This window comes from Sapajus apella, unplaced genomic scaffold (assembly GCF_009761245.1).
Source record: "Sapajus apella isolate SASKATOON/1434 unplaced genomic scaffold, GSC_monkey_1.0 scaffold29, whole genome shotgun sequence".
Lineage (NCBI taxonomy): Eukaryota > Metazoa > Chordata > Mammalia > Primates > Cebidae > Sapajus > Sapajus apella.
In genome coordinates, this window is record NW_022436969.1 from 22,947,231 (window position 1) to 23,080,166 (window position 132,936).

The following is a 132,936-nucleotide window of genomic DNA, read 5'->3' on the forward strand; positions in this document are numbered from 1 at the left end:
TCAGTGCTGAGCACAGCAAAGGGGGAACGCCCTCCTCTCAGGGGTACTGGCCTCACCTGAGGTGGGCCAGGGTATGTGACTTTGGTTTTTTGGTTTTTGGGCTTTGTTTGTTTCTTTGTTTTGGGATGGAATTTTGCTTTATTGCCCAGGCTAGACTCCCAAATTCTTGGCTTACCACAAACTCTGCCTTCCAGATTCAAGCGATTCTCTTGCCTCAGCCTCCTGAGTAGCTGGGATTACAGGCATGCACCACCATGCCTGGCTAATTTTGTCTTTTTAGTAGAGACGGGGTTTCTCCATGTTGGTCAGGCTGGTCTCGAACTCCCCATCTCAGGTGATCTGCCGTCCTCAGCCTCCCAAACTGCTGGGATTACAGGAGTGAGCCACTGCGCCTGGCCTACACTTTTTTTTTTTTTTTTTTTTTGAGATAGAGTCTCACTCTCTTGCCCAGGCTGGAGTGCAGTGGTACGATTTTGGCACACTGCAACCTCTGCCTCCCAAGTTCAAGCAATTCTCATGACTTAGCCTCCCGAGTAGCTGGGACTAAAGGCACACACCACCACACCTGGCTAACTTTTGTATTTTTAGTAGACACGGGGTTTCACCATGTTGGCCAAGCTGGTCTCAAACTCCTGGCCTCAGGTGATCCACCCACCTTGGCCTTCCAAAGTGCTTGGGATTACATGCAGGAGCCACCACACCTGGCCTTTTTTTTTTTTTTTTTTTTTTTAAGGACAAGATCTCATTCTGCTGCCCAGGCTGAAGTGCAGTGGTGCAATCACAGCTCACTGCAGCTTCCAACTCCTGGGCTCAAGAGATCCTTCTACCCCAGCCTCCAAAAGTGCTGGGATTATGGGCATGAGCCACCATACCTGGCCACAAAATCTTTCTTGAAAGACAAGTTCAGCCTTATTGTTACTAATGTGTATCCTCTGATGGATCCGATGACACCACAAACAGCCACGGAACTCACGACAGCCCCCACACTGGAGGCACCACCTGCTGGAGACTTTGTTGTTGGTGCTGGGAGCAGTAGGCCTCCTGACGAGACAGCTGCCCAGGCTTGGCTAGCGCATCCCCATGGGCTCAGCCACCGCTGACTGTCCTGCTCCTCCCTTAGGAAGGGAAGATATATATATTTTTTTTTTCTGAGACAGAGTCTCGCTCTGTCACCAGGCTAGAATGCAGTGGCTCGACCTCAGCTCACTGCAACCTTGCCTCCCGAATTGAAGTGATTCTCCTGCCTCAGCCTCCCAAGTAGCCGGAACGACAGGCACACACCACCACCCTGGCTAATTTTTGTATTTTTTTCTAGAGAAGGGGTTTCACCATGTTGGCCAGGATCGTCTTGATCCCTTAACCTCATGATCTGGCTGCCTTGGCCTCCCAAAGTGCTGGGATTACAGGCGTGAGCCACTGCACCCGGCCAGGAAGCAATTTTAAAACTGGAATGAAATCCTTTAGCTTTGGACTAGGTAGAGAATGAGAACGAGAACTTGAGGCAGTGTTATAAGTCCAGTGTAACACTAATGCAGACTCAGCCTGAGGACTGAGAGGCCAGGATGGGGCAAGCTTTTCCCTGCCAAAACATCAGGAACAAGTTGGAATATCTGGCCACCCTCAACCACCTGGGTCACAGGATTATGATGCCAGTTTTTGCTAGAACTTTCCTTCAGCCCAGCCTGTCCTTTCACCGAACCTGACTGATTTCAGTAGCAGGGCCCCTAGAACAGCCTAGCAGCCCGAAGCCTAGGACACAGCACAGCTGTGCTCCACACAGAGCTTGCCAGCCACTCTACAAGCAGGCCACCTTCAGGTGGCTCTTGGGAGCTGTGCTTCTTGGGGTTATGTTGGGCCAGCAGCCAGGGGTCCCCAGGGAGCTCACAGAAACCTGCTCCCCGCCAGACCCACTGCTGCAGCAGCTGCATCTGTGCCAACCCGAGGACACGGGTACCGTGAGAGCACTCAGACAGCCATGCTCTAAATGTGAGCCTGGCCTTCTCGGAATGCCTTTTGGTGGGGGAAGTGAAGTATCCGCATCCTGTCTGTTTCTCGCTGGCCCAAAATCCCAAGCTAACGCGTCCCATCTCCCTCTGTTGCAGGAGCCTGCTGCGGTTCCTGTCCTACTCTGCCCAGGTAACAGGACAGTTTCTCATCTATGTAGGCACGTCCCTGCTCCGGGTGCTGGATGACACAGAAGAGCGGCCATCCCTCAGGTCACACGCCAGGGGCCAGCTCACATGTGGATAGGGATGCAGGCTGCCGCGGGCTCTTGAGCCAAACACTGCGCTTCTTTTGGCTCAGTGACGAATGTTGAAGATGCTTTTATGTTCTGAGCCATGTGCACTTGTAGGTCACTAGTCACCCTGCTGAGGAGTGGTGCCCAGGAAAGGAAAAGGCTTGGTGGTACATGAAGTGTGGACAGTAAGCCAGGGTGCCCTGGGAGGGAGGCGTGGAGGGCCCCAGGGGACATGCAAAGCGACCAAGCAGCAGGTGTGCCCAGGAGCAGAGTGCATGTGTCAGAGCCCTTTGGTCTGTCAACTCCTGCAATAAATCCATCGCAAGACTGGCCTTCAAGATGTGATACTTCCTGTGCCTCCTTTGTCTCTCAGAACAGAAAAAAAAAGAAAGAACTTTATATAAAAGCAAAACTTAGCCAGGAATATTCTGCTAACAGACATAACCACTCGTAAGTCTTTATTAGTGCCACAAAAATAACAAGCTGCAAAATGTTATTGTGTTTTTTTCAAAACCCCCAAAGGGGCCCTCACACTGAAGTACTCAATTTTGGAGGTCTTTAAGGATTTTTCACTTGTGAAAGTGAAAAGACTTCACTTTTTTAGCTTTTTTTTTTTTTTTTTTTTTTGAGACAGGGTCTAGCTGTGTCACCCAGGCTGGAGTGCAGTGGCATGATCTCGGCTCACTGTCGCGTCGACCCCCTGGACTCAAGCCATTCTCCCACCTAAGCCTCCCGAGTAATGAGATTACAGGTGCACACCACTGTGCCTAGTTTTTTATTTTTGTAGAGATGGGGTCTTGCTATGTTGCTCAGGCTGGTCTCAAACTCCTGGACTCAAGCAACCCTCCTGCCTGGGCCTCTCAAAGTTCTGAGATTATAGACTGGAGCCACCACACGAGGCCCAGTCTTTTTCTTTAAGAAAAAAAAAAAACAAAACTGCACCCTCAGCTGCAGATGCTGCCTGCAGCCAGGCAGAGCACCGGGTTGCCAAAGTGGAGCTGCGCCTCATGCTGGCTCAGCTACGAGGACTGTCCTGCTGTCCTTCTGTCTCTCCTGTCTGTGGCTGGTGTCTCTAGCTGTAGGCACAGCTGGCTGAAGGCAATCAGATGACATTGTAAGAATCTGGGATGGGCACAGGGGCTCACACCTGTAATCTTAGCACTTTGGGAGGCCAAGGCGGGTGGATCACCAGAGGTCAGGAGTTCGAGACCATCCTGGCCAACATGGTGAAAGCCCCATCTATACTAAAACACAAAAATTAACTGGGCATGGTGGTGCGCACCTGCAATCCCAGCTACTCAGGAGGCTGAGGCAAGAGAATCATGGCTGAAGCAGGAGAATGACTTGAGCGAGACTCTGTCTCAAAAAAAAAAAAAAAAGAATCTGTCTCCCACTCCCTTGGATGTGCTTTCCTCCAGCAAGGTCCTCAGGCTCCGAAGCAGGAAGCTCTGGGCTGCACCTTATCCCCTCATCGGATGCCCTGGGTTATGCCTCATGCTGCAGACACAGCAGCCAGGTGGCTCTGCCAGTCTGGGCCACACACCCAGTCCTGGAGCCACCCAAAAGGGAAATGGGTACCGTTCCCATAATCAGGGGGAACAGATGCTAGAAGAAAAATCTTTCTTAATTAAGAAATGATGCCTTGGAGGCCTTTTCCTTCCCTAACCACACTCTGAACACAGAAAGACACCACAGGGTGCCCTGGAACCCTAGAGGAAGAAAACCTCTCCCCACCCCCACCCCCACCCCCTTCCCGCGCTCCCAGCTGCTGCTTAGCCGTTCTGGACCTGGTGGGTCTTCCCTTCACAGACAGTTTGCAGTCCCCTTTGGGAGCCCCTGTGACAAGCATCTGCCTGAGTCTGGGGCTCTCGCTGTGTCTGAGCCACTTTTAGAGAAGTTGGGCCAGGCCCCACGGCAGGACAGAAAACCGGAAAGGAGTGGAGGTGGCACTCCTAAAACACAGGCTCTTCATTCACACCGCGAAAAAACAGGCATTTCTGTATTAGCGCTTCTTGCCTTCCAGAATGAGCTGCTGCTGCTGGTACAGCGAGGGTTACAAAGATTGTTCCCTATTGTTCCCATAGGCTGTCTGCTGCTCGATTTCAAAACATTTCCTACATAAGGAGCTCCTGAGGGCCCTGCCCACCTCGGGCCAGCACAAGAGGAGGCGAGGAGGAGGGCATGCGGCTGGCCGGGCTGAGGGGCTCTCTCCTGCCTCTAGCTGACTCTGGGCTTGCGTCACTTCCCAAGGATTCCACCAGCCTGGGCAGTGACTGCCTGGCTTCCAAAAAAGGAATTTTCACTCCGTCGCCTGATCCCGTTGACTCAGCCACTGCCCTCACTCGCTGGGAGGCCGGAGGACTGTATCCAGATGGTGGGGAACTGAGGGGCCCAACCTGTGTGACAGAGGAATTGAGGAAGGGGCAGGCCTGGCCTTCTCCCCATGGGAAAGGGGGAGGAAATTCAGAAGGACCTCTTGGCATTTGGGAACTTCTGAATGAGCTGCGGCCTGCCTCCTCCCTGTCTCCTGTGCCATGATTCACGGGGTGGCCTGGGACAGAGCAGCCTCTTCGCAGAACCCCCAGGGAGGCTCCGGGCCATGGGGAGGAGGCAGCAAAGGCTGGTTTTATTGAGGCTTCGGGGGCCCCTGGCCAGGAAACTGGCAGAATTGAACCCCGCTGCCTTATGGGAAGAGTCCCAGCAGGCGTGGCTCTCTCTTGTCTCTGGTTCGGATTAGGCAGCAGGCACTCCAAACGTGACTCTCTCTAAGATGAGAACAAGAAGGTGTTCTAAATCTGGGTTTAGCCCGCTAGCTCAGACCAGGATGTGCCCCCACGTAGGCAGGGGTGAGTAGGGGGAGCCACAGCACTCCAGCGGGTTCTGGGGTCCGGACTCTGTGGGTCCTGGACACCGCCACTACCTAACCCTTCAGCTGAATGCCCTGGGGTGTCGTGTGTCCTGTTCAGGGGCTGAATGTTCATCTGTGTTCATCACTGAAGAGCTTGAATTTGAAATTATTCACTTTGAGAATCACAATTCAGAAAAAAGGAAATGGCTCCCATGAGCCTAGGTTCCACACTCCTGCAGTCACTGCATGGACCTGGACGTCACTCTCCTATGTCCCCTTTTTCAGGCACACAAACACAGGTAGCTCTGCACCTGCCCTGAGCATCCCACACACAAGTGTCCTGGCGCATCTCCGCCACATGATTCCTAGGCTAGATTCAAGGAGCACTGTCTGTCAGGAGCAGGGAACAGGGTGCAGGTCTGGGATGAACTGAGGACCTCAGAATGAAATGCTCTAAGAGCCGACCTCATAACCAGAGACAGACTCTGGCTAAAATCACCCACAGTGACCAGACTTCTCAGCCCAAGCCGCTGTCCTCCCCATAAAAATCACAGTCCAATCGACTTGGTCTAGGAACTCCATTCCCAGACAGATTTTCTGGGCCCGGATTTTAAAAATGTAAACACAGCCCCTCTTCTCCAGCCAGCACTTTCAGCACATGCTCTTCTCCTGCACCCTGAGGGAGGTGTCACTGCCCTCCAGGCCACGGCTCAGCTCAGTGCCATGGCGAAGGCCTCTCAGGACCAGGATTCAAAAACCGGGTCCATTTCCCCAAAGGGAAGTTCTCCTTTCTCCTCAAGTGATGAGGTGGGGGCTGCTCATCAAGCCATAGGTGGTGGTTGACCTCCACCCAGGAAGGCACTGTCCCCAGGCAGAGTCTCCTGGCTCCCACTCCCTCCTGTGTCATAAATAAATTGTAGGAAAAGAAACCTGTGGGCAGTACCTTTCCCTACCGCCACCTCCACGGGGACAGCTGTTCCTTGCTACACTTACCTTTGTTTTTTCAAAGGTGGTTCTGCCGTTGGAACCGCTCCCGGTGAACGATTGCCCACATCTGGCTCACCTTAGTGGGTTCTTACTTCTCTCACACCCCCGAGGTGGCACAGCCCCGGGATTCCTCTTTGCAGTTCCTCACGGCCCAGCCAGGTGGACGCAGGCCCAGGCCCTCTCCAGCCACTGTGGCCGTGGGGCTACCTGCCTGCCCTCCAGCCCTGACAGTTAGCTCCCAAGACCCAGGGGGCTGGGAGGACAGCTCTTTCTTCCCCAAGATTTTATTGTATTGTGCCAAATCAACATAACATTTTTTTAATGAGCTTTCACCTCAGTCTCCCAAGTAATTGACACTACAGGTACACACCATCACACCCAGCTCATCTTTTTTTGTTTTTTGGATTTTTTTTTTTTTTTTTTTGTAGGAATAGGGTCTTACCATGTTGCCCAGGCTGTTATCCAACTCCTGGGCTCAAGTGATCCTCCCACCTCAGCCTCCCAAAGGACTGGGATTATGGGTATGAGCTATCACTTTTAAAATCTGATGGTCAGTGCAGAGCCTTTTACTCTGAGCCTCTTTGCCTGGTCCTGCCAGCCTGACTCCTTTTTCCTAATTAGGACTCTGCAGTGTTCATGGTTTTCTTTTTTGTTTTTTTAAAAAGAGCTAGAGTCTCACTCTCTCACACAGGCTGGAGTACAGTGGTGCGGTCATAACTCACTGCAGCTTCAACCTCCTGGGCTCAAGTGATCCTCCTGCCTCAGCCTCCCACAGTACTGGGATTACAGGTGTGAGTCACTGTGCCTTTGGACGTTTGAGGTCTAGCCACATACCAGTGAAGCAGTGTTGGGGTGTGGCTTGAAAGTGACCACTCCACTGAGTGGTCTCCCCAACTTCAGGGGCTCATGTGCCAAGGCACTGGGGGACATACTCTGACTACAGGGAGTTGTGTCCCACCTAGGCCCTCCTTAGATGCCCTCTGGCTATGACTGTTGGAGGCCAGTCTGTGAAGGTCACCGCAGCGACTTCCCCAGCCCACCTGCAAGATGTCTTCAGGCCACGACTGCTGGGAGCCGGGTCCTCCCAGCCACTCCAAGGCCAGGCCAGGGCACCAGGACTTTTGTGATTTTGTGATATAATAAAAATATATATATTTGGCCTCTGCCCCTGTTTCTAACATAGATCTCCTAAAATCTTTGTAATCTCCTGAGTGATAGGAATGGCTGACACACAGCTCCTAAATCCTTTGGAATTTCCTGGGTTATAGGAGCATTTTTTTTAAAGACAGCATCTCGCTCTGTCACCCAGGCTGGAGTGCAGTGGTGTGATTATAGCTCACACTGCAGGTTCCTGGGCTCAAGTGATCCTCCCACCTCAGCCTCCTGAGTAGTTGGGACTGCAGGTGCACATCGCCACGCTCAGCTAATCATTATTATTTTTTTGTAGAGATGAGGTCTCCTTATGTTGTCCAGGCTGATCTCAAATTCCTGGACTCAAGCAATCCACCTGGCCTCCCAAAGGACTGGGATGACAGGCATGAGCTGCTGCACCTGGCTGGGAGCATCTTTTGAGGAGACTCTTGGTGGGCTCCTGCATGGCCTCAGGATGGTTCCCCTGACAACCAGCCCTGTGATTAGAGGGTCAGGACTTTCAGACGCGTCCTCCAATCTCTGGGGAGAGGAGAGGGGCTGAAGGTTGATCAATTGCGCCTGCGTAATTAAGCCTCAAGAAAAATCGCCAAGCTACAGGGCTGAGGGAGCTTCCAGAGAGTGAACACATGGAGGCTCGGAGATCATGGTGCCCAGGGAGGCCATGGAAGCTCCACGCCCAGCCCCACACGCCTTCCCTGTGAGTGTCTTCATCTGTATCCATAATAAAAAGGTAAACATACATAAAGTGTTTCCCTGAGTTCTGTGAGTTACCCTAGCAAATTCATCACACCCAAGCTGGGGGTCATGGGAACTGAGATTTGTCACAACTTGGGGCTTGCAATGGGCATGAAAAGTGAGGGCAGCCTTGAGGACTGAGCCCCTCAGCCCATGGTGTTCAATGCTATCTCCAAGTGGCCAGAGTCAGAGTTGAATTGAATGAGAGGACACCCAGCTGGTGTCTGCTAGAGAACAGCTTCTCTGTGGAGAGAAATCTCCACACAGTTCGGTGACTGGAGTGAAATATTCTGTATTGAGAGTGAGAGTGGAGAGAAAATGCAGTGTTTTTTCCACACCGCCCCCACCCCCCGTGCCCCGCTCACCCAGCCATTGTGATGTTACTGCTCATGATGGTTAACTTTATGTGTCCACTTGGCCAGGCCGTGGTACGCAGTTTCTGGTGAAACACCAATCCTAATGTTGCTTCGAAAGGTATTTGTTTAGATGAGACTAACATTTAAATCCATGGACTTTAAGTAAAGCACACTCCCTCCAGGTTGCTCATTTGGGAGTGGCTGCATCCAGTCGATTGAAGGCCTTAAGAGAAGACTGACATTCCCCTAGAGAAATAATTCTGCCAGCACATGGCCTTGCGGGTGGCTCTGCGACATCAGCTCTTCCAGGGCTCCAGCCTGCTGGCCGCCCTGCAGATTTCAGACTTCTCAGCGCCCCCCAGTCGTACATCTGTAGACACGGCTCATGGGAATGAGATGTGGGAAGCCAAGGCAGGATCACTTTCAAGCCACACCCCAACATCTGCTTCACTGGTATGTGGCTAGACCTCAAACGTCCAAAGGCACAGTGACTCACACCTGTAATCCCAGTACTGTGGGAGGCTGAGGCAGGAGGATCACTTGAGCCCAGGAGGTTGAAGCTGCAGTGAGTTATGACCGCACCACTGTACTCCAGCCTGTGTGAGAGAGTGAGACTCTAGCTCTTTTTTAAAAAACAAAAAAGAAAACCATGGACACTGCAGAGTCCTAATTAGGAAAAAGGAGTCAGGCTGGCAGGACCAGGCAAAATTAAAGCGATAAAGCAGATAAGCTATGGGTCTGCTTTCCTCCATGGTCCGGGACAGATAAACAAAGAGAGGAAGCAGACACGCTGTGGGTCTGGTCTTCAAAATGGCCCAGGACTTGTGGCCCCCCTGAGCAGATAATGTACAGAACTCACAAACTTCCTGCTTATCAACAAACACTTCAATTTATCAAACACCTAGGCCGATAGGAAAATGGAAGTTAGTTATCAACCAGCCCAAGTCCCATTCTACAAACTCCCCAGCCAGCCTTGGTCTCCGGCAGGCAGCTACTCTTCTGCTGATTCTGCCCTCTGCAACCTTGCAATGCATTTTCCTACTTTCTCTAATACATCTGCCTTTCTTTACCTACAACTGTCTTGGTAAATTCTTTTACCCCCTCACCATCAGCCCAGTGAGTCACCGCTTACCCACCACACAAACAAAATAAAAACCTAAAAAGTTCAACTTACTCCTTTACTTAACAGAAGAATTAGAAATAAAGCTTTGACTTATTCCTTTACCTAAATCATCAAGACTTACTCCAAATGATATTTTACTTTAGAAAAAAATCACCTCTCTCCTCAAAGGATAAAATGTGCCATGATTGGAAGCTGAGTCTCAGCTGTTATGAATGTGCGCAGAAACCCTCCCCCCACCCCATCCTGTTCACTGTCCTTGGCTTGAACACTTAGACATGAAGTCCCTGCAACAGGAGCTCATTCAACTTGTGCAGTTTTGTTTGTCTTAGGGTGTATTTTATTTTTTTTAAGGCAAAGTCTTGCTTTGTTGCCCAGGTTGGAGTGCAGTCGCATGATCACAGCTCACTGCAGTCTTGACCTCCCAGGCTCAAGGGATCCTCCCACCTCAGCCTCCCAAAGAGCTGGGACTATAGGTCCACCAGGCCCAGCTAATTTGGGGGAGGGGGGTGTTAGCCAAATATCTGGATCCCTAAAACTTCTACCCATAGGTTATAGTTCTGTCTTGAGTTATTTAAAAAAAAAAAAATTCCTCGTGTCCAGCTTTCCTACCACAGGGCGGTGCATTTTGAGCTTGATTCGACATCTCCCTGGAAGGGCCCCACCCCATTTCCTCCATGGGTCAACAGGTAGAGACCTGTCAAGTCCACAAACTGGGCTCTCCAATGCTCTGCCCTGAACCCACCCTAAACCTGCAGGGTATATTTCTTTCATTAGCTTCTTTTATTTCCCTGAAGTCTCTGCCAGTGTGAAGCAGAAATGTTAAATAACAATAAGAGCTATCAACAAGACCATGACAAAGGAAAGGAACCCTCTTCAGAGTGGCCACTCCAGGGGGGCTCAGGGAGGCAGCCTGGGTGCAGCTGTTGAACAGGGAATGTTGGCATGGGCACCACCTGGGGAGGCTCCCAGGGAGGCAGGGCTGCCCTTGGAGCAACTCTGATGGTCCCCTTGTGACCAGCCTTGGGATGTCTTTGAAAGCCACTTCTAAAACTCTGAGGGGCAGAGAAAAAGACAAACCCACCCAGTCATCCTCCCCCCAGGACTGGGAGAGACCATACCCACAGGTGCCTTCTCAGGCGTGCTGGGGACTTCAGCCAGGCCTCTGGAGTGCCACTATCTACTTCATCTTGTTCAATTACCACTGGAAAGCCTGAAGTCCCAGCTACTCAGGAGGCTGAGACGGGAGGATCACTTGAGGCCAGGAGTTCAAGACCAGCCTGGGCAACATAGAGACACCGTTGTCTCTAAAATAAATAAATAAAAAGTGTTGTATAATGTAACAAAATATGTAAACCTGGAACCATGTTAGATTTTTTACTCTATAAACTTTTTATTTGCTCCCAGATATCTCCTAAGTGGCATGAAGAATTAACTGATGTGCTTGGCAAGCTGGGAGCTGGAGTAAGACTAGCTGGGCCTTGACGGGCAGGCTGCGGAGCCAGAGCTGAAAAGGCAAATTGGCTATTTTCTTTCTTTTCCTTTCTTTTCTTTTCTTTTCGAGATAGAGTCTCTGTCACCCAGGCTGGAGTGCAGTGGTGCAATCTTGGCTCACTGTAACCTCTGCCTCCCAGGTTCAAGTAGCTGGGACTACAGGCATGTGCCACCACACCTGCTTATTATTTTTTTTTTTTTGTATTTTTAGTAGAGATAGGGTTTCACTATGTTGGCCAGTCTGTTCTTGAACTCCTGACCTCAGGTGATCCATCCGCCTCAGCCTCCCAAAGTGCTGGGATTAGAGATGTGAGCCACCAAATTCTCTATTTTCAAGCTTTGTATATTCACTCTAATTTTTAAAAATGGGCCTGGATATGGTGGCATGCACTTGTAGTCCCAGCTACTAGAGGAGCTGAAGTGGGAGGATCACTGGAGCCCAGGAGGTGGAGGCCAGCCTGGGCAGCATAGCAAAAACCCCATCTCTAAATAAAAATAAAAATAAAGAGCTTGGAGCCTGGATGGGGCTGGGCATATATAGCAAGCAGAGATGCCTGGGAGGTATACCCTTTAATTTTTCACACTAAGGAGAAAGAAAAGGGTAAGAGTAGTTCAATATATTATCTGCAAAATGTTTGACCCATTTATTTGCCCATTTCTTTCTGAAAAGGGTGAATGAAAACATTTGCCATAAATCAGACACTACACGCCCTTTTTTTCTTTAAGAAACAGGCACAGTTATTGATGAAGTTAGGTGATGGATACATGGGCTTTCATTATTCTCGTCTCTGATTTGGGTATGTTTTTAATGTTTTGGAATGAAAAGCGTTATTTATTTATTTTATTATTTATTTATTTATTTATTTATTTTTGTGGCAGAGTCTCGCACTATCCCCCAGGCTGGAGTGCAGTGGCATGATCTTGGCTCGCTGCAACTTCCACCTCCCGGGTTCAAGCGATTCTCATTTGTCAGCTCTGCCTCAGCCTTCTGAGTAGCTGGGATTACAGGTTCCTGCTTCCACGCCTGGCTAATTTTTGTATTTTTAGTAGAGATGGGGTTTCACCATGATGGCAAGGCTGGTCTCAAACTCCTTACTTCAGGCGATCCGCCCACCTTGGCCTCCCAAAGTGCTGTGATTGCAGACATTAGCTATCACACCCTGCCTATTGATTAATTTTTTAAAACGCTTCCTCCCTCCCTTGGAACTGTGAACAAAGCCCTTCTTTTTATATATATATATATATATATATATATATATATATATATATATATGTATATGTATTAAAAGAAGGGCTTATTATATATAATATATATATATATATATATATACACACACGCACACATATTAGAGATGGGGGTCTCACTTCACTATGATGTCCAAGGTTGGTCTCAAACTCCTGGCCTCAAACGATCCTCCTACCTCGGCCTCCCAAAACGCTGGATGATAGGCATGAGCCAGGCCAAAGCCGTTCCTTTAACCACAGCTCTGGAGACTGCATTGCCACTTGGGCAGCCAGGGCTGCCAGGGTTTCCGGAGGGAACGGCCTCCTGACTACGCCCGGCTTCCCCAAGGTGAGCTCAGGACCCGCAGGGCTTCCCTGTTGCAAGCTGTGGAGGCTCTCTTCGGATGCAGGTGGCTGCAGAGCGCTCTTGCAGAGTCGGTATTGGTAGCGGGTTGAGCTGCACCGACTCAGCCCGAGAGAGCAGTGTCGGGCTCCCGCCTGCCCTGCGCCCAGACCTTGGCCTGCCCTGGAGTTGGAGAGGGACGCGAGCTCCCCACGCTGCCCCAAGCGATGGTGCTGAGGCGTCCTCCCTTTGCGTGTCCCCACGCCGCATTCCGGCGTCCTCGGAACAGCCGGCACGGGCAGGGCGGGCGTCAGCTGTCCGGGCCGCACCCCCCGCAGGGGAATTCCTCGGCCTGCCGCTGCCTGCCAGGCTGACCCAGGCCCAGGAGCTCAGGTGAAGGCAGTGGCTAGCCGGAGCGCGCCGCCCCAGCGGCTCCTCCCAGGCAGGGAGGCGGCGGAGGATGCGGGGGCGCCCGGGGAGAAATACCTCATCTGACTAGGAAAGCGTGGTGACCCCCTGCCTCCCTGGGCAGAACTCCCCTCCCAGGAATGAGCATGGGACAATGTGGTTCCTCCTGTTGAATCGGGTTCTGACCGAGTCTGCTGCAGCTGCAGGCTGGCGCGCCCCGCCGGGCAGATCCCCCGCGGAGCTCTGGGGCCCGGTTTCTAGTGTACGCAGCTGGGGACCAAATGTGCGTCCGGGCAGGTCTCTTGGCCTCTCCCAGACTCGGCTCCCTCATCTGTAGGAACGTGAACCATGTCCGCCCCGGACAGGACGGCAGTCGTGAGAGATGTGCGGGCCAGGCGGGGGACACAGTGCGGATCTGCTGGTTTCTCCCTTGATTCATGCGTGGGCGTGAAGCGTATTCTTGGGAGTTGGCACAAGTGTGACTTAGTAAGGAAGGGTGAACGTTGCTGGGATGGGTGGGGAAAAATGTTTTCTGCCTCACGAGGCCAGCTGGAGCGGGGAGTGGCCGCCGCAGGATTCCTGCGCGCAGCTGAGACAGCTGGGGCCGGGCGGCTCCGCTCACACTGGTTCAACTCTCCAAACAGCCGTCGCGCCGCTGTCCAGAACAGAGGATAAGAATTTCACGGGACTTTTGTCTGGAAGTTTGCGGTTCACAAGGCGTTTTTACCTACATGATCACAGTAGCTTTCCCAGCAAGGCTGTTGGCCAGAGAGGCTGCTCTCCCCGCCCTGGAGCCTGAGAGAGGCCGAGTTCCAAGTTTGTCCAAGGGAAAGGTCGGGCGGACCCTGCCACCCACCTCCCTGCCACCCACCACCCTTCCTTCCAAGGAGCACTTAGGACCGAGCCTAGGACTCACTACAAAGCTCAGTTCCAAACTAGACCGGCGGGGACTGACTAGGAATGAAATTCAGGCAAACACCTGGCCGATCACAATCAGGTGCCAACCATTCTGACTCTATTTTTTAATGCAATCCTAACTTACAATATATTAAACTCTGAGAAAGGCCTAGAGAGAGAGCCACTTTGCTAAGGTAGGCATTATTCAATTTTTCCTTATTCCTATCACAATATTCTGGCTCCTCCTCTCAGAAACGGGAAGTCCTGCACAGCAAGTTTCCTGCTGTCCTAGTCTCTCCATTCACAATGGTGGGCTAAGGGCATTGGCATGGGAAGTAACATGCTGAGTCTTATGCACAGCATGCAGGAAGTGTCCTCTTTAACCTTCAGGAATGTACATTCTATGCCAGAGGTGGGACTTCTGAATGTGGAAGGCAAGATCCTCTGCTGGGGCAGGGCTGGGTGAGTGCAGAGGCTGTGGTGGGTACAGACACGGGGAGGCCGTGGCTCAGCTCTCAAAGAGCTGTGTGGTGATGTCTTACCCATTTGGAATCTGGGACCTGAAAAAGAGCACATTGACTCATCCTAGCCTGGAGGTGCCGGCGGTGCAGATTAAGTTGATTTAATCCAATGCACAGGGGTAAAATTAGCTTAAAAAAAAAAAAGGAACATTCCATTTGTGCTTTTAACAGAGAAAGTGCCGCACAGCTTTAGATATCTTTGCAGACAGCTGTTCAGTATGCAACAGTTCAGCTGGTAGCAGGAAAGGTGTGAAGATAGATGAGCAGATCCAAAAGATCCAGAGATGGAGAAGGGCCGGGAGGAGGGGAGGGGAGTGGGCGAGGGTCTTTTCAGAGGTGAAGGCAGAAGTCCCAGTGGTGGATAGACACAAGAGCAGGGTCCAAGCAGGGGACAAAGGTGGAAGTCTGGGACCAAGGGTGGAGGTAGCAGCTGTGAAGAGAGCAGGAAACAAGAGGTGGGGGCTGCAGGGAGAGATTCCAGTTCCCGGGAGGGCTCGTCTTGAGAACGCAGGCAGGGTCTGAAGCCCAGGAGAACAAAGCTCTGTGACTGGAGCCAAAGGTCAAGGTTCTGGGCAGGGTCCACTGCAATTATGGCTTTTCCGTGAATGCTATCACAAAGCAAAGAGGAAGATAACTAATCAGCAGATGCAAGTTCTGACTTATAAAATCTGGGTCACACAAAGCTGCATCTGGCCTTTGTGCACACGTCTGCTGGACTCATAAGTATGACCCTGGAAACCACTGGCCTGCGAAGCAAGAGAAGACAGAGGTCACCAGGGTGCCCCTGGGAAATCCCGTTTTCCAGAATCTGTGCCAGTTCAGCTGTGTTGCACAAAGTCTGCCCCCTGTCCCCTGCAGGGTCGCACCAGGGCCCCTCTGCCCTGCAGACTGGAACTGTGAGGATGCCCTCACTGTTGACTGTTGAGCCTCCCAGCCCGAGGCAGAAGGCAGGCTACCATTCCTTCCTGGGTACCTTCCACACTCTGCCCTCTTGCACGCACCAGCTGCTCCCCACGTTCATTTCCAGCACTTCCTTCCTCGACATGGACAGGAAGAAAATGTGCCAAGCCACGTAATAGTAAGACTGATGGCAGTCACTCTTTGTTCCTGGAATAATTTTATAAATTATTATAATAATATTGCTGGGCTCAGTGACTCCCAGCTGTAATCCCAGCAATTTGGCCGAGGTAGGAGGATCACTTGAACCCAGGAGTCTGAGACCAATCTGGGCAACAGTGAGACCCTGCCTTTTATTATATTAAAAAATTAAATATAAAAAAGAAAAACAGGCCAGGCGCTGTGCCTCACACCTCTAACCCTAGCACTTTACCAGGCCAAGGCAGGTGGATCATCTGAAGTCAAGAATTCAAGATCAGCCTGGCCACCGTGACAAAGCCTGGTCTCTACTAAAAATACAAAAATTAGCCAGGTGTGGTGGCCAGTGCCTATAATCCCAGCTATTCAGGAGGCTGAGGCAAGAGAATCACTTGAACCTGCGAGACGGAGGTTGCAGTGAGCCAAGGTTGTGCCCCTGCACTCCAGCCTGGGCGACAAACTCCATCTCCAAAAAAACTAAAATATACATATATATATTTATATTTATAAGATCACATTATAGATTATATGTTACAATAATTATAATTATTTTTGTCTGTCTCAGATGTTACTAAAAATTCATAAGGACTACAATCAGCATCTAACGCAGGGCCTGGGACATAGCAAGTGTTCAATATTTGTGGAAGAAAAGAGTGAATAAATCAAGAAATCATCATTAAACACTTAAAATTGTGTCAAACGAACCAAACAGTGCCATGCCCATGTGACCCTGACCTGAAGCCTCTGGCCAAGAAGGCCCTTGAACTCCCAGGCCCTCCCTGGGAGCAGGTCAGGCAGGGCAGAGGGCACAGAGTGGAGTCACAGGGAAAGATGAGCAAGGTGCTACCCACAGGAAGATGCCGGCCCCATCCCCCCTTGGTATCTGCCCCCTGTGAACACGGTGGCCTGTCTTCTCCAGGCCTCTTCCCTTTTCTCTGCCTCTGCGTTCTCTTTTCTCCTCCCTACTACAGAATGGAACATTTATTTTCTTTGTTATATAAACTTGGTAAATACTTGTTTGATTGTAAACAAACGGTGATTGAGTATACCTTTATCACAAAAACACCCATACAAAACAACCTTCCAAATCAAATAATCACTTAGATCAATATTTCACTTAATGTGACCTTAATTTTTAATAGCCCAGTGGGCCTCAACAAAACAGTTTCAGAACTGTCTCCTACAGCTTCAGGACTCTCGGTGCAGGTATGTGGTGTGCACGCTGTCAAACGTGACGTGCCTGCTGCATGCAGGACAGCAACAGACGAGAATAACACAAAGCACGCAGCAGTCCAACAGCCCCATGCGGCTGCAGTTACATCCCCCAGGTTCCCGTGTGGCAGAGCCGAAGTTACGCCACAGCGCTGCAGGATGCACTCATCCAGCCACCCTCTGTTAGCAGGAGGGTTCCGTGCTCTGACACCGGCAAGGGCTAGACACTACAGAATCACAGTGAAGGGGACAGAGAACACTGCAAATGAAACCATCAGGACAGTCCCCAGAGGAAGCTTGTGAGCAACACAGCCTGCAGGGCATAGAGCTGTATCTGTGTTATCTTTGGTTACTCTTCAGTGTTCTCCAATGTTTGTGAAGCTTGTCTATTACTCTCCTTCCCCCTTAAAAAAATTGTGGGTAAAAAAAAAAGCATAACATAAAATTTACCATCTTAATCATTTTTACATGCACAGGTCAGTAGCATTAATTATATTCACGTTATTCACATTATTGTGCAACGGATCTCCAGAATTTTTTCATCTTACAAGACTCTATTATTATCTATTACTTTTTTTTTTTGTCTGAGATAGAGTCTTGCTCTGTCGCCCAGGCTGGAGTGCAGTGGCACCATCTCAGCTCACTAAAACCTCCTCCCAGGTTCTCGTGCCTCAGCCTCCCAAGAACCTGGGATTACAGGCTCCTGCTGCCACACCTGTCTAATTTTTGTATTTTTAGAAGAGACAGGGTTTCACCATGTTGGCCAGGCTGGTCTCAAACTCCTGACCTCAGGTGATCTACCTACCTCAGCCTCCCAAAGTGCTGGGACTACAGGTATGAGCTACCGCGCCTGACCTCATCTATTACTTTATAATGTGAAGATAATAAAAGAGTATTTTCAAACATGCAACCCCCAAGAGTATTTTCAAACATGTGAGCCTCAAAGGTAACAAAAGAGTGTTTTCAAACATGTGAGCCCAAGTAAGAGAGTTGTCCTGCTTCTGCTGCTTTCAAAATCCCAGGGTAAGAGTGCCTTTCCTTACTTCCCCTGCCCCCACCCTAAATCCCCGGTTGGGAGATTCCAGAGCTGGCTCTCACCTGGCTCCCCTTGCCCATCCTGGAGCTTCTCTCCCCTCCTCCCGGCTCCTGCTTCAGCCCCCAGCCCCTGCCAGCATGTGTTCAAAACCAGGGGCCAGTCTCGGGGAGTGGAGGTGGAAGGTCCATGAGTGTGTTGGTGTGTGTGGCAAGGGGGCTCTGGAGAAGCCCAGGGGTTTGGGTTTCTCACATGTGGTTTGATTCAACCCCCTAGTGTTGCAGAGGAAGATGATGCTCAGAGGTCACACAGACAGTTAGGGGTTCATCAGGGACTAACCCGAGGGTTCCATCACCTCACTCAGAGCTCTTCCCACTAAAATGCGCTGAAGACAGAAGGGTCACGCTCCGCAGGGAAGAGCACTCGATGACAGCTATGTGTGGGATACGCCCCCTGTATTCTGAGTTGCTGTACAACAAGACGACCGTCCATCCCGGTAGCATGAGACAGCTGTCAAATCACATGTGTTACAAACTGGACTTGCTACACTCAACTTTCTATGCAAATATTTATTCTTCATTGTGTACTTCATGGATACATGCTCATTACCATCTTAGAAGAGATGAAATGGGGCTGTGAGATGTGGTCAAAGGAGACACAATTTCAGTCATAGGAGGAACAAGGCAGAGAGACCTATTACAACATGGTGACTGTGCTTAGTAACAACTTATTGTGTTCCTGAAAACTGCTCAGAGAATAGAGTCTAAGTGTTCTCACCACACACAAAAAATAACTACTTGAGGTAATGCACGTGTTAACAACTCAATGCTGCCCTCCCACAATGCATACCTCTTTCCAAACATGTACACAATAAACGTACACAATATTTGTCCATTAAAAACAAATAAACGTTTTGTAAAGGAGGAAATCAAATGCATTCCTTTATATCAAGATCTTGTAAAATAGAATTAGTGAGTAAAATATAAATTAATAGAGAAGTAGATAAAATAGACAAAATGCGGCAAGCAGGCTGTAACCTTGTAGAGGAGAGTTGTATCAACTGGTTTTGTTTTTTGTTTTTGAGACGGAGTCTAGCTCCATCACACCCAACTAAATCTATTTTTAGTAGAGATGGGGTTTCACCGTGTTGGCCAGGCTGGTCTCAAACTCCTGCCTGGGTCTCCCCGAGTGCTGGGATTAAGGCAACTGGTTTTGTTTAAGTTAGCACGGGTGTGGTTAGTCACAGGATGTGAGAGCTGGAGGGAATTTAAAGATCATCCCGTCTTACTCACTGGCCAATGAGGAAACTGGTTTTGTCTGAACCGAGAACTTCCAGGATGCGGAGAAAGAGGCGCTGCGAGCTTTACGATTCATCTTCTACATGGAACAAACCCTTCAAATGGGACTTCCTCTATCGCCTAGGGATTTAGCAGCTCCATAAAAACATCCATATTTTCTAATCAGACATCCCAAACCTGTCTAGACTTGCTCTCTTGTCTAGGAAAAGTATATAAATAGGTTCTTTATTTTGTGTCCAACCCTACATAAAGCCAGCCTGAGGGAGAGGCGCAGAGGAATGCCCATCCCCAGACCACCACCACCATCCAAATGCACCCAAACACGGAACCCCAGGTGCATTTCAGCGCTCGTCCTCCCCAGAGACTTCCATAGACTGGTCACCCCCACAGTAGTCAGCCGTCCACTGCCTCCCTACCTAGCACAAGAGACGCTTGGTCATGCTGGTGAGGTGGAATTAGACCCGTAGGGGCTAACTGTCTGATCAACAGACAGTTATGGGGGCACCTCAGAGGCCTAGAAATACAGAGATTTGGGTCTCCCCTTCCCTTCACGTTTCGGTGGTGACAGAGCAAAGAGACTGCTGGTGATTGAAGACGCCCCACTCATGGAAGCCCTTCCTGGACACCATCGTCCCTTCCAGCCACTATGTCCCTCCACTGCCTGGTACCATGTGTTTTTCTGTCCCTTCTCTGTCCACAGTGAAGGGAGAAAGCCCAGCACTGCCGTCTTGGTGGCAGCTGTTATCTGGAGAACTTGGAGACTTGGTACCAGGATGTCTCTGTCCACCACTGATTGGGCTGAATCATTCACTCTTCATCCCTTTGCCTCCAATATTTTATTTTAAAAGTTCTCAAACATATAGGAAAATTGAAAAAAGAATACAATAATAAAACAAACACCTGTACCGTTCTCCTGAATTCACGTAGAATTAATTTTTCTCCACATGCGCTTTCTCTCTGTCAGTGTGAACACATGTACACACACACCCTGTTGTGAAGCATTTAAAAGTGAGTTGTATGATCATGGCACTTCAGTGTGGCAGTCCTACATAATCTCGATGTCATCATCACACTTAAAAAATAACAGCAAACGGCCATGCACGGTGGCTCACACCTCTGATCCCAGCACTTTGGGAGGCCGAGGCAGGCAGAGCACCTGAGATCAGGAGTTCACGACCAGTCTGACCAACATGGAGAAATCTCGTCTCTACTGAAAATACAGAATTAGCCGGGCGTGGTGGCACATGCCTGTGATCCCAGTTACTCAGGAGGCTGAGGCAGGAGAATTGCTTGAACCTGGGAGGCGGAGAGGTTTCAGTGAGCCGAGATTTCAATATTGCACTCCAGCTTGGGCAACAAGTGCGAAACTCCATCTCAAAAAAAATATTAATAACATCAATTATTACTAACATAATTATTAATTATATTATTATGTAATTATATAATTATTACTGTTATTGTTAGTAACATCGATTATCCACAATTGTCCTCAAAATGCCTGTTGGAGATTTAGAAAAACAAAAACAACAAAAAGGATCAATCAGCGTTTTCTAGCGCAAAAAGTGGCCCAGAAGCCACAATGTCCATGCTGGGGTCAGACCACTGACCTTGAGGGTTTGGTTGAGAGCTGCCTGTGTGTGACCACTGATAAGGCAGGACTCATGCCCCAAACCCGTCTACAGGCCCCAACCACCTCCTACTCATCATCATAGGAAAGAGGCCCTTAGAGACAACTCTGAAGCCATCCTGCAGTTCACCCCAGGCAGGGCCTCCCGGAGAGGCCACCTCAGGTCTTTGTGATACTGAGGCTCCTGCTTCTTAAAGCAAATGCTGAACCTGGAAGGACTTAACTCACTTTTAAAATAGGAATAACTGAAAATCTAATGAGCCTGCAGGCCTATAATGACATGGTCCTGGGTGGTCCCTGCCATACGAGTCACTGTTGCCCCAGACCATACCCCAGAAGGCAGCAGCCAAGCTTCCCAGACAGATGCTTCCTGCCCTGGCTGGGAGTGCCCAGGGAAGCTGGGAGGGAGTGGTTCCTGGGGACCTGGAAGGCAGGGAAGTGACCAGGGCTAGCACAGGCCAGGCCCTCCAGCTGAAACATACCTTCCTTTCCTCTCCCTCAAAATCCACACTCATTGACCAATCACCATTTTCTGAATTATTCAAACTGTTGGTCATCTGTCAGTTGGTCTTAAATCAATGTAAGAGGCAAACTGTCTTCAAAAAGTTCATGGAAAATGTGTATTATGAAAAAACCATGCATGGATTTCAAAATGTTTTTGCAACAAAATGAACTCATGTGAACTTGTTGTAACATGTCTGAATAAGATTGAGTTTGAGGCACTAACAAAGATAAGACATCAGTTTGACAGACACTTCTATCAGAGCAACATGAATTTTGCTAAAATTGAAACAAGAACAAATACCAAATTTACAGCGAAGCTTGAGTGGAAGAATGGTGAAATCACATATGCATTATGAAAAGTTTATGGGGGCCGGACGCAGTGGTCATGCCTGTAATCCCAGCACTTTGGGAGGCTGAAGTGAGCAAATCACTTGAGGCCAGGAGTTTGAGATCAACCTGGCCAACATGGTGAAACCCCATCTCTACTAAAAATACAAAAACTAGCTGGATGTGGTGGCACAAACCTGTAATACACCTGTAATCAAAGCTACTTGGGAGGCTGAGGCATGAGAATCACTTATTTGAACCCAGGAGGCGGAGGTTGGAGTGAGTCGAGATTGTACCATCGCACTCCAGCCTGGGTGACGGAGCAGGTCTCTGCAAAAAAAAAAAAAAAGTTACGGGGACAATGCCCCAAAGAAATCAGCAGTTTATAAATGGATAACTTAGCTGGATGCAGTGGCTTACACCTGTAATCCCAGCATTTTGGGAGGCCAAGGTGGGAGGATCACATGAGAACAGGAATTTGAGACGAGCCTGGACAACATAGTGAGACCCTATCTCTACCAAAAAATTAAGAATAAAAAAATTATCCAGGCATGATGGTGTGCACCTATAGTCTCAGTTGCTCAGAAGATGACAGGGAAATCTCTGAGCCCAGGAGTTTGAGGTTGAAGTGAGCTGTGATCATGCCACTGTATTCCAGCCTGAGTGACAGAGCAAGACCCTATCTGGAAGAAAAAAAAAAAACAAAAAAAAACAGAAAACCAAATAAATAATTTGTTTTAAGAATGAATAAGATGATGCTGAAAATGAAGCTTTCAGGAGCAGATCACCCACATCTTTTTTTTTTTTTTTTTTTTTTTTTTTTTTGCTCTGTTACCCAGGCTGGAGTGCAGTGGCATAATCTCAGCTCACTGCAACCTCTGCCTCCCAGGTTCAAGCAATTCTCCTGTCTCAGCCTCCTGAGTAGCTGGAATTACATGTGCATGCCACCATGCCCAGCTAATTTTTGTATTTTTAGTAGAGACGGGGTTTCACCATCTTGGCCAAGCTGGTCTCAAACTCCTGACCTCGTGATTTGCCTGCCTCGGCCTCCAAAAGCACTGGGACTACAGACATGAGCCATTGCATCCAGCCATCCACATCCATTTTTGAGGAAAAAAATTCATCCCAGCATGTTGGGAGGCCGAAGCAGGGGATCACCCGAGGTCAGGAGCTCTAGACCAGCCTGACCAACACGGTAAAACCCCATCTCTACTAAATATAGAAAAATTAGCCAGGTGTGGTGATGCATGCCTGTAGTTCCAGCTACTTGGGAGGCTGAGGCAGAAGAACCACTTTAACCCAGGAACTGGAGGTTGCCATGAGCCGAGATTGCACCATTGTACTCCAGCCTGGGCAACAAAAGCAAAACTCCATCTCAAAAAAGAAAGAAAAGAAAAGAAAAGATAAGAAAAGAAAAGAAAAGAAAAGAAGAAAAGGAAAGGAAAGGAAAGGAAGGAAGGAAAGAAAGAAAGAAAGAAAAAGAAAAAGAAAGAAAGGAAGAAAGAAAGAGAAAGAAAGAAAAGAGAGAGAGAGAGGGAGAGAGAAAGAAAAATTAGCCAAACTGTTAGCAGAAAAATGCCCAGGAAGCTTCACTAGAGAGTCCTGCATTACTACAATGTCCCTGCTCATTCTTCTTATCAAAAAAGGGCAATTTTGTGAGGGTTTCAATACAAAATCGTGAGGCATCCACCACATATCAGTTCTGGTTGGGCTCCTTCTAACTCCTTTCTGTTTCCTAATCTTAGAAAAAATCTGCAAAGGGCACCCATATATTTTAGTTAACAATGTAAAAAATACTGCATTGGCACGGTTACATTTTCAGGATCCTGAGCACTATCAGATGGACTACATGGCATATCATCATTGACAAAAATGTCTTGAACTTGATGTCATTTATAGTGAGAAATGAAGCTTATATTTTCTTTTTATGTTTTAATTCCATTTTTCCATGAACTTTTAAAATTCCTCTCATATACTGGAAATGGATGAGGTTTTTGGTATGTAGATGACCCCTGAGTAAAGTTGTTGGAAGTCAGTTTGGGAAATTGTAACAGCATTTAAAAACTGGGAGAGGCTAGAAAAGAAACTATCAGAGTACATAGCACATACTAACAGTAAATTTATTTTGTGAGGCTTGTATTCCAGCGTGTGTGATGTGTACATGTGTACGGAGTCACAAATATATTTGAAATTACAGGTCAAGTAAAAAAAAGTAAAAGGCACTCATTTAGGCTGGTTTTCTTAGTAGAGCCCGTCTTTTGCTTTAGATTCTGTTCTCCTCTTTTCCCCAAATCTTCCAAGTCCTCCCATACAGGCTAGCTTTCCTGGGTCTTCCAACCCCTGCCCTTTTATTTATTTATTTATTTATTTATTTATTTATACATACATTTATTTTGAGCCGGAGTCTTGCTCTGTCGCCAGGCTGGAGTGCAGTGGCGCAATCTCGGCTCACTGCAACCTCCGCCTCCTGGGTTCAAGCGATCCTTCCGCCTCAGCCTCCCGAGTAGCTGGGACTACAGGCGCGTGCCACCACACCCGGCTAATTTTTGTATTTTTAGTAGAGATGGGGTTTCATCATGGCGAGAATAGTCTCGATCTTTTGACCTCGTGATCCGCCCGCCTCGGCCTCCCAAAATGCTGGGATTACAGGCGTGAGCCACCGCGTCCGGCCCAGACAGGTTCTTCTGATCAGGCGATAGGAAACACACTGCCTCCTGCGGTCGCTCCTTTATCCCCGCAGCGGCACGTGCCGCAGCTGCAGGTGTTTAGTGCTGATCCCCTCCCCCCGAGTGCCTGCAGGTGTGGTTCACACGGTATCTCCCCCCAGCACACCGTGGGCGTTCGTTCCTTCCAACGACTTGCTCGGCGTCGCGGTTCAGGCGGTACACATAGAGCTGCGAGGTCCCGGCCACCAGGAGGTTGCGCTCGCTGTTGTTGAAGAAGTTGCAGTCCATGAGTTGGAGAAACCTTTTACCTCATTGACACAGCAAGCTGAGCATAAATATGTTATCAGAGAAAAGGATAGCCTTCTCCAACAGTGCCCTTAGCCCAGAGAAATCTGTCATTAATGACAGAGGTCAACATGTCATGGTTCTCAGGGCCAGGAAGATCATTTAGAGCCAGGAACTCCTCCAGAGGTATCCAAGGGCTAGCAAGCATCCCTGTGCCCACAGGTGAGGCTGGCCCTGCCCAGAGTCCCATGCTCAGCCCTGTGCTGGAAAGTTCTGTGTGCCCTAGGTATGTCACATCCAGACAGACTGGAGAGATGCTAGACTGGGGGAGCTCACTGGAGGTTTTTAATAGATGTTAAAATATATTTCTGTCACCTGTGCCTCACTTCTCAACTTCTCCTCTACCAACAGTCATAATCACCATGACTGCAACTCAGAGTCGCTACCCCGACCCTCCCCAAGTGAGAAAGCTCTGTCACGGCCTTCCTTGTCATTCCCCACTCTTGCAGCACAGCTGGCCCTCTGTACCTGTGGGTTCCACATCTATGGATTCAACTGACCATGGATTAGAAATACCCAGAAAAGAAATTACATCACTACTGAACACATATGGACTTCTTTTCTTGTCATTATTCCCTAAACAATACAGCATAACTATTTACATGGGATTTACATTGTGTTAGGTATTATAAATAATCTGGAGATGATTTAAAGTATACAGCAGGTTATAAGCAAATGCTAAGCCCTTTTATATAAGGGACTTGAGCATTCTTGGATTTTGGCATCCAAAGAAGATCCTGGAGTCAATCCGCCAAGGATACCGAGGGCCAGCTGTATTGTCCTAACACCTCTGTGCTCTCCATCTTCCACGTGGTGCCATCATCCTCTTCCTAAAATCTCTTCCATGCATTTTATAGTTTCTTCCTTGGCTGCAGTTCCCCATCTGTTCACATATGGTGTCCATCTTTTCCATTAGATCTCAACATGTTTGTCATAGTTGTTTAAAGTTTTGTTGGATAGTTCCAACATCTGGGCCATGCCTGGGGTTGGTTCTGCTGTTTGCTCTGTCTCCTAACAATACACTGGGTTTTCTCTCGCCTTTTCCTGTAACTTTTGTAGAGAAAAACAGTAGAGATTGGGAAAAATGATATTGATGCCTAGAAATGGCATGCCTCTTGTCTTGTACAGACATCACAGCAGTGTGAGGCTTGGAGTTCATCTGGCCAGTGGTGAGCTGGACTTGGGTTTTAGGGTGGTGGTTGCTTTCTTTAAAAGTTTTATTGAGCTCACCTACCATACAACTGACCCATTTAGAGTAGACAATGATTATTTTTTTTGAGTTGGAGTCTTGTTCTGTCACCAGCTGGAGTGCAGTGGCACCATCTCAGCTCACTGCAACCTCCGCCTCCTGGGTTCAAGCGATTCCCCTGCCTCAGCCTCCCGACTAGCTGGGACTACAGGTGCACTTCACCATGTCCAGCTAATTTTTTGTATTTTAGTAGAGACGGGTTTCACTATGTTGGCCAGGATGGTCTTGATCTTCTGACCTTGTGATCCACCTGCCTCGGCCTCCCAAAGTGCTGGGATTACAGGCATGAGCCACTGCGCCCGGCCGCGTTCAATGGTTTTTAATATAGTCAAATATAGATTTGTACACTCATCACCAAAATCAATTTTAAAATATTTTTATCACCAAGAAACCTCAGCTGTCACCCGCCACTCTCCCGACCCTACCCAGGCCCTGACAGCCCCTCCTCTACTTTCCCTTTGCTTTCTATCCTGCTCCTTCGTAGAAATGGACTCATTCATACAGCATGCAGCCCCCTGCACCTGGCATCCTTCTCTCGGTACTCTGCTGCCCAGCCTCATCCTTTCTAGCACGTGTCAGTGCTTCATTCCTCCTTATCGCAGCACAGCACTGGGTGTCTGTGGGGTGGGGGTTTCTCCCTGCTCCTGCTCCATCCTCAGCTCTCCTGTCCCTGCTTGGCTGTCCCCGGAGGAGGCCTCCCTCCAAACTCTGGCTTGGCATTTGGTGTTTACCTTCTGGTGGGGGCTGGGGAGATGCCAGATTCTCCTGGTCCAGTCCTGCTCCGGGTCAGGCCCGCTGAGCCTGGGCCTGAGACTTCCTCAGTGCTCCGGGGGCCCCCTCCAGGCCACCACACCCCACCTAGCAGAGTGCTGGGGAAGGCAGCCTGTGGCTCCCAGTGGCAAGCCAGGCAAGCAGGGAATGGCCCAGCCCTTCACCGCTGGGGAGCTGAGATGGAGGAGCACAGTGGCACCTGCACACCTGCACCAGGAGGGTGCACTCTGGTTCTCACCCCACCCCAATTTCTCACCAAAGCCCAATGGAAGCCCCATGTTTCTGGGGCTTCCAGGCCCTCTGAACTGTGGGGCGAGCACACGGACGTTGCTCGTGGAGCCTGTTAGCCTTTGGGCCACTATCCTTCCCACTTTAGGAGCCAGCTCGCCCCTGCTGTGCTTTGCCAGAAGTGGAACAGGTCGCATCTCCTGTCTTGGAGGACAGTCCCTGTCCCTCCTTGGAAGTTGGTTGGAACTCTGTAACCACCAGGCCTGTGCCCATTGCTGTCACCCTATCTGTGGCACTCAGAGACAGCTATTTGGGGCAGGGTCTAGCTGTTTGTGTCCCTAGAGCCAAGAACAATGCATGGTATGCAGTTGACACTTAATATATGTGTACTGCATGAAAGAGAACTGATAAATTTGTGATTCTTAAACAGGGATGCATAGCAAGATTTCTGAGGAGTGAACCCCCCGCCGCATCTCCACCCCACCACATCTGCCCCGCCACATCTGCCCCGCCGCATCTCCGCCCCGCCGCATCTCCGCCCCGCCGCATCTCCGCCCCGCCACATCTGCCCCGCCGCATCTCCGCCCCGCCGCATCTCCGCCCCGCCGCATCTCCGCCCCGCCGCATCTCCGCCCCACCTCACTTGGAAGCACTGTCAGTCTTTGATTCAAGCCAGGAGTCCCTGGGTCAGGCTCCCTCAGCACGTGTACCCCACAGAGTGAACCGCCTGCAAGGCCAAGGAGATTTCCCTCTGTTGTACGCCTCCCTCTGGGCACCCACCCTGGAGCTCTCTGTGCCCTGGGTCTAGCCTGCACCCAGGGATGTGAGCCCCACTGGCCTCCCTGCAGCAGGCCTCACCCCAGCATGAGTGCCCCCAGCAGCTCAGGGAGGGTAACCGCTTGGACATATATAGCCAGGTATCCACTGTGTTCAAACAGGGCCCCGTGGTGCAAAGGGGAGTTGCTAAAGATAAGACGATCAGGTTGAGGGCTCTCCAATGTGGTCCGAATCAGCAGAGAATTCTGAGTCACCCATCAGGAAGTTTTCAGTTCAAACCTGGCCTACCAGAGTGACATAAAAGTATATGTTTGTCAAAGCATAAAAATAAAACATACAGCAATATTCCATAACTTTAAATGCAGTCATGTGCCACACAGGCCCCCATCTGCACATTCACCCTGGGCCCTACAGATGTAGGGAGGGCCCGCCGTCCACAGCTGGCCGCCAGCGAGGGCCGGCTTGCCTGATTCAGGCACCACCCTCAGCGCTGGGTGCTCTGAGATCCCGAGTTACAGATGAGGGTCTCAAGGTGCATCAAGCCCATCATATGGACCACTGGCCCGTCAGTGAGCACAAGACTCTAGAGCGAGGCCCACTCTGGCAGTCTGACCTGAGAGCCTGAGAGGGCAACACCAGGACACCCCAGGCTTCCCAGCCTCCCCGTGGCACCCTCCCACTTTGCAGCTTCCTAGAGCCCCTTGTACTGTACTGGGTTGTCCCTGTCCCAGGCACTCCCTGGAACTCTCTGGAACAGGCTCCTCTCATATCCATTTGGCCTATGGCCATGGTTCTCTGGCTGACCAGACTTTTTTAAATACTCTGTGTGAAATATTATTTTTCCTTTTTTAAAAAAAAATTTAGGCCAGGCACAATGGCTCACGCCTGGAATCCCAGCACTTTGGGAGGCTGAGGCAGGCGGATAACCTAAGGTCAGGGGTTCAAGACCAGCCTGGCCGACATGGTGAAACCCTACCTCTACTAAAAATACAAAAATTAGCCGGGAATGGTGATGTACCCGCCTGTAATCCCAGCTATTCAGGAGGCTGAGGCAAGAGAATTGCTTGAACCCAGGAGGTGAAGGTTTCAGTGAGCCAAGATTGCACCACTGCACTCCAGTCTAAGCAACAGAGTGAAAATGTGTCTCAAAAGAAAATTTTTTTATATGAAATGCTTCATGAATTTGCATGTCACCCTCCCCGCAGGGCCATGCTAATCTTCTCTGTATCATTCCAATTCTAGTATACATGCTGCCAAAGCAAGCACGAAATATTATTTTTCAAAAGAATCGGAACCCAAGAAAATACATTTAACTCAACTGTGCTAACACAGTCTGGTGTTTGGCAGGTCCCCAGGCCACCCTTTATAAACGTTGACTCCCCCATTTGTAACCAAGACCGCTCAGACTACCATGGGTCAGGGAAGGTTACATTCATCCACCCATCTACACTGGCCCCAGTCCCCACTTGCCAGATCAAGAGGACTGTGGCTGCCCTTTCCAGGAGAACCTGCAGAGAGTAAATTGTGACAACACTTCACTGAAGGCACCAGATAGCAGGAGAGTTTAACGCCAGCCTAACTCAGAAGTGATGCCTGCCTCGCCTGGCTTGCCACTGAGAGCCACAGGCTGCTCTCCCCAGCAAGGCAGTGGGAAGTAGCAAGTGTGTTCTAGTCCTTGAAGTCATGGTAATACCCAGGGCCCAGAGACAGGGCAACACCAGGGCACCCCGGCCTTCCCAGCCTCCCCAGCACCCTCCCACTCTCCACTTCCTGTCCTGGCCTCTGCCTCTCCCTGCACACATGGCAGGTGGAACGTCCAGTTCTTTCTGAAGAAACTCCATCTTCTATCCACCAAAAGGAACATCATATAAAAATACCAGGGTCTGATGTCATTCATTTTTCCAAATTTAGGGGTTTAGTTGAAAATAACACTACCCTAGTTAAAGGCATCAGCCTAGTTCAAGAGCCCGATCAGCTCCCTGGGTCCCCTTCCCCAGGGACTTCTCAGCATTTGGAGAGGATGAGACCCTCCTGTCTTCTTCCTCCGTGCAGCCCAGAAAAGGGCGGGCGAAGAAGAAACACCCGTCACCCATGTCCCATGTTCCAAGCGTGTGTAAGCACCAGCGCTCAAACCTGGGCAGTGAGCCTGGAATCCTCACTACACAAGCATGAAACAGAAGCAGGTGTTCTGAGAAGCAACACTGTGATCAAAGGCACAGATGAGACAGCAAGACAAAGAGGAAAGTGGGCAGACAGGAGTGTCTGGGTAACTGAGCTCGCTCAAAGCACCAAGGTCGTGAACTCCATCACTGCCTTCAACCCAGAGGAGGGGCCCTGTCCTTGGCCTACCCCCTGCCTGCCCCCATAGGAAGTACGGGGGCCACGGGCATGTGCCCACAGCTCCTAGATGGCACTCAGCCCTCAGACCCCAGGAATCCCTGCCCATACCTCCCCAAACCTCCTTCTAGGGCCCCTTCCTCCTGCAGGATGGCCTGGGATGGCTGTGGGTGGGGGAGGACTGACGTGCCCACAGGCATGTACAGGAGACCCGTCCCTGTGTGGGACAGAATGGGAGGTGGGCCGAAAGGCAGCTGTTGAAAGTGAGGACTGCAGACAGAGACCAGCCCCCACTGCCATGCCCTGAGGCCAATCAACGAGGAGTCCAAGAATTCTACCAATTTCTTTTTCTTTTCTTTTTTTTTAAGACAGGGTCTCACTCTGTTACCCCAGCTGGAGTGCAGTGGCAACGATCATAACTGACTGCAACCTCCGCCTCCTTGGATCAAGCAATCAATCCTCCCATCTCAGCCTCTGGAGTAGTTGGGATTACAGGCATGTACCGCCACGCCTGGCTAATTGTTTAATTTTTTGTAGAGACAGAGGCCTCATTATATTGCCCAGGCTGGTCTCCAAGTACTGGGCTCAAGCAATCCTCCGTCAGCTTCTCAACGTTTTAGGATTATAGACATGAACCACTGTGCCCAGCCTAGCCCAAGGATTCTAAACTGGAACATGGCTTTCCAGATACCACAGTGTATTTTTTAAGAGAATGTGTCCTCTACGCCTTTTTAAAGTTTGGTTTGTGACTTGTGTGCATTTGGACACACTACATCACAAACAGCCTCACCCAAGGAGAGTGAGGGCCATGGAACCGGAAGGCAGGAGGCCCAGAGCCTGGAAAGCCCCAGGCCAGGCTGACAGGGTCAGGGCTTCACCTGCCAGCTCCCAGCAGGGGGTGACCACACACACCAGGGAAGTCAGGGCTGGGGTTCAAAGAGAGGCCAAGGCTGCAGAGAGACTAGGAGCCATTTTGGGAAAGAAACGTGAAGTCATGTTTTGCACAACAGAACTGTCCCCACCAGCCGGGGAGGCCTTGGTTCATTCCTCAGGGAATCTCTTGTGTCCTGCGGGGCCGGCCTCTGATGAGAAGGAAGGGAGACAAGCTTTGCAGGGGAAGGTTTCCTCCCAGTCTCCTCACTCCTCCAGCACAGCGTTTCTCCAAAGTCCATTCCGCGGGCCCCAATCCCCACAGACAGCGCAGAGCAAGCAGGGGCCCAGAAACCAGCAGATCGGCTTCTCCCTTGTCAAATCCAAGTGACAACAGACTTCCTGAAGCCACGCTGACACCTGCTTTCTGGCTCAATCAGACCCTTGGACTTAAATTCCAGACCAAAGACTAGCACTGATGGGTGGCTATTTCAGCAAAGGACCAAAACTTCTAAACTAGACACTTTCTTTTAAACCACTTGATAGCTGCATTTCTTTTTTTTCTTTTTCGTTCCCCCACCCCCCCCCCCCCCACCCCCAGATGGAGTCTCAATCTGTCACCCAGGCTGGAGTACAGTGGCGCAATCTTGGCTCACTGCAATCTCCACCTCGCGGGTTCAAGCAATTCTCCTGCCTCAGCCTCCTGAGTAGCCGGGATTACAGGCACCTGTCACCACACCCGGCTAATTTGTGTATTTTTAGTAGAGACGGAGTTTCACCAGGTTGGAAAGGCTGGTCTCGAACTCCTGACCTCGTGATCTGCCTGCCTCGGCCTCCCAAAGTGCTGGGATTACAGCGCTACAGCGCGCCGCCGATGGCTGATTTCTTACAGAGACCAAAGGTGGAGGAAGGGCTGTTCCAGGGATGCACAGGCTCTCCGCTCGGGCTCCCCACACTAGATGGGTTAACTAGCATTCGTTGGAGTCAGGAATTAAGCAATGGAGGCAAACAGCCTAAACAGGGGTGTTTGAGGCCTCAGGAGAAGGTGACTGGGTAATCTCAGGCTCAAAGTTTGAAAGCGGAGCTCAGGGGCTGGGCTGTGGCCTTCTCATCACAGCCACACGCCTGTGTAGAGAGGTGTGGGGACCCACAAGGAGGCCGAGGAGCAGCACTGGGGTGAAGAGAGCAGTGGGAAGGCGGGGGACCTAAGGTTTAAAAAAAAAAAAAAAATCCGCCATTTGGAAACATTTGCAAAACTCCAGAAGAAAAACTTTTAAAAGTTCTCCACTCCCAAACACAAACATGCACACACACAATTAGGATTTTCCCAAAGTTTTCATCTATCTAAAAAGAAACTGCCAGTGCAAATTACAGAACATCGTCTCTTCCTCCCGTGGGGCGTTTCCACAGGCCTGGGAGGGAACGCAGAGGATACCACTGAGGTCCCAGCCTGAAGCGTTCACGCGAGGAAACTCCCGTAAAAGCCCTGACGCACGCACATTCTGACTGCATAGGCCAGAAAATCCGGCACTTTGGAGGCTGAAACGCTCTTGGGGGTCCCCCAGGACAACAACTTCCGTTAACAGTGGAGTCCGCTGAAGCGCAGAGCTAACAGAAAACAGCCAAAATTAAAATCCAAGTCACCCGACCGGGCATCGGCGGTCATTCCCTTCCACCACACAAAACTGGCCAGGAAGAGGGACTCTTGCGCGCCCTCCCAGACCGAAGGGCATTTCTTCGCTAATGCGCGAGGGAGAGGCTGCGTAGACCCGGCGCAGGGGGTGTTCATTTTCGGATCCAGGCCTGTAGTCACTTCAGCTAAACCCCGTTTCAAAGGGGTGGGGGTAGTCAGTGCGGAAGGGCCCCTGTATCTCCGGAGACGGAAACAGCAGGACTGGGAGGCCCTAAGCACGTGTGCCCTGGGTGCGGCTGGAGGGCAGAGGTCAGAGACCCCGAAAAGCTCCACCGCCGCGCTCCACGGCCGTCTCTCCGCTAGGCTGGACTCAGCACGGGCGGCTACAGGGCTCCCCGCAGCGGCGCTGAGTCCTCGCGGGCCATGTCGGCTCCGCCGCCCCGACGCCCTGGCCCGACTCGCGTCTCCCTCGGGCAGGGCACCGCGAGGGGCAGCAAAACGGCGGTGTGGGCAGGCGCCGCGGTCCTTCCTGTCTCCTCCCCGTCCGCCCGGGGATCGTCCTTTTCCGCCCGGCTCCAAGCAAGTGTCCCCCGACTGGCGCGCCCGCAAGTCCTCCCTCGGCTGCTCCTGACCTGGCAGCGGCGTCGAGCGGGGGCGGCGGGGCGGGGCTCACGGCCATTGGCGGGCGGCGGGACGGGGGCGGGGGCGTGGAGGGTCGGTCCCTGGGCGCTGGGGGCCGGCCGCAGTCGCTGCCTTCATCCACAGAGCCAGTGCCCAGCGCAGAGCCGCGCCCGCGATGAGGGAGATCGTGCACATCCAGGCGGGCCAGTGTGGGAACCAGATCGGCACCAAGGTGGGCCGGGCGCCGCACTGGGTTTCCCCGCGGGTGGTCGGCTGGCGGTCCCCGGGTCTCCTGGCGCGAGCCCCTGTCGGGGCGCGCACCCGCTCCGGCGCCCTGGGTCCTCCGAGCCGGATGCGGACCCGCGCGGGCGGCAGGGAGGGAGCACCCAGGGCGTGGCCGGCCGGGGACCCTGTACCCCTCGCTCCCCACCCCCATCCCAGCTGGGAGCGGCCGCTGGCGGCTCAGGCGCGCCTGGAATTCGGCCGCCCGGGAGCCCGGGGTGGGCGCGGGTGGGGACGCCCCGGGCTCCGGGTTCTGAGCGTCTGTTTCCCCGCCTTGCCCTGCCCAAGTTTTGGGAAGTGATCAGCGATGAGCACGGTATCGACCCGGCCGGAGGCTACGTGGGAGACTCGGCGCTGCAACTGGAGAGAATCAACGTCTACTACAATGAGTCATCCTGTGAGTAGCGAGGCCGCCGCGCCCTGCCCGGCCGGGACCCGCGTGGACGCTCGGGCACGGCCTTCGCGGGCGGCGAGTTTGCTTCGGGAAAAGTTCTCCCGGGATGTAGCAGGATGCCGGGCCACTCCCTTCGCTCCTCCGGGGCGGGAAATCCGCTGTCAGTTTATTCAAACAGCTGGATTTGGCCTATCCCGAAGTCTGAGCGCTTGAACGGGACCACCCGTTAGTGTTCTGAAATCAACGCAGCAGTTCCTGCCCAGCCTTCTCTGTCTAGCTGGGCTCGGTGGCTCACGCTGTAATCCCAAAGTCCTGGGAGGCCGGGACGGGAGGATCATTTGGGCTCAGGAGTTCGAGATCAGCCTGGGTAGCATAGGAGACACCCCCCCCCCCCCGCTGCCACCGCCTCCTCTACAACAATTTTTAAATTAGCCGGGCTTGGTGGCGCGCACCTGTAGTCCCAGTTACTGAGAGCTTGAGCGCAGAAGATCGAGGCTGCAGTGAGCTGTGATCGTGCCACTGCACTCCAGCCTGGGTGACAGAGAGAGACCCTGTTATAATAAATCAGAGCGTTTTCTGAGAAAAATAAAGCTTTTTTTTTTTTCCAGTTTAAAATTTTTTCCAGTTTAAAATTTCTTATTGGGGATTCTTGGCTAAAAGTTTGAAAAACGCTGTCTTAAGTACTTTTGTGGTCCCTTGCAGACCTCCCTGGAAGTTGAAACTGCAGGCAGTTCTGAGCAACTAGTGGAGTTTGGTAAAATTTCCAGGCTATGATTTATCCAAGTTTAGAAATAATATCATTCCTGTCCTGAATATCTACATATATATATTGGGACTACACTTATACATTAATTCAATAATTTTTATTATAAAAGCAGTGCATGTCCTTCACAAAACAACAAAAAGCAAAAACATAGAACTCCCAGAAAGTGGCAGGTGCTACCCTTGCACACACATGCGATATCTCCTGGGAGATATACTTTTGGTTTATTGGAGGCTCCACTTTGGAGACACTTTCTGCTTGTCCACACAAGAGCTGGGAAGTGCAGTATGCATGAATCACTAGGTTTTATTCATTTAAGCAACAATGACAAAAGGCTGGGAACATCAAGTAATGGAAGATTAAATTTCTAGAGGACATTAAGGACAATTCCAGTATACACTGCACTTCCTGGTAACCCCTCGGCCCAGCTTGGATACATTCATTTTGTTTTTTTTTTTTTTTTTTTGTATTTTTAGTAGAGACAGGGTTTTGCTATGTTGGCCAGGCTGGTCTTGAACTCCTGGCCTCAGGTGATCCACCTGCCTCAGGCTCCCGAAGTGCTGGGATTACAGGCATGAGCCACTGCATCCAACCTGGTACATCCATTTTCGATCTGGGCATGTGCACTGCAGGACAGGAGTTGATGAGTGGGTCCTATTTGGAATCATATTAACCTTGTCCTCATTGGGAACGAGTTCTAGCCCAGTTGGCATGAAAATGACACACAAGAACACTCTGACTCAAAATGAGAATGACTCTGGGGAAACAGAGCCAGTGGAGTGCTCCCAGTAACAAGGTGCTCAGATTGCACATGGGCACAGGTATGTGTATGCGTGGGGGAGGTGTCACAAAGTGGGGAATTTCATCCAAACCTGGCAATTTGCTGTAATAAATAGTTTATTTCCATGGTGCTAAAATCATAAAACTTCCTAACAGGAAAGAGGTATCAGGGTGAGCTGGAAAATACAGTAGGCAGGAAGTTAGTGGACTTGATTTCTCATCTTGCTGCTTCCTGGAACTTCCTCTGCCAGATCATGCCTGGGCTGGTTCTTCATTCCAGTGTTGGTTCTGGGATTTTTTTTTTTTTTTTAAGAGACAGGGTATCACTCTGTAGCCCCAGGCTGGAGTGCAGTTGCACAGCCATGGCTCACTGCAGCCTTGACCTCCTGGGTTCAGGTGATCCTCCCACCTCAGCTTCCAGAGTAGCTGGGACTAGAGGTGCACACCACCTTAGCTAATTTTTTTTTTTTTTTCCCAGAAATAGGGCTTTGCTCTCTTGCCCAGACTGATCTTGAACTCCTGGGCTCAAGCAGTCTGCCCACCTCGGCTTCCCAAAATGCCGAGATTACAGGCTTGAGCCAGTGTGCCCAGCCAATTCTGTGATTCTAAGAAAGTGCCTGTACCCTCTCTGAAAAGACCCTGGTTGATCCATCCCAAGCAGCTATAACTGGTGGAACTTGAAAGGGGAAAGTCCATTATTTCAGAAACCTGAAAGTAACTCTTGTGGGTGGCTCTTTTCTCCTCTAGCTCAGAAATATGTGCCCAGGGCCGCCCTGGTGGACTTAGAGCCAGGCACCATGGACAGCGTGCGCTCCGGGCCTTTTGGGCAGCTTTTCCGGCCTGACAACTTCATCTTCGGTACGTTCCATCTTTCTGACGTTCTTCTTTAAAAAAAAAAAAAAATCAGTTTATATGCCAGGTTTAAAGCATCACGGGTCATACAAAAACTGTGAATGGAAATCAGCAGTCCCCAGCCCCACCCCTCCCGCCCCCAGCTGGGTTCATCACAGGGAACAGTTTTTTTAAAATCTTGACTTTTTTTTTCCTTTTTTTTTTTTTTTTTTTTTCTGAGACGGAGTTTCGCTCTTGTTACCCAGGCTGGAGTGCAATGGCGCGATCTCGGCTCACCGCAACCTCCGCCTCCCGGGTTCAGGCAATTCTCCTGCCTCAGCCTCCTGAGTAGCTGGGATTACAGGCACGCGCCACCATGCCCAGCTAATTTTTTGTATTTTTAGTAGAGACGGGGTTTCACCATGTTGACCAGGATGGTCTCGATCTCTTGACCTCGTGATCCACCCGCCTCAGCCTCCCAAAGTGCTGGGATTACAGGCTTGAGCCACCGCGCCCGGCTAAATCTTGACTTTTTTGGTAGGAAACGACCTCTGTATCTCTAAATGAAATTCTTCTACTGATAGTTCTTGATTAACAAGCAAAAACCAAGAAACAATTTTAGACATCAGTTTTTTTCTCCCTGTCATTATAAAGTTATTTTGCCTTTTGTTTTTGGTTCCTATATTGGTTTTATCAGAATTAGGTAAATCCTTTTTTCCTTGCTTCTTCCACCTAAAAAATGATGGTAAAACCGATCTTTCTGCAGACTTCTAAAGAAAATTATATAAAATTAAATGAAGTGGTACCATTAGTGTTATCAAGTAGAACCTACAAGATAGGTGGCAGATTTGGAAGTTTCCCACGTGACTGTTTTATTGCTGGAGACCACATATCTATTTACATTATTGCAAAAAAAAAAAAACCTCACCCAACCAAACGTATTTCCAATACCTGGGAAAGGCAGTGTTTTCCAAGAAAATGTCAGCATTTGAAGGCTGATTCTAGCTTAAAGGCACTACAATGTAGGCATCAAATACATCATGAAAAATCTACATTCCAACCCCTTTCTCAAAAAGCACCAACCAGGAAGAGATAGTTTAATTGAGGGTAACAGGCTATCCCATTATCTAAACCATTCCAGAGAAAAAATAATGGGAAACTTCCAACATTTCCAATGAGGCTAGGGTAGCTTCTGCTAGAACATACACGTGAAAGCTCTATATCAAACTCACTTAAAAATATAGATGCAAAAATCCAAAATAAAATATTTAGAATATCAAATGCAGTTGTGTTTTTAAAAAATATTAATAGCACATTGTGACCAAGTAAGACTGAGAAGCAGATAGTGTAATGGTTAGGAGTCTGGCTGTGCTGCCATACTCCCTGGGTTTAAATCTTGGCCCTGCCACTCACTAGGTGGACTGAGACTTATTTAATTTATTTGTGACTTAATTTCCTCATTGTAAGTGGGACTGTCTACCTTTTAGTGAGATGTGAGGATTAAATAAATACTTAGAATGTCTAGTACAAAATCAGTGTTTGATAAATATTAGCAACATCCCAGGAATGCAAGGATGGTTCAACATTAAGAAGCCTACTAATAGATTAAAGACAACATTTTAATAGATGCCCCCAAAAGTGTTTTTTTTTTTTTCTGACTCCCAGCAGGAAACAATTTTTCTTCTTTTTGACAGAGTCTCACTCTGTCTCCAGGCTGGAGTGCAGTGGCGCAATCTTGGCTCACTACAACTTCTGCCTCTGGGGTTCAAGCGATTCTCCTGCCTCAGTCTCCCAAGTAGCGAGGTCTACAGACGTTTGCCACTACACTTGGCTAATTTTTGAATTTTTAATAGAGATGGGGTTTCACCATGTTGGCCAGGATGGTCTGAATCTCTTGACCTCATGATCCACCCTACTTGGCCTTCCATAGTACTAGGATTACAGGCGTGAGCCACTACGCCAGGCCAGGAAACAATTTTTTTTAAAAAAGATAAAGTTTTGGATGTGTTCCTGATTTGCAGAAGACAAAAAATTTCTTTGTAAGTTGGAAGTAGAAAGAAACTTCCTTTATTTACAGATTATCTACCAGAAACCCATGGCAACATTATACTGCCTGGTGAAACATTAGAAGTGTTCCCAGCAGAATTAGGTATAAGAAGCAAATGTCCATTTTCTCTATAATTATTCCATGTTCTGAAGGCTTTAGCCAGTGCACAAAAGCCAGAGAAGGAAAAGATGCAAATCTTGTAAAGGAAAAGACAAAACTGTTATTTGTAGATGAAATTATTCTCTTGGAGTTTCCAGATAGGCTGTCAGCTGAAAAATGACTAGAACTTACAAGACTTCAGTAAGGCAGCCAGACACAAGATAAAAGTATTCAGAAATTCATAGTTTTGCTCTCAGGCGACCAATCCTTCTGATTAGCCTGGAACTGGGAGGAGGTGTTCCCCAGGATGTGAGACTTTGAGTGCTAAAACTGTCAGGGTCCCAGGCAAACTGGAACAGAAGAATCACCTTAAAAGCAATAATCAGTTATAAGATACATGGGGGAACACATCCTATTCACAATTGTAATAAAAGCTAGAAATACCTGGGGACAAAATGTCCTGGTGACTAGAGGTGAGAGGCAATTAAAACAAAATATTTTTTCTCCCACCAGATTGGCCAGTATTTTAGAAGCTGCTAAGAGCTAGTGTTGGTGAAAGTGTTTGGGAAAATAACAGCTGTTCAGAAAACTACTTTTAACAGATTGAGCAAATCAATAATTTCCATCCAAGAGTTCCAGTTCAAGGAATCTGTTCTGCAGAAATGCTCACATATGGAGGTTGCAGATTGGCCTCCAGAACAGCTGAATCCATTCGCACGCCCCTCTTGCCCTTACCACCACCACATGGTGTGTCATCCTTCAATTTGGAAGGACTGCTCTGTGAGCACTGTAGTGGACCTGACTTGGATAACATTAATACTCTGTATTGTGAGGAAGGAAAAAGGACCACCCCATTTTATACAGATCAGCACTGAACAACTCACTTACTCAGTAGGTATAGACTCAGCAGCCACAGTTTCTTTCTGGACCACATTCCCAGGTCACAGAGTTAACATAGCCAGGAAGACAGAGCACCACACCAGGAGAGGGAAACTGAGCAGCTGACCCTAGCTCTGCCCGTTGGTGGCATCAGTTCCCTTCTCTGAATGTCTTCACTTTATGGTCTGAAATGAAGGACCTCCAAGCATTTCGGTGTCGTAGACCCATGTAAGAATCTGCAGGAAGAAATGGCCCTATCACCCCACTTCCTTGTAGAATTCTGCCCAGTCGTTTCCCCTTGAGGTTCAGTGGATTTTTGGTAAGAATCTGAGTGGACTGCTAAGATATCTTGAGTCAGAATTACAGTTGCCTGAGTCTGCCATAGTCTCAGCAAGCTTTACCAGACACAATTCATGTATTTCTAACCAATACACCTTCTAGAAATCACACCTCTTAGATAGGCAATGTGTGCACACGGTGCGCAGCTGGAAAAGGCCACATAGTGAAAGCCCGCCTCCCTCGCCACCTGCCTCCCCCTGCAGGAGTGCTTCCTGAGATACGGAAACATTTCAAGCACATCTGTGAATTTTATAGATAAAGAAGATCTTAAAGTTTTACTTAAGTAAAATATATACCTTCTTCAAAGAAGGATATGAAACGGCAGTAAAAGACAGGCATAAACGTAGCAGTTTACAACATAGGGTCAACTGTGAGCTCAGCTGTAGCTGAGAATTAATTTTAGCTCTGAGTTTCTGGCAACTAAATCCAAAAAAGGAAGCACAGCAGGTGACACAGCTGACATTGTCTCATGAAGGGGAATATAACCTTTTAACATATTTAAAAGGGAGCTCTCCCTGCCATCCTGAATGACTTGTATTTATTTCTTTCTGATTTTTACTTTGCTTTGCTTTTATTTTTCAGCAAAAACTAATATAATCACATTCTTAAAAAGTTTAAAGCTAGAGTTAAAAAAAAATTTCATACGCTCTTCATGTTAGTATAATCATTGTTAGCACTGAGGTATTTTTTTCACATTTGTTTCTTTCTATTTACTGACTTTCATTAGTTGTAATCATGGTATCATTTATATCTTTTTCCATTGAACATTATATTATAAACCATATTTCATATTACTGTTTAGTTTCTAAAATACATAATTTTCAATAGCTCCATAATGTACAATTCTTTATGTAACTTTATAATGGCCAATAATCAGGAAGCTGTTTCTTTCCAACTTTTTGCTCTTTTTTTTTGAGACGGAGTTTTGCTCTTGTTGCCCAGGCTGGAGTGCAATGGTGCGATCTCGGCTCACCGCACCCTCCGCCTCCTGGGTTCCAGCAATTCTCCTGCCTCAGCCTCCTGAGTAGCTGGGATTTCAGGAATGTACCACCACGCCTGGCTACTTTTGTATTTTTAGTAGAACAGGGTTTCTACCTGTTGGTCAGGCTGGTCTCAGACTCCCAACTTCAGGTGATCCGTGTGCCTTGGCCTCCCAAAGTGCTGGGATTACAGGCGTGAGCCACCACACCTAGCCAACTTTTGCTCATAAAAGGAATATTGAGGCCAGGTGCGGTGACTCATGCCTGTAATCTCAGCACTTTGGGAGGACAAGGCGGCAGATCATGAGGTCAAGAGATTGAGACCATCCTGGCCAACATGGTGAAAACCCATCTGTACTAAAAATACAAAAATTAGCTGGGCATGGTAGCGCATGCCTGAAGTCCCAGCTACTTAGGAGGCTGAGGCAGGAGAAGTGCTTGAACCCAGGAGGCGGAGGTTGCAGTGAGCCAAGATCGTGCCATTGCACTCCAGCCTGGCAATAGAGAGAGACTCCGTCTCAAAAAACAAACAACAACAACAAAAAAAACCAAAGGAATATTGAACATCTTCTTAAATTTGTATATTCCTGACTTTGACTTCAGAATAGATTCTCAAAAAGCAAAATTACTGGGTCAAAGAGTGAGGAGATACAAGCCCTTTTTACACACTTCCAATTGAATTAATGCCACCAGCAGTAAAACCCTATTCTACTAAAAACACAAAATTAGCCAGGCGTGAAAATACAGTTTTTGCTGCACTTTTGCCTGAAATTAAACTTTTCAAAGAAATGTAGCAACTGAATGCTTATTTTATGAGAGACTCAGGGCTTTATAAAAAATGTAAGAACTGCTCTGAATTTGGCTTTCTATGCTGACATAAATTGTCATTGTGAAAAAGAGAAACCTGCACACATATACCAGGACCCGCACATAGAGGAGCCAGAAGACAGGACATTAAAATGCATCTCAGTGCTTGCTGCACTGTTCCCATGGGCAGGGTGTTTAGCCGAAACTCACACCACGCCCATTACTGCTTTTTGAGAGAAAATAGGAAAAAAAAAGTATCCAATTCTACATGGTTTAGTATGTTCACAGTCAGACTTGTTACACAGGGCTTCATGTACCCGTGGTCAGTTTTAGTTCTTAAATGGGTGGTAGGTGTGTAGAGATTCATGATATTATTTTTCATATGCTCTTGCATGCCTTAACTCTGTCAAAAGAAAGATGTCAGTTTTCTAAAAGGTGTGGTCACGAAAAAGGCAGCTTTCATGGAGAAGGTTTACGGCAGGTCATGGCTGTCTGGCCCAAGCCCAATCTGCCCCAGTCTTGGCAGCAACTGAGGGAGCCATCCAGTCTGGATGGGCACCTTGAGGTGGCCTTACCCACCAGCTGCCAGCACAGTGCAGTCGGGACCTGGCCAGGTCTTAGAGAGAGTCAAAGCCATGAACTGACCTTTATGAAATGAGTGCATCACAAACTGTGAAGTGGTGAGAAGCTAGTTTGTCATAGCCGCCACTTCAGCAATTGTGTAGGTTTTCTTTGGTTTATTTGAATCGAACATTTGGGAGAGTGTAAGTTCTGTCTAGCTGTTGATAATTGGGATCACGAAGATTAACAAATTATGACAGACCTATGGTACTCATTTAGTTAACTAATTGTCCCTGTAAGCTTTCAAAAATGTTAGAAATGACCTTTGGTGTTTAAAAGCTTTCCCAAAATTGCTTCTTGTATCTTTGCTTCATCTGACATGCAACCCTATTTTTGATTCAGAATGTTTTAAGTTTTCAACAGGTTGTTCTGACATGATATGCCTTTAATTGGAATTTTAACAAGTTGACACTCTTTTTAGTTAAGAATTGTGAATTGTTTAAATGAATATGCTTGTTTTGTTAAGATAACATATTTGTTAGGCCGGACACGGTGGCTCATGCCCATAATCCCACCACTTGGGGAGGCCAAGGCAGGCGGATCACGAGGTCAGGAGTTCGAGACCAGCCTGACCAACATGGCAAAACCCCTACTAAAAATACAAAAAATTAGCTGGGCATGGTGGCATTCGCCTATGATCCCAGCTACTCAAGTGGCTGAGGCAGGAGAATGACTTGAACCTGGGAGGCGGAGGTTGCAGTGAGCCGTGATAGTGCCACTACACTCAAGCCTGGGCGACAGTGAGACTCCATGTCAAAAAATACATATTATAATAATAATATATTTGTTATGGAGAAGAGAAGTATCCAGAATGTATGAACATTCTATATTGTTTAGCTAAATAGTTTTTGAGTTGTTCTCCAGTAAAAGAGGCAGGATTGTCTGTGAACTGGAGATGATCCATCCTCACTGGCTTTATACAATATTGTTTCAGTTAGAGTTGGTAAATTACAATAAACCAGTGTCATTCCATTTTCAAATAGAGTTTGAAATGATTTAGGAAACACAAACTTACATTAGTAGTGTATTCTTTCAAAAGTGAAAGTTACCTGTAATCCCGACACTTTGGGATGCCCAGATGGGCAGATCACCTGAGATCAGGAGTTCGAGACCACCCTGGCCAACATGGTGAAACCCTGTCTCTACTAAAAACACAAAACATAGCTGGGCATGATGGCAGGCACCTGTAATCCTCAGCCTCTTGAGTAGCTGGGATTACAGGTGCATGCCACCATGGCCAGCTAATTTTTGTATTTTTAGTAGAGACAGGATTTCACCATGTTGGCCAGGCTGGTCTCAAACTCCTGAACTGGTGGATCCACCTGCCTTGGCTTCCCAAAGTGCTGGGATTACAGGCGTGAGTCACTGTGCCCAGCCCAACAAATATATTATTTCAATAAAATAAGCATATTCATTTAAACAATTCCCAATTCTTAACTAAAAATAGTGTCAACTTGTTAAAATTCCAATTAAATCCCAGCTCAGGAGGCTGAGGCAGGAGAATCGCTGGAACCCGAGAGGCAGAGTTGCAGTGAGCCAAGATTGAGCCACTGTACCTGGGTGACAGAGCAAGACCCTGTCAAAAAAAAAAAAAAAAAAAAAAAGGAAGAAAAGAAAGCTTCCCAGTTGGGCACAGTGGCTCATGCCTGTAATCCCAACACTTTGGGAGGCTGAGGCAAGTGGATCACTTGAGCCCAGGAGTTTGAAGCCAGCCTGGCAACATAATGAGACCGCCTATGTACAAAAAAAATTTTTTTAATTAGCTAGGCGTGGTGGTATGCACCTGGGGTCCCAGCTATTCAGGAGGCTGAGATGGGAGGATCGCTTGAGCTGGGAGGTTGAGGCTGCAGTGAGCCGTGTTTGCACCACTGCACTCCAGCCTGGGCGACAGAGCAAGACCCTGTCTCAAAAAAAATAAAAACTTTTCCTTAATGAATTGCTGGTTGTATAGCAGGAGTGCCTATTCGATTGTTGGAAAGTTTTGTGGGAAAAGAATGAAGCACCAGAAAGTTAAACATTCTTCCAGTCTCTTTCTACATTGCTAACTTTTTCTTCCAGATTCAGGGCTAGAAGATGGGGCAGGGAATGCACAGACCCTTGACACTTACTCCATCACCCAGTGTGAGCTCAAAACCAGAGGGGGAACTCTGAGAAAACCCTGGGGACCTGTTGCAGCCCTACTGGCAAAGCTTAGAGTTGGCAGCCTCGTGCTAACTGTCTGGCGTCACTGACTAACATCACACCGTATCAGTACAGAAGACATTCAGCTCTTGACTCCCAAATATTTAACCGGAACGTCTGTTGCTATGAGACAGTGGCAAAATATTTTTCACAATTCACCAGCTTCCTACTTTCTTCAAGAGCACAGAACACTTCATGGCTAATCATACTGTAAATACGGAGGAAGCTGGGTAAATGGTGTGAGCTGTCGAGGTAGTCAAGTTTAGCATCTCCATCTACTCACAGCTAGCTCAAGTCTGATTGATTGGGGTTCTATGTTTGCCAAAAACCACTTAACTATTTTCAGCTGTTGGTTTCTGATATATTTTTTTTTTTTTTTGACGGAGCTTCGCTCTTGTTACCCAGGCAGGAGTGCAATGGCACGATCTCGGCTCACCACAACCTCCGCCTCCTGGGTTCAGGCAATTCTCCTGCCTTAGCCTCCTTAGTAGCTGAAATTACAGGCACGCGCCACCATGCCCAGCTAATTTTTTGTATTTTTAGTAGAGACGGGGTTTCACCATGTTGACCAGGATGGTCTCGATCTCTTGACCTCGTGATCCACCCGCCTCGGCCTCCCAAAGTGCTGGGATTACAGGCTTGAGCCACCGCGCCTGGCCTCGGTTTCTGATATTTTAATGAATTAGGTCCTCGGCTATTTTGACAGTTGCCCTGAGTCTTTCCTTTGTAAAATGTGACAGTTCTAGCCCCGAGTGTGGACCAGCCCCGAGCCTCTTCCTCCCAATGCCTGCATTGTAGTCCTGCCAGGTGCTGCCTGCTGGGCTGGGTGGGGAAGGGGTGGGGAGAAGTTGGTGCAGGCTTAGGAAGGACAGTGACCATTTTCTCATCTGCTAAGAGAAGACAGCTAGGTATCACTGTGCAACACAGCTGGGCAGGAAGAAAGAGAATCCTTGTTCATAAGAGAACAGTCACATTCTAGATGCTGTCTAGGGCTGTGAACAACACGAGGAGACGGCCATCTGAGAGGGCTGAAGTGGCCGGGCCACAGATGTGCTGCTGGCACACAGCAGGCATCTGCCTAGCTGGCCCCTCTGCAGAGCCACAGGGCCTGTCCTGCCAGTGGCATTGGGCTTTGGACTGCCAAATGGGGCAAAGACAACAGAAGAGAAAGGCTGAGCTGACTTCTCAGTGGGGCTGAAACAGATATCTGGGGTGGCTGGTACTGCAGACCAGTGCAAAGGCCCGCTGTAGTCAGTTTCGGCTGGCCGGTTCTGCTCACTGGAAACTTCAGTATTTCTTATTTAAATATCTGGTTTTGTTTGTTTGTTTGAGATGGGGTCTCGCCCTGTCACCCAGGCTGGAGTGCAGTGGTATGATCATAGCCCACTGCAGCCTCAAATTCCTGGTCTCAAGCAATCCTCCCACTTCACCCTCCTGTGCTAGGATTACAGGTGTGAGCTACCATAGCTGGCCTTAAAGAAAAAAAACAAAACAAACAGAAAAAAAAGGGTTTTATGTTTTCAAATCAAAGTTAAAGCAAACTGCTTGTACACACTTTTTTCAAACAGTACACATAGATTGTGTATACAGCGCAGAAAGGGAAAGCCCTCATCCCTTCTACTGGTGGCCCCTGAGGTTTTATTCCGTAGGGAGATAACTGAGTATGTAGACAGTTGGGCTGTGTCCTGCTGTCGTTTTTTTTTTTTTTTTTTTTGACAGAGGGTCTCTTTTCCCCCAGGCTGGAGTGCAATGGCATGATCTTGGCTCACTGCAAACTCCACCTTCTGGTTTCAAGTGATTCTCCTGCCTCAGCTTCCCAAGTAGCTGGGATTACAGGCACCTGCCACCACACCCGGCTCATTTTTATATTTTTAGCAGACATGGGATTTCACCATGTTGGCCAGGCTGGTCTTGAACTCCTGACCTTGTGATCCGCCCGCCTTGGCATCCCAAAGTGCTGGGATTACAGGGGTGAGCCACCGAACCTTCTGATTTTTAAATATATTCTATCAATACATTTAACAGAATGATATAAGTTCTTTAAGGTGATTATACTGTTCTCAGAAATTAAAGTTATATTATTTGCAACTATTTGATTTATGAAAAAATAGATGTTAACTTTAAAATGAATGAGAAGTATCTAGCATCTAGTTTTTTCAGATGTTCATTAGCCAGGTGTAGTGGTACGTTCCTGTAGTCCCTGCTACTCAAGAGGCTGAAGTGGGAGAATCACTTAAGCCTAGGAGTTCAAGGCTGCAGTAAGCTAAGGTGGTGACAGTGTATGCTAGCCTGGGTGACAGAGTGAGTGAAAGCCATTGCATTGTGTGAAAGTTGCAGTGCCCAGAAAAGCAAAAATGAAAATTATTTCCTCCCACTCCTCTTTAAGTGCATCTGTTCATAGGTACACACAGACCTGTATAATTTTTACAGTTGGGAAAAAATGCTTTTGCTAGTGAAATATTCAATTTTAAAATGAGATACAATGAAAAACAGGATTTTAAATTTAAGAGCCAATCTTTCAGATTCAATTTTTTTCTAGGTAAAGTAAGATATACATAAGCTTGTCTGGCGAAATGCACCATTATGCAGAAAACAGACTAGGTCCTTTATTTTATTTTTTGAGATAGGGTTTCGCTCTGTTGCCCAGGCTGGAGTGCAATGACATAATCTTGGCTCACTGCAACCTCTGCCTCCAGGGATCAAGCGATTCTCCTGCCTCAGCCTCCCATGTAGCTGGGATTACAAGTGTGTGCCACCACGCCCAGCTAATTTTTGTATTTCTAGTAGAGACAGGGTTTTGCCATGTTGCTCAGGCTAGTCTCGAACTCCTGACCTTGTGATCTGCCTGCCTCAGCCTCCCGAAGTGCTGGGAATACAGGCGTGAGCCACCATGCCCAGCCACTAGGTCTCTTTTTAGTTACTTGAAATCTGGATAGAATACAGAAATCTTTCAGGCATATTAAGCTCCTTTTCTCAACTGGCCTGGAAACAATTTGAGGGCAGGAATTAATCCTGTGCTTACTATTCAATTACAGGTACAGAATAAATAGTTCTGCAAACACTTTGCAACAGCAGTTCTGGATGATGAATGAGGGGCTCCACTAACATGAAAAAGTGTCAGTTTTGCAAAGAAAATACTTATACATAGTACAAAATTCAGAAAGCCCAAAAGAGAGAAGTCAGTTTTTTGTTGTTTTTTTTTTTGAGATGAGTCTCACTCTTATTGCTCAGGCTGGAGTTCAATGGCGCAATCTTGGCTCACTGCAACCTCTGCCTCCCAGGTTCAGGCAATTCTCCTACCTTAGCCTCCCAAGTAGCTGGGACTACAGGCACCTGCCACCACGCCCAGCTAATTTTTGTATTTTCAGTAGAGACAGGGTTTTGCCATGTTGCGCAGGCTGGTCTCTTAACTCCTGACCTCAGGTGATCTACTGCCTCCGCCTTCCCAAGTGCTGTAATTACAGGCATGAGCCACCGTACCTGGCCCGTTAAGTTTTGTAATGTATCTTTTGTTGCCTTTGAATTCTACCATGTGCGAGAATTACCTATTTAACGTGGAACAACCAGGCCAAAATGCATATACATCTTTAAATTGATTAGTAGCTACTTTGACTTGCCTAAAAACGTGCCAGTGTATCTGCTCAGCAGCGCCTTGGTGGGTGCCTGTTTCCCCGGCCCCTCCCTTTGGCTAACCGTACATCATGGAATCTTCAGGCTCTCCTTGTCGGTGACCATTTAACAAGCATGGTGATGGTACAGCCCCTTCCTGTTTAAACAGCAGGGGACTCTCTTGTTCTGTTGCAGGCCAGACGGGCGCAGGGAACAACTGGGCGAAGGGGCACTACACAGAGGGCGCGGAGCTGGTGGACGCGGTGCTGGATGTGGTGCGGAAGGAGTGCGAGCACTGCGACTGCCTGCAGGGCTTCCAGCTTACGCACTCGCTGGGCGGCGGCACGGGCTCGGGCATGGGCACGCTCCTTATCAGCAAGATTCGCGAGGAGTTCCCGGACCGCATCATGAACACCTTCAGCGTCATGCCCTCGCCCAAGGTGTCGGACACGGTGGTGGAGCCCTACAATGCCACGCTGTCGGTGCACCAGCTGGTGGAGAATACCGATGAGACCTACTGCATCGACAACGAGGCGCTCTACGACATCTGCTTCCGCACCCTCAAGCTGACCACGCCCACCTACGGGGACCTCAACCACCTAGTGTCGGCCACCATGAGCGGGGTCACCACCTCGCTGCGCTTCCCGGGCCAGCTCAACGCCGACCTGCGCAAGCTAGCGGTGAACATGGTGCCCTTCCCACGCCTGCACTTCTTCATGCCCGGCTTCGCGCCGCTCACTAGCCGCGGCAGCCAGCAGTACCGGGCCCTGACCGTGCCAGAGCTCACCCAGCAGATGTTCGACGCCAGGAACATGATGGCCGCCTGCGACCCCCGCCATGGCCGCTACCTGACCGTGGCCACCGTGTTCCGCGGCCCCATGTCCATGAAGGAGGTGGACGAGCAGATGCTGGCCATCCAGAGTAAGAACAGCAGCTACTTCGTGGAGTGGATCCCCAACAACGTGAAGGTAGCCGTGTGCGACATCCCACCCCGCGGCCTGAAGATGGCCTCAACGTTCATCGGCAACAGCACGGCCATCCAGGAGCTGTTCAAGCGCATCTCCGAGCAGTTCTCAGCCATGTTCAGGCGCAAGGCCTTCCTGCACTGGTTCACGGGTGAGGGCATGGACGAGATGGAGTTCACCGAGGCGGAGAGCAACATGAACGACCTGGTGTCTGAGTACCAGCAGTACCAGGATGCCACCATCAATGATGGGGAGGAAGCTTTTGAGGATGAAGAAGAGGAGATGGATGGATAGGTGGAATAGAGGAGCCGCCCCAGCTCAGATCCTACAATAGGCAAGTTCCTTCTTGAACCCTGGTGCCTTCTACCCCATGGCCCTGAATGGTGCACTAGCCTAGGTGTGTTGGTGTTGGTCCCTCACAAATAAAGCCAAGTCACATAATCAGTCATCTGGAACAAAGACAATACTTTAAAACAGCAGAGAATTGTGCGTTCTACCCAGTCAGAAGATAATACTATGGAGACTTTCTACTAGAGGACTTGAAAGAGAACTGAGGGGCCACAAAATAAACTTCACCTTTCATTAAGTGTTCAAGCATGTCTGAGAATTAGCAGGGGAGTTAGAAACAGTCATTTTCATCCTTTGTGATGAAGCCTGAAGCTGTGCCGTGTTGCCTTATTTGAATATGCAGTATGGGACTTTGAAATAATTGAGTCATAATAAAATACTAAATGTGTGTCTTCATCTCTCTAGCCATGTGCATACATAAGTTACTTTGTATGATTACAATGGCTGCTCTGGTCACTGGTCTCCCTGGGGTGAACTCCTTCCCTCCTCCAGTTTACTAAAACAACAGAGCAAACAGATCTTTAAATGGAGGTGTTAAGGGGGCAGCCAAAACTGTGCATAGCTGAAAAGCAATGCAGCACAAACAAAAGCCCCTCTTCCCATCCACAGCCACCTTTTAGACTCCCATAGAATCTTGCATTTTCCCAAGTCAGATCCTGGGCTAGGGTTCCCTAACTTGGCCAAAGGAGCCACAGGAAAGGCCTTTGGGCCTCCAGACAAAGCCAGGGGTGCTGGGCAGGAGCTGGGGCACCAGCAGCCAGCCCTGTGTAGAGGGATGGACCATTTTCTGCTGTGACCCATCACACTTGATGGCCATGTATTTGGAGTTTCCAAAGACAAACGACGGGCACAGGCAGTAGCTTCATTACTGCCTAGTACAGACCCCACTGTTCACAGCATTTCTGCTTTACTTCTTCCTGCGCTCCTGAAGCTGTGAACACGGGACTTACTCCAGCCACAAGAATGAGCATAGCGTGTCATCAGCAGTTGGAAGCATCATGTGCCAGTCATGTGCCCTACTGCTCTGCCTCCCATGTAGGCAGGCCCCCAGTCCCTCCTGTCCACCTATCTGGGTCCCTGGGTGACCATCCTGGGCAGAACCCGCTGTGGCCTGTGTTGGACAGGCAATGAGAGACAGACAAAGCTTTGTCATTTGGGGACACTGAGGGTCAGGGTTCCCCACAGCACAACCACAATGCCCTCAGTCTGTGATCCCAGGCCTTATGTTCACTAGCTGTATTTATTTTGTGTTAAGTCCCAGCCTTGGGCAGATGGAAAGTTCATCACTAAACACAGCAGCATGGCTTGAGGTGATCACGGATCTTTTTGCATAAATCTGAACTGAGACCACAGTAAAAATAAATCTTACCAGCTCACCACCCACATCTGTCCTAGAAACATGCTGCGTGTGGCCGTGGAGAGGAAAAGATCTATGCGTGAGCGGGCCCCACGTGGCGGTGGCACAGGTAGCCACTGTTCTTCCTAGCACAGAGGGCCACTTGCACAGGCTGAGCAGCAGCTCTAGGCCACACTGGCAGCCATCGAGTGCCTGGAACTTAAGGTGGCTCACTTCACCAGAAACACAGGTGATGTATGTACTGTCTGACTTTTGTCACTTTTTTTTTTTGAGACGGAGTCTGTGTCACCCAGGTTCACTGCAACCTCCACCTCCTGGGTTCAAGCAATTCTGCCTCAGCCTCCCGAGTAGCTGGAATTACAGGCGCCCACCACCATCCCTGGCTAATTTTTGTATTTTTAGTAAAGACAGGGTTTCACCATGTTGGCCAGGCTGGTCTCGAACTTCTGACCTCAGGTGATCCACCCACCTTGGCCTCCCCAAGTGTTGGGATTACAGGCGTGAGCCACCGCACCTGGCCTCTTACTGTCTTTGTCACTCTTACTGTATCAAGCCTGACTCACAGTAGGCCACATTCTGATCCCCCGGGAGGCCTCACAGCCAAGGCCTGTGAGAGGGCAGCCCACGCTTGCTCCATGCCTTGCAGTGGTGGGGTAAGGGGTAAGAGTGTCTCCTAATCATCTACCGCCTGTGTGGTAAAAAGCACATCCAACACCCTCATGACTGTGTGAGCCTCAGCCTGGAAACAATGCTTCCATTCGGCACTCTCGAAAATGCCCTATGAGGAAAGAAGCTGGCCAGTGTAACATGCCGGCAGGCCACCGAGACTGGCAGGTGCAGAGGTCAAGCTGGGGGTGGTCATTCTCCTGGCATGCTGAGCCTGTGGAGTCCAAACGGCTGCTTCCATGGCCGGCCAGAGGACAGGTGGGCACCTAAGGCTGCTGGGAAGTGGCCACAGATGGAGCATGTGTGGCCTGGGGCCATGGCAGCGATGCCACTAGATTGTGTTAATTCTAAGTCGCTGTTCCCACATCAACACCACACAAAGCAAGCTGGAGTAATGTTAAGAAACTACTAAAAATGTAAATAGTTAAAAATGCCAGTGTCTCCTCCATGTACAAATAACATCTGATTGAAGACTTAGCAGATCTTCCTCATGCCGTCTTTTTCTAGGAATTTTGATATAGGTTTGCAACACTGCAGACTCACTTTTCTGGAAGCACATACACCAATAACTCCCTTCTAGCAGAGAATAGGAGCAGCTTACCATTCAGACCACTCTTGAGATGTCCTCAGAGATCCAGGGCCCAGGGGATTCCAGCTCAGTTCCATTGTCCCTTCTCTCAAATCCAGGTGACAGCTCAGGTCAGCCTGTCAGGCTACAATTATATGTTAACTTCTAGACCCAGGAGGTGTGGTCAACATCTGGACATGACTGACCTCTTGAGGACCTGCACTGGGGTGGTTATCATGGATTCAGGCTCAGGACTCATGTACTTTATATTCACAGCTCAGTGCATCTTTACAGGACATACAACTCTAGAAGGTTCCAGTCTCCTGTGGGAGCTGACAGAACCAGAAAGATTGAGATTATGAAGGATTCCCCTCTAAAAAGCAAGAACATTTAATTTCTTGTCATTATGTTTTCTAAAAGTATCCAGAGCATAAATAGGGACCCATTGTGTGTTCAGGAAAAAACGTACAGTGTTGACATTTTATTTTTGATGTAAAGAAGCCATATTTACATAATACATTCATATTTTTAAATATGTTACAGCTCTCTGTAGAAAACCATCCCATTAAGACAGCAACAAGTGATCTGGATTCAATCTTTAAAATAACAAATCAAATTAAAATGTTCTTATCAGGACTCCAGTTTAATTTCACAGCCCAAGTGCACAGGGGAACTGAGGAGAAACAGGAATGAACAGTGGGCGACAAAGAGAAAGCATCCCTTCCCACACACCAAGAGCCCAATGCAACGATCCCTGCCACAGGGTCCAGCCTGACTGCTCTGGGCTCAATCTTTCCAGCCCATCTGAGAGCCCAACGAGGCTGTGGGACAGTATGCATCTCCCTCAAGGCCTCTGGAAAGTCACCTGCCACCCACTGTGACCTCCAAGGCTGAAAGGATTAAGGACTCCTCCCCATCATTTCAGCTGGGCCAGTGGCTGGCTAAAATCAGCGCAGTATTCCCGTTCTTCTGAAAGCCAGAGCTGAAATAACGCACCAGCTGAAACCACAGTGGACAGACTGAGATGGCCTCCATCTGGGCGTCTAGTTGGCAACTTTCTCACCCGGGGGCTCTTCTTTCTCCTTTTCCCGCTCCTTGTTCCAGTCCTTAAGGCCTTCTGGAAGCGAGGTGTCCTCATCCAGGCTGCCAGTGCCTTCCACAAATTCTTCATAGGTAGATTTTTCTGCAAATGGTCTGGGGCCCAAAAGTTCAACCATATCATTCTTATCTAATACTTCTTTTTCTAACAACAGAAGAGCAACCTGAAAAATGAACAATTTCCATTAAATAGTTACTCGCAAAATCTATTCAGAAATATTAATTTTTTATTTACAGGTGACCCCATTCCAAAAAAGGATTTAAGACCAATGAAAGAGATCTCTCATACATAAGGCTGCATAGTTTTAGAGTAAGATGTGCAAAATATCAAAGCAACCAATGTCCATCTGTAAAGGACATATTTCCATAATAGACACATTTCCATACATCTGCACAATGAACGTTGACCATCTGTAATAAAGGAGGAAGCTGTATGTTCTATATACATCTCAGAGATACACCACATCAATTAAAAAACAAGATGTTTAGCGTGCACAGCATCTTATGTTTGCTTTTCTGAGGTGGTAGGAATGTATTTTTTTATGTGCGTTAAGCAGAATGGGCAGGAGCCATTAGCCTAGGGCTTTTTCTGCGCCCATAACCCATCCATACAAAAGTAAACTGGAGCTTAACCTAGAGGTATTCCTTGTAACTAATTTCAAATTAAGCTTCCACCAACCCTAAACAGCCAACGAGCCAACTGGTGGCAGAACTTGGGACTATGCATTGGACCACACAAATAAGGCAAATGCCCAGCAGCAGCCAATCAAGTAGTCATGCACTGATAACAACATTTCAGTCAATGACCGGCCACATGCAGACAACGGTGGTCCCATAAGATAATAATGCCTTATTTTTACTGTACCTTTTCTATGTTTAGATGTGTTAAGATACCGCTGTGTTACAACGGCCTGAAGCATTCAGTAGAGTCACATGCAAGCAGGTTTGCAGCCTTGGAGCAATGGGCCGTATCACACAGCCTAGGTGTAGTGTACTCTGATGCCTGCATGATGACAAACTCAACCAACAGCCAACTCCTCAGACCGTATCCCCATCGTTGAGCAACAGGTGACTGCAGTTTCTTTATTTTGCTTCTATGCTCAGCCTATGAAAGCTTGCTGCTCATGCTGTCGGAGCAGAGCTCTGAACTTCTGATTCTGAGGGCTGCCCAATTCCTAAACTGCTCTTTATGCAAATAAACTTATTTGTTAAATTTATTTTGTCTAAAGTTTCTTTTAAACAGTACATAAAAAATATCTGGCCAGGCGTGGTGGCTTATGCCTGTAATCCCAGCACTTTGGGGTGGCGAATCACCTGAGGCCAGAAGTTCAAGGCCAGCTTGGCCAACATGATGAAACCACGTCTCCATTAAAAATACAGAAATTAGCTGGGTGTGGTGGCACTTGCCTGTAATCCCAGCTACTCGGACAGCTGAGGCAGAACTGCTTGAACCCGAGAGGCAGAGGTTGCAGTGAGCCAAGATCGAGGCACTGCACTCCAGCCTGGGTGACAGAGGGAGGCTGTCCCCCTGCCCCCCCCCCCCCCCCCCCCCCCCCCCCCACACACACACACAAAGGGCAGAGATACACAATGAAGGCAAGAAGGTTAAAATAGTTTACATTTAAGTTCATTTGTTACGGCTGGACAATAAATTTGACACTACACGTTTTAAGCTACAGAAAAAGGGACCCCTGCCGGATTAAACACATGGAGGTGTGATGGTATCATAAGAGGAGGGAACAGTGTTAATGTTAGATCATCTGCCTAATGTGAGGAAAATTAAGCAGTTTAAATTATAAGCTGAACTCATAAAATGGACTTATTTCTTTTTTTTTTTTTTTTGAGGAGTCTCGCTCTGTCGCCCAGGCTGGGTGGAGTGCAGTGGTACGATCTTGGCTCATTGCAACCTCCACCTCTTGGGTTCAAGCAATTCTCCTGCCTCAGCCTTCCAAGTAGCTGAGATTACAGGTGTCCACCACCACATCTGTCTAATTACTTGTATTTTTAGTAGAGATGGGGTTTCACCATGTTGGCCAGGCTGTTCTCAAACTCCTGACCTCAGATGATCCCCCTGCCTCAGCCTCACAAAGTGCTGGATTACAGGTGTGAGCCATGTACCTGGCCAGACTTATTTCTTGAGATTACTCCTTATTTGAAATTTAATCTATCTGTAGTTTGCAATAAATATTGTTTTTAAAGATATAAAATTATGAAACAATTTTCTTGTCTTTTATTATAAAATGCCTCAGATAGGTACAAAAGTAGAAAGAATGGAAAATCTCCATGTAACCACTATCAACAATGATCAACTTAGAAACATTCTTGTTTCAACTCTCTAGATTATTTTTAAGAACATACCAGACGTCTTATCATCTTATCCATATATATTTTTTTGTCTATATCTCTAAAAGATTAGGATTTTTAGAAAACCATAATACTATAATGCTCTGATTTTTAAAATATATTGTCTGCATACATGTGAGGGAAAAAAAGCCTAAATTTAGGATTCCTCCTTAGACCATCTTTATTTCTCAATTTGTGCACGCGCACACACACACGCACCCACCCCATAGTTGTGGGTGATCACTTAAATTTCAACAATAATCTATTCTATTTAATCCAACATATCAAAAATGTGTGTGTATATATATATATATATATATATATATTCCTGAAACAGGGTCTCATCACCCAGGCTGGAATGCAGTGGTGTGATCACAGCTCACTGCAGCCTCAACTTCCTGGGCTCAGGTGACCCTCCCACATTAGCCTCCAAGTAGCTGAGACTACAGGTGCCACACCACCACACCTGGCCAATTTTTAATATTTTTAGTATAAATGGGGTTTCACCATGTTGTCCAGGCAGTCCCGAATTCCCGGACTCAAGTGATCTGCTCACTTCAGCCTCCTGAAGTGCTGGGATTATAGACATGCGCCACAGGGCCTGGCCAAAATATTATCATTTCAACACGTGATGAGTGAAACATGATTGAGGTGTTTTACATTCTTTTCTTCATGCTGAATCTTCGTAACCAGCATGCACTTGACATACAGCAGGTCTCAATTCACAGTGGCCACCAAGTGCTGAGCAGCTCTCTGCAGCTACCTCGCAGGGCCACACAGGCTCAGGGAGAGGGGAACAGCCAGGGCTCTGCAGACAGGGCACCTGGGTCAGACCCTGGCTCTGCCACTTACCCAACTGTATGACCCTAAGCAAAGCTACCTGATCTCTCTCTGTAACAACTTCTTCACTAGACACTGATGTAAGAGGTCACTAAAGTTAGCCACACCTCAGGAGGTCACAGGGTTTTCAAAAAGGAAACCTCAGGCAGTGGCTGGTACACAGATGTTGGGTGAATGCTGGCTGGTTACCCTTATTATCCTAGACACTGTGTCCAATCCTCGTTCCTCAGGTGCACACTCCATGCCCTCACAGAATCTGGAAGGCAGTGGTTTCAGGACCACAGATCCCAGCCCCTCTCCTCTCCATAGCCTCCCTATCTTCTGGCTGGCTCTGCAGTATTCTGCACATGGCTCATTTTCTCTGATGGACCAGAAAGTACTTCAAAACTGTCTAGTGTTTCAAGAGCCTCACGGTGATAACCCAATTCTCCTTTCAATATACACACTTGGTTGTGCAGAGTGCAGACACTGGGACTAGGGATGAGTGGGATAACTGGGAAGACACTCGCATCACGGCAGACCTCCTCAGTGCCTCACAGAGGGCTCATCTGGACTGGGCTCTTCTGCCTTCCTGTCTTTCACAGCTCAACACCCAGCTATCTGACAGCCCTGACCCCCGTTCATATTCTGACTGCAAATGTGCCTTGCTCAAATCTTCTTGCTTGTTGAGACCAAACCCTTTATCACTCCCTTTCCTCCCCCTGCCCAGGGATGCCTTGGAGTCATTCTCGGGCTTTCTTCTCTTTTGTTCTCTAGGAAGTCCTGGTTTTCCAGCTCTGCCTTTGCCTTTTTATTTCCATGGCCACCATTTCCTGTTCCAATCCAGCTAGCACGCTGCTACCACACTCTCCTGAAATTACCTTTTCATCATTTCTGCTCAAGATTCCTTAAGGACTCCTTTAAGAACTACTATAAAATAAGGAGGCCGGGTTAGATCATTTTAAAGATACTTCCACTTCCAAAGCCATGTGCCTCAACTTTCTACCTAGCTCTGGAGGGCCTGGGGCTTGTAAAAGCAAAGTAAAACTTGGGGACCCTAAAGTCATTATGCCAAGGGGAAAAATTAAGCCTGGAAATTGAGTTGCACAAAACCCGCCTTCCTTTTCTTCCTAAAGAGATGGTTGCAAAGACAGAAACCATTTAACTTCCCAGGTGGCCTCCCTCATTCATTGCTCACAAGGAAATTCCTCGTGGGCTCTAAAACCTTTACCCTGAGACAGAGTTCTGCTGGATCTCACCCTGACAATGTGAACAGCTCATGTTACAGCAACAGAAAAAGACAATGCCAGAAACCATCCCACTGCCGACCTGAGACAAATGCGTATCTGACTTCTTCCTCCACTCTATGTTTACTTTATCACATGTAAAATGCAGACTTACTGAACAAGAGACACATGCATAACTGATGTCTCTCTACCCCTCCTTTCACATGTCACATATGGATTCAGTGAGTGAAAATCAAAGCCTCACAAGAATGTGACCACTCACCTCACCACCTATCCTCCCGTTTTCCCTTCCTCCTTCCCTTCCAGCCACCCTTTTCTCTTTAAATATTCAAGCCCTCAAAACTCTCTCTGGAAAAAGCAGAGGCCACAGATCCCACTGTAACTGGTGTTGCTTTTTCCCTGCGTACATCCTCAATCTTAACAAAACAAACCTCTAAGCTGACAGATCTGTCTATGCCACTCTTGGGTCTGCAGGATCCACCACCGGCAACTGCAGCAGGCTCAGGGGTGCCCCCGGCTCCATGCCACACACTCCTTCTTCCCCTTCCTTCTGTGACATGTTCATTTTTCTGGGTACCTCGGCCCTGTCTCCTGCAAAGCCTTCCTGGACCACTCTGCCCACGCTGGCCTTTCCTCCCACAGAGCCCTGCTGCATGCTTTCCAGTGTTTTGGGGATGCTGGCTTGCACTCTTTTCACTGCACATTTTTGTGAACTGACAGCATGGATTTTTCTGAATCACGTAACATAGGGGGAACTTACAGTTGGCTTCTTTGAAGACTTGCTGATTAAACAGCATAATCATAGTGAAACTGACTTTGCAAAATTATAACAGCAAGAGCAATTTGGCATGGCTGACTCCATCTTGCTTCTATCCTCACAAGCTTTCCTCACTAGTTCCTGGGTGTGGGACAAGCTAATTTCGGGAAGAATTTATAGTTTAAATGATAACAGCGCTTCCCCAAAACTAAATTGCCCCTGTAAAACTAATGAAAGGCTACCAAGTGAGGAGGATGAGAGAAGCCTGAATTCTACTAAGATGTAGGCATGGTTAAATAATTACCAGCCATTATTCTGGAGGTCAAATTTGCAACTTCCCCAATTATTCACGCAGATAACATCTCTACTATAGAACTTAGGTTCGACATTTTGAAACAGCTTTTCAGCTTCTTGCATTTCTGACAACCAGTGGCTCCACCTGGACTCAACAACTGGTCCTGTGGCCTTACCCAGAAACTGACTCAGCACAGGAGGACAGCTTCCATGCCTTAGGATTTCACCTGCACCCCAACCAACCAGCATTCCCCACCCACCAAACTATCCTTGAAAAACCCTCCTCTCAGAGGAGACTGATTTGAGTAATAATAAAACTCCAGCCTGCCATTCAGCCAGCTGAATTCTGGCTGAATTAAGCTCTTTCTCTACTGCAATTCCTGTCTTAAGAAACTGGCTCTACCTGGGCAGCAGGCAAAATGAATCATTAGGCAGTTACATGAGAATATGCTTTTGTGTCAATCCCTTATAAAAGCCTTTTTCATTGTGTTTTTCTCATTATAGAATATTTATTCAAAGATATTTTGAAATTCTAATTTTATTCACATGGACTCTGGAAAATGAAGAGGTTACCAAATGCAAGAAATCCACTGAGTTCAGAAAGGGTCCCTTCCTTTTGTAGGTGCTATCAAATGAGGTACAACAATGACAAACACAAAGTATGCTTTCTCGTGGAAGTTCACGAGCAAGCCCCAGGTAACTTTCACGCACCAATTTCCTACTTATCAGTTTGGCTGCTTCTTTTACTTGCCCTTGTCGTCTTTCACGACCTATTAATTTCAGAGGTGAAAAACAATGGTAAATTCCAATCAGGCAATCGCGCTTCTCATTAGCAGTACTATGAACTATCTGGTAAGGGAGAGTCCTGATTTAATTGTTTATTTTGTAGTTGTTGACATACTTCATTAATCATTCAGTCACATTCCTAAGAGCCACAGGAGCCGGGACAGTGTCCACTTCTGCTCACCACCACATTGCAAGTCCCCGTGAAGACAGAGCAGACAATAAAACATCAGAATGAATGAACTCATAGGTGAGCCAGAGAGAGAATTCTGCAGTCTACATACCAATCAAAACGGTCCATCTATCACTTCAATCTTTTTTTTTTTTTTTGCAAAACTGTAGAGAATTATTCCCACAACTGGCACCTACCTTCTCCACATCGGCTTTCTTTTCTGTGAGAAGAGCTACTGTTCTTTTATAAGCATCATTAATAAGTATTCGTACTTCGTCATCTATCAATCTTGCAGTGGCTTCACTGTAAGGTTTCTCCAATACCATGTCCCCCTGACGTGGGAGGTCAAAGGAGATTTGCCCAACCTTTTCACTCATGCCAAACTGAACAATCTGAAAAATATATGATTAGTGGTGGTTACATATGATTGCTCTTTAACCAGACAAAATCTACATGGCAGCCTGGAGCCAGCTAAAGTGCACAAGGGTGCTCTGTGTAACCAGCAGCAGCAGCAGCAGCCGCCACAACACAGTGCTTTAAACTCTCAACTAGAAACACAGAGCCAGAAGCCCGGGCATAACTCCTACAACAAAGTAAGGATGCAAATCCCAACAACTGTATGATATTACTATCTAGTTTCTTTGTTTTTTTTTTTTTTTTAGACAGTCTTGCTCTGTCACCCAGGCTGCAGTACAGTGGCACAATCTTGGCTCACTGCAACCTCCACGTCCCGGGTTCAAGCAATTCTCGTGCCTCCCAAGTAGCTGGGATTATACGCACCCACCATCACACCTGGCTAATTTTTGTATTTTTAGTAGAGACAGGTTTTCATCATGTTGGCCAGGCTGGTCTTGAACTCCTGACCTCAGGTGATCTGCCCGCCTCAGCCTCCCAAAGTGCTGGGATTACAGGTGTGACCCACCCCTCCTAGCTACAACCTGGTTTCTTTGTTTTGAGACAGGGTCTCATTCTGTTGCCCAGGCTGGAGTGCAGTGTGTGACCATAGATCACAGAAGCATTGACCACTTGGGCTCAAATTATCCTCCCACCTCAGCTTCCCAAAGTGCTGGGATTACAAGTGTGAGCCACCACGCAAGGCCTGATATTACTACCTGTACAAGGGCAAGTAGAGAAGAAGCAAGAAGCACCTGATAGACCTGAAGAAACAAGAACCTCCCCGGCTGCCAACAGGTTCTTCCCAGAAAGAGTGGCGTGCCACTCACACTGAGGAACACATGAGACTGGAAGGGTACCTGCACTTCCCTGTTCACTGAGTCCATGGGACCCATAGGACAGTCTGAAGAGGCTGATCCAGTCTGGACCCATTAGCCCCTAAAACTAACCAGCACCACATAGGAGGAAGCTTCTGCAAGTAGGATCCAAACTGACTGGAAAAAAAGAAAAGGCCTAGATATGGGTGGAGATCAAAACCAGCCAGGGTTGCTTGGAAGGTAGGAAACCACATTCTCACCACTTCATAAACACAGCCAGAAAAGCTCCTAGACCTCCTCCCACCTAAGAGAGCAGCGAAACAAATTTCATGTAAAAATAAGCAATAGAAAAATCCCTTAGAAAGTCATTATAAGAAAAAAATAAGCTAAATAGTATCTCCAGAAATAAGAAAAGTGGGATAACAAGATGTCTCAAATATTACAGAGGAAATCCATATCTTATTAAGTTCAAAACAGGCTAAAAGTAGATCTTTCATATCATATGATATATGACATGTGATGTGATATGATATGATATGATATGATATAATATGATATGAAAGATCTACTTTAATCAGAACTAGAAAACCTTCAATGAAGTGCTGGGAAAAAATACATATCAAACCCAACATACCCGGCCTGAAATAAACTTTAAATACTGTAATTTTACAAAGGTTTCTCAGCCCAGCACACTGGCTCACGCCTGTATTCCCAACACTTTGGGAGGTGGAGGTGGATGGATCACCTGAAGTCAGGAGTTTGAGACCAGCCTGGCCAACATAGAGAAACCTGTCTCTACTAAAAATAGAAAAACTAGCCAGGTGTCGGGTGTGGTGGTGCATGCCTGTAATCCCAGCTACTCAGGAGGCTGAGGCACAAGAATTGCTTGAACCCGGGAGGTGGAGGTTGTAGTAAGCCAAGATTGAGCCACTGCACTCCAGATTGGGCAACAAAGGGAGACTGTTTCAAAAAAAAAAAAAAAACAGTCTCTCTTAAGTTTTAATTGCTTTAAAATGAACTTATTTTAAGAGATAAACCTTGCCTAAAAAGTCTAAAACAGTCAAGCAACAACAGTATTGTTTCAGAGCCATTCATGGAATATCAATTTCTCATGCAAATATGAAAAATGAGGAGAAAACGCACTCTCTTTTTTTTTTTTTTTTTTTTTTGAGACGGAGTTTCGCTCTTGTTACCCAGGCTGGAGTGCAATGGCTCGATCTCGGCTCACCGCAACCTCCGCCTCCTGGGTTCAGGCAATTCTCCTGCCTCAGCCTCCTGAGTAGCTGGGATTACAGGCACGCGCCACCATGCCCAGCTAATTTTTTGTAGTTTTAGTAGAGACGGGGTTTCACCATGTTGACCAGGATGGTCTCGATCTCTTGACCTCATGATCCACCCGCCTTGGCCTCCCAAAGTGCTGGGATTACAGGCGTGAGCCACCGCGCCCGGCTGAAAACGCACTCTCATATACTCACTTGGGCATATGCACTCTGAGTTACTTTTCTCAAGTCATCTTGAGCACCAGTTGTAATTCTTCCAAAGAAGATTTCTTCTGAGACTCGACCACCTAAAGTCATACACATTCTATCCAAGAGCTGCTCTTTGGTATAGAGGTATTGTTCTTTTGGTAAATACTGAGCATAACCTAGTCCTTTGCCACGTGGGATGATGGATACCTGGTAGGTAGAAAACACAAAGTGTTGAAGATCCTACTACAGATGGAGACTTGATCAAAACATCTGTGTATAAACAGAAAAACTCATCGACTAAAAAAATAAGCACAACAGCCACACAGTCCATCGGCCTTGGTGGGATGCGATCTAGTAGTCCTGACTGCTCAGAAGTATTTTCTCTCAGGATAATTTCACCTTAGAGTTCTATATGACTTTTTTTTTTCTTAATTTTTAGTAGAAACAGGGTCTCACTTTGCTGCCTGGGATGGTCTTAAACTCCTGGCTTCAAGCAATTCCCTCATCTTGGCCTCCCAAAGTGCTAGGATTACAGGCATGTGCCACCACGCCCAGCCAATTTTTTGTTGTAAAACTCAATTGAAAGTATTCCATCTTGACATTCCGACAGTTCTGAGGCTGTGCAGGATTCATTCAACTCGACTGTCAGACGTGGCCACACCCTCCTTCAGAAGAAGTAGGGCACAGCTGGCCAAGATGCTCAGCAGCCTTCGCTTTCCAGTCCTCTTTTGCAATTAAGTAAATTCCTTTGATTTTTAAAAAAATTCACTTTGAGAGATGACATATACGGTAAAATGCACCCATCTGAAGTGTAGAATTCAATGAGTTTTGACAAACATAACCTCAAGCCACAATTAAGATAAAGAATATTCTTTATATTGGTAGTCTTTCCCTCCACACCCAACCCCAGGCAACCACAGACATGCTTTCTGTCCCTACGGATTAATTTAGCTTCTAGAATTACATATAAGTGAAATCGTATGGCACATACTTCACTGTTTGGTCTCTTTCTCAGTTTTTGAGATCCATCAATACTGCTGTGTGTATTAATAGTCATTCATTTTTACTGCTGTGTGGCATTCCACTGCTGCAAATATACCAAAAACCCATTTCATTCTTGATGGACATCAATTTTCAGTTTATTGATATTATAAATAAAGTAGTAACAGTCTTTGAGTAGATACAGATTTTCATTTTTCTTGGGGAAATAAGAGTCGAATTGTTTGTCACATGGAAGTGTTTGTCTACCTTTTTAAGAAATTGCCAAACTGTTTTCCAAAACAATTATATCATTTTATATTCCTTTTCTTTTTTTTTTTTTTTTTTTTTTGGCAGAATCTTCTTCTGTCCCCCAGGCTGGAGTGGAGTGACACGATCTCTGCTCACTGCAGCCTCTAGGCCTCTTGGATTCAAGTGATCCTCCCAGGATCCAGCGATTCTCCTGCTAGGACTACAGGCATGTACCACTATGTCTGGCTAATTTTTGTATTTGTAGTAGAGACGGGTTTCGCCATTTTGGCCACGCTGGTCTCAAACTCCTGAACTCAGGTGATCTGCCTGCCTCGGGCTCCCAGGCTGGGATTCCAGATGTGAGCCACCACACTAACTCCATTTTACATTCCTATCAGCAAAGTGTGAGCATTTCAACTGCTCCGTATCCTTATTAACAACGAAGACAGTCTCTTTTTCATTTTAAACATTCCAACAAGTATGTTCAGGTAGCTCATTATGGGTGAATCTGCATGCCTCTGATGACTAATGAATACTCCGTGTGTGCTAAATGCCCTCTCATATATCTTCTGTGAAATGCATGTTTATATCTCTCACCCATTGTTTTACTGGGTTGCTTGTTTTCTTACCATTGAGTTCTAAGAGTTCTTTATATGTTCTAGATACAAGTCCTTTGTCCTATATATGTACTGCAAGTATTTTCAGACAGTGTAGCTTGCCTTTTCATTTTCTTAACTGTCTTTCATTCAAAGAGAGTCTTACATGTTGATGAGATCCCATTTATCAACTTTTTCTTTTATGGTTCATGCTTTTTGTGTCCCAAGAAATTTTTGCAAACTCAAGGCCACAAAGATGTTTACCTGTGTTTTCACCTAGAAGTTTTATAGTTTTAGTTTTTATGATCTATTTCAAATTAATTTTTTGCATATGATACAAAGGTTAATGTTCACCTTTTTTCCTGTGAATTCTCTGTTGCCAGAACCACCCGTAGATAAGGCAATTCCTCCCCCTTGAATTATCCTGGTACCTCTGTTGAAAATCAATTAACCAAAAGTGTGTGAGTTGCTTTCCAGGCTCCATTCCACCCCACTGGCCTGCGTGCCAGTCCTCTTACCAGCACCACACTCTCGTCACTATAGCTGCACAGTTTTAACACTGGGTTGAGTGACTTCAACTGTTTTGGCTACTCTTACTCATCTGTATTTCCATATCGATTTTAGATTCAGCTTCTCAATTTCTACAAAAAAATTCTGCTATAATTACAAGAGATTGCTCTGAAATTATCAATTAGTTTGGGGAGAACTGACATAACACTCCATGAGCCAAGTCTACCTCTATTTTTATTTAGGTCTTGTTATTTAAATATGCATGTCCTACAAATATTTTCTTAAATTTATTCCTCCATATTTCAAGTTTTTAGATGCTACTGAAATTGCTAATGAAAATGAATTTTTAAAATTTCATTTTCCAATTGTTTACTGCTAATACACAGAAATACAATTGGTCTTTGTATACTGACCTTGAATTCTTCAACCTTGCTAACTTTACTTATTAGTTCTAGTGGCTTCTCTGTGGGCTCCTTAGGATGTTTTATGAAGACACTCTAATGGTGTCTTCTCTATGAGGGATCCCCACATCCCTGGCCTGCCTCAATTCCCAGCAGCCCTGATACCCATCGCAAGGCAGGGAGGCAGCTGTTTTATATCAACTGTGCTTCAGCAGTTCGGGAAATGCCCAGTCGAAAACCAGAAAAATTTTAAAATCTCACTTGGTTCCCGGCTGTCTTTCGGGGTAGATTTCTCTTTGGTCTCTGCTTACCCTTTTGCCAGGCTCTCTTGGATCCCCACTATGCATGTGTAGTTTAGTGGTCCACCTGGGATTTGGGCAGTTCCTACTTAGATTTGGGCCTCCTCCTTTGTAGTTTTATCGCTTCTGGGATTTTTCTCGTTAAATTTCCAGTATTCTTCAAGTCCCGGACTATCTCCTCTACCACCTCAGAATAATAAAGCCTGTGTCTCACACCACTGTAGTGTGGAGATTACAGAAAATCCTTAGGCAAGAAAGCCACAAACTCCCAGTTCAAATCCACTGCAGCTGCTGCTTTTTAGAAGCAAACTCTCCTCCAGCTCTGGCCTGCTTTTGGACACTTTGTAGTCCATTTAAACAATTTTCTGTCCAAACTTTATAATTTATCTATGGAAAGATTTATGCAACAATTTCATTCAACCATGATTACCAGAAGTTTTAGCTAAAACCTTCTAAATATCTTATTTCCCTCTCCTTTGTGGGAGTGTAGCTTGCTTCTTGAGTGGCTGCAGCAAGCAGCTGCTCACACGTGCACTGGCTGCCTAGTGCAGCCACCCTGCTTCACCTTTAAAAGCGGGTCTGCATGCTCCAGATACCAGCCGGCAACCGCATGGCCTGCTTCGTGGTATGCCACAGTCTTCTTCTCCTCGGGCTGCAGAACCTGCGTTTTCTTCTCTAAGCCTAACAAAATAACAACAAAAAATCCCAAGCCACTATTTTAGTGATGCTGACATTAAAAGACAGTTATATAGCACTATACAGTGTCTTACCTAAAATGGAGTTTGGAGACTGAGTTGCCTATCACAATCCAAAAATTCCCAATCAAGGCCAGGTACAGTGGCTCATGCCTGTAATCCCAGTACTTTGGAAGGCTGAGGTGGGCGGATCACTTGAGGTGAGGAGTTCGAGATCAGCCTGGCCAACAAGGTGAAACCCCATCTCTACTAAAAATACAAAATTAGCTGGGCGTGGTGGTGCTCACCTGTAATCCCAGCTACTTGGGAGGCTGAGGCAGGAGAACCACTTGAACCCAGGAGGCAGAGGTTGCTGTGAGTTGAGATCACACCCCTGTACTCCAGCCTGGGAGACAGAATGAGACTCCGTCTCAAAAAAAATAAGTAAATAAAAATAAAAAAAAAATTTTAAATTAATAAAATTTCTAATCAAGGTCAGAATAAAAGCAAAAGATGAAGTTCGAAATACATACAACTACAGCAAAAAGGCACTTACCTCCCCTATTCCTAGGCCTGCTTTCACCCTATCTCTCTCTTTTAAGCCACATATCCAGTGTTTTAGGAAACAAACAGAAATGTAAAATAAAATTCAGCATTGAGGTCAATTTGAAACAGGTAAAACTTACAGAAACCCAAACTCTGGAAAGGTCCTTACTGCTCAGTCTAGGTATTCAGAATTTTCAAATACTGGACACACGAAGATCCCTGCCATAAGACACTACCTGTTGTCTGCTCTGCTGGAAGGCAGAGGAGAGTTTGGGAATGCAGGGAGCCAGTTCAAGATCTGGAGCTACCTACATGGAGCCAGCCAGGCTGATGCTGCTGCACTCTCACCTAACCAGCCGGCCCTATGGCTCAGAGCGAGCTACAGAGGTGGCAGAGCAGATCCAGAGGGCAAACCCTGGAGACACAAGGCCCACAAGACCCGTGCTGGAGCTTACGCACACCACAGGGCTGACCAAACTCCAGTCTGAGCATGATTCTTCTCTGGCCTGGATCAAGGCAGGCTTTGCCCCTCACTCCGTACCTTTGTGCTGTAAAAACTGACGGCACTGTTTGTACTACAACAAATCATCACACAGTGGCAAAAGTAGTTTTGCTGTGTTTATGGTAATTCACCTGAGAGAATTTCTCATCTGACAGCATATTAAGGAGACTGGAAGACAAAAACAAAAGCTGTGCTCCCAATGACACAAGCCAAGACAAGCATATGCCACAGAGCGGGAAGTTACAAAACAGGAGTTAAGTCTGTCTGCAGATGAGCACTTCTGACTTATCTTTCCCCACAGTTCGCCTCATTTTCTCAATGCCCATCTCACTACAAAACACTGCCAGTGGGGCAGCTGCTGCCTCGGAGCAAAACCTATGGCTGGACGGCTGCCTGGTCTGCCCCGCCTTCTCTGATTACTTCTCTTTAACCTAAAAAAGGCACAAATACACAAATTTCACCTGTCTCTACAGTTAATTATATTTTGCTTCATTCCATTCACAACTCCATCATTTGAGGTTTTTTCTTTTCAATAACAAATTTATAGAATAAGAGGTCTATTTATAGAATAGAATTGTTTGTCATTTATCCAACAATTCATTATTTACTAAGCACCTAGCCCCGGTGAACCACATGGCTCTATCAGCCTCTATGTCTTCCCTGGAAGCCCCACTTGTCTGGTTTTGTACCCTCTACTTAGCTGAACTGTCAAAAGTCACCATAACAGCCTCACTGCCAAATGCAAAGTTCCTCCACCTCCCCCAAACCGCAGTGCAGCCTTGCCCTGCTGCCGGCGCCTCATCTCCTGTCCCCTCCAGGGTGTGGGCTCTGTTATTGGCACCTCTTCCTCCCTTGTCCGCTGATGCACCTTCAGTGCCTGTGGTGCACCATAAGTGCCAGTGACCTTGCTGACTCACCTTTCTCTCCTTTTACCAAATGTGGGCAATGGGTAACATTTCCTCTGCAACTCCCTTTCTCCCAGGAAGGCGGCTCCAAGTGTCCCCATCCACCCTCAAGTGTCCCTACACCGCTCCAAGTGTCCTCACTCTACTTGGTACACCGTGGGACCACCACTGCCTGTTCCCGAGTCACACAGGCATACCCCACCCCAGCTCACACGCAGGATAGCTCATTCTCTGCCATGCCAGCTGCCTCTGTGAGTGCCCCATGCTCCCGCCGTCTCTTACTCTGTCCTCATTTTTTTTGCTGGCTGTCACCTGTGCTCCCCCTGCTAAGCTGCGGGCTCACAGTGCTCACAGTGATGACTGCAAGGTTCTCTGCCTCCAGATGCTTCCCTCCTCTTCAAAGCCAGATTCATTCTCCTGAAATACCACTGGTCATTATGTTACCCAATGGCTCACACTCATTATGTTACTTAGGCAGCAAGCGGTGGCTCACACCTGTAATCCCAGCACTTTGAGGGGCCGAGGCAGGCAGATCATCTGAGGCTAGGAGTTCGAGGCCAGCCCGGCCAACACGATGAAACCCCATCTCTACTAAAAATACAAAAACTAGCCGGGGGTGGTAATGGGCACCTGTAATCCCAGCTATTCGGGAGGCTGAGGCAGGAGAATCACTTGAACTCAGAAGGTGGAGGTTGCAGTGAGCCAAGATCAAGCCACTGCACTCCTGCTTGGGGGACAGACGGAGACTATGTCTCCCAAAAAAAAAAAAGGAGTTCAAGACCAGCCTGGCCAACATGGTGAAACCCATCTCTACTAAAAATACAAAAATCAGCCAGGTTTGGTGGTGCATGCCTGTAATACCAGCCACTTGGAAGGCTGTTCACTTGAACCCTGGAGGCAGAGATTGCAGTGAGCCGAGATTGCGTCACTACACCCCAGCCTAGGTGACAGAATGAGACTCTGTCTCAAAAAACAAAACAAAAAAACCCCACCTTAATTCAATACTGGCCACAGGACAAAATTCTAAAAGTTTTTGAGCTTAACATTCAAGGCTTTCCAAAATCTAGATTTAAATAACTTTTTGCAACATTACCTTACTTTCCCCCAGGACCCTGTATCTGACCAGTTTACTCTCCCTCCCTAACTAAACACAGGGTGTCACCCAACTGCCTCAAGTCCATTTTGCCAGGCCATTTCCACACCACACCCCAGCTTTCTCCTGAGCCTGGGGCATACTCCTCTTCCTCTGTGGAACTGCCTGGCACAGGGCTTCCCCCTCCTTTGAATGTCCAAGTACTTGTATTGCTACTTGTCTTTGGGGATTATATCAGAAGCCCTATGGAATGCAAAGAAAATGTGCTGTGTGCCCTCCCACTGTGCTGGCTGAGGAAGCACTTCCAGCTCCACGCCTGTTACAGCTATTTTACACCCATCACCTGTATCCAGCACAGAGCACCTCTAACTCATGTGATGAAACTTTTGTAAACAGAAAGGTTGTGAGCTTTTTAACAAACTTGACTGGTATAATTCATGGGTAGACACCTCGCTGCTGGCTGCCTATACAAGCAAAGTATTCATAAGCTGCCATCTCAAACTCACCCAGCACCACTGACCTCCATGCAGAGGACAAGGGGCAGGGGATACTGGGGAGAAGGAGGAGAAGGAGGGGAGGGGCCATGACACCAGGTGAGCACGTATGGTGAGCCCCTGGACGGATACACTTTCTTTGTTTCTAGTTCTTGCCCAGAGAAATCCCTGGCCTCAAATTCATTTTATCAGCCTTTCTATTTGAGTTACATTCCGTTTCCTTACCACCAATCACTCGCTCAATTGCCTGTTCAAAGTGTTTCTGATTTATGGAATCTGAAAGGTGCCTTGCAGCAATCAACGCAGCTTCATTACAGACATTGGCAACATCAGCACCTACAAAATGAACACAGAACAGCTTACCCACTGAAATATGCCAAATATGGACAGCCAAATCTATAATTTTTAAATCAGCAGTACAATGAATAAAGGTTTTATGTAAATGTAACAGTTTGACTCATGATAAGCTTAAGCTATTCTATCTTTTAATGTGACCCTGGTATACTTCTGGCCCTCTGAACTAAGATGAAAGTATTAGTAGTAAATAATTAGACAACTATTTACCTTAATAAGACAATATGGCTCACATAACAGAAAACTAAGACAGCATTTAAAAATGCTCATTTAAATAACTTAGTTCTACCACCTGTATTGGGAAGATGGCTTGCATGGATATTAGGTGAAGTACTAATATATATGAGAAACCTAATTTTTATAATCACCTAGTATGTTCAGTGAAAAAACTAAATTTACATATAGCTAAAACTTGTCAAATGCTTTTCAGATCCATCTCTTTAAATATTCAGTTAAGTATATGGCAACACAAATAAGCTATATAGCACACTGTATGTGTTCAATAAATAAATATTAAAACATTATAAATTTCAGGCTGGGCATGGTGGCTCACGCCTGTAATCCCAGCACTTTAGGAGACCAAGGCAGGTGCATCATGAGGTCAGAAGTTCAAGATCAGCCTGGCGAAGCTGGTGAAACCCCATCTCTACTAAAAATACAAAAATTAGCCGGTCATGGTGGCAGGTGCCTATAATCTCAGCTACCTAGAAGGCAGAGGCAGAGAACTGCTTGAATCCGGGAGGCGGAGGTTGCAGTGAGCCAAGATTGTGCCATTGCACTCCAGCCTGGGTGACAGAGCGAGACTCTATCTCAAAAAAAAAAAAAAAAAAAAAAAAAAATTATAAATTTCAAAGTCCAAAGACAAGTAAAAAGTAGGACCCCTGGAACATTTAAGATGACCATCTTCTGATCACACTATTGTATACAATCTTTTCATACTTCTCAAACTGTTCTTTATTTCATTTTGAATTTTAGATGGGGAGAAATAGTGAATGGGAAAGGATACTTTAAATTATTGGAATAAGCACATGAAAAGTTGCTCAACAAACATCACTAGTGATTACAGAAATGCAAATCAAAACAACAGTGAGATGCCAAATCACACCTGCTAGGATGGCTATAATGACAGTGATGAGTGCTGGCAAGAATGTGGAGAAACTGGGACCCTCACATATTACTGGTGGGACTGTAAAACGGTGCAAGTAATTAAAACAGCCTGGCAGTTTCTCAAAAAGTTAAACAGAGTTACCATATGACCCAGCAATTCCACTCCTAGGCAGATACCAAGAGAAACACTGTGACACAAAAAATCTGAACACCAACGTTCATGGCAGCATTATTCGTAATAGCCACAAAGTGGAAACAGCCCAAATGGCCATAAACTGATGGGGAGATCAACAGGATGTGGAATAGCCAAACAATGGCACATTTACTTGGCCATGGAAAGGAATCACATTCTGATGCCTGCCACAATTTGAATCTATCCTGTTCCTTATGTTAAGTGAACATAAGCCAGGCATAAAAGACCACGTTTTTATTTTATTTTATTTTATTTTATTTTGAGATGGAGTTTTGCTCTTGTCATTCAGGACAGAGTACAATGGCACGATCCCAGCTCACTGCAACCTTGCCTCTCAGGTTCAAGCGATTCTGCTGCCTCAGCTTCCCCAGTAGTTAGGATTATAAGTACCCGCCACCACACCCAGCTTATTTTTGTATCTTTAGTAGAGATGGAGTTATGCCATGTTGGCCAGGCTCGTCTTGAACTCCTGACCTCAAGTGATCCACCCGCCTCAGGCTCCTAAAATGCTAGGATTACAGACATGAGCCACCACACCCGGCCAAAACATGTTTTTACATAAAATGTCCAGCATAAAAAAATCTAGAGAGACAGAAAGTTTGTTTTGAGACGAAGTCTCGCTCTGTCACCCAGGCTAGAGTGCAGTGGGGTGATTTCAGCTCACTGCAACCTCTGCCTCGTGTGTTCTAGCGATTCTCCTGCCTCAGTCTCCTGAGTAGCTGGGGCTGCCGGCATGCACCACCATGCCCAGTTAATTTTTGTATTTTTAGTAGAGATAGGGTTTCACCATGTTGGCCAGACTGGTCTCCTGTCCTCAGCCTCAGACTCAGCTTCCCAAAGTGCCGGGATTACAGGTATCAGCCACCACACCCAGTCCAAAATGTTTTAAAATTATAGTGATGGTTGTACAACTCTGTAAATATACTAGAAACCATTGAATTATATACTTTATCCAGGTGATTTTTAATTTTATTTCAATAGAGCTTTTAAAACAATGCTTAGGAATAATTCCTACAATATTTACAGAAAAAAATGTGTTGTCAGGAATTTGTCACAAAATACTCCAGAGGAAGCAGAAAGAGATGAGGGTACAGATAAAAGTGAGGTTGGAGGTGAATTAGTAATTGTTCCTGAAATTAGCTGATGGGTACAGATAGGTTCATTACACCATTTCCTCAAAATCTGTATATGTTAGAAATTTCCCATAATAACAAAGTAAAAATAGCCAGGCACAGTGGCTCATGCCTATAATCCCAACACTTTGGGAGGCTGAGGCAGGAGGATCACTTACAGCCAGGAGTTTCCGACCAGGCTGGGGAACACATTCAGACCCTGTCTCCACGAAATCAAAAATCCAGCTGGGTATGGTGGTACCTGTTTGTAGTCTCAGCTACTCGGGAGCCCGAGGCAGGAGGACCACTCAAGCCCAGAAGGTCAAGGCTACAGTGAGCTATGACTGCACCACTCAGTCCAGCCTGGCAATAAAGCGAGACCCTGTCTCAAGAAAAGGGTAAAAATGAGAATATATGCTTAGGAAGCACACAGTGAAGAAGTGAAAAAGTAACAAAGTAAACTGGTACCTGGTAACTGTTACTGATTTTTAATGTACTTCGCAAGAGGGTCCTGTTATTTTCCACTCACCTGAAAACCCAGGAGTTAAAGACGCCAGTTTTCTCGCCAATTTCTCCTTCTCCAGGCTACTGTCCAGTTTTAGTGGTCGGAGGTGAACTTTGAAAATAGAAGCTCTTCCTTTTATGTCTGGTGGTCCTTTAGAAATCATTTTTAAGGAAAAGAAAATCATATTGAAACAGTCACACCTACATTGATGAGCATTGAAACTGCCCCAGGGAACATCATCTCACCAATAAAGATCTGCCTGTCGAAGCGCCCTGGCCTAAGCAGCGCAGGGTCCAGGATATCTGGTCGATTGGTGCCGGCCAAAATGACGACATTTGTTGTTGTATTAAAACCTGAGAAGATAACACAAATGCAATCACTATTAAATGACAAGAGGCAGAAAGCAACAGTGCAACATCAGGAACATATGAGCATTGCAAATTCACAGCTACACTGAACACATTTTCTATTCATTATCCAGTGATTTTTAAATTGCAAACTTAATTTTTCTTACTATTCGGCTTGTCCTTAAAGAAAATAATCACATATTAAAGTTCTAAGAGTAAAGGTCCTAAAGACAAATAACCAAATATTTAAATTTATTTAACTAGAAATTTAAGAGATGATACCAATTTTAAAAATGTCTTAAAACCAGATTAAATTTGCAAGGGATGTGTCTGACACCCTGGGCCACAGACAACTAACTGCCTATCTGAAGTTGGTTCACAACTTCACACTCGAGCAGCTCAATTCTCAATGTAAATCCCATGGTCCCAGACCCTTCACCCTTAGGACTCTGGCATGGCAGGAGCTCCTGGGTGAATTTCCCTCAAATGTGGTGCTCCAATGTGAACCCAACATGGGCTGGCCATCACAGGACGGAGGAGAATCTCTACCTTCTTATTCTGACTCTATGCCTGGCGTTGATGACTACTGACACTGTGCTTCCCCTTTCTGTACAAACAACCAAGCATCACGTATCTTCCAGCAGGAAGAACACACTACATCCTGAAAACTGGCAAAGAAAAGCTGGCTAGCATGGAAAGACTGCTATTCTCTTAATAAAAAAGTATTCAAAATTTGCTAAATTCACACTTGGTTAGGCTTAGATTTTCCTTATGCTTCAGAGATGGTGATGATTTTGAGAATGAGACAGTAATTTTTCTGTGACTCATTTAACCAACTCTTCTCTTATTCAAACACCAGACACAAACAACATCTTAACACCAACATTAAGTTATGCAGGCGGCCAGGAAATAATATTTTGCTATTATTTGCACTGGTATAAAAGAGCCTTTTATAAGAGCTATTTGTTTTAGGGAATGCTTTTTTTGTTTATGATACTCAATACTGGAATAAGGACTCTCATTTGGGGGAAATGAAAGGCCTAAGAAAGTGCAGCTTAAACTTAGGAGGCTGAGGCAGGAGGATGGCTTGAACCCAGGGGTCGGAGGATGCAGTAAGCTGAGACTGCACCACTGCATCCAGCCTGGATGACAAAGCCAGACCCTGTCTCAAAAAAAAAAAAAAAAAAACGTGCAGCTGGGCCGGGCGCAGTGGCTCATGCCTGTAATCCCAGCACTTTGGGAGGCCGAGGCGGGTGGACACAAGGTCAAGAGATCAAGACCATCCTGGCCAACACAGTGAAACCCCGTCTCTACTAAAATATAAAAAATTAGCTGAGTGTGGTGGCGCACATCTGTAGTCCCAGCTACTCGAGAGGCTGAGGCAGGAGAACTGCTTGAGCCCGGGAGGCAGAGGTTGCAGTGGGCCAAGATCGTGCCACTGCACTTCACCCTGGCGCCCGTCAACAGAGCGAGACTCTGTCTCAAAAAAAAAAAAGAAACAAAAAGTGCAGCTGAAGATACAAAAGCCTTGACCCCACTCACCATCCATCTCCACCAGCAGCTGATTGAGTGTGTTCTCCTGCTCACTCTGCCCTCCGAAGTTGCCTCTTCCTCTCTTCCTTCCCACTGCATCAATTTCATCAATGAAGAGGATGCAAGGGGCATTCTTCCGAGCAAGGGCAAATAAGTCTCGGACCTTGGTGAAAACAGAAACAGAGAGTCACTTGACCAGAGAATATTATTTATTCTTTAAATAAGAAACGAAATAAATTGGCCAGGCGTGGTGGCTCACGCCTATAATCCCAGCACTTTGGGAGGCCGAGGCAGGCGCAGATCACCTAAGGTCGGGAGTTTGAGAATAGCCTGACCAACATGGAGAAACTCTGTCTCTACCAAAAATACAAAATTAGCCGGGCATGGTGGTGCATGCCTATAATCCCAGCTACTCGCGAGGCTGAAGCAGGAGAATTGCTTGAACCCGGAAGGCAGAGGTTGCAGCGAGCCTAGATCACGCCATTGCACTCCAGCCTGGGCAACAAGCGAAACTCTGTCTCAAAAAAAAAGAGAAATGAAATAAATCTCCAGCTTCCCGTCCCATGTGCAGACAATCTTTTTGTGAAACACACTGTAAGGTACATTTTTAAAAAAGAGTTACAAGTAGGAAAGCAGTAGCAAACCTCACCATCAGTCACCTGCCCCTTCAAGGAGCATCAGAGACAACTCCCCACCCGCCCACTCCCACCCCACACCCCCACTTCACTCGCCAGAAGTCCACGTCTTCCTGTCTGAATTTCTGGATGTTCATTCCTACACTGCTCTGAACACATCCACTAAAATAACTCGTATCCCTCTCCAGCCTTTCCTTTAAACTCCAGGATCTGTGACCTACAGACCCACACCTTCAAAGTTCACCCATCCCATCCTGGCATGAACAGGAACTCAGTTGTCCCAGCAAGCCTCAAGCAGGAGTCTGCATCTTCCCCTACAGGCTGGCTGGAGCTGAGGTCCATCTCACACCCCACTGCTGCTGCCAAAATAACTGCTGGAAATGCCCCTGCTTGCTGAGGCTCAGGCCTTGTGGGAGGCACTCCACCACACTGCCGTGGGCACCCCCAGCCTGAATGCCATCAGGCACTATATTCTCAGTGATTTCCATCCATGTGGTGCTCGTCTCTCAGTTGCCTGACCACCTCTTCATTCACCTTTGGGTCACTCTGACAAGGCCAGCACTGCCAAGGTTGTCCTCTAAACCACTAGCTTCAAGTCATCTACTCTCTGACCACCCCCTGCTATCATCGGGCCTCACAGACATACTCAGGCATCTCATGCCAACTTTTTACCATTTCTCAGCTCTCCAACCCAAGAGGCCCATGCTTCCTCACCACCACCCACAGCTCCTCTCCTGTCTTCAATGTCCCCCCATCCACATTAGATCCCATGACTCATCATCATAAATGCCCAACTTTCCCTCATTCCCTATTTTTCTAAGACTTATCTGTACAACAACAGCAAAGTATGAAATAGATCTGAAGGTGAGGCTGGACAAGGTGGCTCACACCTGTAATCCCAGCACTTTGGGAGGCCAAGGCAGGTGCATCACCTGAGGTCAGGAGTTCAAGACCAGCCTGGCCAACATTTAGTGAAACCCCAACTCTACTAAAAATACAAAAATTAGCTGGGCATGGTGGCAGGCACCTGTAATCTCAGCTACTAGGGAGGCTGAGGCAGGAGAACCGCTTGAATCCAGGAGGCAGAGGTGGCAGCGAGCAGAGATCACACCACTGCAGTCCAGCAAGTCTCAAAGAAAAAACAAAACAAAAAAAAAAAAAACCAGGCCAGGCGCGGTGGCTCACGCCTGTAATCCCAGCACTTTGGGAGGCCGAGGCGGGTGGATCACGAGGTCAAGAGATCGAGACCATCCTGGTCAACATGGTGAAACCCTGTCTCTACTAAAAATACAAAAAAAAATTAGCTGGGCATGGTGGCACGTGCCTGTAGTCCTGGCTACTTGGGAGGCTGAGGCAGGAGAATTGCCTGAACCCAGGAGGCAGAGGTTGCGGTGAGCCAAGATCGCGCCATTGCACTCCAGCCTGGGTAACAAGAGCGAAACTCCGTCTCAAAAAAAAAAAAAAAAAAAAAACCTCTTACAATTTAACAACCCAATTAAAAACTGGGCAAAGGATCTGAATAAGCATCTCTCCAAGGAAGATATACAAATATACAAATGGCCAATAAGCACATACAAGATGCTCAACATCACTCGTCATCATGGAAATGTAAATCAAAACCATGAGATACTACATCATACTCACCAAGGTGGCCATTATCAAAAAAACAGACAATAATCAGTGTTGGTAAGGATGGGAAAACATCAGAACCCCTTACACACTGCTGGTAGGGATGTAAAATGGGCAGGTAATTTGGAAAACAGTCTGGTGGTTCCTTAAAAAGTTAAAAGTAGAGCTACCATTTGAAAACATTACGCTAAGTGAAAGAAATCAGGCATAAAAAAACCACATACTGTGTAATTTCATTTACACAGAATGTCTGGGACTAGGAAGCTCTGTTGGGTAGTTTGCTTAGGACTCCCGACTTATGTAATTCTTTTACTCTTTACAAGTAAAATTGGTTTTTGAGGTCAAATAATTAATAATCCCAACTACTGACTTCTACTTTCATGTATAAATTAGTGCATTTTTAGCATGGTTGAATATGGGAGCAAGAGGGATGTGACCATTAAAGAATATGGGATTTCTTCTTGATGTAATGGAAATGTTGTAAAAATGACTGTGGTGATGGTTGCACAAATCTGTGAATTATTAAAAGCTACTGAACTGTATACTTTACAGGGATCAATTGTTTGGTATGTAGATTATATCTCAATAAATGTCACCAAAAAAAAAAAAAAGTCCACAAATTAAAGCAAATTCTTTTTTTTTTTTTTGTGAGATAGTATCTCACTCTGTCACCCAAGCTGGAATGCAGTGGTGTGATCTTGGTTCACTGCAACCTCTGCTGCCCAGGTTCAGGAGATTCTCCTGCCTCAGTCTCCAAAACAGCTGCAATTATAGGCATGTGACCACGCCTGGCTAATTTTTGTATTTTTAATAGAGACAGGGTTTTACCATGTTGGCCAGGCCGTTCTTAAACTCTTGACTTCAAGCATTCCACCCACCTCAGCCTCCCAAAGTGCTGGGATTACAGGCATGAGCCTCGGCACCTGGCCGTCAATTCTTGAAATTGGTCTAATATAGGTAGCAAACTGTAGTCCTAGCTGGTTCAAGGAAAGGTGGAGTGGAAGTCACAGGCTTTGCTGGAGGATTAGACCGGAGAGGAGCTCAGGCCAGAGATTGTTGAGAGATCACTCTAGCACTCCAGGGGGCAGCGCCATCTCCAGCAAGTCCTCCCATCTGTGGGGAACTGGTGGGTGTAAGGAAGCTGTACCATCAGAACAGAATGAGACTCACTCTAGCTGGGCCCACACCAACAAACATCTCCAAAAACTCGGATCCACTAACGGTGATGAAGGGGACATTGGCTTCTCCAGCTGTTGCCTTAGCTAGCAGTGTCTTCCCAGTGCCTGGAGGACCAGTGAGAATGGCACCCTTCAGATACAAAAAAAGAAATTACATTTAATGAGAATTTCAGAAAAGTAAATTGTGTATCCACAAATAATTCCAAGGTAACTCTGTCTCTAAATCTTATTGATATATATTAAATATTACTCAAACATATGAGCTATGGTAGAACATTTTTGTATTAGTAAGAATAAAAAAAGATTATAAAAATAATTGTTTCAAAAAATTTGGTAAGAATGTGAAATTTAAAATATTTCCTTTTTTTCCTAGTGCTGTTTTTCAGATCTTTAGTCTAATAGTATGTAAAGGGTGACTTAGTCTAGGAATGTACTAATAAATCTACTAAGGTTTACTTAAAGAATTTAAGAAGACACAAACACCACACTCCTGATTCATATAATTCTTTACTCTTTACAAGTAAAATTGGCTTTTGAGCTTGAATAATTAATAAACCCAATTACTGACTTCTACTTTCATGTACAAATCAATACATTTTTAGCATGGTGGAATGTGCAACTTAAAACCTAACTGTGAATTTGTTTTTATTTCTACTAACTACCCACAAACAGCATCGTCTCTTATTTACAAACTGACATACTATCATGCTACCATATCCAAATACTGTGTGTGAAGAGGTGGATAATATGATCACATGATATTTTTTCTAGGCTTTGTAAAAAAAGTTAAGATATTTTTAAAATTTTGCTTATTTTCTTCTTTAAAAGTTTCACAAATGAAGTAGAAATCTAATGACCAATGATGCACTTAACTACAAAGAACGAACGTGTTTGCTCAAACAACATACAACTTTTTTTTTTTTTTTTTTTTAAGACCAAGTTTTGCTCTTGTTGCCCAGGATGGAGTGCAATGGTGAGATCTCAGCTCACTGCAACCTCTGCCTCTCAGGTTCAAGAGATTCTCCTGCCTCAGCCTCCTGAGTACCTGGGATTACAGGTGCACACCACCATGCCTGACTAACTTTTTTGTATTTTTAGAAGAGACGGGGTTTCACCATGTTGGCCAGGCTGGTCTCGAACTCCTGACCTCAGATGATCCACCCACCTCGGCCTCCCAAAGTGCTAGGATTACAGACATGAGCCACCACGCCCAGTCCTGCACAACTGTTATATTATGTGGTAGAGACACCTAGATGTGATGCAAATGGGTAATAAGTAACAGTAAGTTATAAATTCATAAAATATGACTTTTTATCCATAGAAGCAGTACATAAAAATCAAGGAAATAATGATTCTCTTTCCAAAGGAATCCTTTAACATAAACTTTATTAATGGACCAAAGGATTCCTTTAAAAAAGTCAACTTTATTAATGGACTTTAAAAAGAATTATACCTTTTTATTCATTTACTTAATAGAAGATCCATTTAACAAATATGAAGTTACTGTTCCATTGAAGCCCTGTAGGGCACAGCCCATCACTAGCACAGCGGGCACGAGTTTATTTGCTGGAAGGGGGAAGGTGATAGTGAGTACTGTCTCCTCCCGGCTAGATCCTGTGCCGTGAACTTCAGTGCTAGCACATGTGTCCTATCCACACACATCCCTTGAAGGGACACTGGGTGACAGCAGAGTGTGACATGCTCAGAGAGCTACAGCAGGCCTACGGTTGCTGAGAGATGGGGCATCTAAATCAGACTGGAGGGAGAGGGAAGGCAAATCAAGGAAGTCTTCAAGAGGAGGTAACTCAGATATTTTCAGGAATATACACACTATATACAAGAAAACACATTCACATAAAACAATTGACCCAAAACAAACCATGTTACGCAGAGGCTAGCCTAGTAAGGTGAGAAAGAGAAAAGACAGAAAAATAGCTATCTATCGTAAGTAATCAAACTTCATAAAATTATAACTTCAGAGATCAAGAAACCCGTCAAAAAGTTAATCTTATAAAAGCTCATTTTACCTTTGGGATTTTTGCTCCTAGGTCTTGATACTGCTTTGGGTTTTTCAAGAAATTCACAAATTCCATGATCTCTAGCTTGGCCTCCTCACAGCCAGCCACATCTTTGAACTTCACATCAATCTCATCCTTTAAGACCTTGGCAGTGGTTTCTCCGACACTGAAGAGTCCACCCATCCCTCGGCCTGTCCGGCCAATGCCAGCAGGCCCTCTTCTGATGGTGTAGAGCAAGAAGGCGATGATAAGTACCGTGGGCAGCATGCTCAGCAGAAAAGAGCTGGGGACACAGGCGTAACACAGGTTAGTACTGGCTGCTCACATCCAGGTTTCGCATGTGGTGCAAGGTATCAATATAAATATATATATAGCTACATCAATTACACCTTCTGCACTTAATGAAAATAAGGGTTAACTGGCAAGTGTTCTTCAAAGGCAACAGAATTCCCAAATGAGCTCCATGGCAACCAACTCTTACAATAACGGAGCATCTGCCCAGAATTAAGTGGGGTTACTAACATGGCCTCATTAAAGACAACCCTCAAAGAAGTTCTGACAAGAGAAAATTACCTAAAAATCCTGGAAAACTCTGTGACATGTAAACATGATGGGAATGCCAGTCTTTGATACAAAGGGGTTCTTTATGCTAAAATCCTACTGAAGGTCAATGCATTGAATGTTAATATCCCAAACCACTGCTTAATCAAGATAAGTATAAATGCGTAGAAAATGAAGTCATGTGCGAAACTAATGAGTTATTAATAGTTTTTTTAAAACCTGGCCAAACTGAGAAAGGCCTGTGTGAGAATATAATGTGCAGCCCTGCATCCAGGGACAGAACACAGTGAACCACAGGCAGCACAGTAAACAGTCTCCAAAATGTTGTATTTTAAGACTACCCCTTACCCATCACTTTCAGCAATGTAGACAACAGGCACCCGGTTTTCTCCTTCTATGCCCAATTCCTGCTGTAAAGTTTCCAGATTCCGTTCAAAGGTGTCCACACTGCCAATATTAAACCAAATGTATTGCTATAAAAACAAAAAAGCAAATATCCTAAGAATGAAGTGAAGCCAAAAGGTTCAATTCACTAAAGGTTTCAACTTTTTAAGAATTTTTCAGAAATACTGAAATGTATAAATTAAAGAAAAAAATAATAAAAGACTGGTTTTAATAATGTGGTGATTAAATGTTACTCATTGAGAACACCTGGCAATTCTTGGCAAATAAGCATTTCTTTAGCAGCAATATCTCAGTGGTTCTAAAATTATAAACCGAAAAAATATAATGAAAAATCTATTTGAAAACGTAATCCTTTTTAAAATAAATATGCATTCTTGGCCAGGCACGGTGCCTCACACCTGTAATCCCAGCACTTTGGGAGGCCGAGGCAGGCGGATCACCAGAGGTCGGGAGTTCGAGACAAGCCTGACCAACATGAAGAAACCCTGCCTCTACTAAAAATACAAAATTAGCCAGGCGTGGTGGCACATGCCTGTAATCCCAGTTACTCAGGAGGTTGAGGCAGGAGAATCGCTTGAACCCAGGAGACAGAGGTTGCAGTGAGCTGAGGTTGCACAATGGCACTCTAGCCTGAGCAACAAGGGCAAAACTCCTTCAATCAATTAATCAATCAACCAACCAACCAACCAGCCAATAAATAAGCATTCTTTTCCTGTTCTTCCATTTTCTAGGTATTTTAGCTCCCTATTCCCAAACTGAAAACTACTGTGATACAGCGATAAGAGCTAACGTTTACTGGGTGTGTACTAAGTGCCAGGCATTGTTCTGAGCCCTTTAGCTGCGTTAGTTCACTCAATCCTGAGGCCCATCCCAAGAAGCAGGTGCCATTACTGGTAGTGATGTTCATCTGAACACCGCACCACCACTGTACAACTGGTACAGATGTGCCTTGCCATCTATGCCAGGCACTCCCTCTTTATTCCCTAGAGGTGTGGGGCTTCAGATGGCCCAGCCAAGGGGGCCAGGTCAAGGTTATTCTACCAACCAGCACATAATTATTTCTTATTGTACTTGTGTCCATTGACTATGAGCCCTGACTCTTCCTGTTTCCATTCTACAGATGAGAAAACTTGCTCATGGTCATACATGAAATAAGAGGCTAGATCTGAACCCAGAGAGTCTGGCTCCTGAACCACTGTCCTAACCACAATGTCACATTGCCTTTGCACAACCATGAGGACAATGACGACAATACCTCATATGTATGGAGTTTACTAGCAACAAGACTCCATTTCAAGCACTGTGCATGTATTAGCTCCATTTTATCGCATAAAAAAACTTTGTTTCTCCTTTAACTTGCAATAATCTTATTATTTTTTTTTTTTTAGTATTTTTAAAATCAAAATAGTATGTCTATAATATAAAACTCACTAGAGAGGCTGGGCACAGTGGCCAGTAATCCCAGCACTTTGGGAGGCCCAGGCGGCAGATCACCTGAGGTCAGGAGTCCGAGACTAGCCTGCCAACATGGTCTCAAACTGTCTCTACTAAAAATACAAAAAATTAGCTAGGCATGGTGGCACGTGCTTATAGGCCCAGCTACTTGAGAGGCTTGAACTCAGGAGGCAGAGGTTGTAGTGAGCCAAGATTGTGCCACTGCACTCCAGCCTGAGTGACAGCAAGACTCCATTTTCAAACAAAAAACAAAAAAATAAAACCCTCGTAATAGAGCAACATGTCATCCCATGTTCTTCCCACCAGTGTTACTGAGTGAGGAACATTACTCTAGTATTTCTCTCCACATATCTAAAATAAAAGATGAAGAGTAAGTTTTATATAACAACATAATAGTATTTGGTAAATTGTTCACTGACAAAGACATAAAATTCACAAAGATATAAAATTCACATGGTTTCAAAGGCCCAAAACCTGATTAACCACACAGGATGGAACATTCCCCAACTCAGCCCTTGCAATTACCTAGGCAATGGGCCAAATGCCTGGCTCCCATCACAGCAGTGTGAACCCAGGACCAGCAGCATGGTACCACCCAGGAGCATGTTGGAAATGCAGATTCTCAGAACACAATTTAGATAAGAACCTTTGTGGAGGTGGGGTCCCAGGACTCAAGTTTTAATAACTTTACAGATAATTCTTACGTACACTAAAATTTGAAAACCACCACTGACTGACCCTATCTCATTTAAGCGTTAAGACCTTCTTTACTGTCATAGAGAAGGTAAGCCATCTACAAGTCAAGAGTAGAACCGATGTGAGGCTAAAGCCTGTGTGTATGGAGCACTGCACATGATTAATACTGCTGCTACATTCACGGCAAGACACTGAAAATCTTATCTGTTCCTGAAAGCTCAAAACAAGAAGTCTTTAGTAAGCAGGTAATACACATTCTTCATAAAAATTCAGGATATGCACATATGGAAAGCAAAGGCATCCATAACCCCAACGCTCAGACACAAACAACATCAGCATTCCAGGCCTGTCCCTCAAGACTGTACAATGTCATTTTTACAATTTTGAAATACAGTTTTGAAAAGAAGTCAATATAAACCTTAACTGTAATATAAAAGAGACATACAAAGAAAGCACTTTATATACAATGGTATAAATTTCAACACATAAATGCTTGTGCATGTCAACACTAGAAAACAAGTTCCTGGCAATGTCAAAATCGCCCCTAGGGACAGCACTGCCCCCAGGGACAACTGCTCAGCACGGAAACAGACAAGGAACGAGGATTCTGTGTTAATCCAGTGCCTGGCATGGGCCGCTGGGTTTGTTCTCATTTTTTGCTACGTATAGACAATGTGTGAGAGGACATCGTTAGAGAGACATCTCACACACATCCCTACTCTCTCCCTAGGATTCCCTCCTAGAAGCAGAGGGATGGGTGTGTGCGTGTTTCCCAACCCTACTCACTCCCTAGGATTCCCTCCTAGAAGCAGAGGGATAGGTTTGTGCATGCTTCCCACACTGCTGAATACACGTTGCCTACTGGCCTCATGAGGGAGTGCCAACTTAATTCCCAGCACTAAAGTCTGAGGGTAAACGCATGGTTATTCATAGGCATTGCATCATTAGGTAGACAGAATGGGGGGAAATCAAGACATTTAAAATACCTTTCCTAAACGTGACTGCAACACCAGAGCCCTGTGACTTTACAGATACTCTGATATTTGCTGACATGCTATTAGACAGATATGGTCACCATCACTTCTAGTTGTCCTTAAATGTTGCCCTGTCGAGGTGGGATGGCTAGAAAATGGTTAAACACAATTATCCTCGGGGAGCCTGGCAGGTCCTGGGAGCCTCAGCTTCATCTCTCCCCCTCCCCTTCAGAATTCCCACAATGCATTCAGCTCACACTGTGGTCTCTGGAAGTATAGTCGAGACTGGTCAGAGAGGAAATACAAATTATTTTTAAAATAGAAAATCAAATGGAAATTAAAATAATATAGTATCACAAAAGGGTTGGGAGGTGGTGGGGGATGTTTTTAAACTAATTTGACAAGGCCTGTCTCAAAACATAGGCAACTGAGATTTTAATTTCTCTTCCTAATCAAACAACTGCTTTTCAGTCTTGAAAAGTCATAGACTATTCTGGAATACTGAAAACTGGGATTTCACTGTTTCCTAAAAGGAGTCAAAATAATTATCAGAAACAAAACAAAACACTGACCCAATCCCTCTGTCACTAACCCATAAACATGTCTGTTCCCACTGATGTTAGTGAAATCACCCCTGCCACATTGCCCAGTTCTGATATATCTGGTGCATGTAACTACCACAATGTGAGGCAGGTTTTTTCCTTTCAGCTTTAAATATGAAAAGTTAATTTACAACCAATTCATATCAATTAATAAAATGATTTACCCCATCAACAGGAGTTTTTCCTGGTATAAAGTTCACGCGAACAAAACGCTTGTTGACGACTTCCAGTCTGTCTACCTAGAATTTTAAAAACAAATTCAAACATAAATTGAGAGAAAATACTTGAGATACTCTTTTAAGCTCATTTAAAATACATATGATGTTTCAGCCATACAAGGAAAGAATAAAGAATCAGATAAGGATGCCCCCACGTTTCCACCTCTAACTTTGCTGAAGCTCCCAGGCACGGCCCCTCCCAAAGGGGGCCATGCTCTCACTTAGGGGCTGTGCGGCCCAAACCACATCCTTATACACATAGGTAACCCTACATGATATGCAAATTCCCTTTTGCCTGTTTTTAAACTTTAAAAATGGTCTTGTTGGTGGGCGTGGTGGCTCACACCTGTAATCCCAGCTCTTGGGAGGTAGAGGCAGGCAGATCACAAGGTCAAGAGATAGAGACCATTCTGGCCAACATGGTAAGACCCCGACTCTACTAAAAATACAAAAATTAGATGGGTGTGGTGGCGTGCACCTGTAATCTCAGCTACTCAGGAGGCTGAGGCAAGAGAATGCCTTGAACCTGAGAGTTGGAGGTTGCAGTGAGCAGATTACACTACTGCACTCCAGCCTGGCGACAGAGCAAGACTTCATCTCAAAAAAGTCTTGTTTTATATATAAGTATCCTTTTACAACTTTCTTTTTCCCTCCAATATTGCATACGTGAAGTTTACACAAGCTGACACTTCCATGCTGCAGGGTATGCCATGCTATGAGGACACCCAAGTTACCGATCCATCCTTCTATTAATAGACAGCTAGGCTGTTACATATTTCTCACAATGCTGTTATGAACATTCCCATAGCTACCTTCATGGGTACATCTTAAAAAATTTCTCCAGGATACATACCTGTAGACACACTAAGGCTGGGTTGCAGGGTATATGAATCTTCAGCTTTACTAGATATTGCCAAATTGCTCTCCAAAATGGTTCCCAAATTAACACTGTCATGAGCAAAATATTACTATTGCTCTATAGCACACAGACTATTGCTCTATAGGACATACCAACATTAGGTAGTTTAAGACTTTTTAATTTTTGTCACTCTATAAATATAAAATAGTTTAAGCTTATTTAATTGAATCTCTTAATTATATAGGATTTTTTTATTTTTATTTTTTAAGACAGGATCTCACTCTGTTACCCAGGCTGGAGTGCGGTGGTCTAATCATCGCTCACCGCAGCCTCAACCTCTCTGGGCCTAAGAGATCCTCCTATCTCTGCCTCCTTGAGACTACAGGTACAAGCCACCACAAGTGGCCAATTATTTTGTATTTCTTTGTAGAGATGAGGTCTCCCTGTGTTGCCAGGCTGGTCCTGAAATCCTACATTCAAGTGATCCTCCCACCTCAGCCTCCCAAAGTGCAGGAATTATAGGCATGAGCCACCATGGCTGGTCTACATAGGATTCTTAGTAACACTGTTAAACACCACATCCCAAGGACTATAACTGATTTAGGAGCATAGGCCCTCTGGGATGTGCTTATTTCCTGCTGCTTGCTTCGTCAGCAAATCTTGGAGGCAAGAATGAGAAACAGAAAGCAAGGGAGCCCCAGAGCAATCCCAGAGGGGCTGGAATCAGGAAGCAATTGTTCTTAAAAAGCAGTCTCTGTCAGAGAGGAATGACTGGCAGTGCTCTGCCCCACAGACACCTGCTGGGGAGACAGGAGACTGATGCCAAAGAGCCAGAGGGTCAGGAGGAGCTAGAGCTATGGAGAAGCCGCCTCGAGGACCTGCCATCCCATTCAGAAGGACAGCTGCAGCCCAGTCCACACACAATGACCACTGCTTCTGAGCAGCTTCTGAGTGGGAGTCCCTACTACATCTGAGAGTTACACCTATAAGATCCTCACTTTCAGCTGGGCACCGTGGCTTAGCCTGTAATTCCAACACTTTGGGAGGCCAAGACGGGAGGATCACAAGGTCAGGAATACGAGACCAGCCTGACCAATGTGGTGAAACCCTGTCTCTACAAAAAATACAAAAATTAGCCAGGGGTGATGGTGCACACCTGTAGTCCTGTCTACTCAGGAGGCTGAGACAGGAGAATTGCTTTAACCCTGGAGGCAGAGGTTGTAGTGAGTGGAGATCGTGTCATTGCATTCCAGCCTGGGCAACAGAGAGAGACTCCACTTTGGGAGGCCAAGGAAGGCAGATCACAAGGTCAGGAGATCGAGTCCAGGCTAACACAGTGAAACCCTGTCTCTACTAAAAATACAAAAAACTAGCCAGGCGTGGTGGCATGCACTTATAGACCCAGCTACTCAGGAAGCTGAGACAGGAGAATCGCTTGAATCCAGGAGGCGGAGGCGGAGGCTGCAGTGAGCCAACATCGTACCACTGCACTCCAGCCTGGCAACAGAGTGAGACTTAGTCTCAAAAAAAAAAAAAAAAAAAATCCTCACTTTCATGAGATAAACACGTTTCAAAAATGCAACTAGATAAGAAGACTCTGGGAAGATAACAGTATAAGGAAGCACCAGGAACCCATCTCCCTACCCACAGGACAAAGATACAGGCAGGATCTGTCTGATATAAGTATTTTTGGAACTCAAGTCCACTGAAGGTTTGCAACTTCCAAGGGAAACATAAACTGAAGTTAATCTGTCAACTTCAGCTCTTAGCACAGTAGCAGCTGCCCATCTGAGTAGATAACCATTTCTTATCTTTCTGTAAATGTTTAGAAATCATTTTAATTCTTTACACTACCTCAATATTAATACTGCCTTACTTTATCCATTTCATGGATGAAAACCCAAGTATTAAGAAGTTAAGGAGTTTCCCCAAGGCTACATAGCAGGCCTAATCCTTGTTCTCTGACTATCACTATACTGCATCAATTCTAAGACACACATTTTTCATATTTTAACATCAGAAATGGAGATCCATTTTACAACTGATGGCATGTCATAATTTCATCAGCATCTTATTAGATTTGTCTTAGTAACCATGTGTCTTACAATCAATAGCATCTTAAAGATGTTGAAACATAGCCTTACTTATTTCCCACTGGTTATGGCGAATACAGTTCCACATGGGCAAGCCCAGCAGGCAGTAACAAAGGCTGCTCTGCGGACAGAGCAACGGCAGGGACAATGTGCCTACCTGGCCCTCCCTTAGAGCCCCATCTGCTCTCAGTTGACACTCTCTCATTAGCTACCAAACCCACAAGTGACTAAACATAGTAAAGACCCACAAAGAGCCCAGAGAGGCTGGCACAGACAGCACAGAGAAGTAGTGGCTGAGGGCACGTGAGAAAAGGGCACAAGCAGAGGACTGCCAGGACCACGTCAGAAGCAACGCTTCCAAAACCTGGTTCTAGGAGGTAGTGAAATAAAAGGATTTGGGGGTAAATGTGGGGATACCAGGTAGAAACATGAGTCCCCTGGTTGCAGTAGTTCTCAGCATTAGAAAAATCCAAGTGAAAGTAACAACTTTACAACGGACAAGCCAGGTTTATCTGCTGTCACTTCTTTGGTTTCATCTGCTGGATTTCACCTTTGAACCACAACAGCCACCAATCCCATCAAATACTTACTACTCCTTTTGAAAGATAGTTATTGACAAAGTCCTTCCAAGTGATTTCTCTCCCGGATCTCTTGAACAAGAAGTAAAACATGACTCCACCCCAGAAAAGAGTAGTCCAGAGGAAGTACATCCTGAAATCCTTGTCATCCCATGGAAAGTCACCCTGGGCAGAGAGGGAGACAGCTTCTGTGAAGAATGAAAATTCCACAATACGATCTATCCCTCCAAAACTAATAATGCCTCCCAACCTTCTCTGTGCCACCATCATAACCTCAAAATTCACACACTGTATAGGATCAAACCTTCTGGAACCTGGACCACCAGTGAGAATCATCTTTCTTGCCACTTCGTTTTCCACCACCACCTCCTCCTCCAGAAGAGCGTGCGGTAGCAGCTGGCTTTGATTCTGTTCATAAACAAAGAGCACACACAGAAGCATGGCAAGGTTTTGGCTCTCTCAGCAATGTCTTCATCTATACTGTTTAATTAAAAGCCTTATTGCAGAATACACTGTGTCGGCTCATCAGTTACTACATGAAGCACTATGAGGAGGAATACAAATAAAGCTTACCAATCAGGGAGGCTCCCAAGGGCTATACTTGTATCATCTCATGCACAATAACCCAAGAAATTATAGGACTGTTATACCCATTCACAGAGGGAGAAAGTATAGCTTAAGTAACTTGGTGGATAATGTGTGGCAGTGTTAGGGGATAGTGAATAAGTGACAGAGTTGGGATGCAAATTCCTCAGTCCCCACTCAAAGTTTAAAAGTAGGTGCTAGCTCCCCTGCAGGCACCTGAGGATGGCTTTTCTTCTTATATTTATTGTCAAAGATTAATGTTTCATAAAGAAATGACTACAGAATGAAAAGAAAAAAAAAAAAAGTATGTGCTAGCCAGGCACGGTGGCTCATGCCTGTAATACCAGAACTCTGCAGGGGCCAAAGCAGGAGAATCCCTTGAGCCCAGGAGTTCAAGACCAGACTGGACAACAAAGCAAAACCCTGCCTCTACAAAAAAAAAAAATTCAAAATTAGCCAGGCACAATACGATATATGCTCTGTGAGACACAAATCCCACAGCATGCACCCATGGTCCCAACCACATAGGAGGCTGAGGCAGGAGGATCACTTGAGCCCTAGAGTTCGAGCCTACTGTGAGGTGTGATTGTACCACTGCACTTCAGCCTGGGCAACAGGAAGACCCTATCTCAAAAACAACAGCAACAACAAAACAAAAGTAAGTACTCCCTTTCCTACTTCCCCCAAAGTATACATTGTTCAGTTTCTTCTGCAGGAAAGCCCACGGTTTTGACAAATGGCTAAAAAAACACACCCACAAAAAACTAGTTGCAGGAATCTGAAATGAATCAGATGATGAACTGTGTCCCCCAAAATCCTTATGGGAAAGTCCTAGTCCTCAGATCCTCAGGACAAGGACTTAACTGGAAAAAGGTTTTTCACAGAGATAATCACATTGAGACAAGGTCATCAGTGAGCCCTAATCCAATATAACTACTGGTCGTATAGAAAGGGAAACTTGGACACAGACAGGCATAGAGGGAAGATGATATGAAGAAACAGGACAGACAACCATCTAAAAACCTGGAACAGACCATTCCCTCCCAGCCCACAAAAGGAACACAATCTGATGACACCCTGAGCTTGGATTTCTAGCCTCCAGAACCATAACATTAAATATTTGTTGATTAAGCCACCCAGTCTGTGATACTTTGTGACAGCAGCCCTAGCAAACTGATGTAGTCAATGATGCCAACATCTTCCTTTCTTTTGCCACTTCTCCATCTCTCAAAGACCAACAAATACACTTTTTTTTTTTTTTTTTTGAGACAGTCTCACTCTGTCACCAGGCTGGAGTGCAATGGCACAATCTCAGCTCACTGCAGCCTGTGCCTCTCGGGTTCAAGTGGCTTTTATGCCTCAGCCTCCCGAGTAGCTGGGATTACAGGCACGTGCCACCACGCTCGGCTAATTTTTGTATTTTCAGTAAAGATGGGGTTTCACCATGTTGCCCAGGCTGGTCTTAGACTCCTGACCTCAGGTGATGCACCCGCTTCAGCCTCCCAAAGTGCTGGGATTACAGGCATGAGCCACTGTACCCGGCCCGAATACACTTCTAATGTCTTCAGTGACCATGAAGCAACACCTCTAGTGTAACAACCTCCTGGCCATCCTCAGTGGCTACGTGACATGTGGCTTCACAACACATTCACACCTCTGTGCTGCACATGAGGAGCTTCTGCACCTCTGTCTTAAGTGGAGTCTGAGACAGGCGTGATGTGCACAAGCCTCAGCACCTGCAATGAGGCCCAGGACTGGGAAACAGGCAATAAGCACGCCACTAAAGCTGTGCAACATTCCACACCACTCAGGGAGAAAGGAATGTCCACAAAAAAGGCACCCAAGAGTTCCTATGGGTTATCATTACTTGTCCCCCACACCAAGACTCAAAGACTTCCTAGCAGGCACTGGGAGACCGTAGGCACTGCTCTAATCTAGAACCCCGGGGCTATCACCAGCCCACACCAGCGCTTTTCCTATCCTGTGTTCCCTGGCTCTCACTCCTTTGCATTCTTTGAGCATGTATCTGTCTCTCCAACTAGATGACAAGCACATTTAAAAACAAGGACTGAGGACAGGTGCAGTTGTCATGCCTGTAATCCCAGCACTTTGAGGCTAGTGGATCACAAGAGATCAGGAGTTCAAGACCAGCCAGGCCAACATATTGAAACCCGGTCTCTACTAAAATTATAAAAGTTAGTTAGGCTTGGTAGCACGTGCCTATAATCCTAGCTACTTGGGAGGCTGAGGCAGGAAAATCACTTGAACCCAGGAGGCAGAGGTTGCAGTGAGCCAAGATGGCACCACTGCACTCCAGCCTGTGCGACAGAGCGAGACTCCTTCTCAGGGGGGAAAAAAAAAAAAAAAAAAAAAAACCAATAACTAAATTATAGTTGTCCTTACATTTCCCTAAAAAGCAAGGATGCCAATTGAATACCGGCATGTGCAATACATGGTGCTAAATGCTATCATCCTCATGAAATGGGCACAGGAGACTTGGAGCTCACTCGGTCCCCCAGCCACCCAGCTCTAAGAAAGTCTCTCTGAATCCCTAAGGTGAGATAACGCTCTGAAGAGTAATTTTTAAAACACTGCCCTAAACACAATATGTCTCAAACAAATTGCATATATTAGATTTCTAAGACTGTTCTCAATTATGTGCCAGAATATACCAAATATGCTTAGTTTGACTAATCAATACCTCTAAGGTGGCCTTAAATTACCTCAGTTTGCAAAATGACAAGAAAATATCAACAGAAAATTAAGGTGAAATGAAACATAAGGTCTGTAGAATTTTATATATACTTGTAACCTACAGCTTCACAACTGACTTACTATAACTTTCTTTCTTTTTTTAATTTTTTTTTTTTTGAGACAGAGTCTCTCTGCTGCCCAGGCTGCAGTGCAGGGGTACTATCACATCACAGCTCACTGCCAGGCTCAGGTAATTCTCCCACCTCAGCCTCCCAAGTAGCTGGGACTATAGGTATATACCACCATGCCTAACTAATTTTTTGTATTTTTAGTAGGGATGGGGTTTCACCACATTGCCCAGGCTGGTCTTGACCTCCTGGACTCAAGCAATCCACCTGCCTTGGCCTCCCAAGGTGCTGGGATTACAGGAGTGAGACACCATTCCCAGCCTGATAACGCTTTTCTTTGTTCAGTGGAAACTATCACCATCATATACGAGGGGAAAACACAAAATTCAAATATAATCTTGTCAAAAGGTACCTTTTTTTTCTCCCATAACTTCTTTAGGTTCACTAGCTTTTTTTCCATTTTTTCCATTAGGAAAGTATTTTTCAAATCCTGTTAGAAAAGGAAAAAAAAAAATACACATCTTCAAACTAAAATTCACCAGGTTTTGGGTTCATTTTCTTTTCAAAGAAGCTGATGCATCATTAAAAAGCACAAGTTGGCCAGGCGTGGTGGCTCATGCCTGTAATCCCAGCACTTTGGGAGGCCGAGAAGAGCAGATCACCTGAGGTCAGGAGTTCAAGACCAGACTGCCCAACATGGCGAAACCCTGTCTCTACTAAAAATACAAAAAATTAGCTGGGCGTGAGTGGCAGGTGCCTGTAATCCCAGCTACTTGGGAGGCTGAGGCAGGAGAATTGCTTGAACCCAGGATGCAGCGGTTGCAGCGAGCCAAGATCACGCTACTGCACTCCAGCCTGGGCAACAAGAGCAAAACTCCATCTCAAAAAAAAAAAAAAAAAAAGCATAAGCTAAAAGCAGAACATTTCTTGTGGACAAGCACATCAAAGTCTAAATAATAGTTCACAACCCAAAGTGTTAAAGGAAAAAGTCTCCTTTTTGCATACCAATTTCATTATCTACAAATGTGTTACATTTGAAGATGACATATCTTCAATGCTGTAATCAGAGAGAAGGTAGAGGCAGGGGAACTGGTTACAGAAGGAGAGAGAAGACCCAACCTAAGAATGTAGAACACTACGGCCACACCTAAGCATTTACCTTTTGGCGGTCGAGAACAGAATCTTTGATAAGAAGCAATTACATCTGTCAAAAGAGAATTTCTGCTGTCCCTTGCTTGAGTTGTAGCATATCGATAAAGCTGCAACATCACATAAAAATAAAAGCATGGTTATATCAAGATAAAAAATTTAAAAGAGCTTCATTTCCTGGTCATAAAGTAGGTGAAAGGTCTCTATCTTCCACAGATGGCTACAAAGTAACACAGAATGACTCCCTTATTGGGGACTAAGGTTACCTAACACTAGGCCACTATTCCAGCAAAAGAACCAGGGGACATATATTATTGTCCAGAAAACAAGAATATTTCAAAATCAGACATAATGTAGAATTGCGGTCCAGTTATAATTATGTGACAATACATTCACTTTGACGATGTTTGTTTAATTTGTAGCACTCAAAAGAGAAACCCTGGCCAGGCGCAGTGCCTCTCGCCTGTAATCCCTGCACTTTGGGAGGCTTAGGCAGGTGGTTCACAAGGTCAGGAGATCAAGACCATCCCGGCCAACATAGTGAAACCAGGTCTCTACTAAAAATACAAAAATTAGCTGCGTGTGGTGGTGAATGCCTGTAGTCCCAGCTACTTGAGAGGCTGAGGCAGGAGAATCAATTGAACCAAGGAGTCGGAGGTTGCAGTGAGCTGAGATCGCACCACTGCACTTCAACCTGGCAACAGAGCATGACTCCAACTCAAAAAAAAAAAAAAAGGAAAAAAGGACAAACCCTGACATGGCAAATGTGTGCTTCATGCTGACTCATTTGCAGGATCCATTATACTACAAGGTATTTGCCTGAAGTTACAGACCAGTGCTGCCTTTAAACATAACACTAAGTGTATCTTAGTTCAATGATGTAAGTCAGGACCCATCATCACTGATAATCCTTATACCAGCAACATTTTCTAAAGATATCTGATATATTGTCATACTGGTGAAAATCATATTAACAGAAAGTCCCACTACAGATACATTTCTGCTTTATATAACATATGTTGCTAAAAAGTTGTTTGTAAATACAGTCTAGGTAAATCAAAGCATAATGTAAACAAACTAAAGAGGCTCTCTATTAAACTTAGTTGCACAATTAAGAGCAGTCAATGTCAAGAGGCTTTGAGAAGATATATTCCTATCAGGAGGTGAAAAGTTCAAGTAATCGTACCCTTTTGCAAACTGAAAATTTTCGCCACAAGGGGAGAGGAAGGTAAGTGGCTTTTAAATAGAGATGGGAATGTGTTTTGTTTGTTTGTTTTTGAGACAGGGTCTCACTCTGTCACCCACGTTGGAGTGCAGAGGCACAATCTCAGCTTACTGCAACCTCCACTCCCAGAGCCCAAGTGACTCCCCCACCCCAGTCTCCAGAGGAGCTGGGACTACAGGCATATACCACCATGCCTGGCTAATTTGTGTATTCAGATGGGAATGTTCAAAGTGAAGTGTATACAGATTGACATCCATCATCATTTCCCTCCTTTATGGTTAAAACATCACAAAATTGGCCAGGTGAGGTGGCTCACACTTGCCATCCCAGCACTTTGGGAGGCTGAGGCAGGAGGATCACCTGAGGTCAGGAGTTTGAGACTAGCCTGGGCAACACAGCCAGACCAGTTTCTATTTAAAAAAAAAATAAAACTATAATTATAAAAATTACAAAACCAAATAAAACCACCACACACTCACTATAATCAAAAAGACAGACAAGTGTGGGTGAGGATGTGGAGAAACTGGAGCCTTGTACACTGTGCTGGTGAGAATGTAAAATGGTGTAGGCACGTTGGAAAAGTTTGACAGATCCTCAAAATGGTCAATGTAGAGTTACCATATGACCCAGCAATGCCATCCCAACCAAGGAAGCTGAAAACACATATCCACACAAAAATATGCACACAAATGTTTACCACCTGATGAACAGATAAAATGTAGTATGCCCATACAAGAGAATACCAGTCACTCAAACAAAGGAATGAAGTACTGACACATGGATGAACCATGAAAACACTGTATTAATTGAAAGAAGCCAGACACAAAAGGTCACATATTATGATTCCATTTATATGAAATACCTAGAATAGGCAAATCCATAGAGAGATACATTAGTGGTTGCCTAGGGCAGGGGGAATGGTTATAGAGAAATGAGGAGTGATTGCTAATGTTCACAGGGCTTCTTTCTGGAGTGCTGAAAATGTTCTGGAATTAGGGACAGTGATGATGGCTGCACAACCATGTGAATATGTTAAAAACCAATGAACTGCACACTTAAGATGAAGAATGGTTTGTGAATAAAAATGTCAATAAAAAAAAAGAATGAGATGATTTAACTTCAAATAAATACATAATTCTACACAGCAAAACAGGACAGGAACACCAATACTGTTTTTGTCTCAGTGCAATACTGGCCTGGGAGACTTTGGAGCTTATGTTGTGTTACACCGTCCCAAACCACCAGAACACTTGGCCTATGAAATAAGCACTGGTAACAGGTAAGAAGGCAACATAAAAGAGTTTTTTCCAATGCCAAATCCATTATGGGTGTAGATTAAAATGAATTGTTACTCAAGTTAGACAAGTCAGCAAATCCAGGCCAGGTGCTCTCAAGCACTGGGGTGTCCAAAGGGGAATCAGAACCAGTTCCAACCCCTAAGAAGCACAGAAACAAAGCAGAGAAAGTCATGGGACAAATCAGTTACACTATGGCATAACAATGTCACAAAACAAAAGCTCTAAGTACAGGGAACAGGAGTGGCACAGAGGTAATATGAAGGGATCTTCCTATCACCACATCTTAGTCCTCTCTGTTCTGCTAAAACAGGGTACCTGAAGCTGGGTAATTTACAAAGGTTTATGTAGCGCACAGTTCTGCAAGCAGGGAAGTAGGAGAAACAGGGTGCTGGAGAAAGAAGGGTGCTGGGCTTACAGTGAGGGTCACATGCTAGGTCAAAACATGGCAGAAGGTGCTACATCAAAACATGGTGAGAGAAGGTCAATGGCAAAGCGGTCACATGCCATGAGGAAGTTCTACTTTATAACCACCTACGGTCCCTGGCACTAAGCCAGTCTCCCCACAGCTCACAGAACTCACGTACTACCTTTAGAATAGCACCAAGACACTCATGAGGGCTCCGCTCCCATGGCCCAAACACCCCCCACTGGGCCCCACCTCTCACTGCAGGATTGGGAACAAATTTCAACATGAGTTTTGGTGAGGCCAAACGCAAACCATATTCAAACCATAGTACCATATAAAGCAAGTCTTTATATCACCATAAAGTTTAGTATAGAACTGGGCACTGTATACACTCCATAAATATTGACTGAAAAGCCCTTTTCAGGCTCTATTTACAAACTGTGTTGACATGGAATATCCCTAGCAATAACTGTGACTGAATTTAACACTGGGGTTGTATTCCATAAAGAAATCATCAATGAAACTTTTTCTCCTCTGCATATCTAATCCAAGCTCTGCGTGTCTACCACTCAAGGACTAATGTGAGATACTAATTCACAAAATTTAAGTTGAGAGTGCCTCATTTTGGAGCATTAGCCTTTAGGTTTGACAACAAGAGGACTTTTCAGTTGCTTTATCATCAGTCTTATTCCTCTGGGCACACTTGAGAACTGATCTCTCAGTACATCAGAATCTCTTCCCCAAGAACCTCACCATGAATGCAGTACTTCTGTCTCTGTTAATGGTAGCAAGAACATAAAGGAAAACCTGTCCTATCAGACTTGCTCACAGACAGCACAGTAATGCCCAGGTGTCACCCAGGCAGATCTTCAGAGAGTACCAGAAAGTATCTATCAGGCCCCCCCATCAATCAGGTACAGCTGTGAGCACAGACGACTTTCTTATATATCTGAGTGAGATTCACAGGGACATAGTGTCACTCAAAAGGAAGACCTTTGGGTAATACTTCTAACATAAAACTGCAAGCTCACAATGCAGATCCCTACCTGGAACTGCACGTCTGAGTCTAATATCACTAGTGGCAAAAGAAAAGGGGTCGGGCTGGGTGGGATGACTCACGCCTGTAATCCCAGCACTATGGGAGGCTGAGGTGGGCGGATCACCTGAGGTCGGGAGAGAGACCAGCCTGACCAACATGGTGAAACCCTGTCTCTACTAAAAATACAAAATTTAGTCAGGCATAGTGGCAGGTGCCTATAATCCAAGTGACTCGGGAGGCTGAGGCAGGAGAATCGCTTGAACCCAGGAGGTGGAGGTTGCAGGAGCAGAGATCACACCACTGCACTCCAGCCAGGACGACAGAGCAAGACACTGTCTCAAAAAAAAAAAGAAAAAGAAAAGGAATCAAAGCTTGGCAAAACACGGAAATGGATACAATGCAGGAAAATGAAAAAGGATGGGCAGCGTGGTATGATCACAAGGAAGAAATTGATCTAAGACTGACAAGAAAGCCTCAAAGAGTAAAAGTCATATATGCAGGCATTATTATTCTCCCTCCCCCACCCTTTTTGTAAGAGACAGGGTCTGCCTGTCACCTACGCTGGAGTGCAACGGTGAAATCTCAGCTCACTGGAGTGTCAATGTTCCACGCCAAGCAACCTGCCTTGGCCTCCCAAGTTGCTGGGACTACAGGTGTGAGCCACCGAGCCGAGATAACTTAAGGAAAAAAAAATAACGATAGAAGCCAGGAGCTGTGCCTCAGGCCTGTAATTCCAACACTTTGAGAGGAGGAAGTGGATCACCTGAGTCCAGGAGTTCGAGACCAGCCTGGTCAAGATGGTGAACCCCATCTCTACAGAATTTTTTTTTTTTTTTTTGAGACAGAGTTTAGCTCTTGTTGCCCAGCTAGAGTACAATGGCGCGATCTCAGCTCACCATAACCACCACCTCCCAGGTTCAAGCGATTCTCCTGCCTCAGCCTCCCGAGTAGCTGGGATACAGGCATGCACCACCAGGTGCTAATTTTGTATTTTTAGTAGAGACAAGGTTTCTCCATGTTGGTCAGGCTGGTCTCTCTCCCGACCTCAGGTGATCCGCCCACCTCAGCCTCCCAAAGTGCTGGGACTACAGGCTTAAGACACCACGCCCCGCCCAGAAATTTTTGAAAATTCAACCACAGTGGCTGGCAGCGGTGGCTTACACCTGTGGTCCCAGCACTTTGGGAAAACGAGGCAGACAGATCACCTGAGGTCAGGAGTTCATGACCAACATGGAGAAACCCCGTCTCTATTAAAGACACAAAAAATTCGCCGGGCATGGTGGTGCAGGCATATAATCCCAGCTACTCGAGAGGCTGAGGCAGGAGAATCGCTTGAACCCGGGAGGCGGAAGTTGCGGTGAGCCGAGATTGTAGCATTGCACTCCAGCCTGGGCAACAAGAGCAAAACTCCGTCTCAAAAAAAAAAAAAAAATCAACCTCAGGGCTGTAGTCTCAGATAAGCAGGAGGCTGAGGCAGGAGGATCGCTTGAGTTTGAGGCTGCAGTAAGCCATGTTTGAACCACTGCACTCCGGCCTGGGCGAGGAAGCAAAACCCCATCTCTAAAAAAAATTCAAATTAAAAAAAAAAACTGTATAGATGAGGGCCTGCTATGCTGCCCAGGCTGGTTTCCAACTCCTGGACTCAAGCGATTCTCCCGCCTCTGCCTCCCTAAGTGCTGTGATCACAGGTTTGAGCCCCCGCCTGGCCTGTCACCCTTAACAGTGAAGACACTTAGCTGACTTCCTCAGGGGCGCTAGGCTAGCATGAGGCCAAGCCAGGTTCCCGTGGCCGACCCGGGGACCTCAACCACCACCCGTACACCAGTGCAGGGCTGAGGAACCGTGTCACCAAAACAGTGAGCCACTAATCGACACGTGAACCTTTCCTTGAGACAGATCAAGGCCACGGTTCTGTCAACACACTATTATGTCTGAAACACACATTAGGTCCCACGTGTCTCCAGAGGGATGGCTACCAACAAAGAGCCTCCTGCTGAGAGCAGGCCCTGATATGCAACGAACACAGAGTCCCTGCTCTGAAAAGGTGACATTCTTAGCTTCCTGACTGGGGTGCCCTCAGGCTGCTATGGCTAATGGGGGCTGCTAGGTAGGTGACATTCTTAATAATAATAGCTAATACTGCCAGTCCTGGAATGCCAGCAGTGGCCCCATTCAACAGACGGAAAGGAAACACGGAGGCTTGGAGAGGTTAGGCAGCCCGACTCCGAAACCCCCTTTAGATAACATCGTCCTCGTGCTGCTGACTCAAAATCGCAGACGCCTTCGTTTCGTGCGCCCCGGCCACGAAAGCAGGGACAAGGACGGCTACCAAGCCGACATGACCTTCGAGGCTTCAGCCGCCCGGGTGAAGCTCGAAGACCCGGCTCCACCGGAGCGGCGTGTTTTCTACACTCGAATCCCACAGGCAGGGCAGGGCAGGGCGCGAACCGGCGCTCCCAGGGCCTGTGGAGAGACAGCGCGGGGAGCCGGGGCACTCGACAAGGACGGCCCGCGTGCGGTGGGAGGGCGGGGGCCGGTGACCTTGACGCCCTCTCTCCCGGGCCGGAAGCGGGCCTGAGGCCGGGTGGAGGGCGCCGCGCGCCCAGTCAGGACTCACCGTCCGGAGGCAGGGCCGTTCGCCCTGGCCCACGCGGCCAGGCACGAGGAGCAGCGGAAGGCCGCGGGGCCAGCAGCTGCCCCGGCCCCACAGCCGCAAGCAGCGGTGCGCCATGGCCGCCGGCGTGGCCTGCTTGGCCCCGGGCGCTGCGCAGGCGCGGGCGGGCGGCGACTGGCCGCCTCGGGAAGCGGGCTTGGCTCGACGAAAGGCCACCAGGCAGCGCCGCGGCCCCGCGGCTCACGGCGGAGCCCACGCTCCCGACGCGGCGTCCCTTCCGCCAGCCCAGTGCCGGCGCGCTGACGTCGGCGTCTCCTCTCGTAGGCCGGACTCAACCTCCGCCTGGGCTAGAGGCGGGGCCAAACGGGAGGAGCGTGAGGGGCGTGACCGGAGGCGGGGCTGACGGAGCAGCGTGGGGGGCGTGACTGGAGGCGGGGCCAAGGGGAGGACAGTGCCGGGCAAGCGGGAGCTGGAGGAGGGGCGATGGAGAAGCGGGGACAGAGCCAGGGAGAGCTGTGGAGGACCAGCGGGAGCTGGGGGAGGGGCCGAGGGAGAAGCAGGAGCCGGGCCGAGGAAGGACTGTGGAGGGCGACCAGGAGCTGGTGGCGGGGCCTATGGCGCAGCGTGAGGGGCGTGGCTGGAGGCGGGACCGAGGGAGGACCTTGGAGGGTAAGCGGGAGCTGGAGGCGGGGCGATGGAGAAGCCGGGACAGGGCCGACGGACCGTGGAGCGGGAGCAGGAGCTAGAGGCGGGACCGATGGAGGAGTTCCGTCGGGGTGGCTGCAGGCGGGAAGAAGGGGAGACGCTTGAATTTGTGAACCTGGGATGCAGGGCTTGGGCAGCTGGGTGGGTCCGCCGGGAGGAGCGAGGGGGAAGTAGCGGAGGCCTCAGTGGCAGCAGACGGAAAGATCCTCCAAGCGCCAGCTCTATCATCGGTGTGGTCCTAGGCTCTAGAGACACCAAAGCACACATAACTGACCGCTGGGAGGGCGGTGCGAAGACTCACAAGCAGCAGGGAGTGTTGGGGGTGTGCCTGTTCGCTCTAGGAACCCTGTCTGGGAACTGGTTCTCGGAGGGCAAGTCGAGTCTTCCAAGTAGTGGAAACTGCACATTGTTTCCTGTACCGTGTCAGCGGAGTAGAAAAGGAGAGGACTTTGAACCGAGGTGGGGGATTTGGGTTTTTTTCTGAGACGGCCTGTCACTCTGTCGCCCACGCTGCCGACACTGGACCTCAGGCAAAGTGCAGTAATCCTTGAGAGGCAGGAGACAAACCAGGTGAGTCCTATGATTACCCCAATAAAACAATAAGAAAAAGAAAACCAGATACACTATCGTACCATGCTCCCACAAAAGAAAACTGAGTAGACAAATAGATTTTAGGGCAAGGATATTCCAACAAAATTAATTTCAGGGAAAACACTATCACTAAGGATGAAGAGGATCAGGTTTCTTTTCTAGAGACAGCGTCTCACTCTGTCACTTAAACTGGAATGCCAAGTTGCAACCATAGCTCACTGCAGCTTCCAACTCCTGGGCTCAAGGGATCCTCCTGCCTCAGCCTCCCGAGTACCTTGGACCACAGGCACTCGCCACCACACGACTTTTTTTGTTTATTTGTAGAGATGGAGTCTCACTTTATTGCCCAGGCTAGTCTCAAACTCCTGACTTTAGCAGTCCTTCGGACTCAGCCTCCCAAAGTGCTGGGATTACAGATGTGAGCCACCCACACCTGGCCAAGAAGGATTTAAAATTATCATTATAAAAGGGTCAATTCATCAACAGGACATAACAACCCTAAACATATTTGTTCCCATTAACAGAAGCTTAAAATACGTGGAGCAAAGACTGGCAGAACCACAACTTCCAATTATATTTGGAGATTTCAAATCCTTTTTTTGATTTTTGACAGAACAATTAGGAAAATAGTATATAGAAGACTTAAATACAATCAACCAACTAAATCGAATAGACATTTACAGATAACTCATAACAAGAATACACATTATTTTCAAGTTTTCATGAAGCATTTATCAAAATAAACCATATTGTAGGCCATAAAAATATTAAGAGGAGTCAAGTCATATAAAACATATTTTCTAACCACAATGAAATTAAATTAGAAATCAATATCAGAAATAGGCTGAGGCGAGAGGATTACTTGAGCCCAAGAGTTCCAGACAAGCCTGAGCAACATAGAAAGACCTCATCTCCAAAAAAGAAAAAAAACTAGGCAAAGAAAATGAAGAAAAACCAAAGAAGAGAAAGTAGATAGAGCAAAAATCAATAGAATTAAAAAGTAAAAGAGGGAGAGGGAAATGAATGAAATCAAAGGGTGTTTCTTTGAGAAGATCAATACTCAGACCAATCAGGAAAAAAGAAAATGACACAAATTGGCCCAGTGCAGTGGCTCATGCCTGGAATCCTAGCACTTTGGGAGGCCAAGGCAGGCACATCACCTGAAGTCAGGAGTTCCAGCCTGGCCAAAATGATGAAACCCATCCCTACTGAAAATACAAAATTAGCCATGCGTGGTGGTGCATGCCTGTAATTCCAGCTACTCTGGAGGCTGAGGCAGGAGAATCACTTGAACTCGGGAGGTACAATTGCAGTGAGTCAAGATCGTGCCACTGCACTCCAGCCTGGGCAAAAAGAGTGAAACTCCACTCAAAATAAAAAAACAAACCCCCATCTCTACTAAAAGATACAAAAAAAGATACAAAAATTAGCTTGGGATGGTGGCAAGTACCTGTAGTCCCAGCTACTTGGGAGGCTGAGTCAGGAGAATAACTTGAACCCAGAGTCAGAGGTTGCAGTGAACCGAGATCATGCCACTGCACTCCCACCTGGAGTGTGAAATTCCTACTCAAAAAATAATAATAAATAAAGACACAAATTGCCAATACCAAGAATGAGAAAGTTGACATGACTTCAGATTCTACATGTATTAAAATAAAAATAGAATATGATATGCCAATGAATTTGACCAATGAACTGCACAAATTCCTTGTGAAATGCAATTTACTAAAGCTCACGTTTAAGATAACCCAAAACGTCCTATATCTATTAAAGAAATTGAATTTGTAGTTAAAAACCTTTCCATGAAGGAGACTCCAGCCCTGGATGGCTTAACTAAGTAATTCTACCAAGCATTTAAGGAAGAAATAATACCAGTTCTAAAGAAATTCTTCCAGAAAATTAATGTGGGGAAATACTTCTTAATTCTTTCTATGAGACCATTACCCTGATATTAAAACCAGACAAAGACATTACTGAAAAAAAACCCTACAAAACAAAACACTATATAGGCCTATATCTCCCATGAGTATAGTTGCAAAAATTCTGAACAAAATATTGGCAAATCAAACAATTTATAAAAAGGGCTCTACACCACAACCAGTGGGATTTATCCCAGATATGAAAGTCTTGTTCAACATCAGAAAATCAGTGAATGTAATCCATCACATCAGTAGACTAAAGAAGAAAAATCACATGATCATATCGATAGATGGAACAAAAAAAAAAAGCGTTTGACAAAATCCAACACCTGTGCGTGATTAAAATTCTCAGTAAACTAAGGAATAGAGGGGAACTTACTCAACTGGATAAAGAATTTTTACCCCAGCACTTTGGGAGGCCTAAGCGAATGAATCACTTGAGGTCAAAAATTTAATACCTGCCTGGCCAACATGGCGAAACCTCATCTCTACTAAAAATACCAAAAAAAAAAAAAAAAATTTAGTTTGGTGTGGTGGCGCATGCCTGTAGTCCCAGCTACTCAGGGAGGAGGCTGAGGCAGGAGAATCTCTTGAACACAGGAGGCAGAGGTTGCAATGAGCCAAGATCAGGACACTGCACTTCAGCCTGGGTGACAGAGCAAGTCTCTGTCTCAAAAAAAAAATGATAATAATAATTTTTTACCAAAAACCCCATAGATAAGATCATACTTAGTGATAAGAAAGTAGAAGCTGGCCAGGCACAATGGCTCGTGCCTGTAATCCCAGCACTTTGGGAGGCTGAGGTGGGCGGATCATCTGAGGTCGGGAGTTCGAGACCAGCCTGACCAACACGGAGAAACCCCATCTCTACCAAAAATACAAAATTAGCCAGGTATGGTGGCACATGCCTGTAATCTCAGCTACTCAGGAGGCTGAGGCAGGACAATCACTTGAACCTGGGAGGTGGAGGTTGCCGTGAGCCAAGATCATACCATTGCACTCCAGCATGGGCAACAAGAGCGAAACTCCGTCTCAAAAAAAAAAAAAAAAAAAAAGCCAGATGCAATGTCTCATGCCTATAATCTCAGCACTTTGGGAGGCCAAGGCAGGCAGATCATGAGGTCAGGAGTTCCAGACCACCTGACCAACATGATGAAACCTCGTCTCTACTGAAAATACAAAAATTAGCTGGGTGTGGTGGCACATGCCTGTAATCCCAGCTACTCGGGAAGCTGAGGCAGAATTGCTTGAACCTGGGAAGCAGAGGTTGCAGTGAGATAAGATCACGCCACTGCACTCCTGGTGACAGAGCGAGACTCCGTCTCAAAAAAAGAGGGAAGTAGAAGCATCACCACTAACAAATCTGCAGTTTTACCAAAAACAAGGCAAGAATTATTTCCCTTTCACCATGCTTTGTTCACATTGTACTGGATGTCCTAATAAATACAATAAGTCAAGAATATAAAAGGTATACAAATTGGGAAGAAATAAAACTGTCTTTGTTTGCAGATAACATAATCATCTATGTGGAAAGTGCAAAGAATCAGGCCAGGCACAGAGGCTCCTGCCTGTAATCCCAGCACTTTGGGAGGCCAAGGCAGGTGGATCACCTGAGGTCGGGAGTTCGAGACCAGCCTGGCCAACATGGTGAGACCTCACGTCTACTAAAAATACAAAAATTAGCCAGGCATGGTAGTGTGCAAGGCTGTAATCCCAGCTACTCGGGAGGCTGAGTCAGGAGAATAGCTTGAACCCGGAAATGTCGAGGTTGCAGTGAGCCGAGATCACACCACTATACTCCAGCCTGGGAGACAGAGCAAGACTCTATCTCAAAATAAATAAATAAATAAAAACAAATGCCAAAGAATCAATTTAAAAATCTCCTATAACTAATAAGTGATTATAGCAGGGTTGCAGGATACAAGATTAATTTACAAAAGCCAGTTGCTTTCTTATATACCAGTAATGAGCAAGCAGAATTTTTAAATGCAGGACCATTTGAATTAGCACCTCCAAAAAATGAAAATTCTGAAGTTTACATAAAGAAGCAAAAGACCCAGAATGGCCAAAATAATATTGAAGGAAAATAACAAAGATGGAGCACTGACACCAACACTTACTATAAAGCAATAGTAACCAAGATAGGGTAGTATTGACAAAAGACTAGACACATAGACCAATGGAACAGAATAGAGAGCCCAGAAATACATTCACATAAATATCATCTATTGTTCTTTCACAAAGGAGAAAAGGCAATACAATTGAGAAAAGGTAGTCTTTTCAACAAATGGTGCTAGAACAACTGAACATCCACATGTAAAAATAATAATAAATTTAGACACAGACCTTACATTTTTCACAAAAATTCACTCAAAATGGATAACAAACTTAAATGTAAAGCTAAACTCCTAGAAAATAACACAGGAGAAAACCTAGATGACCTTCAGTTTGTGATAGCTTTTTAAATACAACAGCAGGCTGGGCACAGTGGCTCACGCCTGTAATCCCAGCACTTTGAGAGGCTGAGGCAGGCTGAACATGAGGTCAGGAGTTCGAGACCAGCCTGTCCAACATGGTGAAACCCCATGTCTACTAAAAATACAAAAAATTATCCGGGCATGGTGGCAGGCGCCTGTAATCCCAGCTACTCAGGAGGCTGAGGCAGGAGAATCACCTGAACCTGGGAGGTGGAGGCTGCAGTGAGCCGAGATCACACCACTGCACTCCAGCCTGGGCAACAGAACAAAACTTCATCTAAAAATAAAAATAAATAAATAAATACAACAGCAAAACCACAATCCATAAAAGGAAGCACTGATAAGCTGGATTCCATCAAAATTTTAAAATTCTGGGCTTTTAAAATACAGCAGCAAAGGCACAATCCATAAAAGGAAGAATTAATAAGCTGGATTCCATTAAAATTAAAAATTTCTGTTCAGCCTGGGCAACATGGTGAAGCCGTATTTCTACAAAAAGTACCCAAAAATATTGGCCAGGTGTGGTGGCGTGTGCCTGTAGTCCCAGCTGCTCAGGGGGCTAACGGAGGAGAATTGCTTGATCCTAGGAGCTGGAGGCTACAGTGAGCCAAGATCATGTCATTGCATTCCAGCCTGGGTGACAGAGTGAGACTCTGCCTAAAAATATATATATATATTAAAATAATAAACATTTCTTCTCTGCAAAAGACATTATCAAGAGAATGAAAATAAAAGGCACAAACTGGGAAAAATATTTGCAAAAACTCTTTTCTCTGATAAAACTGTTATGTAAAATATACAAAGAACTTTTAAAATTCCACAGAAAGAAAACCAACAACTCAAAAAATGGACCAAAGACCTTAACACCTGACCAAAGAAGATACACAGATGGTAAATAAGCATACAAAAAGATGCTCCACACTATATGAAGTCAGGGAAATGCAAATTAACCCTCTTCCCATTTAGAAAAAAAAAAAGTGCAGCTTGCTGCCAGCGCTCATTTCATTTTACATAAACACACTCTTTGAGGCTGAAGCAAATCTGACTGATTTTCAATGCGAAAATAAAATACAAAACTGTTATTGGAATTATTTCTAAACAGAACTAACATCAGAATTGTCTGTTTTGAAAAATCAATTCATCAAATGAATCTTCAGCCAACAACTGTTCAAGGACAATGTTAGCAACACTCATGGGCATGGGAATGCTACGTTTTCTTTTTTCTCAGCTCACTGCAACCTCCTCTCCCACGTTTAAGCAATTCTCCTGCCTCATGTTTTACCATGTTGGCCTGACTGAAGAATGCTATGTTTTCTAGAATTTGACATTTTCAACAATTGAGAATTACCATATTTTGTAAATGGAAATAGCACTACCAAAAACAGAATGCTGTAAATAGAATGGTGTCTTTTGTTTCTAAAGTCTGTGTACTACAGTGATGCAAAAATAATAACAAAAGCAAGATATTTCATGACAAAGTTATCTCAGGGTAAATGATGCAGCCACCAGTGCCACTGGTGAGTATTCTCAGGGCAAATGGGAAAGAGGTTAAAACAACAGCAAGATACCACTATACCCGACTATACTATTCTATTTTAGAATAGCCAAAATCCAGAACACTGACAACACCAAATGCTAGCAAGGATGTGAAGCGATAGGAACTTGTATTGATTGCAGGCGGGAATGCAACCTGGTACAGCTACTTTGGAAGACAGTTTGACAGTTTCTTACAAAACTAAACATATTTTTGACAGAGAATCCAGTATTCACACACATTGTTATTTACCCAAAGAAGCTGAAAATGTATGTCCACACAAAAACTGCACATGGATCTAAAGAACAACTTCATTCGTAATTGTCAAAACTTGAAAGCAATCAGAATGTCCTTCAGTAGGGGAATGAATGAACTGTGGTACATCCAGACAATTAATGCTAAAAAGAGATATGTTTAATATATATGTTCTATTTTTACATATTCCCATAGTTTTTTATATATGATATATATTTTATCCCTTCTAGGCCTTTTGGCTAAGATTAAATGTATATATAATATATATTTTATATGTAAATAAATATATATGTATGTGTAGCTATATATGCTTTTTCTGAGAGACAGGTTCTCCTTCTGTTACTCAGGCTGGAGTGCAGTGGCACAATCATAGTTGACTGCAGCCTTAAACTCCTGGGTTCAAGCAATCCTCCTTCCTTAGCCTCCCAGGTAGCTAAAACTATAGCTCCATGATGCCACACCCAGCTAATTTTTAAATTTTTTGTAGAGTCAGAGTCTTGCTATGTTGCCCAGGCTGCTCTCAAACTCCTGGCCTCAAATCAGTCTACTGCTTCAGCCTCCTAAAGCACTGGAATTACAGGTGTGAGCCACAGCACCCAGCCTATGTATAAAGACATATTGTACACAATATATAGATAGGTATATATATTTATATATTTATTGAAAATATATGTTTATATATAATTTTATATGTAAAAAATAAATGTTTTACATATGTTTATATAGCTATATAAAATAATTTTATATAAGCATATACATTTGTATATATTTTACATATATAATGATTACAAATATAAACATAAATTGTACAAATATGTTTGTAAGTATAAACATGTATTTTTGTACATATTTATTCTATATATTTATATATTTTGGTGTTTAATAAATATATTAAATATATATTCATGTTTATAAATATGCATCATATTACTTCTGTTCTCCAGAAAACCAAAACTAATACAAGGTAACACAAAAAACAAGTAGCAAATGTTAGAAATAAGTCCTTCCTTCTTATCACTAATTACTTAAGGGCTGGTCCGGTTGGCTCACCTATAATCCCAGCACTTTGGGAAGCCAAGGCAGGTGGATCACTTGGGTCCAGGAGTTAAAGACCAGGCTGGGAAACATGGCAAAACCCTATCTCTACAAAAACTACAAAAATAAGGCAGGCATGGTGGCACATACCTGTAGTCCCAGCTACTTGGGAGACTAAGGCAGAAGGATCATTTGAGCCCAGGATGAGGAGGTTGTGGTGAGCTGAGTGCCATTGCACTCCAGCCTGGGCAGCAGAGTGAAACCCTGTCTCAAAAAAAATAAAATAAATAATTACTTTAAGTGTAAGTGGATTAAACTCTCCAATCAAAAGGTAGAAACTGGCATAATGTTTTAAAAAAAGAAAACCATGATTCAGCTATATGCTGTCTACAAGAGACTTGGTTTTTATCCAAAGACACAAATAGGTTAAAATAAAGAATAGAAAAAGATATTCTATGCAAATAGTAATTAAAAGAGAGGTAAGATGGCTATCTCAATATCAAACAAAAACACATTAAGATAAAAACTCTTGGCTGAGTTCAGTGGCTCACACCTGTAATCCCAGGCAGACAGATCACCTGAGGTCAGAAGTTCGGGACCAGCCTGACCAACATGGTGAAACCCCATCTCTACTAAAAATACAAAGATTAGTAGGGCATAATTGTGCACACCTCTAATCCCAGCTACTCAGGAGGCTGAGGCAGGAGAATGACTTGAACCTAGGAAGCAGAGGTTGCAGTGAGCCCAGATTGTGCTACTGCACTCCAGCCTGGGTGACAGAAAGAGAAACTCTGTCTCAAAAAATAATAATAATAATTAGATAAAAACTCTTATAAGAGATAAGAAAGGACATAGTATACTGACAAAAGGATCAATTCATCAGGAAGATATAACAATTGTAAACATATGAACACCATTCAACAGAGCCCCCAAAATATATGTAGCAAATATTGACAGAATTGAAGGTAGAAATAGATGGTTCTACAATAATAGCTGGAAACTTCAATATATTCCTTTTAATAATGGATGTAACATTTACACAGCAAATCAATAGGGAAATAGAGGACTTGAACAAGTGTGTGTGTGTGTGTGTGTGTGTGTGTGTGTGTGTGTGATGTTTTTAAGACAGGATCTTGCTCTGTCACCCAGATTGGAATGCAGTGGCACAATCACAGCTCACTGCAACCTTGACCTCCTGGCTCAAGCAGTCCTCCTGCCTCAGGCTCCCAAAGTGCTGAGATTACAGATGTGAGCCACCACACCCAGCTAAACAATACTATACTCATGCCTATAATCCCAGCATTTTGGGAGGCTGAGGCAGGTGGATCGCTTGAGATCAGGAATTTGAAACCAGGTTGACCAACATGGTGAAACCCCATCTCTACTAAAAATGCAAACATTAGCCAGGCATGATGGCACATGCCTGTACTCCCAGTTACTTGGGAGGCTGAGGGACAAGGATTACATGAACCCAGGAGGCAGAGGCTGTAGTGAGCAGAGAGTGTGCAACTGCACTCCAGAATGGGCAATGAAAGTGAAACCATGTCTCAAAAAACAATAAACTATAAACCATAAACCAAGTAGACTTATAGGACATATGTGCAGAGCTCCTCCCAACAACAGAATACACATTCTCCTCAGGTGCATAGGAAACATACTCTAGGATAGACCATAGGATAGGCCACAGAACAAGTCTCAACAGATTTAAAAAGACTGAAATCATGCAAACTATCTTCTCTGACCACACTGGAATGAAGTTAAAAATCAGTAACAAGAGGGCCAGGCATAGTGGCTCATGCCTGCAATCCCAGCCCTTTGGGAGGCTGAGGCAGGCTGAACATGAGGTCAGGAGTTCGAGACCAGCATGCCCAACATGGTGAAACCCCGTCTCTACTAAAAATACAAAACATTAGCCGGGCATGGTGGCAGGCACCTATAATCCCAGCTGCTCAGGAGGCTGAAGCAGGAGAATCACTTGAACCTAGGAGATGGAGGTTGCAGTGAGCTGAGATCACACCACTGTACTCCAGCCTGGGCAACAAGAGCAAGACTCTGTCAAAAAAAAAAAAGATAAATATAATTAACAAACCTTTAACTAAACTGACAAAGAAAACAAGGAGAAGTTGCAAATATCTAAAATCAGAAATAAAAATGGAGTAATTACTATTGACCTTTTAGAAAAAAAGGATTAGAGCTGGGCATGGTGGCAATGTCTGTAGTCCCAGCTACTTGCCTCCCTGGTACAAGGGATTCTCCTGCCTCAGCCTCCCTAGTAGCTGGGACTACAAGGCAAGCACCACCAAACCCAGCTAACTTTTGTATTTTAGTAGAGATGGGGTTTCACCATGTTGGCCAAGCTTGTCTCAAACTCCTGACATCAGGTGATCCACCTGCCTTGACCTCCCAAAGTGCTGGGATTACAGGCGTGAGCCACCATGTCTGGCCTGTAATGTTACATATTTATTTATTTAGAGAGAAAAAAAGAAAAAGAAAGAAAGAGTGAAAGAAAGAAAAAAAAAGAATGAAAGAGAGAAAGAAAGAGGAAGAGAAAGAGTGAGAGAGAACGGGAGTCTTGCTTTATTTTCAGGCTAGAATGCAGTCTAAAAATGGGTATTGAAAACCTCTTTTATGTCAATAATTGTGCTTAACAATGGAGACAGGATGGAATAAGGGAGGAAAATAACAAACAAGCAGGCAACCAATATTTCATTTAAACCTATGAAATGCTATGCAATTACTGAGGAGTGATTTACTTCCAATTACGTAGTCACTTTTAGAGTAGGTGTGATGTGGTACTGATAAGAATGTATGTTTTGTGGATTTGGGGTGGAGAGTTCTTAAATGTTTATTAAGTTTACTAGTTCCAGGTCTGAGTTCAAGTCCTGGATATCCTTGTTAATTTTCTGTCTCGTTGATCTGTCTAATATTGACAATGTGATGTTAAAGACTCCCACTATTGCTGTGTGGGAGTCTAAGTCTCTTTATAAGTCATTAAGAACTTGCTTCATGTATCTGGGTGCTCCTGTATTGGGTGCGTATATATTTAGGATTGTTAGCTCTTGTTGTTGCATTGATCCTTTTACCATTATGTAATGTCCCTCTTTGTCTCTTTTGATCTTTGTTGCTTTAAAGTCTATTTTATCAGAGACGAGAATTGCAACTCCTGCCATTTATTTATTTATTTATTTATTTATTTTGCTCTCCATTTGGTTGGTAAATCTTCCTCCATCCCTTTGTTTTGAGTCTTTGTGTATCCTTCCATGTGAGATGGGTCTGGATGCAGCATACCGATGGGTTTTGGCTTTTTATCCAATTTGCCTGTCTGTGTCTTTTGATTGGGGCATTTAGTTGATTTAAATTTAGGATTAATAATAATATATGTGAGTTTAATACTGCCATTTGATGCTAGCTAGCTGTTTTGCCCATTAGTTGATGTAGATTCTTCATCATGTTGATGCTTTTTACCTTTTGGTATATTTTTGGAATGGCTGATACTGGTTGTTCCTTTCTATGTGTAGTGCTTCTTTCAGAAGCTCTTGTAAAGCAGGCCTGGAGGTGATGAAATCTCTGAGTACTTGCTTGTTCACAAAAGATTTTATTTTTCCTTCACTTATGAAGCTTAGTTTGGCTGGATATGAAATTCTGGGTTGAAAGTTCTTTTCTTTAAGGATGTTGAATATTGGCCCCCACTCTCTTCTGTCTTGTAGGGTTTCTGCTGAGAGATCTGCTGTGAGTCTGATAGGCTTCCCTTTGTGGGTAACCTGGCCTTTCTCTCTGGCTGCCCTTAGCATTTTCTCCTTCATTTCAACCCTGATGAATTTGACGATTATGTGCCTTGGGGTTGGTCTTCTTGAGGAATATCTTTGTGGTGTTGTCTGTATTACCTGGAGTTGAATATTGTCCTGCCTTGCTAGGTTGGTAATATTTTCCTGACTAATATCCTGAAGAATATTTTCCAGCTTGGATTCATTCTCTTTGTCACATTCAGGTACACCTATCAAACGTAGATTAGGCCTTTTCACATAGTCCCATATTTCTTGGAGACTTTGCTCATTCCTTTTTACCCTTTTTTCTCTGATCTTGGCTTCTCGTTTTATTTCATTGAGTTGGTCTTCGACCTCTGATATCCTTTCTTCTGCTTGATCAATTCAACTGCTAAAACTTGTGCATACTTCACAAAGTTCTCGTATTGTGTTTTTCAGCTCCATTAATTCACTTATATTCCTCTCTAAATTGTATATTCTTGTTAGCATTTCGTCAAACCTTTTTTCAAGGTTCTTAGTTTCTTTACATTGGGTTAGAACATGTTCTTTTAGCTCACAGAAATTTCTTATTATCCACCTTCTGAAGCCTGATTCTGACAATTCATCACACTCATTCTCCATCAGGCCTTGCTCCCTTGCTGATGAGGAGCTGCGATCCCCTGAAGGAGGAGAGGCATTCTGATTTTGGATGTTTTCAGCCTTTTTGTGCTGGTTTCTTCCCATCTTTGTGGATTTATCCACCTGTCGTCTTTGTAGTTGCTGACTTTCATATTGGGTCTCTGAGTGGACGTCCAGCTTGTTGGTGGTGATGTTATTTCTGTTTCTTTGTTTTCCTTGGGCGAACACCCCTCCCCCACAGAGCTGGACCTTCCCGGATTCAGCTGTGCTTGCTGTGAAACTCTCAACCGTCAGCATTTCCAATTGCTGTTTTTTTGTGGGGGTGGGACCAGCCGAGCCTGATCACCTGGCTTCCCGCCTCAGAGCCCCCCCCCTTTTTTTTTTTTTTTTTTTTTGAGACCAAGTTTCACTCTTGTTACCCAGGCTGGAGTGCAATGGCGCGATCTCGGCTCACTGCAACCTCCGCCTCCTGGGTTCAGGCAATTCTCCTGCCTCAGCCTCCTGAGTAGCTGGGATTACAGGCACGCGCCACCATGCCCAGCTAATTTTTTGTATTTTTAGTAGAGACAGGGTTTCACCCTTTTTTTCTTTTCCTAACTGAACAGTTGATTCTCTCCCAGGTGCCCCAGTTGCCTGCTGAAAAGGTGCCAGGATCTATGCAATTTCCCCTGCGGTGACCGTGCTGTCTGAAACAGCAGTGCTAAGATTCATGGCGCTTTTCTGCCCGGGAATCTCCCGGTCTGGCTCCTGGCTTCAGTCCCCCTTTCAATCAGCTGAATGGGTGACTGTGCCTTCCCAGAGCTCCAAAGGCCAACCAAAAGGGCACCCAGTCCTGCATACTCTGCACTGAGAACAGCCGTGCCGGCCAAAAGAGTCGCGCTGGCGACCCACGGGGCTCCTCCGCTGGGAATCTCCTGGTCAGTAGGCAATAAAAATTCATCTGGAAGTCTGGCGTCCACTCACTCCCTGCGCCTTCACTGGGAGCTGCAACCCTGAGCTGCTGCCAGTCGGCCATCTTTGATCTCTCTAATGTTACATATTTAAAGGGTTGTAACATCATGACCAAGGGGGATTTATCTCAGGAATGTAAGGTTAGTTAAATGCCAGAAAATTAATCAGCGTAATACATTATGTTAATAGATAATGAACAAAATCACATGATCATCTCAATTGAGACAGAGAAAGCATTTGATAAAATCTAATACCATTTCATGATAAAAACATTCAGAAAACTGGGACTAAAAGAGAAGTTCCTCAGCATGATAAGGAACGCTTGTGAAGCTCCTATAGCTAACATCATGCTCAATAGTGAAAGACTGAAATATTTTCTTTAAAATCAAGACAAGGATGTCTGCTTTCAGTATTGCTATTCAACATTGTACTAGAAGATCTAGCCAGATCAATTAGACAAGAAAAAGAGATATTTAGTATCCAAATTGGAAACAATGAAGTAAAATTATTTACATTCACAGATTGACATGATCCTATCTAAAGGAAGTTCCAAAGAATCCACAAAAAGCTGCTAGGAACTCAGAAAAGTTGCAGGGTACAAGATCAAACACAAAAATCAGCGTGTTTCTATATATCTGCAAAGAATAATTCAATAAGGAAATTGAGAAAGCAATTCCATTTATAATATCATCACCCCCCCAACACAAAATACCTAGGAAGAAATTTAACCAAGGAGGTGAAAGACTTGAACATTGCGAACTATAAAACATTACTAAAAGAAATTTAAGAAGCCTTGAATAAATGAAAGGATATCCCATGTTAGTGGATTGGAAGACAATATTGTTAAGATAGCAACACTGCCCAAAGCCATTGACAGACTCAATGTAGTCACAACTCTAAATGTCTGCCTTCCTTCTTTCCTTCCTTCCTTCTTTCCTTCTTCTTCTTATTTTTTTTTATTTTTCTATTTATTTATTTTTTTTTGAGATGGAGTTTTGCTCTTGTTGCCCAGGCTACAATGCAGTGGCAGCATCTTGGCTCACCGCAACCTCTGCCTCCCAAGTTCAAGTGATTCTACTACCTCACCCTGCAGAGTAGCTGGCATTACAGGCATGTGCCACCATGCCTGGCTAATTTAGTATTTTTAGTAGAGACAGGATTCTCCAGTTGGTCAGGCTGGTCTCAAACTCCCAACCTCAGGTGATTCACCCACCTTAGCCTCCCAAAGTCTGTCTTTCTTTGTTTCTTTTTCTTTCTTTCTTTCCTTTTCTTTCTTTTTTTTTTCTTTTTCTTTCTCTCTTTCTCTCTCCCTCCTTCCTTCCTTCCTTCCTTATCTTTTTGCAGAGATGAAAAAGCCAATCTTCAAATTCATATGGAATTTCAAAGGGCCCCAAATACAACCTTGAAAAAGAATACAGTTGTAGGATTTGTACTTCTCAATTACAAAACTTCATACAATCAAAACTATATGGTATTGGCATAAGGACAGACACACAGAATATAATTGAGAATCCAGAAATAAACTCATACGTGTCAACTGATTTTTGACAAGGATGCAAAGTTCATCCAATAGAGAAAGAATAATCTTTTCAACAAATGGTTCTAGGAGAACTGGATGCAAAAGAAAGAGTTGGAGCCCTACCTCACACCATATACAAAATTGTATTGATTGATTGATTGATTGATTTAGAGACAAGATCTTACTCTGTCACCCAGACTAGAATGTAGTAGTATGAGCATAGCTCACTGCAGCCTCAGCCTTTGGGCTGAAGCAATCCTCCCACCTCAGCCTCCAAAGTAGCTGGGACTACAGGTGCACACCACTATACCTGGCTAGATTTTTTTTTTTTTTTTTGAGACGGAGTCTCGCTCTTGTTACCCAGGCTGGAGTGCAATGGCGCGATCTCGGCTCACCACAACCTCCACCTCCTGGGTTCAGGCAATTCTCCTGCCTCAGCCTCCTGAGTAGCTGGGATTACAGGCACGCGCCACCATGCCCAGCTAATTTTTTTGTATTTTTAGTAGAGACGGGGTTTCACCATGTTGACCAGGATGGTCTCGATCTCTTGACCTCGTGATCCACCCACCTCGGCCTCCCAAAGTGCTGGGATTACAGGCTTGAGCCACCGCGCCCGGCCCCTGGCTAGATTTTTAATGTTTCTGCAGAAACAGGGTGTCGCTATGTTGCTCACACTGGTCTCAAACTCCTGGCCTCAAGCAACCCTCCTACCTCATTCTCTCAAAGAGCTGGGATTATAGGTGTGTGCCACTGCACCCTAAATGACAAATTTATATTCTAAATTTTTGGCACAATAAAAAAGAAAAAAGAAGCTTCAATTAAAAAAAAAAAAGTAAGAAAGAAAGAAAGTAAAGAGGTTAGGTGCTGTGGCTCATGCCTGTAGTCTCGGCATTTTAGGAGACAAAGGATGGTGGATTGCTTGAGGCCAGGAGTTTGAGACCAGCCTGGTCAACATGGCAATACTCCATCTCTACTAAAAATACAAAAATTAGCTGGGCATGGTGGCATACATCTGTAGTCCCAGCTACTTGGGAGACTGAGGCACAAGAATCATTTGAACATGAGAGATAGAGGTTGAAGTGAGCCAAGATCCACACCACTGCACTGCAGCCTCAGTCACAAAGTGAGGCTCTGTCTCAAAAAAATAAAAAAGAAAGAGAAAAGAAAACATGATTGAATCTTGAAAACAGTATGCTACACACAAAAGGCCACATAGTATATGAATCCATTTACATAAAATGTCCAAATAGGCAAATCTATAGAGACAGGAGCAGATAGTTGTCAGGAGGTTGGCAATGTCAATTACCCTCTAGTAGTGTTTACTCGAGACCTTTGTCATTTAATCTGTACTAAATAAATGCGAACTTCGCTGGCTGGTCAGGGCTGCAGGTGCTAACTTTTTACTGGACCCTTCTCAGTATGGGTGAGTGGCCCGGACCTGTAAGCCCACTCTTTCACTGGATATCTGTGTCTGAGTGCATTTATTCATCCGTCACTGGGTCAGGGTCTGTGGGTCGGACCCCGGCAGATAGTGGCTATATAGGGTTGGTGGAAGGAGGGGAGAGATTGGGAAGGGTGCTAGCTAAGAGTTTCAGGTTTCTTTCTGAGGTGATCAAAATGTCCTAAAATTGATTGTGGTGATGGTTGTACAACTCTTCGAATGACCTAAAACCATTAATTTCAACATTTAAAATAGATGAACTGTATGGTATATAAATGATATCTCATTGAAGCTATTTTTTTAATGGGCAAAGGAATTGAATAGACATGTCCTCAGAGAAGATATACAAATGGCCAACAAGCACATAGAGAGGGGCTCAACATCATTAGCTGTCAGTGAAAGGCAAATCAAAACCACAATGAGATTCCACTTCACATTCTAGGAGGGCTGTAATCAAAAATAATATAGATAGTAAAAAATAATATAGATGTATATATAACAAAGTTAATAAGTATTGTCAATGGTGTGGAGAAATTGGAACCTTCATGCTAGTAGGACTACAAAATTCTTTGGAAAACTGTCTGGCAATTTTCATAGGTTAAACATAGTCATGTGACTCAGCATGTCCACTCCTGGGCATCTTCCCAAGGTAACTGAAAGGATATATCCTCACAGAAACCTGTACATGTTTTCATAACATATGTACATGTGCTATGTTCATAGCATTATTCATGATAGCCAAAAACCGGAAAGAACCTAAATGTTTATCAACTGAATGGAATAATGAAATGATGTGGTGTATTATTACAGTGGATTATTATTCAGCCACAAAAAGAATGAGGAACTGATACCTGCTATAGCATGGATAAACCTCGGAAACAAAGAAGTCAGACAGGAAAGGCTGCATATTATAAAATTGAATTTGTACATATAAAATATCCAGAATAGGCAAATCCATGGAGACAGAAGACGGTGATTAGGGATTGCCAGGACTAGGGGGATGGTTGATAGAATGTGTAAGATTAATAAAGGTGACTGCCTACAGCAGGCAGGATGATGTGACAGCAGACTGTCTAAGCTTCCCACAGTGTGCTTTTCACAGTGTTTACCTTTTTCAAACCATGTGAAAATACTATCTATTCAAATGAAATATAATACAATCTAAGACTATTAAAGGATGTTATTTTTTTATTGCTGAGATTATAAGTAATTTTGAAAAAATAATTTTATGACTATGTATGTTTTCCAAATATACTATAATAAATATATAATAGTTTTTTGAGCAAGAAAAAGTAAAATTTTAAAATATAAAATGTTCAGGATAAGAATGGGGCCAGGTGCAGTGGATCATGCCTAAAATCCCAGCACTTTGAGAAGCTAAGTGGGGAGGATGGCCTGAAGCCAGGAGTTTGATACCAGCCTGGGCAATGGCTCACGCCGTAATCCCAGCACTTTGGGAGGCTGAGGTAGGCAGATCACTTGAGGTCAGGAGTTTGAGACCAGCCTGGCCAACAAGGGAAAACCCCGTCTCTACTGAAAATACAAAAATTAGCCAGGTGTGGTGGTGCACACCTGTGATCCCAGCTACTCCAGAGACTGAGGCAGGAGAATCACCTGAACCTGGGAGGTGGAGGTTGCAGTGAGCTGAGATCGCACCACTGCACTCCAGTCTGGGAGACAGAGTGAGACTCTATCTAAAAAAGATTAAAAATTAAAAATTAGCTCAGTGTGCTGGTACATGCCTGTAGTTCAAGCTACTCAGGAGGTTAAGGTAGGGGGATTGCCTGAGCCCGGAATTCAAGGTGCCAGTGAGCTATGATCACACCACTGCAATCCAGCCTGGGTGACAGAGCAACACCCTGTCTTATAAAAAAAAATTTAAAAATTACAAAAATTAGCTGGATGTGGTGGCACATGCCTATAGTCCCAGCTACTTGGGAGGATGAGGCAGGAGAATTGCTTGAACCCAGGAGGCGGAGGTTGTAGTGAGCCAAGATCACGACACTGCACTCCATCAAGACTCGGTCTCAAAAAAAAAATTCAGGATACATTTTTTTTCACCAATATGGAAGAAAATAAAGTTACAAAATGGAAAGTAAAAGCCTCTTCATTCTCACGTTCACGTCTTAAAGATAACTTTCTTTCTTTCTTTTTTTTTTTTTTGACAGAGTCTTGCTCTGTTGACCAGGCTGTAGTACAATGGCATGATCTCGACTCACTGCAGCCTCTGCCTCCCAGATTCAAGTGATTCTCCTGCCTCAGCCTCCTGAGTAGCTGGAATTACAGGCGCCCACCACCACACCCAGCTAATTTTTGTACTTTTGGTAGAGACAGGGTTTCACCATGTTGGCTAGGTCAGGAGTTCGAGACCAGCCTGGCCAACATGGTGAAATCCCATCTCTACTAAAAATACAAAAAATTATCCTGGTGTGGTAGCATGAGACTGTAGTCCCAGCTACCACAGAGAGGCTGAGGCATGAAAATCGCTTGAACACAGGAGGCAGAGGTTATAGTGAGCCAACAAGGTGCCACTGCACTCCAGCTTTGTCAACAGAGCGAGACTCTATATCAGGAAAAACAAACAAACAAACCTATTTTTACATGAATGAAGAAGTACTTTATGCACCTTGATTTTTTCTTTTGCTTAACAGATATGTTTTGTATGTTAATAACATATAGTTCCCCCCAGGTCATTAATCAGCTCTATTGTTTTCTCTAGTAAAGCTTTAACAGTTTTCTCACCAAGGGTCATTTAGACTACTTCTCGTTTCTTTTTATGTCAGATGCCACCTTGAGCTTTTTCCTTTCTTTCTTTTTTGATAGGGTCTTGCTCTGTCACCCAGACTGGAGTGCAGTGGCACAATCATAACTTACCACAGCCTTGAACTCCCAGGCTTATGCCTCAACTTCCCAAATAATTTGGATTACAGGCCTGTACTGTAGCAGGAGCGGCTGCGGGAAAGGATCTCTCGGACACCGAATACAGGAGGAAGGAATTTATTTCAGCTGGGGGCTTGGTGGCATAGGTGCCTAACAGCCAAGCTCATCTAACAAAGGGAGGTTCAGCCTTTATATAGGCTTATACTTTAGACGTTACACGTGGAAGAATCTTAGGTTCATAGTTTTCGGACTCAAATGTGAAAAGGTCTCTGTTTACGGTTTTAGGAATCACATATGAAAGGGTTCCGGTTTACAATTTTAGGACTCACATGTGAAAAGGTTTTAGTTTACAGTTTCAGGAATTATATATGAAAGAGTTCTGGTTTACAGTTTAGGACTCACATATGAAAAGGTTTCTGGTTTGATCTTGTTTTAAGTAAAAATAGTGCCTTCTGGAGAGTTTCCCCAAGGCCTAGCCTGTTGTTTTCAGGAAGGAGATTCAGGAGGCGCCAACTGGCCTGCTCTCTCTTCTATTGAGATGCACAGTGGATGACAACAGGGGGAGGGAATCCCAAATGCCTGGGTCTCCCTCCTCAGTACCACCTCAGTTGGCTAATCTTTAAATTTTTTGTATCAACAGTCTACTATACTGCCGAAGCTGGGACTATAGGTGTGTGCCACCACACCTGGCTAATTTTTGTATTTTTAGTAGAGATGAGGTTTCACCAAATTGGCCAGAATGGTCTCGATCTCCTGACCTTGTGATCTGCCCGCCTTGGGCTCCCAAAGTGCTGGGATTACAGGTGTGAGCCACTGCACCTGGTCAGTAAACATTATTATTTAGAAAATAATTTACTTGGGTTTTGTGGCTGGGGCTTAACGACGCTCAGGCAGAGTTGTAAGTGACATGGTTACCCACTAGGGGTCAGGAGAGACCTATAAATCTCTGTACAATGCCATGCATTTCCCAAAAAAAAAAAAAAAAAAAAAAAAAAAAAAAAAAATCCTTTAAATGTGTTCACAAGGCTGCCCTGGACTTTAAAAAAATAATTTCTCTGTCGTTTGTAGTTCATCTCCTTGAACAACCTAATGCTGTGTTTTCTATAAAGTAAAACTGACATGATCTTTTCCAGTGGTGGTCTTGGTTTCTGCTACTGTTCCTGGCAATGGCCTCAGGTAAATGAATAGGAAAGACACATTGTCCAGTTGATATCTTCCAGATGATCATGAATATAACCAGGAATGGTGTCACTGACACCAGGGTGCTAGCAATGCACGTTGCATGAATGACAATTGCAGAGCATTTGGAAGATTCTTTATCACCCTTTTACTTGGTAGTGATCAAATATTTTTCTAAAAGATCAAATGTTTTTCTAAAATGGCCACAATAATATACTCAAATCATAAAGTTGCTAGATTTTCCCCAATTGTATCTTCCTGCAAAAAAAAAAAAAAAGTGATGATTGCTTTGATACGCCAGACTCCTTAGTCATCAGCCATCTTTTGCGTACAGTGCCAAAATCCCCAAAGGCCTTATGGGAGAGGGCATTTGAAAGCTGGGAAGGAAATGGTTTGTTAGGAACCTAGCAAGAAGCTCTATAAGCTAGATTGGATAGATAGAACTAAAGTGCCCAGGAATAGAAGTAAGGAGCAGAATGTAAGATGTGTATTGAAAAGACTTACTTTAGTCATTCTTCTTTTTTTTTTGAGACAGAGTTTCACTCCTGTAGGTGTTGAAAAGAGGAAACACATTACAGAAAGTAAAAGGGATGTGCTCTGAGACAGGGTCTCACTTGTTGCCCAGGCTGCAGTGCAGTGATGTGATCATAGCTCACCATGACCTTGAACTTCTGAGTTCAAGCGATCCTCCCACCTCAGCCTCCTGAGCATCTGGGACACCATGCTCACGCCACCATGCCCAGCTAATTGTTCTATTAAATATATTTTTTTTCTTAGTAGAGATGAGGTTGGCTATGTTCCCAAGCTGGTCTCAAACACCTGGCCTCAAGCAATTCTCCTTCCTCAGCCTCCCAAATCACTGGGATTACAGGCATGAGCCACTGTGCCTGGCCTGCTCTGTTTTAATAATATGCCTGTGCATCTCGCCCATTTGCATCTCCAGGTGGTTGTGAAGTCAGTAAGAGAACATGTCCTTGGATTTGGGTAATATTCTATAAGTTCTTAGAATAGCTAGGTGCTGGCAAGTAGCTAGGTACTAGTAGCTAGCTATCTCTGCACCTTGCTCTGACAACGTGGCAGGTTGAAGTCGCTGTAAATAAGGTCTTTACTATCACTGTATTTGAGGATCAGAGAAACATTGGAGCCTGAGTTTTGTTATAGTCCTGGGGTGATGGATGAGGCAAATATTCATGACAAACAGGAAAGAAACATCCCTCAGAATCTCCTTACCTACTGGGAGATGGGTTTTCTCTCTACGTTAAAGCAAACTTTCTGAAACAGCAGTTTTCAAACTTATCTTGGGCAACAGTCTTTTGTAAAAATGAAAATTTGACATGGAATTTCAATGTACAGAATCTGAAAATATATAAACAAAAGGTAGGATCACTACTTCAAAAAACCCTCAGTTTACCCCCGAGCTGGTCAATAAGGTCATACTGCTTCCCGGACACGGCATGAATCACACTAGACTAGATGCTCTGTCAGTAATTACACTAGCCAGAGCCCCCGCCGCCCAGGGCCAAGCCACTCCCAATTCATAACTTCCTTAGGAGTCACCCTTGACTCACTGAACAAGCAGTGTTCAGGTGACTACTGTTTGCCGCAGCCTGGGTTAGACCTTGGGTATGCAAAGATGAAGGAGGCTCAGGTCTCATCCTTGAGGAGCTCAGAGTCCATGCAGAACTACTTCTAAACTTTAGGGAGCATCGTAATTGCCTGGGCTGCTCATTACTATGTATTATTTCTGGGTTTCACCCAGAAAAGCCCACTCCAAAGGTAAGGGGTGGAGCCGAGAAAGCTTCATCTTTAATAAGCACTCATCTAGTGGGAGAAACAAACATAAACACATGCAGTAATGAGGACACAATGTGCTGGGCGTCGGGAGGCAGCGGGAGGACTGCAGGATGAGGGAGGGCGTGAGGAGCACCCAGGCGGGCACGATGACACCTGGAGGACGTGCCGGCAGAGGGAGCCCCAAGGGGCAAGTCACAACTGCCTGGCTGTTTAAGTCTTCCAGAGGAGTGACCCAGAGCCAGGGCTGAAGGGGCTGCACAGGAGGGCTGGTCATACAACAGCGACCCAAGAGGAGCTCGCACATAACGTGTGCTGCCTCGCACGCTGTGCTGAGAACCTCACACATGCTCTCATTTCATTCTCACAAGTCCCACCAGGTAGTACTACTAGTATTCCCACTTCACGAATGATGTTGATGTTTAGTAAGATTAAGTGACCTGCAGAAGGGGAAGTAGGACTAGAACCCAGGTTTGTTCCTTTCCAAACCCATGTCTTCAACTATTAAACCCTATTACCTTTTTTTTTTCTTTTTCTTTTTTTTTTTTGAGACAGAGTCTTACTTTGTCACCTATGCTGGAGTGCAATGGCACGATCTTAGATCACTGCAATCTCAGCCTCCCAAGTTCAAGCGATTCTCTTGCCTCTGCCTCCCTACTAGCTGGGACTACAGGCATGCACCACCATGCCCAGCTAATTTTTGTATTTTTAGTAGAGACAGGGTTTTGCCATGTTGGCCAGGCTAGTCTCGAACTTTTAACCTCAGGCAATCCACCCTCCTTGACCTCCCAAAGTGCTGGGATTACAGCCATGAGCCACCACTCCCGGCCCCTATTGCGTCTTAAAGGATGTAGTCAAGGGAATGGACCAAAACAATCTGTAAGAGGTAAATTGCAGAGGGCTTGATGATTGGTTGGCTGTAAGGAGTGAGCAGTCACTCCCTATTCTCCAGCCTGGGGTGCCTGAGTGATGCCACTGAGTGAACAGTGCCTCCTGGAAGAGGAGTGTGCTGAGGAAGGCAGGCTGGGTAGCTGCCTAGGGAACGGCCTGCAGGTAGCTGGATGTGTAGGTCTGAAGCTTGAGTAGAAATCTGAGATAGAGATGTTGGTTTAGGAATCAGTAGAAACTGTGAAACTCAATGAGTTCACTCAGAGAGAGAGGTGTGAGTGAGAAGAACCGAAGAACGGAGGAGAAGTGGAGTGTGCAAAGGAGGGAGTGTCATGGAAGCCAAGGGAGCAGAGTTTCGGGAAGAGCCACCTGAGTTCAAGTGCCATGGGGGGTCCAGAAAGACGAGGACTCAACAATACCCACTGGATTGGCAAGTTTGATGGTTATTGACGACCTTAAGGAGACAAGTGGCAGGAGCCTCTTACAGCACGTCACAGAGCTAAGTAGGAACAACAGCAAGCTGGAGAGAGCAAGCGTGGACCATTCTTTTGAAGGGGTTGAACGAGACGTGAGGGGAACAATTGCAGGGCATGACGGGGTGGAGCAGCCTGGAAGGCCGACTTCCAGTGCTCCTCTGCACAGGTTGGCATTTACTGCCATAAACTTCTAGGATGGCAAGTGTAATCCATCCTTTGCCTTGTGAAAATGGGCTTTTGCAACCAGGCAGATGACTGTGGTTCTCAAGCCAAAGAAATGGAGAAGAGGCATCGCAGCAAGAGATAAAGGTTAAGGATGAATCTTTCTCCAAAATTCTCCATTTCCTGGAAGTTTCACTCCTAGTTCCCACACCTGCTGGTGACAAGACCCAGTCCTGATTTTCGTGCCCAAGAGGCTCAGCCAGGGGCCAGAGGAACAGCTGCATCCTGGTGTGATTCCACCAGCCAACAGGTGGCCATCTGCCCTTCTGGGTGGCATCTTTCCAGTTCTACAGAAACTATAAAACTGAAACAACAACCAAGGGACTGCTGGGCATCGCTGAGTCAGACCTGTGTGTCACCTGGGCGCCTGCACACCCTGCGCCAGCCTGCAAGGGCCTTTCTGGGCTGCTGTCCAGAGAGCATGTGCTGTGCTACGGCTAACTCTCCACAGGGGCCACGGGGTGGGCCATGTCCATCTCTGCTAGAACCCTTCTCTAAAAAAGGGCATGGCTCCACTTACTATTTACTTAAAAACAATACATCTTATTCAGCTGGAGTGGTGGGCGATTGAGGATTGCTCCTTTGTTTCCCACAAAGCCCAGGCAATCCCCTCCGGGTTTGTTTGGGGTGGGCAGCGTCCAGGTGGGTAAAATAACAGAAATGCTGAGACCCCTTTGGGGAGCCAGACAGGTGCGGGGCTGAGACGGAGAGTTTTTTTTGTTTTGTTTTGTTTTGTTTAAGTCAAAAAGACTTGGCTACATTTATAATCAAGGGTGGGATGCAGGGTAGAAGAAACCGAAATTTGAGTAGAGAAGACTAGCAGGGCGGGTCCCCCAGGGACAGCTGGGGAGGGGGACGTTATCTGAGAACAGATGGCAGTGGGGAGCTTGGCGTGGGTCCAGATTGTGACAGCATCTCCTGCAGAGGGGACATCTGCCCTGTGTCTTGACACTGCACCAGTACTCAGCACCACTCGTGGGCCGTCCCATACCATGAATGAGTGGTGACCCAGTGTGGGCCCCGGGCAGCCCCACTCCAGAGCATGTGCCATTAACCAGCACAAACCAACATACAGTTTCACAGTATCTAACCAAGGGCCCAAAGGCAATAGAGATCATACTTCTGGGCTTAATTTTCTCTTTGTGGCAAGAAGCAAATTCATCATCCCAGAGAGAGAGGGACCAGGAACTGACAAGGAGGTGTGGGGAGCATGGTCCAGGTTGGGGGAGGGTGGTGACTGAGGATGAATATATTAACCATATGAGACCTGGATAAAACAGGATACCTGGAATGTCTTCTTTGACAATCTGTAAGATCATGCCTTTTCTCCAGTAGCACAGACTCATTAGACTCCTACCAGAGAGGGCCGACTGCAGCATGGAGGGAGAGAATGGAGGGACCGGAGGCAGGAGCAGCTCAGATCGGCCGTGATGAAGTGCAGGACAGGAGAGACAGGCCGGACAGGAGGGCTGGGAATAGGAGCAAATGGAGTATTTGGGGGCTGGGGTGACTATGAGGTTGAAGAGCAGGTGCCACTTGAGGGAGGTGGCAATGAGGGAAGGACTGGAGGCTGTGCTCAGAGGGTAGGGGACCAGTGAGGGGGTTAAAGATACATGTACATTCAGATGGGATTCAAGAATACAGATATTTATAATGAAGAACCTCAACAAAGGCAAGGGAGGGTCCCTGGTGGGCTGAGTTGCTCTAGACAGAATGTTTGTGTTCCCCAAATTCATATGTTGAAGCCTAATTCCCAGTGTAGTGGTATTCGGAAGTGGGATCTTTGGGGAGAAAAGAGAAGTCTAAGAAGCTGGATGCATGGCTTATGCCTGCAATCCCAGCACTTTGCAAGGCTGAGGCATGTGGATCCCTAGCCCAGGAGTTTGAGATCAGCCTGGCCAACATGGTGAAACCCTGTCTCTACTAAAAGTACAAAAATTAGCCCAGGATGGTGATGCATGACTGTAGTTCCAGCTACTCAGGAGGCTGATGTGGGGGGACTGGTTGAGCCTGAAAGGCAGAGGTTGTAGTGAGCACTCCAGCTTGGGTGACAGAGTAAGGTCAAGAAAAAGAAAGGAAAGAAAAAAGGAAAGGAAGAAAGAAGAAAAGAAAGGATGAAAGAAAGAAGGAAGGAAGGAGGAAAGGAAAGAGGCAGGGAGGGAGGGAGGGAAGGAAAAGAAAAAAGGCTAATGGATAGTTCTCTGGCTAGTTTTAGCTACTGATAGGAGGAATATGAGTAAACCGTGATGTCCACACGTGGATGCATCCAATTATTACCACACAGCAGTGGGGTAGGCAGTATGATCCTCATTTGACAAGTAAGGAAACTGATTGGATGAATGACTGTTCCACAGCTAGATCTGTCCCTACTCCTAGGGGATAATAAACGGCAAGACTGGGCTTTGGAATCAGACAGATGTGGCTTTGAATTTTGGGTGGGCTAACTCCTAGATGTGTGACCTGGAACAAGCACGTTGGCTCATGTCTTTTCAATAAATACAGTCCTTAGCCCAGTGCTTGTCACACAAGAAGTGTTCAACCGCTGGCCCAGTGATAATCTTGACTCACTGCAGCACAGTGGGGAGGGGGAATCTTGTAACCTGGGTCACCTCAGCGTGTGATCATGAGCTTTGAAACCTGCTTGAACTTCAGTTTACCCATTTGTAAAACAGGGAGAATAGCACCAACTTTGGAAGTTTTCTGAGCTGAATGCCTTAGGAGGTAGAGGTCAATGTGAGTGGGCCCAGGTCTTTTGGTCATGCTGTGTGCTCTTCCACTTCCCTGCCTCACTGCACAAATCAGCTCCCCATGCCCCCAGGACTCAGACAAGGGCCCTGCCCTCTTGCCCCATCTCATCCTGGAGAGGAGCACCCTCTTCTCAGAACAAGCATCTTACTTTGCACTTGACTTTGTTTATGGCAGCGCAGGGTAATTTACAAAGCTAAAAAGTACTTTATCAGGAGGGCCCGGTGGCTCATGTCTGTAATCCCAGCACTTTGGGAGGCCAAAGCATGCGGATGATGAGGTTAGGAGATCAAGACCATCCTGGCTAACATGGTGAAACCCTATCTCTACTAAAAATACAAAAAAATTAGTCGTGCGCGCCTGTAGTCCCAGCTACTCGGGAGGATGAGGCAGGGGAAATCTCTTGAACCCGGGAGGCGGAGGTTGCAGTTAGCCGAGATCGCGCCATTGTACTCCAGCCTGAGAAACAGACCAAGACTCCCATCTAAAAAAAAAAAAAAAAGAAACAAAAACTTTATCCTGGTGCAAAAGGGAGACTCTTTTTCCTTAGCGGATTTGCTTTAGAAAACTTGTAATCACAAATTCTTGTTCTTTTTGAGATACACGTAAATGTGTTTTAAAGCTAAGGAAGATTTCCCCCCAGTTTTACAACTCAGGAATGTATTTTCCCAAGGACTTGGGAGTCATCTCTTTGAAATGGCATCCCTGTCTCCCACTTTCGCGGGATGGTAGGAGCCCAGCTTCCAGAGAGCACCTGGCTTCAAAGTGTAAACTTACTTCCTGTCATAAAGATACGAAAAATTCATTTTTCCTTTGGATAAACGCAATTAGCAAACGCAAACGGCCACCGCATGGCCAGTCCATCAGAATTTGGGATGATCGCTGAGACAAATGGTGCAGTGGAGTCCCCTCACCGGAGGGCTGTCTTGTTTACCTCGGGAGCATGCGTGGGGCAGGTTGCATCCTCCCGGCTGTTAGATACAGGCTGAGATTTCTGTCTTTGCAGCCTATTTGGCTGACTGGTTGCGATGCGCATCACTTGCTGGTTTAATGCTTGTTCAAGACCCAAATTGCAGTGGGGTTTTGAGGATTGGCAGGTTTATTTTTCATCACAGGTCCCTGACGGTAGAAACCGGAGTGGCTGGACAGGGCCTTGGGAGAATTCGGACAGCGGAAGTAAGGACGAGGCCAACCCCCAACGCCTGCGGCATCTGCTGCGAGCGCGTAAGGCGCACCCCGGGGTAACAGCGCAGGTCCAGGCTGCGCCGCAGCCTCGCCCGCACAGCTATTTTTAGCCGCCGCAGCCAGCCCGGCCACGTGACAGAGTGGGCGGCACCCAAGAGCGCTCCGCCCACGGAGGCCCCACCCACGCCGCGCCGGGAGCCGCCAGGCCGGGAGCACTCGCCACTGGTCTCAGAGTCCGCGCCCGGCGCCGGCGGCAATGAAGATCTGGAGCTCGGAGCACGTGTTCGGGTGAGGCCGGGCTGCGGGCCGCGGTGGGGCTGCGGGGACGCCGGCTCTTGCTCCGGAGCCCGGCTGGGGCGGCCAGGGAAAGGCCGGACCTCAGAGCGGGACTCGCGGAGCCCCCAGCTCGCGCCGGCCGTTCCCAGACCGCGGCCTCGGCGTCCCGGAGAGAGGCTCGCGCCGCTCCCCCACCCCGCCCGGCCGCGGGTCGGAGGTCGGGGCGAGGCGCTCGGGCGGGCACGGGAACCTGGCAGCCGGCACCGAGGCCCTGCTGGTGGTCGGGGGCCGGGGCTGCCAGATCCGGGTGCGGGGACCTGGGGCTCACTGCTCTCCTGGGCGCCGGGGGTCGGGGGCCGGGAGGGCAGAGGCCTGCAAGCTAGCGCCTTTGCTGAGGTTGTCATAAACGTTCCGCGCGTTTCACGGAGGGCCCGCGACGGCCTGTGAGCTCCGGAGGAAGCTAAGGGGTAGAAGGCATTTGGGGGGCCCTGGTCCTGAACTCACTTATAGGCACGGAAGGCCTCCAAGCCAGCGTGGGAAACCGCGGAACTGTTTAAAAATGTCCCCAGGCACACGGATGGAAGTAGAGGTCATTATCTTAAGTGAAGCCAGGCCCGGAAAGACAAGTATCGCATGTTCCGACTCCTAAGTGGGTGCTAAAAAATGTGTTCACATGGATGGAGAGAGTGGAACGTCAGACGAGGGAGACTCTGAAGGGTGAGGGGGTGGGAGCAGGGAGGATGATGAGAAATTGGTTGATGGGTGCAAGGTACCTTTCCGGGTAGTGCATACCCTAGAAGCCCTGATTTGATCACTAGGCAATCTATGCGTGTAACGAAACTGCACATGTACTCCATAAATTTGTGCAAATAAAAAGAAAAAAAGTGTTCTCCTGACCTAAGTGGTATCTTCTCCTTAAGTCCCTGGTCTATGACACATTGAAATTATTCTTTAATGTTTATTTACGGGAACAAAGATTTGTAAATTGACCCCACTTAAGCATTTTATTTTGGGGGGAAAATGTACTTCGTGGAAGGAAATTGTCATCCTTTGACTTTTTTTTTTTTTTTTGAGACAGAGTCTCACTGTATCACCAAGGCTGGAATGCAGTGGCAGGATCTCTGGCTCACTGTAACCTCCCCCTCCTGGGTTCAAGCGATTCTCGTGCCTCCGCCTCCCAAGTAGCTGGGACTACAGGTGCAGGACTACTACTAATTTTTGTATTTTTAGTAGAGACGGGGTTTTGCCATGTTGGCCTGGCTGGTCTTGAACTCCTGACCTCAGGTGATCCATCCACCTCGGCCTCTCAAAGTTCTGGTATCATAGGCATGAGCCATTATGCCTGGCCTGGCTTTAAAAATGTAAAATTATAGTAAAATATACCAAGTGGGTTCAAAACCTGTGAAATTATTTTTCGTGAAGTGTTTAGACTTGATGGAATCTAATTTTTGTATGGCCTGTAGTGTTTCTCAAGTGGGGTTCCATCAGCAACAAGGATGGGATATCACTGAGCCATCTGGGTACCTTGGATAGTTAAGTCATTGCATACCAGGGGTGCCCAGGCAATTGGGGCTATGTTTTCTTATGGAATGGCCAAGGTCTGCCCTAGAGGTTTGTGAAATGTCCACGGACAAGCACAAATGAATAGCCAGCTGTGAAAACTCACAGTTGATGCTTTTGAAAATTGTTGCAGCTGGTAACTCTCATTTATTTTAATTTATGTTTTTGAGATGGAGTCTTGCTCTGTCGCCCAGGCTGGAGTGCAGTGGCGCAATCGGGGCTCACTGTAACCTCTGCCTCCTGGGTTCAAGTGATTCTCCTGCCTTAGCCTATCCAGTAGTTGGGACTACAGGCATCCAGCACCATGCCTGGCTAATTTTTGTATTTTTAGAGAGACGGGGTTTCACCATATTGGCTGGGCTGGTCTCGAACTCCTGACTTTGTGATCCACCTGACTCGACCTCCCAAAGTGGTAGGATTACAGGTGTGAGCCATTGCGCTGGGCCCCCATTTTTTTAAAGCTTTACTGAAGTATACTTTACATACCACAAAGTTATACACATTTTAAGTGTGTAATTCAGTAAGTTTTACTAAGTACGACCATCACACACACAGTCCAAGTCCAGTCTTAGAACACTTCCATCATCCTGCAGAGGTGTCCTGTGCACATTACTTTCCATTTTACCCCATTTTTCACCCCCGCCCCAGGCAACCAGAATCTGCTTTCTGTTTTCTTGTCAGGACAAATGTCATCCTGCAATATGCAGTGTTTTGTGTCTGAGTGCTTTTTGAGGCTCACCATGTGGTAGAGTGTCAGTACTTCATTCCTCCCGTCATGTCATTCATTTTGTATTCCTGGCACCCCACCTAGCAAGTGCTCAGAAGGGGTGAGGAATCTCACATGGAGACCAGATGCCCTTTCAGATGAGGGCAGCTATATTTTTAGTAGAGACTGGGTTTTGCCACGTTGGCCAGGCCAGTCTCGAACTGCTGACCTCAGGTGATCCTCCCGCCTTGGCCTTCCAGAATTCTGGGATTATAGGTATGAACCATCGTACCTCACTTGACTTTAAAAATATAAAATTATAGTAAAAATATACCAAGTGATTTCAAAACCTGTGAAATTATTTTTCATGAAATCTTTAGACTTGATGGAATCTAATTTTTTGTATGGCCTGTAGTGTTGCTCAAATGGGATTCCTTCAGCAACAAGGTTGGGGCATCACTGAGTCATCTGGATGCCTTGGATAGTTAAGTCATTGCATACCACCAAAGGAATCATGGTCATCCCTGGAGCTGCTGCGGACTAGGTGCTGATTCTCTGTGATAGACTTTTGAACCTAAAAGCAAAGGGTGGTAATGGAGCCTGACAAATGTGGAATGTGGCTGGCTGAGGTTGCTGTCACTGGCCTGTGGCTGGACAGGTTATAAATGATGTGGCACCATGAGCTGGCATAGCATCCAAATGACAGTACAAATTGGAAGCCTGGCTTCCTGGCTGGACTCTGCAGTTTTTCCCTTGTTTCGTCTATTGAAATCCCTGATTGTTTTCCTTTGAGGATTATAGACCTTTATTTTTCTTTCTATACTTTAAAAAAATGTTTGTTGTGCTGTTAGGTGAACATTTGATTGGAAATCAATTTACATTTGTTTTGAGGCCGAGTTTCACTCTGTTGCCCAGCATGGAGTACCACAGCAAGATCTTGGCTCACTGCAACCTCTGAATCTTGGGTTCAAGAAATTCTTTTGCTTCAGCCTCCCTATTAGTTGGGACTACAGTTGTGTGCCACCATACCTGGCTAACTTTGGTATGTTTTTATTGACATAGAGATCCTGCTCTCTTGCGCAGGCTGGTCTTGAGCTCCTGGTCTCAAGTGAACTTCCCGCGTTGGCCTCCCACAATGCTGGGGTTATAGGCATGAGCCACCACACCTCGCCTGCTTAATTTTTTTTTTTTTAATTTTAATTTTGTTTTGTTTTGAGACAGGATCTCACTCTGTCGCCTAGGCAGGAGTACAGTGGCTGACCTTGGCAACCTGTGCCTTCTGGGTTCAAGCGATTCTGCTGGCTCAGGTTCCTGAGTAGCTAGGACTACAGGCATGCACCACCACACCCAGCTAATTTTTGTATTTTTAGTAGAGACAGGGTTTCACCATGTTGGCCAGGCTGGTCTTGAACTCCCAACCTCAGGTGATCTGCTTGCCTCAGCTTCCCAAAGTGCTGGGATTACAGGCGTGAGCCACTGTGCCTGGCCTTAAATCTTTTTAAGACAAACTTTTTTTTTTTTTTAGATGGAGTCTAACTCTGTTGCCCAGGCTGGAGCGCAGTGATGCAATCTCGGCTCACTGCAACCTCCATTTCCTGGGTTCAAGTGATTCTCTTGCCCCAGCCTCCCGAATAGCTGGGATTGTAGGCGCATGACAAACTTTTTACTATGGAAATTTCAGAACTGTGCAAACATGGAGAGACTAGAATACTGAGAGCCAGTGCCACCCCCACGTTAACAGTTACCCTCCGGCAGTCAGTCCAGGGTCCTCTGTGTCCCCACCCCCTGTTCCTAACTCTGGGTTATTTTAGTCAAATCCCAGACATCATGTAATTTTCTCCTTCTTCATCTTCTCAACACTGCCTGTGCTTAGAGAGCCCTTTCTTACTTCTTTCCATTCCCAGCACAGAAACCAGCTTCCCTTAGCCCACTGGGCAAACCCATCACACAAGTGGGGTCGGAGCGTTTAGGACACATGTGTGTTGGGGGTGGCAGCAGGGCCTCTTGCCTCCACATGCTTCAGGGTAGCAGATGATGCAGGGTCCTCCACCTGGATACCTGTTGCTGACTACAAGAGATGAGAGTGCACATAGAGATGTTCTGTCCCTCTCAGTGTGTAAGCCCTCTGACTTCCTTTCCTCCCCATCAACTAGCAAAATTTTCAGTTCTGCCTATCTTGGACCCTTTGTCCCATAACTCCTTTGTGCCAATTCTCTCGTGGTTCTTGTCTCCCCACCTTTGCACCCTGGGGCCCTTTCGGTGACTCCTACCAGGGCAGTCTGATGGCAAGTGGCTGTTCTCACTGACCTGGCTTCTCCTTGAGACTAAGGATGAGGAAAATCAAACAGCAATAACCATTTCCTGGGTGTCCTGGCTGTTTATAGTAGGCCATGTACTAGGGATTAACATAAAAACAACAACAATAATGAATCCCATTTAAACTTTACAAACAGAAGCCAAACAATCCCACCTCTATTTTATAGACATGAAAAGAGAAGCCCCAAAAGCTCAAGCAACTTGACCTAAATCATATCCGTAGCAGAGGGGCAATATTCAAACCCAGCATTCTTAACCGGTACCCAGCAGTTCTTCCACAGTCTTAATTACCCTCTACTCCCCCTTGGGCCTCCTACCTCCAGAAGCCTGGCCAGCCAAGACTCACATCCTCAGGTGAGTCACAACCATCAGAATTGGTTGTTTCTAAAAAACCCTTCAAAAAATCAATAAATCCAGGAGCTAGTTTTTTGAAAAGATCAACAAAATAGACTGCTAGCCAGATTAATTAAAAAGAAAAGAGAGAAGAATCAAATAGATGCAATAAAAAAAAACAATAAAGGGGACATCACCACAGCTTCCACACAAATACAAACCACCACCACAAATTACTGCAAACAACTCTAAACACATAAACCAGTAAACCTGGAAGAAATGGATAAATTCCTGGACACTTGCACCCTCTGAAGCCTAAACCAGGATGAAGTTGAAACCCTGAATAGACCAATAACAAGGGCTGAAATTGAGGCAGCAATTAATGGCCTACCAACCAAAAAAAGCCCAGGTCCGGATGGGTTCACAGCCAAATTCTACCAGACATACAAAAAGGAGATGGTACCACTCCTGAAACTATTCCAAACAATCCAAAAAGAGAGAATC

General features: G+C 45.9%; 4 protein-coding genes and 1 non-coding gene across 14 annotated transcripts in view; 3 read left to right on the plus strand and 2 right to left on the minus strand.

Annotated features, from left to right (window-relative positions):
- CIDEA (cell death inducing DFFA like effector a) overlaps window positions 1-2,584 on the plus strand; it is a 23,404-nt gene extending 20,820 nt beyond the window's left edge. For all 4 annotated transcript variants that reach the window (XM_032293414.1, XM_032293415.1, XM_032293417.1 and 1 more), the window contains exon 5: window positions 2,103-2,584. In XM_032293414.1, coding sequence (XP_032149305.1) covers window positions 2,103-2,250 — 148 coding nt within the window. In that variant the 3' untranslated portion in view covers window positions 2,251-2,584. The remainder of the gene's footprint in view (window positions 1-2,102) is intronic.
- Window positions 2,585-28,615: 26,031 nt separating this feature from the next.
- Window positions 28,616-28,722, minus strand: LOC116561641. Its single transcript, XR_004273535.1, has one exon. It is a non-coding gene; the product is annotated as a U6 spliceosomal RNA (small nuclear RNA).
- Window positions 28,723-32,862: 4,140 nt separating this feature from the next.
- TUBB6 (tubulin beta 6 class V) lies at window positions 32,863-49,240 on the plus strand. Of its 2 annotated transcripts, XM_032293422.1 has the most exons (4): window positions 32,863-33,149; window positions 33,488-33,596; window positions 35,884-35,994; window positions 47,725-49,240. In XM_032293422.1, exons 1-4 carry the CDS (start codon window positions 33,093-33,095, stop codon window positions 48,786-48,788), a joined length of 1,341 nt encoding a protein of 446 aa, XP_032149313.1. In that variant the 5' UTR covers window positions 32,863-33,092; the 3' UTR covers window positions 48,789-49,240. The 2 variants fall into 2 exon arrangements, with proteins under 2 accessions (XP_032149313.1, XP_032149314.1); XM_032293423.1 differs by lacking the exon at window positions 35,884-35,994 and having other exon boundaries at window positions 32,990-33,149; window positions 47,725-49,238.
- Window positions 49,241-51,888: 2,648 nt separating this feature from the next.
- On the minus strand, window positions 51,889-99,502 carry AFG3L2 (AFG3 like matrix AAA peptidase subunit 2). Of its 4 annotated transcripts, XR_004273482.1 has the most exons (18): window positions 99,070-99,502; window positions 92,495-92,594; window positions 91,748-91,825; window positions 88,233-88,336; window positions 87,941-88,093; window positions 84,345-84,419; window positions 80,397-80,521; window positions 79,497-79,770; window positions 77,462-77,599; window positions 74,037-74,190; window positions 72,393-72,500; window positions 72,172-72,297; window positions 69,102-69,212; window positions 65,228-65,343; window positions 63,807-63,885; window positions 61,633-61,833; window positions 59,144-59,338; window positions 51,889-52,695 (listed from the first exon to the last, which is right to left on the minus strand). XR_004273482.1 is itself a non-coding variant. In XM_032293419.1 (17 exons), exons 1-17 carry the CDS (start codon window positions 99,181-99,183, stop codon window positions 52,477-52,479), a joined length of 2,391 nt encoding a protein of 796 aa, XP_032149310.1. In that variant the 3' UTR covers window positions 51,889-52,476. The 4 variants fall into 4 exon arrangements, 3 of the variants coding, with proteins under 3 accessions (XP_032149310.1, XP_032149311.1, XP_032149312.1); XM_032293419.1 differs by lacking the exon at window positions 63,807-63,885 and having other exon boundaries at window positions 99,070-99,183; XM_032293420.1 differs by lacking the exons at window positions 63,807-63,885; window positions 77,462-77,599 and having other exon boundaries at window positions 52,065-52,695.
- A 27,536-nt stretch (window positions 99,503-127,038) lies between these two features.
- Window positions 127,039-132,936, plus strand: part of PRELID3A (PRELI domain containing 3A) — a 152,034-nt gene continuing 146,136 nt past the window's right edge. The window contains exon 1 of one of the 3 annotated variants that reach the window (XM_032293426.1): window positions 127,039-127,529. In XM_032293426.1, coding sequence (XP_032149317.1) covers window positions 127,498-127,529 — 32 coding nt within the window. In that variant the 5' untranslated portion in view covers window positions 127,039-127,497. The remainder of the gene's footprint in view (window positions 127,530-132,936) is intronic. The other 2 variants (XM_032293427.1, XM_032293424.1) reach the window with 2 other exon arrangements.

What these genes read in the sequence shown, in the direction of transcription:
- AFG3L2 (XM_032293419.1), bottom strand. Translation starts at nt 99,183, where the DNA reads ATGGCGCACCGCTGCTTGCGGCTGTGGGGCCGGGGCAGCTGCTGGCCC. An exon ending in TACATTGCTGAAAGTGATGG is followed by an intron (nt 79,771 to 80,396) that starts GTAAGGGGTAGT and finishes CTGTGTCCCCAG; the next exon opens with CTCTTTTCTGCTGAGCATGC. An exon ending in CGACAGGCAGATCTTTATTG is followed by an intron (nt 72,298 to 72,392) that starts GTGAGATGATGT and finishes TGATTTCTAAAG; the next exon opens with GACCACCAGACATAAAAGGA.
- TUBB6 (XM_032293422.1), top strand. Translation starts at nt 33,093, where the DNA reads ATGAGGGAGATCGTGCACATCCAGGCGGGCCAGTGTGGGAACCAGATC. An exon ending in GGAACCAGATCGGCACCAAG is followed by an intron (nt 33,150 to 33,487) that starts GTGGGCCGGGCG and finishes GCCCTGCCCAAG; the next exon opens with TTTTGGGAAGTGATCAGCGA. An exon ending in CTACTACAATGAGTCATCCT is followed by an intron (nt 33,597 to 35,883) that starts GTGAGTAGCGAG and finishes TTTCTCCTCTAG; the next exon opens with CTCAGAAATATGTGCCCAGG.